The 122,833-nt window shown below is 37.9% G+C and overlaps 1 protein-coding gene across 9 annotated transcripts; it reads right to left on the bottom strand.

Moving 5' to 3' along the window:
• Positions 1-1,588: 1,588 nt before the first annotated feature.
• SPOPL (speckle type BTB/POZ protein like) lies at positions 1,589-80,663 on the bottom strand. Of its 9 annotated transcripts, XM_070581256.1 has the most exons (13): positions 74,616-74,878; positions 57,822-57,906; positions 56,023-56,054; positions 22,949-23,085; positions 22,643-22,764; positions 22,225-22,376; positions 20,194-20,321; positions 14,699-14,876; positions 14,564-14,619; positions 13,018-13,140; positions 9,741-9,883; positions 9,598-9,651; positions 1,589-5,912 (listed from the first exon to the last, which is right to left on the bottom strand). In XM_070581256.1, exons 4-13 carry the CDS (start codon positions 23,024-23,026, stop codon positions 5,768-5,770), a joined length of 1,179 nt encoding a protein of 392 aa, XP_070437357.1. In that variant the 5' UTR covers positions 23,027-23,085; positions 56,023-56,054; positions 57,822-57,906; positions 74,616-74,878; the 3' UTR covers positions 1,589-5,767. The 9 variants fall into 9 exon arrangements, with proteins under 9 accessions (XP_070437357.1, XP_070437356.1, XP_070437353.1 ...); XM_070581255.1 differs by lacking the exons at positions 56,023-56,054; positions 74,616-74,878 and adding an exon at positions 79,810-80,663; XM_070581252.1 differs by lacking the exons at positions 56,023-56,054; positions 57,822-57,906 and adding an exon at positions 43,486-43,580 and having other exon boundaries at positions 74,616-74,951.
• Between the last annotated feature and the right edge of the window lie 42,170 nt (positions 80,664-122,833).

The raw sequence follows: 122,833 nt of genomic DNA, 5'->3' as shown, positions 1-122,833 counted from the left end.
GGAAGGCTATCTGGGATCTCTACCCCCACCCCAGATTAGGTGCCCCTCTTGTACTCCTACCAGAACAATTCACACACTGTATTATAGAATTGTGATTTCTTCAAGAATATAGACTTCATGAGGATATAGACCACTTGTACCTTGTTTATCACTGTAAACACGTTCAGCACAGTGCCTAGCACTCCATTTAATTAATGGTTGATAAATTAAACTAAATCTTTATTTTCATCTATTATTGTCCTTGTGGTCTGTGAGCATTTCTGAACCTTGTCATCTACTGATTCAAATTTCTGCTTTACCATTTCTGGTATTTATCAAGGTTAATGTATCTAATTTTACTAGTCTTTTTCAACTGCATGTCGTTTTCATTTTTCTGCATTTTTGCCCAATTTCCATAATTACACATCTTTTTAGCATTCAGAATATTAAGTATACATTCTGAAAAGCTTCTGCTATGGCAATAAATCTACTTTCGAGCAAAGTGAGTATCAGAGTCACCTAGGACACTGGTTGCTTTTTTAAATTTTTTTTGGTGCTGCAATTGTTATTCCTAAATTCCACAATTTTCCTTTCTTTGCCTTTATTTATTAAGGTCTGGTTTGAATTTGGGCAAAAGAGTAAGATTAGATACTAAAGGAATTATTTGGCTGTTACATTATAGACTGGCACAGGACTACACCTGAATTCTTTACAAAGGATTGAGGGTGGAGGGCAAGAGACTGGGGTGGCGGGGAGGGGAAGGAAGCACTCAACAGGCATGATGAACCTTTTTTGCCACTATCCACTGAAGATGCATGCAAACCTCACTGGTACAAAAAGAAAAACACTTAGCAACATATTATGTTAAAGATTTCTACCAATACGTCTTCTATTTAAAAAGCAAATGCTACCCTTAGCCTTCTCTTAGAAACAAAATGATTCTGAGATGGTAGAACAGAGGAAACAACACCCCAATGTCCTAAAATAAAGTATTAAGGGCTCTGGCTGCTACAGAAAGGGTTATATATAGTTCACTTAAAAGTTTAGAATAGGACCACTTGACCTATTTTACTATAATTGCATAAACAATGCTCTGTTTTTTAACCCTTCTTTTATTCTTCTAAGGGGAAATCTGTGTGTGTACATGTGTGGGGGACAGGAAAGTTTTTCACTTTGCATTTCTACTGCTACTCTGGCCATAATTTTTAAGCACTAATTATGTTACTAAGTTGGTCCAGAAATGCACTGCCCCAAATCTGCTCTTTCTGACAGCAGCAAATGACTAAGCTGTTAGTTGAAATTAAGAAGTAGTAGGAGGACTAGCTAAAGGTAATCTCTAAGTGCTACAGCAAAGTTACATGACATTAGCATAAGTCATTCAATATTGACGGTACACATATATTAAAGTAAATATATATGTAACATCTCACAGTTAAGGAATAAGTCTTTAGTAGGCTCCAAAAAATATTAGCTTCCCTATGTAGAAAAGACAGCTACTCTGCATAATTTTAAAAGTTACCATATCAATACATGGCTCTTTGCAAAGCATCACAGTAATCTGAAAAAGAAGAGTTCATATTTTCAAATAAACACAAAATAAACCAATTAATTCTGAATAAGTAGTAACAACTTTATTTTAACTCAACGTGCTGAAATGCAAAAAATATTTTCAGCAACAAGATACAAAAAGTATGTATCTCATCATTAACATCAGCTGATTAAAAATGAGGCTGAAAAGGTCAATATATGTTTTTATACATCTGAATCTTGAAAATCAATTTCCCCCAGAACTAATTTTTAAATAATTTTAGCAGAATTTTATTTTCAAAAACGGGACTCACTTAAGTTATATCTTTATTCTAAAAAACTGAAGGCAAAATTAACTGGGTTACAGTATACAATGATAAACTCTAACAACATAAAAAGATTTAAATATAAGAATTCCTTTTCAAACATAAAATCCACATACTGCAAACAGAAGACACGGTGTGGTGATTTCATTTCTAGTGAGGAGAAAGTCTTGCATATGGTAGGCACTCAGTATTTGTTCAACTGGACCTAAAATTTACATCATTCCATGAACACTTAAATAAAGTAGAGCTCATAATCTGTATAAAAGAGGTTTGCAAAATACTCTTATGTGTGCTGAAAGTGCTGTCTTTACAATCTGAAAACACTAAAACCCACCCACCCGCCTTATTTTGCAAGAATACATTGAATATTTTTATTTTATCCATCAAAGAGCTTGAATGTCCAACTCGGAATAGGTCACCTCTTCAAGTATACTTGGCTATGAGAAAAGCTTTTTGAGTCGGATTTTAACAAAACAACTTATGAAGTCCCTAGTGTTCTATTTTACTAACACTGGGTAGTATCTATGATGCACATTTTTATAAAGAATTCTGCTTAGGTTTTAAATTTCTGCATAAAACTTAAACGGGTAAATAAAGTTAGTAATTAAACTTTTGGGAATTTAAGCTCTAAGTTAGGTCTAGTTTAAAAATAAGCCAATAATGCTCATGACAACTTTTTAAGAGATTTTTGCTAATATTTTAAAACAATTTTAAAATCGATGTCCTAAAAAGGCACTATTTTCACATTTCATCATGCAGTAAACTGGTCACATTTTTGAGAATAATAACTTCCTCTGTCAATCAATTGTCCCCCAAAATAAAGCACATTTAAATGAAATATTTCAACTAACCTGAACTTGAGTCCTATTTTCAGAAATTCACTCTTTTGAACATACCACAAAGTCCAAGCGAATATAAGTACGTGTACACACACCCGCATGCGCGCACACACACACATACACACACACGCTCAAATGACTACGTAATAATACATGCAAGGTTCTCCAATTACTATTTCAAGACAATGACACATGAGTACTCAAAGAGGTAACAATGGCAAGCCATAATATTATGGCACCTTCATATTTGTGCTCCAAATACCAATACACGTTAAAATTAAGAAACGAAAAAGGCACAAATATAGTGTTTCTGTATCTCAATCTAAAGAACAGTTCTCCAATGTTTACTTTTACAATATGTAACATTTAAAACCAGTCACTACTTTTCTAAGGAAAAGCTTTGTTTAACTGACAAAAAGGGAAACAGGAGCAGGCTGACAGTTCAAAAGGCAAGACTGCTCTGGACAGAATTGTGCCTACTGAAAACAACGTGTGTAGTTTAAAAAAGAAAAGCTATTAGAGCACTCATATCAGAATACATTAGCAGATTTTTATCATTGCCTCAAGAACCAACAATACCAAAAACACAGATAATAAATAAAAAAAAATAAAACTACCATACAATTCTGTTAGTATAATGGTAGGCATATTATCTGAAAAGCGAACATTTCTACAAATGTGGATATTCTTACAGCACAGTGTTTGACGTTTTTGGTATAAAAATGTGCTACCAAACTAAAGAAAAAATCTTTATAATAAAACCCTTAAGATTTGCAATAAACAGTGAAATTAAGTAAGTAAGGGCAAGCTGAAATGTTCATTATATGGTGTTATTTCTGAAGTCACTATGGATAGAAATGTAGGTTCAAGCAGTGAATTAATTCACAATGTGCCTGTGTGCATTTAATATAAATGGATACACCAGTATTTTTTTATTTTTGAAGTATGACAACAAAATTTTATAGCCTGAGTAAGGAATTTTTGTTTTCTTCTAAGACCCTGACAAAATCTTAAATTAAAATCTTAAAGTGTACACCTATGTGTGTATGTATTTTTTTAAATTGTACACTGTAAATTTAATAAACTCAATCTTATGGTGAAATTAAGGAAGTGAGTTTCTGATCCCTAGAGTACTTTTATATAGGACGGAGTCCACTAACATGTAAGAATCTTTCTTCTATCCCAAAAGATTCTTCCAATTTCAAATTTAAGTTAATACAACAAAGACTCAAACTACACAGAAAGAAATGAAGATACCGGAAAATAGGATCTTTTCAAACTCCACTTTGTTGCGGATAACAAAGGCTTATTTGACAGTGTTTGTTCAAAGTAAATATGAATTATGCTTGATATTAGGACTGCTTCACTGAGAACCTAACAAAGAAATAACAAAAATAAACTCTATGTTAAAATCTCAGGCTTAATTTTTTCCTTTTGTCCTAAATTCAAAAACTATATACAAATTTTAATTTGGAGATTAAAGTTATATAGGTAAATACATAGGTTTATTTATTTTTTTTTTCCAGTGACATATTTTTTTTTCTTGTGGTCAAATATAGGTCTTGCCTAAGAAGCAAGTTGTCACTGTGACAGGAAATCAGGCACAGCAACTTGCCACTGATTTCTCCTACTTCTCTGGGATAACGCACCAGAACAGACCTCCATTGTGAACAGAACTATCAAACACTGAACATGTGTATGTGTTTAAAGCAAAAATTCATTTATAATAAAGAACTGGCCCATGAAAAGCAGTTTATAAATAGTTTATCCTGTTCACATTATGCAGAATTTCAATATCATCCACAATGTTAGTACAGTAACTGAAACAGAAAGGAGAAAGCTAGGGGGAAAAAATGGCTAGAGTGTGGCCTGACATATTCTAAGGGTTCTCTCCTTTAGTCTGCAAATAATATCAGTTCATTGTTTTTAGAAGGAGAGGATGCTGTTCAAGATTTGTTTACTGTTCAGGTGACCTCTCCAAAGTGTGATAAAACAGGAGCAAATTCAGTAATGAATATCTGAAATTCAAACCAATTTAACTATAATCAAGGATATCTTTCTTATCTATTATCACAAACATCCCAGTTGCCTCCATCCATCCTTAGAAATTTTCAAAAGTTAAGACACAATTAATTATACCTTATTAATTCCCTCAAAAGCAAAAAAATATATGTACCACTGAGCATACAAAAGTTACACATTAAAAGTGCATATATATCTTAATTGGCCCACTCATTAAATTTACATTTGGTCATCCTTACTTTTAACATGTACAGAATTCTTCATATAAATGTAAGTCACTATAAATTAAAAAAAAAAAAATAATTCAGCACAAAACATGCTTTCTTCTTATTGAAACCTTAACCTCAATCAGTTCTCAATCATTGTAAACTTGGATACACCCACAAAGAAACACAAGCAAAGGTTTGTTATGCTTCTCTTAGTTTGTTGGACAGTTAACATATAGACAAACATTACAAATTTTACTAAAATTTTGGGCCAATTCATTGCATATTTGCCCCCTGAAATGAACAATAAATTAGAATTGAAGCAGTGTATTGCCATAACTTACCTTGAAGGTAAGCGGGTTCTCCTGTATTTACAGAACTTAGATTGGAGATATTACCAATAATCTCCAATACAAGTGCTTTTAAAGAGAACCTAGTTTTAAAACTTTGAGATAGCATAGGACAAACCCTATAAAATTCATTTTGCTTTTCTCAAACTAATGGAAGATCCTTTTGAAACTTAATATCTTCAGTTATCAACATTACTGCATTATGGAGCTAGTGCAATCCTGCATAGCCTTGGTCAAAATGACAAGGCACAATAAAAAAATTAAACTATCATATGAACAAGAGAAGTCATTGAAGATAATTTAAGGCCTTGAAGTGAATTAGAGTATAATCAGTCTAATTTAAAGCTGAAGAATAAACCATAAATTATCCACCTGAAATGCAAGCAATACGCTTTTTCAGCTTCTGTTCTGTGGACAAAACAACAGAAACAACTCTTGCTTATGGTTTGTGTATTAGAATCCTTCTGGCCCTGGAGGAGAAAAAGTCAATTCCACTTTTCTACAGTTCATGGAAGATTTCAGGACTGTTTTAGCCGTTTGCGTGGAAGGCCAAACTGTGGACACTGTGCAGAGGCTAGCGCTCGGAAGGCTTCTGCTACTAAATGGGGGTGAGACTGAATCATGGACTTCCAGCCCGAGGTTTCCATTATGTCCGTTGCTTGGCTGAAAAATAAAATTAAGAAATGTTTATTAAAGAGAACTTTTCAAGACGCATTGCTGCACTGTCAATTTTTTTTTAATTTACAGATTTCAAAATGTTTTGAACACTGTCTGCCTCTCTATGTATTCAAACCATTTGAATTCATTAAAATATTATCGTTAGCTTACTGGTATTTTCTGTTGCAAGTGAAACTATTATATTTTTCCGGAATTTCTACTCTCCTGAAGTATGCGGCACTTGTCTCCATAGCCCCACTCCCACTGTTACCATTTCTGTCCTGGCTCTTTCAAGAGCTCTTTTCCCCGGCTCTTAAATGTGCAGGTTTTCTCTAGAGTTGCAACTTTTGCCTTCTACTCTTCTCCCTTAACATTCATTATTTATCCTATCTCATCTACCCTTCACAATTTTAAGTATCATACTCAATGATGATAACTACTGATTTGCAAAATCCTAGGCCTCCCCACAAGATTCGTTCCCCACCACTTGTTCTCTTTACAGTCATGCATTGACTAACGATGGGGATATGTTCTGAGAAACGTGTCACTAAGTGATTTTGTTGTGCGAATATCACTGTACTTACACAAATCTAGATTGTATAGTATAGCCCTACTACACACCTAGGCTACGGTATTAATCTTATGGGACCACTGTCATATATGCAGTCTATCATTGACTGAAACGTTCTTATGCAGTGCATGACCATTTGGATGTGCCTCAAGACCCATAACTGCAGGATTGTCAGATAAGAACTCAACATGTCTCTCTCCAAGCCCCAGGTTCTTCCTCGTTCATTTCCAATGAGCTAATGCTTCCGCTATCATCCAGTGATTCAAGTCAGAAACCTGGGAGTCACCCTAGACATCCTGTCCTTTCCTTTCCAATTAATCATCAGTCCTATTTTAATTCCCAAAGACATTCTCCTAATTTGTCTTCTAGTCTCCTATCTTGCTCCTCCCAAACCAGCCTCCATGCTACCTTAGGAACATAAACATGACTACATCATGTCCTCTTCTATTGTTCCCTACTGCCAGCATCCAAGTTCTTTAGAAAGAGAAACAAGGTTTCCTACTTCCTCTCTGTAGCTTTGCACCTCCCACTTCTATGCTCTGGCATTTTGTATACTGGTACTGAACTGCTTATTGAACCCAATGGACAACACGCTCTCACTGAACAATTACAGTAAATACCTAATTGCTCAAACAACAAATCTAGTTACCCTTCCTGGACTCCTGTCTTCTTCCCCTGGTACCCAATCCACTATCCAAATAATATCCAAATATTATCATTGTCCCTTCAAAATATTATATACTTTCATTTCTCTCTACTCCCACTGTCACCAATCAAGTCTAATTTTACCCTTCATTCCTTACTTGAACTACTCTAACAACTTTCCAACTGGTCTACCTATATTTAACCTTGCTCCTCAACTACCACCACCACCTCAACCTCCCCACATCCATTCTCTACACTGCCTGCAGACTGCTAAAAACGCAAACCTGATCAGGCCCTACCCTAGGTTAAAACCTTTTACTGGATGCCCATTACTCTTCACATAATGTCTAAAAGCCCTAATGTGCTTTACATGGCCTTCCAGGATCTGATCTCTGCCTGCTTTCTCCAGCTTCTTCTCATAACCTCTCTCTCTTACTCTATATTGTTCTTTCTTATCACCAAAACTTTGCACACATGATTCCCTTTTCCTGGGACAAACTTTCTCATCTCTTCCCTCTTCTTCACCAGGGTAACTCCCACTAATACTTTGGGTCTTTATTTATACAACAATTCCTTGAAAAGGCTTCCTCTGACCCCTAGGTTAGGTTCCTTTGCTACATGCTCAGATAGATATGCTATACATTCCCTATCATCATACTTTATTTCAATTACTTGTTTAATTCCTACTTATCTCCTGCTAAACCATAAACTCCACGAAGGCACGGAAAACATCTGTCATGTTCGCCACTATATTTTTGTACTGAGCACAGTGCCTTGGGTACTTACTGAATAATAAATATAAATATCTGTCAAGTGAATGATCAACTACCGCTCCATGTTTCTATACTTTGATTCAAGCTATCCTTTCTGTCTGCAATGCCTGTTATTTCCTTCTTAGTTCTGCTAATTCTTATTCATGTTTTAAGACTCAGTTCAGTCATCTCCAGGAAGCCATTCCTGAACCTCCAGCCTTTTGTCAATTGCCCTCTTTTGTTACATTACTTACCATGTTACAATGAAATGATAAGGTCACATATTTACTTCCTTTGTTACATAAATTTCTCAAGAACAAAGATGCTTTCTCGTAATTATTTTTATATGCAGCACCCTAGTATGGTGCCTGAGATACAACAAATCCTAGATAAAAGTTTGTTGAAGTAAATAGCAGCTAATAACAAAACAGGTTTTTTTATTTGCCTGATATCAAATTACCATGTGTCATTATGTTTATAATTTCAACTAGTTGTTTAGATTCACATAGATACCTCTTAATATATCTGAATTTTCATTTATTTAAATCAACAAATACCCACTGAAGGTATGTGCATATAATAGCTTCTCCAAGGAATATAAAATAAGCTGATATTTTCTGATATTGAAAAAGTTATACAATGTAGAATATTTTAACAGAATAAAACTAGAGCTTGAGAGTGGCTAAGTATAAAGGATCACAAATTGTCATTTGCTGCTAATACCTTACATTTTAAATTCAAATTGACTTTTTCTAGGATCACATATCACAATGTATTATCACAGACTGACAAATATATAGAACCAATAATGTAAAAGTAGTCACTAAGTTTTACTTTCAGAAAACAGAATTCACAAACTGATATGAACTCGGTTAACCAACTTCATAGATATCAAAACACATCAAAGTAATTGGAAATAAGTCAATAAACATTGATTTTATTGTCTCTAACACTGTCTTTTTTCACTTTTTTGGATCAACTTTTGACAATTTGTGAAAATGGAATTTAAGGGTTTACAGGCAAAAACTAATCAAAAGCAGATGGAAATTCTTCAACCTATCGACTCTTTACCCTTTTTGATTTTGAATAATTACAAAGAGTAGAAAATCACTCTAAGAACAAAAGGGGAAAAAGGGGAATAATAAGTTTTAATAGCTCACATTCAGAAGGTCCAAGCTTAGAAAGATGTAACAACTATCCCACCGCTTATAATTATACCAGGGAAAGGAAAGATCAAATTGCTACCATTTTTGGAATATTAGCCAGCTAGCATAATACAGCATTTGACGCAAGGTACCTAGCTAACCTAAGAAGCAGTGGATTAGATTCAAATGTAAAAACTTTTAAGCAAATCTTGAGGGTACATTCCTCATAGGATAAAAGGAATATTTCCCACATTTTTAGAAATGCTTTCTGAAGGGGCAGGGAAAGGATGTCTAGTAGCCACTGAAATACCGGGACTCAGCTATATACTACGTGAGCATGTGTGCTTAAGATATTAGTGTCCATCCCAGTTCACACTAGAAGCTGATCTACAAGGGAGCATAGCCTCAAGAATCCACTAAGCAGTAGTCAAATTATTATTATTTTAATAATAACTGGCAGTTTGCTTCATATAACTAATATCTGGATTCATACTTATTATAGATGAACAAAAGGCTATGCAAATACTTAATTTCATATATGCAGATCAACTTTAAGTCAGAAACTGATGTCATCTTACTTGCTGTTCCAGTTTTTCCCATCTTTACACCCAAGCTGTCGAAGTACACTGCACCTGCATTGAAGATTTAAACACACTTAAGAAAAAGTCCAGTGAAAAAATGTTGAAGGTGTCATGCCCACTGAAATACAAGCACAGCTTACCTATTAATAAAGTCTATGGCTTGTGCTTTCAACTGTTCTGCACTGTGCAAATCTGCAAGGACAAGGGTATCAGCAACATTTTCTACTGAGAGGTTACTACACAAAGCTTCTTCACACATGACCTTCAGCCGTTCCAGTGCATACTATCCAAAAGGAAAACATAACCATTAAACATTTACCCAAAATACTAAGTTTTAAATACATGATATTTTAACTTAGAAAATAAAGCACATTTCACTTTGAACTGAGGGTACTTAAGTCTTTAAATTATTTTAACCTAATACAAGGAAATATGAATGAATGTACTCAAAAGAAAGACTGATTTTTCTTTAGGAAATTTCAATTTGTCTAAATGCAAAATACCGTGTATTTTACAAGTAGGGTTTTAGGGGCTGGCCCTGTGGCCGAGTGGTTAAGTTCACGCACTCCACTTCGGTGGCCCAGGGCTTTGCCGGTTCGGATTCTGCGTGTGGACATGGCACCGCTCATCAGGCCATGCTGAGGTGGTGTCCCACACAGCGCAACCAGAGGGACCTACAACTATGTAATGGGGAGACTTTAGGGAGGAGAAGAGAGAGAGGAAAAAAAGAGAAGATTGGCAACTGATGTTAGCTCAAGTGCCAATCTTTTAAAAAAAAAAAAAAAAAAAGGAGGGTTTTATTCTTAAAAAAAAAAACAACCCTTATTACTCAACATCCTTAATGAGTATTTCTCTTCTCTACTATTTTAAACACCAGAGTGTACCAGCCAGTACACTGCATGTAGCCACTAGTCAATCTTGAAGAGCGAATTATAAAGCAAAACAAATCACATTCATAACCACAAAAAGTTCTTACAGTTATTAGTGTATATAACACTTTTAGCAGCTTTACTGAAGTATAATTGACACACATGTCAAGCATGGTCAAGGAGGTGGAAGAATTAGGACTTTCATATACTGCTGACGGGTGCAAATGACTTTGAAAGACCATTTTGCAGTTTCTTAAAAAGTTTTACACCTGCCATATGATCCAATGAGTTCTACTTTTAGCTTTTTACCCAAGAGAAAACAAAGCATATGCCCATACAATGACTTTCATATCAATGTTAATAGAAGCTTTATTTATAACAGCTAAAAACTGGAAACACACAAATGTTCATCAACAGATGAAGGATAAACAAATTGTGGTATATCTATATACAATGGAATACTACTCAGCAATAAAAAAGCATTGAACTACTGATACACAGGCAACAACATGCATGAATCTCAAAATAAAGATACTGATGGAAGAAGCCAGACAAAAATGAGTACAAATTGTATGATTCCATTTATAGAATACTCCAGAAAATGCAAACTACAGCAGTAGAAGGCATATCAGAGGTGCTGCTTACTTAGTATCATCTTTGTAATTTCAGCTATCATAATACACGTATAGAAATAGCTGATGATAGTGTTAATTTACATTTCCCTAATGGCTAAGGATGTTGAGAATCTTTTGACATATTGACATTGTTTCAGGAAGCATCTGTTCAAATATTTTCTCTATTTTTAGAAATAACTGTTTTCTTATAATTGAATTTTGAGAGTTCTTTACATACTGTGAATACAAAAGTCCTTTACCAGATATATTCTGGATAAAAGTTGTTCATCAGATATATGCTGTGCAAGTATTTTCTCCTAGTCTGTGATTAGTCTTTTTATTCTCCTAAGTGTGTTGTGTCTTTTGAAGAAAAGTTTTAAATTTCATTGAAGTTCAATTTATCAATTTTCTTCCTCTATGTATTATGTTTTTGGTATCACAGCTAAGAAATTTTTGCCTAACACAAGATTGTGAAGACTTTCTCCTATGTTCTCTTTTAAAAGTTTTACATTTTTAAGTTTATAATCCATTTTGCATTACTTTTTGTATATGGTGTTAAGTTCATATACAAAATTCATTCTTTCAAACAAATCTAATCAAAGTTCATTTTCTTAGGCATACAGGTATCCAATTGTTCCAGCATCATTTGTTGAAAAGACTATCCTTTCTCCACTGGATCGTCTTTGAAGTTTATCAAAAGTTAGATATCCATATGTCTGACAGTCTGTTTCTGTACTCTATTCTAATGCAATGAGTTATTTGTCTATCTTGTCACCAGTATAACATTGTCTTAAATACTGAGGCTTTACAAATAAAAGTCTTGTTATCAGGAAGTCTTAGTCCTCTACTTTGATCTTCTTTTTCAAAGCTTTTTGACTATTCTAGGTTCTTGCACTTGCATATAAATTTTTAAATCAGCTTTTCAATTTTTAAAAAAACAAAACAAAACCCCTGCTAGGGACATGTTGGTTCTATTAATAAATTAAGGAGAAGTGAAATTTTAACAGTATTGAGGCTTCCAATCCATAAACAAGATTGCTCTCTCCATTTATTTAGCTCTACCTGAATTTCACTTAGCAATGTATTGTAATTTTAAGTATACAGGTATGAACATCTTTTGTCAGATTTATGCTTATACATTTAATATTTTTTATTTTAATTTAAATTTTTATCGAGATAGTTACAGATTTATGTGTAGTTGTAAGAAATAACAGATTCGATCCATATACACTTGCCCCCCAGGTATAATATCACTATATATATATATATATATATATATATATGCATATGCACACACATGCATACATATACATGGATGGAAGTGGCATGGACACCAGTACTTTTGGAGAAAGCACTCAATGTACTTTCAGGATTGAGAACTACTGGCTTTGAAATTTTCTCGTATTTTTGCACTGTTTCTCTATCTTCAAGAAATCATCATTATAAAAGTACTATAAAATCAATAGTTTTTTCTCTTCCTATGCTATATTAAAAAATAAATTCATGAAGAGAAAATTAAATTAGACAAAATACCCAATATTTTCTCCTTTTTCAAACAAAGGTTATGCACTGTATCTTAAGACTAAGAATATCTGAAAATTTCAATAAATTATATATGCTATTGTGTGTGTGTTCTTATAAAACAGAATAAAGATACCCTCAAAACTACTAGGTTTTCTTTTTACAGTTTAATCTCCCATGAAACATTCACTTTCTTCCATATATGGCTCAAGGTATTTTTGTCCTATTGATTTAAAAAAATCTCATTTCCATATTATCCCACTGTATGCTATATCATAATACTCTCAAGAGCCATCTACAAATAGTATAATTAATTCAATATTGAAGTTATTTGGGGTTTTCATTTGATGATAGCCTTCTAGACACCTCAAACTTGAGGACATTTTTCAGCTCTTTAAGACCTAATTACTTACTTTGTCTGCAGCTGCCAACAAGTTGTCAGCCATTTTGTCAAGGTTTGGTGCTTTCCCTGTGTAAATGAATCTCATCATTTCTTTAAAAACCTCAGGGTCTACATCATTTATTTCCACTCGATTCTGATATTAAAAACAACACAGAAAAGTTATACTTAAAGAATACCCACACACACGAACCAAAGCAAAACTTCGACAGTAATTTAAAAGCTCCAAATCTGCACTCAAGTACGCTTTGACTCAAATATACATTGCACTCTATTTTAAAATTGAGCTAAATAAATCTTCATTAAACTAAGCAAGCAGGTCTAAGAGGAGAAGTACACCCAGTCAAGCACTATCATGTAGAAATATAAACCCCAAATTCACAATTAAAAAACAGTAAAACAAAAACAAAAAACTGTAAGGCAAACAAAATATATCTGTGTTCAGTTTCTGACCTCGATCTTAGAGGAAGATTGCTATTCACTTTTTCTTTGCTGAATTCCTAGGTCATAGTATGCCTAAGATCCTATAACCAACGGTTCTATTCCCAGCTTTAAGCAAAAGTAGAGCCAGGTATTTGAGATAACTTCAGAGCCCACTAACTCAGAACTCTCTCTTTTGCAAAAATGGCACATAATATTATCTATTGGCACCTTGTCTCTTTGTTTGAGACATACTCAAGTCCAAAGAGGACTAGCTCCTTTTCACTCTTCTATCTTTGTATTTGATTTCTCTCCTGGGATCAATGAAGCTAAATATCTAACACTAAACAATACCAAACATTTCTGATTCTGCTGACAATAACATTTGACATCACTGATGTCTCCTTACTTGGAAGTAATCAGAAGGTTAAATATAGGACCTGTCCAGACAAACATTCAATGGAAAGAAAGCAGCTACTCTGTGGCAGCCTCTAGTTCTGCAGAAAGAATAAAGCTGAGCCACATAAATAAACTCTGGAGTTGTCCAGTTGGAGCACTAAGGCTCACATGTAATGCAACCAGCAAAGAATCAACCTCTGATCTTTAATCTGACATATCAAGATGACAGGTCAAAGAGAAACATCTGGGATAACCAAATAGGTAATGTTTTGATTACAGTTAATGTATAAGAATACCGATGTAATTTATACCGTTTTTGTTAAATCTAATAAATATCCTCTTATTTTAGTAGTAGAATGTAGGCATTATTTTTGTTCTAGAAAACAAATTCCAAAATCAACTCATAAAGTCTAGAAAGGAAGAATATACATCTTAATCAGAGAACTCTCAAATAGCTATGGACCACAACAGTCCTTTTGGAAAACCACCCTTTTGGATAACAACTACCCATTTCTTTTGCCGCCAGATGAGCATAAAAATAGCTGTTATTTGGAACATTCATCCACATTAGGCTACATCTATTGTTCTATTATAGAATACATGCCTCCCTCCCCACCGTCTTCTACTTCTTTCTGAAATCACAGTATTAACAAAGAGAACCTGCACCATTATTTTTGAAATACACATTCCAGTATTCTGTATTTGTACAAATTAAATATTAGCCTTTAAACCATGTTTACCTTTTTGCTTTCTTCCATTTCATGTTCAAACATTGCATTAAAAACTGGGGATCGAGCTGTAACAAGATTAAGCATCATTATTTAATGCACAAATATATGAAAGAAATGTACTATATTACCAAAAGTAGAAAGTACCTGCAAGTACAGATTTATGAGCTTTAAATTCTTGTCCTCTCACAAAAAAACTGCAATCTGTAAATCTTGTGTTTTCCCAGAGATTACCTAAATCTTCTGCTAGTCGACATTCAGGCACCTTCAAAGTATTTGTATTAGTATGTCCTGATATATTTACTGAATCTTGGACCACACTCACCTAATAAAAAAGGGATAGCAAAAAAGAACACTTTTACAAATTAATAACAATTACTTACTAAGTCTATACTTAAATTTCTTATCAATAAAATCTTTTGGATAATTCAATATACTCCTGATCAAAACTGCTAACACCGGGAAATTGAATTTAAGCATACAATTTAAAGGAGAGAATATAGAAAAAATTCGAAACAAAGTAGATCATTTTGAGGTGACATTTTATGTAAATAAATGGCTTATCGACTGGTTGGAATGCTTGTTTATTAAAGTAACTACAAAAACTATTTCTCAACAAGAGAAAGTCTTAATATGATGTCAAAAGCAAAAGGAGAAGACATTTTTGTGAGGTGGAGGAAGAAACTTCTTTAATTTTCATTTTCTCATACTACAGACCTATCAACATTTAAAGTTTATTATACACACAATAAACACAGCGCTACCCTCATAGTAACTTTTTACAGTATTAAAAAAGGTTATAAAACTACAGTCTATGATAGACAATTTGGGAAATATTTTAAGTGTTGTTCCTACATGTTTCAACTCTAGTAAAACTGATTTAAATATCTAGTTATATTGATTTAAATTTTAAAGTACAAGAATTCTCATAAAAGCAACTGTAGTTATTAAAGTTCATGGAAATCTTTTATAAAAAATCAACAGTAAGAATAATACAAATAGAATTTAGTTTGATTTGCAGACTTTTTATTTGCCTATGAAATAATCAATAAATAAAAGTTGGTATGATTACAAAATTGTTTTTATAGATTCCAATATAATACGAATTAAATTATCTCATTAAAGATGACTACATACTGAATAAAAAATACACTATTGACTAAAAGTCTTGCACAACACTTTTAAGGTATTCTAATATTAACATGAATTTCACATTAAATTTAATAAGTTGAAGAAAATACTACCTCAACTAGTAAAGCAAATGTTTCAGAATAAACGATCTTTTACAAAAATGCTATATTAGTTATCTACTGTTTTAAGCTGCTAAGTTTTATGGTCATTTGTTGTGCAGCAATAGATAACTACATTCAGTTAAAAACATATGTCATAAGGTTCTAATTAAATAAAAGTAGGTATAAATTAAGAACAAGTATAAATACAGTAAACTATGTAGAAAATGTAAATTAGAAATGGATAGAATTGGACTGAACTACTAACATGCTAACACAAAGTAATAATACTCCAACATAAACACTTGGAGAATATGAACTCTCTGAAGTCCTCATTCACCCAGATGTATAAACATGTAGCATGTGAATGGACATTTCTAAAGAAAAACCTTATTTTCTGAGGACATTTTTATTAATCACTTTGTTTTTCCAACTTGCATTATTAATCTTTTGGAATCGTGTGTGTCATAGAAATCACCTACTCCAATTACCTTATTTCATAAAAAGATTTCAAAATGACATCAAGACAAAGTGACCAAAGTGTCCTCAATCACACTGCTACTATCAGAAGACTAGAGCTACATGCCCAGATTCCTTTTTTTAGCATTCTTTGTACTACACAATTATTTCTTTGGATATTTTTAAAAATTAATAGTACTACTTTAATGTAACTACGGTTCAGAAATGATTTATTACAATAATCTGGTGAGATGTTTTTCTAAATATAGGAGCCAAGATATTGTGTACATAAATAAATCCACCAATAAAGGTTTTCCTCTAAGCTTTTGATTATTCAAATTGTCTCTAAAATTTTAATAACTGCAAAACAGAAAAAAAGCTTCACTAATCCTTACCTCATTGCCTTGTTACACCATTATAATTTAATGACACATAAACCAAAAATGTTGGTGTTAATATTCCAGGTTTAGGTAGGGATCAGTTTTTTATCACATGTATTTATTCTTTCCTATCAAGCATTGCTCTTGAAATTTCTAGGCAGCAGGAACAGGATCAGTTCAATTGCATAAAGTATGCAGTGAAGTTATAAAAAAAAAGTGAGGCTATTAATTTAGGAAAAGATTTCTAAATCCTAAGTATTGTCTATTACCCTAACTCAAAATAATATAATGCAAAAATCTGACAAAAATCAGGTGACAGAAGAAATAAAAAGATCAAAAAAACAAAGGCATTATCATCAGGCATATATATTGATGATGTTATATTTGTATTTCGTATATGTAATAATTCAGAAGAATTTGTATTATTGACATACAATACATAATATTATCATAGCAACCACAAATTTTAACTAAGATATAATTAACATTTCATACTCCAAAAAGTATTCAAGAGACTATTTATAGAGCAGAAATTAATGATATAACAATTGATATGCAATGAATTCTGATGACTGTTTTCTTGATATCTATAACTAAGAAATCAATAAAATTTTCGGTTTTTAGTACATATTCAAATACAGGTAATGAACATGTTTACTGAATGGAACCTAGAGTAAAAAATCCAGAAAGAAGGCTGAGTTTCTTTCCTGAGGTTAAATTGTTGTTCTTTCAAAGTAAAAGTGCAAATGCACAATACTCAAACTTCACAAATGGTGCAAAGCAAAACCTCAAACTCAGTGGACAGCTCTTTTTCAAATTTGCTTCTGGCTCAACCCTGAGAATGTAATTTAGGCTAAAGATGTACACATGCAGGCTTTAGTCAACTATGACTACCCTGGAAATCTGGGTCTCCTCTAGTGTGGAATTAGGTGACTACTGGTTTCAATTTTTAAAAATCTCAAGTTTCCATTCAATTCTGAAAACTAGGAAATTTACAAAGGTGCATAGTACTAAAAATTTTGCCACTCTAATCAACTATCTAACCATCCTTCACACTGGCTCCAAAGTGAGAAACTTTTAATAGTCCAATTTCACATCATCTTCTAGAATAGCAGGTCTTAAGACTTTCTGACTTTCATAGATAGGTATCCTTTTTAAAAATTTGGGTGCTAGAAGCAGGGTTGTTAACTTTTCATTTTGCCACGAAAGGGCTTTTTAGAGAATAAAACCCAACTTCCATCCATTATCACAAGTATTTTAAAACAGAAAAGTATCTTAGCAACAGAAAAAGAGGAAGGGGAAAAAGGTACGTCCTCCTAAATTAATTTAATTTCATGAACAACTTGCTATCTATATTCTATCTGTAGATATATATTCTTCTGTATATGATAGAATGGCATTGGTCGATAGACGGATTATTAAAATCTGTTGGATTTCAGAAGACGAATTAATCTAATCAATTTTCTGGTTTTTTTCCTACTTATTCCTCAATTCCTGTCTTCTGCATTACTTTGAGAGAAGGGGCAGAACTATTTACACTGCTAGAAATCTCTACCTCTAGCTACTTGATTCATAATATGGAACTTGCAAGATTAAGTTATGTCTTGCACAAAAAGGTAGCAGCAAACTGCCTTACCTGTCTACAGCACCACTTGCAGGGGAGGGGGAGGAGGCAGTTCTTTAGGTAGGGCAGTGCAATGCTTCCTCCTCTTCTGCAAGCAGTGCTGGAGATGCTGTAGAAGGAAGGGCATCAATGAGAGGTATGGAAGAAACGGTGGATGGTATGAGGAATGTTTGTTCAAAGCATTTTCTGCCTGCCTATGTTAAAAACAGTGCTCAGGGTATAAATGTCTACATCAGTAAAAAGGCACATGTTACAGTATCCAAAACTGAATCTGATCCATGCCAACTTAAAATGTATGTCATGGTGGGTTCTATTTTTAGGAGGTCACTAGTGTGTATAACCTAGCATGTAGACAGAAAGTATACTTCAAAAATATGTACTGAAAAAAGATCTTAATTTCAGCCTTCATTCTGAATTTCTTGGTTGTCTAGGTTCCAGCGCAATATGCTTAGGAGAATATTTGTAAACAATATTTCAATTCTAAAAGAAAAATCTTCTTAAAAAGTTTATTCACAAAAAGACTTTCAGCTGTAGGTTTGTTTTTTTTAAAACTGGATTACATAGCCTTTGAAGGTCCTTTAAATTCTAAGATGATGTGATTTAAAAAAATTAACATGCTGAAATTTAAGGTAACTGCTAAAATTCTGGAAGAGTCTACATTAAGGATGCTAAAATTTTTAAATAACATAATCTATATTTATTTAGAACACTACTTAGAAGATCTGTCTATTGGCAACAAACGCTTTAGGATTTTTTCTCCCCAAATTATTTAATGGTGAGCTCTGCTCAAGACACTTGCGTTATGTGTTTTATCAACCAAATAACTGTATTCGTAACAAATTCATCATACAGTTCATTTAACTTATCTAAGTGAAAATAAGATGCACTATATTTGCACTAGGTAGTCTCTGGGGCCATATTTCAATTATTCTTCTGACACAGCATAATGTCATCCAATTAGCTTGTAATCTCGTCAAGAAATTTTACACATTTTCTATAAAGAGATTAAAGCTAATTTAGTAGCAGTTAAGGAAGCTGTCATGCTTCTAAGATACTCATCTATCTATAATAACCCATTGAAATATATTTAATGTTGAGTTTACTTGATCATAACCTTTTCAACTGGCTTTCCTATGAAAATTATCCAACTACTTTAAACATTCTGAAAAAACTGTTGCTGATGTATATTCTCTATAAACTCTATAATCCTTGAAATCACTCCAAAGATGAATCTGAACAATTTGTATAGATAAAACTATGACATGATAACAATGATAGAAGCAAATCCAAATCTCAAATTAAGACAAATCGTAAGTGTAAATTATTGGCAGGGGCAATGCTGATAAACTTTAAAATCTGACATTTTATATATATAAATACACCTCATAAGTTTGTCAACAGACATGGGCATATCTTAAAAAACTGAGATGCTATAGTTTATAACGTTAACATCTATCTGATTAAAGGAACCCAACTGCTTTAATGAACAAAAAGCTTCCCAATCATTTTTAGGCACTTTTACTACCATTCAAGTATGGATTCAAACTGATAAACTACTAATAATGTTTAATATGTTCAATCTGAGTATGACAAAAATTACTGATCAGCTATGTCAAAATTATTCAAAGTGAAGAAGATATTTACATACTTTCATATAAAGATATACACATCCATAGTCTTCCTAAGAGGAAGAAGTACTTAGTATGTGGTAGTATAACTGCACATACAATTTAGAGGTAGAAATACGACAGAATTTTTTCAGACTGGGCCACTATACTGATTTCTAAGACAATCTCGTCAGCTTTCACTGGTAAAACATTTACAAATAAAACCTCAGCAATTATAGAAATTACTTAATTTTCAAAGTATGCTCAATATTGTTCTAGTTTATATTTTTGCTTTATCACCAAATATAACCATGCTGTTCCTTGAAATAAAGAACGTACCCACCTCACAAAATAATGTAAGCTTGTCATCTGGTAAAAGACCATTAGCTTCATCAAGCAAAAAATCCCTCCGAATGAATTTTTTAAAACCCCAGTCCTTCCCTTGCACAAATCGATATGCTCTTTGGCTTTCTAGTGAAAAACAGAACAGAAGTTTAAATAAAACAAGTATCCAAGAAACATTTTTGTTAATGATAACATAGTTAAATGAATGTGCAAAAATAGGACTTGGCTAATACATATCCACCATCAAAATTACAGATACGTGTGTTCATAAACCAGATTGTTCCACAGCGCTACTCAAATTTTGGCCATCATCAATGAGCTCACTTTCAGATTTCTGGATCTCCAAGGAAAAAGCCAGATCAAATCTCGTGAAGAAGGAAGAGATTTTAACACATCTAGGCTCTTTAATAATGACGTAGAATCAAAACACACTGGCATACATACTACATATCTAATAGCAGAACCCAGTTAGAAACATACCTCTCATTCCTGCTTCTCCCTTTAAAGATGCATACTCTAAATCCCCAGGGTATCATCCTTTAAGCTTTCCTGGCACATTCATCCCACTGATTTAAATTTTACTGAACCAGAGAAAAATCCATTAATAGGCGAAAACTAAATAAAGTCCCTTATCATTCCCAAATTTTTAGACATAATTCCTTCACCCCTAAAAACCACCTCCATAAGGTCCAAAAGACAGTTTTAGTATAATTTATAAAAGATTTAATAAATGCCTGAAGCAAGTGTTTCAAATGCCTAACATACTATATAACAACTGTATACCATGAAATAAACAAGATCCTTTATAGAAAGTATTCACTATCTGTTATATAAAGAATAATTAGAAGGAGAAAACCTATAATAAATCTAATTGAAATATTTCATGTTATGGACTGAATGTTTGTATCCCTTCAAAATTCTCATGTTGAAACCCTACCCCACAATGTGATGGTATTAAAGGTCAGTAATTGGGATTAGAAGAGGTCATGAGTTCAGGCCTCATAAACGGGATTAGTGTTCTTATAAAAGAGAACCCACAAAGCTCCTTAGCCTTTTCCACCATGTGAAGACAGTGAGAAGTCAGCAGTCTACAACCCAGAAGAGGGCCTTCAGCAGAATATGACCATGCTGCCACTCTGATCTTGGACTTCCCAGTCTCCAGATCTATGAGAAATAAATGTCTTGTTTATAAGCCACCCAGGCTGTTGTACTTTGGTACAGTAGCCTGAACTGCCTAAGACCCTGCACTATCTTAAATGTCAGACCACGTGAAAATGCATGTGAAACTATGTATTACTTCAGTAATAAAAGATATTATTTAAAAATGTGGTTTTGGAGGAGGTTTTTTTATTGTAACGACATTACTTGGTTCTGTGATTCACTTCTAGAACTCACTTAAAATTTAATGTGGCAGTTCATGACATTATTTTCCTACTATGCACATTGTGCATTTCCTACAATATTCTTCTATTATGAAACTCCAGGCTACACGGTTTTTAGCTGGCTAGACATGTGAAGCCTAAAATGAATTTAACAGGTCCTGAGACTAAGGAAAACTGATTTCCCTTCAGTCAGTGTTCAGTCCACTGCTCAAAAAAATTCTAGTGACAAAATATCAGGACATTCAGTTTGTTCTTCACATTTTACTATCTGGCAAAAATGGCGAGGAAGAAGAGAAATATTTCCTGAACACCTATTATATATGCCAGGCACTGAACCAGGCACTTTGCCCTAATAGCAACCATTTTTCCAAGTGACAAGGGAATGTCATTTTAAGACAAAGATTAGGTGAAAAACTTAAATTTTAATATTATTTGTAACTAATTTTACATGTCTTATGAAGTCTAAGACTTAGTAAAACAACCAAAACTCTACACCAGCATTTACAATTAAATAATGGCCATTTAAATATTTTAGGTTAAGCAGGTTATAGTAGAAAAAAATATCCCAAGTTTTTATGGGTCAAAGTGCAGAAGTCACAGTATGTAGTCACACAGAGACTCCTTCACTCAGTTTGCAAATCACTTACCCATTGCTTTTGTTTCTTCCCTTTTAGCGTTCAGAAGGGAAAATTTGAATTTTGCTCGAACTTCACTTTTTGGACAGCTGACTAAAAGCAAATATAAGGACAAGTAGTCTTTACTTTCATCATCTAATCCCTTTGGATTTACCCTCAGGCACCTAAAATAAAACAACAGGCTCACATGGAGGAATATAATACTTTAAACAGTGAAGAGAAAGGCAACAGTGAAATCATTTGTTAAATAATATCACGAACAGCACTCCCATCAATATCCCCACGGTTCTCTAGAATTCTATATTATTAGGAACTTAGCACAAATCTAATAGAAAATTAGACTAATATCCATTTAGAAACAACAACAAAAACCACAAAGTAACCGATGATAACATCAAAAGAAAAAATTCAAAACAAACAAAAATCTTACCATTTCATTTTGTCACTGGGGCTAGATGAGAATGTTGAACTTTTTAACACTTCACCCATTTCCTCTCGACAAAAACTGAAGTTATTAATGGTCCACATATAGGAAAATTTTACTACTTTAACCTAAGAGATTCAGAAAACCACTTTTATAATGATGACTTTTAAACTTTTAATTTATCGCATGTTAAACATCCTATGACCCACTCTTCTAACACTTCTAATAACTATGCCAAAGTGCTTCACAAAATTCTCAAAATACTATAAAATCTGTAAGTGACAAAAAGTAAGGCACTTTAACAGCATGTACCTGTGTATAACACCAGCTTTCTGCTATAGGACCAGTGGACATATCTCCAGGGAGAGGTGGGGTGGGTTCTCGAGACATTGCCACTTTATCGCAGTCTTCCAAGATTTATGCAATATCCTACACAGCTGAGTACTTTACTACAAAGAAGAGAAGTTTCATTTACTGATCAAAAAGTTTAACTGACTGAATCAAGAGGGAAGAAGTATTTAAACAGTCATAAAACAATTACTTTCCCAAATTAGATTATGAGGAAATATGAAGATTTCATTATTTAATAATTTTTAAGAAATGAAGTCATAAGTCTTTGTGACATATAACATTTGAAATCTAAACAATACTTATAGACAAGACATTATTTTATAAAAGCACACTTTGCAACATATCACAAATCAAAAAATAACATATAGCTAAATGGTAAGATCATAAACATAAAATCACAAAATAACATGGAAAGTTACTGGCAACAATTAATATCTAATTCACCTTCCTTCCTTCATCTTTTCATTGACATATTCATGGAAATCAAAAGGGCTGTAAAGATAGAATAGCCCTGGAAACTATAAATATTAGTTATTCAGCTGTCAGACTCTAAAGTTTTGACCAATTAAAACACAGAATGGGACTTAACAGGCAATACTATACAAGAACAATTATCTAGATTTCCACAGAAGTCTACCTCTACCTCAAACAGGTTCCTGATAAGACTTTGTCCCTATCAGAGACCTCCCTCCGAGATAATCTGTACCATATCATGACATTTCCTCCCAGTTAGCTGTTCTTGTACTACATCCATTTGGTCTCATAATAAATTCATCATAACCTAGGCAGAACATTAGTGACTAGATGATGATGCTTTGCAACTTGTAAAGTCTGTAAAAGAAAACAGGCAAAATCCAGAAGAGCTACATAAGTAGTGCACTTGGCAGGGAAGTTGGTGTGGATGTCTCAAGATTACATTCCAACATAGGGACTTAAGTCGAGAATCCTCTTTTCATTCAAGAATAATTAATAAGGGAAGAAAACCACACGAATCTTATAAAAAGAAACTACTAGGAGAAAAAAGGGCAGGACTTCATCTCAAATACAGAAGAAAATATTTACTTTGTGTCTATACTCAATGAAACCATAGTGTGAAATGAGAAAACAATGACTAAAGAAAGCCACCTGAAAGATACATAGAACAAAAAGATCTAAAAAAGGTATGAAAAAATTCGAAAGTACAAATGAAGGACATTAAAAACTGCACTAGAAACAACCAAAATAAGCCATCACTGAGATATACTTCTGTGGAATTCAAAATCAGAAAAAAAATGCTACAAGTATACATGTTCCTTTAAAGGAACAAAAATCAAGATGGCCCCATTCTCCTCATTGCTCTATGTCTGAGGAAAACAGGATAATTACTAGAGTTCTAAGGGGAAAAGACCTGTAGCACAAGGATTCTACAGTGCATCATGTTTTCATTCATGTTGAAACAAGCACAAATTCATTTCTAGATGTGTAAAATATGTATACCACCTCCATAGCTATTTGGTGGAGAGACGAATTCAGTCAAGTTATTTTCTAGTCAAAGACAGATGAATCAAAGACAAAAATCTCCATCATAATGAAGAAGTTCTGATTTTTATAACTCTGAACACGTATAACAAATCCATAATGTTTTAAAACTATATGGACATGTCAAAAAATAGTTCTTAAAGCACTGTGACAAAATAAGTCAAGTGAATAAAATGTTAAGTAAAATTATTCTTAAGGCACAAAATCAATGGGCACAGGACTTAGTTTTGGAACTATATAAATTCATCTGATCCTTAGAATCAAGAAATAGCTGATTCAAACCAGAAGCCATTTCATGGGGGGAAAAAACCAAACAAACTGCCAACTTAAATGATTTAAGATTTAGTTCAAATGAACAACTAAATTTGGCAGAAGAATCTGCCAAATTAATTATAATTCATTCATCCATCAATACTTATTAAGTAGCTACTATTTATAATATAATCTTCAAGATCAGGAAACACGTCAGAAAAAAAAAACACAATGACAGGTAAATAAGTAACTAAGCAAGATAAATCGTAGTAAATGAAACTAAAAAAAGAGACAGACATGGGATAGAGTAGTTGCTATGCAATAACTGAAAAATCTTCAAGTAGGTATCCAGGAGGCTACTTTAGATAGAGTGATCAGTTTAGGCTTCTCTGAAGAGCTGAGAACTAAAAGATAAGAAAAAACAGCAGAGACAAGTCAAGGGAAGGTGTCTGTAAGAGAGAAGAAAGGATAGCCAGTGCAAAGGCCCTAGGGCAGGAAAGAAATTGAGAGAATTTAAGGAAAAGAAAGTAATCCAATGTGGTTGATGTCACTGAAGAATTTTAAGCAGGGGAACAACAGTGTAATTTAGATAGTAGTAAGATCAGAATGTCAGCTTCTCAGGGAATAAAATGGTGAGAAGAATCAAAGCAGGGAAACAATTAGGAGATATTAAGAATAGTTGGCAAGAGATAGGGGTCACAGACTAATATGGCATGACAGTGGAGATGGGGAAAGTGGTCCTATCGATTGAAGACAATATTTAAAATTAACAGAATGTGTAATGGATTAAAATTAAAGGAAGGAGAAATCAAGGATAAGTCCTAGTGTGGGACCGGAGCAACTGGGGGGATAGTAATACGAGGTTCTCAGATGAGGAAGGCTGAGACAGAAGAGTAATTGTGGGGGCTGGGGAGACTCAATTTCAATAAAGTGATGTATGCAATATCAGGAAGTACTTCATATGGAACACTTTTAAATTAATCCTTTGTGATTAGATTGTTTATGTAATTTTCCTTTTCAATTATGGCATCAATACTAATACACTCACTCAAATACTTATGCAGGTTCCTTACATACAGGAGTTCCTATCATGTGATGCACCTGTGGCATTACACAATGAACTGGGGAATCAGCAAGGTAACCAGGCAGTAAAGTCAGAAGGGTAACACTGGAAATAGTCTATCAAGAGCACCTAAAAGTCACAATCAGCATTAAAGAAAGGTGAAGAATGGATGTTCCTTAATTACACAAGCAAGAATAAAGGTGATGAATGATGGAAGAAAGTAAAAGTGCCTCCAAGAAAAGTGAATACACTATTTAAGAGCACCACACACTGTCACTTTCAAAAGAATTATTCACGTCTACATAAAAATTACATACTGCTCTTAAGTACCTCCAGTTATCATCGTCAATTACTTCTACAAATCACAAATGTTATTTGCTTTTATTTGAAAACAGTACAGCAAACAGGTAGCCACCCCACAGTAAGTTGAGATCACTAATAGACTACCGTCATTTTAAACATGTTGGTGCCCCCTCCATATCTAACAACTTTATTAAGGTATAATTTACATATCACAAAACTCATAAACTCATTCATTTTAAATGTACCGATCAATGATTTTTAGTGAACTTTTATCAACACAATGTAGTTTTAGAATACTTCCATCATCCCAAAAGGTCCTTTCCACCTCCAAATTTGGGCAACTACTAATCTGCTCTCTATAGTTATACTTTGTCTAGAAATTTAATGCAAACAGAATTGTGCAATATGTAGCTTTATGTCTGGCTTCTGCTTTTTTTTTCCCCTGTTACAGTTTCCTCTTTCTTAGCATGTCTCATAATTTCTGGCTGAAAGCTGGACATTTCCAGTTAACATACTACAGCAACTCTGATTCTGACTTGTTTTCCTATGGCTTGCTGTCTTCTTCTTAATAGCTTGCCTGGACTTAACTGCAGCATCTGTCTCCACCATATTGCGTGGTTGCTGATACTTCTGTCTAGCTTTTTATTCTCAAGTTTTTTTCCCTGCTTAACAAAGCTGCATGCAGGTGGTCCCCTTTCTTTCAAACAGTTTGGTGACAAAGCCACAGGTTCCCCACTCTGAGCCCCAAATCAAATCCACTCGATCTGACAGCAAAACTGCTGGTTTTCCTGGCTAGCCCCAGGCTGGTAAAACTACCATGGTTGTCTACTGTGCTGAGGTGGAAAAAGAGAGAGAGAGAAAAGAAATTCTTTGTCAGATTTATCCTAGAAACTCATCCTGGGAAAAGTAATACAACTGTGGAAAAAGATAATTAAGTATAAACATAGTATGTTTTGTGATATACATGTAGAACTACACAACCATTGAGAGTGTATGAAAAATTTTCTTAATGACATTTAAGAAATGTAGTATATAAAAAAATCAGACAAAGAGTATGCCTAAAAAGATCTTACTTTTGTAAATATAAATAGCATATAGAGTTAATACAGGTACAAGTGCATAAAGAGAAACAGACTGGCACATAGATGCACCGAGTTGCACTTTGGCATTGCCATGATAATGCTGATAAGATATACATCTAAATATTACTAATCTCTGGGTGATGAGCTTTTTCCATTTGTTTATATTTTCTAAATATATTATTATGTTTTAATAAAGAAATACAAGTCATTATTCTTAAAAGAAGTAAAAAACATAGTTATTTGCATACTCAAATGAACCCACAGAAAATATGTTACGCGTGCGTTTGTGTGTATATGTTACTTTCCAAGTAGCAGAGATTGAGAGATGTCAGGTCAATGAAGATGGTAACTCAAAGAAAAACACTGCAGATTAAAGTTGAGTTTTTATAAGAAGACACTACTAATTTAATACTAATAAAATATATAAATAAAAAATAAATTTCATTTTCTGGAGAGTAAAGAGGAGAAAGTTCTTTAATGGCTCTACAAGAGCTATTACCCTCCTCAAGCATAACACACAATGTAATTCATAAATAAAAGCAAATTAAATAAAAGGTTACAAAGATTTTTGTTTTCTTTCCAGCTTCTTCAAATGATGTAATTATGGGATGGAGATATGGAGAATGCTGGTGAAGCAGATTGCATTGGTGAGCACTGAGAAGACGACACACCTTGTTTATTCTTCAGCAACTCTATGAGACGGGTGGTAATAATCCCATCTTAACCATGAGAAAATGATTAATGACAAGTTAAAAGGTTTCCTTTAACTGTAAGTAACCAGAAAGTGGTTGATCACAAATATACCGGCTCCAACGTCTATGCTCTTTCTTATAGTCATGCTGCGTCTCCTGATATTACAGAGCTGAAACAGCCCTCAGCTATCTGGTCTAACTCTTCTTTTACAGTGGAGAACCAAGAAGAGAGAAATGGATTAGACTAGTGACATAAACTGTCCAAGTTTACACTGTTAGATAAATATTAAAAGATGGACAAAGATCTCCCAAGGTCCATTTCAGTGCTATGTCCAGTATTCTTTTTCTTTTCCAAAGGAAAAAAATGAGAAAGAGAGTAGACAATTAACTACATTCACGACTTCCTATTGCTGTGCTTGCAGAAAAGCTTGCAGAGAGACAGCAGAACCAAAACGAGATCTAGAGAATAATACAAGACAATCAATCTATACACATTAACAAAATAAAGCTTTCTTCTATATTCTGTATTTTGCTTTGTAAACAAATTTAAAGTGTGATGTTTCCTAGTTTTACTTATTAAAGGAAAGCAAGACTCCTACTTGTTATTGGAAAAAACACGAATGTGATTTTCTAGCTTAACAAAATGTCTGAGTGCCAGAATTAATGTTCTATATGTCAAACACACACACAACTATATACATTATTAAAAATTTCAAATATTCAAAAAATATACAAAGAGTCATATGTCAAACAACCATCTTCCTGCCATCCTTGTATATATTCCCACCATCAAATCTCTCACTACCAGAAGTTATCTGTATCCTGAATTTGTTATATCAATGAATTTCTTCACATTCTTACTATCTGTGAATCCCTAAACCATATGGATAGAAGTTCACAGATATGTAATAAAGGACATAGACATCACCAAAAATGGCAAAGTGGAGAACTCCAAAACTCCATCCTTCCACAAAAGCAATGAATAAGATGGCAAAAACTTTTTCATAACCCAGAAGTGAATCAAAAACATACAACCAGGAGAATGCTAAATGAAGAATGCAGCTGCTGAATTGCAGGGAGTAAGAGTTGTGGCGTTTTAAGATACTCACTCACCATGGCCCCCTCTCCAATTCAGCAGCAGCAGAGTTGACATCAGCCCACATTGCTGACGCAGGCTGCTGGGACCAGAGGGAGCTACATGGATTTATTCTAAAATAATTGTGGTTGCATGCTCTGTCCAGTCTGGTAACTCTCTGAAGAATCAGGTCAAGGGCCTACCTTTGCTTCACCTGCTGTGGAGCATCCCTAGGGTAGAAGCAGCATTCTGGGGGGCAGCAGTTGTCAAAAGCATCTAACGGCAGCATATTAGCTGCAGCTGCCTGGAGCGAGGGATAAGAGATGGGGCGAGCAATAGCCAGAAAGGAAAGCCTGGGAAGAAACAAGCTGAGAAATATATTTGGGGGAAAAGGGCTTTGAAAAGCTCCCACATATACAGGGGAAACTAGAAGGCCATGTACATACCTGGGGCCAAACACATGCTTGGAAAATATGTGAGAAGACCCTAAGCTATCAACTCTGGTGGATCTTTGGGCGCCAAGCAAGCAGAAAGAAGCAAAAAGCAGAATCGTAAATGGCCTGGCTAAGCAGTGAAGGAGTGCCCCAACAGAGAGCCAAACTCTACAAGACTAGAAAAGCTGTGGGGCTTTTTTTGTCTCCATATATATATGGAAATCAAACATCAGTTGAAAGTGAAAAGGTGGAAAAAAGATATTCTATGCAAATAGCCAAAAGAGAGTTGGGTGGCTACTAATATAAGACAAAATAGACTTTAGTCGAAAACTGTTACAAGAAGGATCAAAACAAAAAGACAAGCCACCAATTGGGATAAAATATTTGCAAATTATATATCCGACAAGGGGTTAATCTCCATAATATATAAGAAACTCACACAACTGAACAAGAACAAAAAAACAGCCTAATCAAAAAATGAGCAGAGGATATGAAGAGATATTTTTCCAAAGAAGATATATAGATGGCCAATAAGTACAAGAAAAGATGCTCAACATCACTAAGCATCAGTGAAATGCAAATCAAATCTACAGTAAGATACCACCTTACACCTGTTAAAATGGCTATAATAACTAAGACTAAAAATAAATGTTGGTGAGGGTGTGGAGAAAAGAGAACCCTCATACACTGCTGGTGGGACTGCAAACTGGTGCAGCCACTATGGAAAACAGTATGGAGATTCCTCAAAGAACTAAAATAGAACTACCATATAACCCAGCTATCCCATTACTGGATATCTACCCAAACAACTTGAAGTCAACAATCCAAAGTAACATTTGTACCCCTATCTTCATTGCAGCACTATTCACAATAGCCAAGACATGGAAGCAACCCAAGTGCCCATTGACTGATGATTGGATAAAGAAGATGTGGTACAATGGAATAGCACTCAGCCACAGAAAAAAGACAAAATCATCCCATTTGCAACAACATGGATGGATCTGGAAGGTATTATGCTAAGTGAAATAAGTCAGATTGAGAAAGATAAACACCATATGACTTCACTCATATGTGGAATATAAACAAACACATGGACAAAGAAAACAGTTCAGTGGTTACCAGGGGAAGGGGGATGAGGGGTGGGCACAGGGGGTGAGGGGAGCACTTAGGTGGTGACAGACAAGAAATAATGTACAACTGAAATTTTACAATGATGTAAACTATTATGAACTCAATAAAAAAATGAAAGAAAAAAAGGAAGGAAGGATAAAAACAATTGTTACAGGAGACAAAGAAGGACATTACATATTGATAAAAGGAATCAAGACATAATTATAAACATACATGCACCAACCAACAGAGCTCCAAATTATATCAAGCAAAAACCAACAAAACTGGAGAAAAATAGACAGTTCTACAGTAATAGCTGGAGACAGCAATACCCAACTTTCAATAATCCATTGAACAATCAAGAAGATTAATAAAGAAATAGAGGACTTGAACAAAATAACTAAACCTAACAGAGATTCACCTGTCAACAGCAGAATATACTTTCTTTTCAAATGCACATGGAACATTCTCCATTTAGACCATACGATAGGCCACAAAACAAGTCTCTAATAAACTTTATAAGATTGAAATTATACAAAGTGTTTCTCTGGAATGGAATGAAACTAGAAATCAATAACAGAAGGGAAACTGGAAAATTCACCAGTATGTGGAAATTAAAAAACACATTTTTTTTTTTCCTGCTTTATCTCCCCAACACCACCCCCCCCCCCCCCCACACACACACCCTGTACATAGCTGTATGTCCCAGTTGCAGGTCCTTCTAGTTGTGGCATGTGGGACGCCGCCTCAACATGGCCTGATGAGCGGTGCCATGTCCACGCCCAGGATATGAACCCTGGGATGCCAAAGCGGAGCATGTGAACTTAACCACTCGGCCACAGAGCCGGCCCCAAAAAACACATTCTTAAAAAAAGAAATGACAAGAAAAATCAGAATTTCACTTTGAGACAAAAGAAAATAACAATATACCAAAATTTACAGGATGCAATGAAAGTGGCATTCAGAGGGAAATGTGTAGTAAATATAAACATCTACACTAAAAAAAGAAAGATCTCAAATCAATAAGCTAACTTTACATCTCAAGGATCTAGAAAAAGAACAGCAAACTAAACTCAAAGCTTGCAGAGAGAAAGGAAATAGAGAACAGAAAAATAGAAAAAAAATAAAACAAAGTTGGTTCTTTGAAAAGATCGACAAAACGGACACCTTTAGCTAGACTGCTCAAGAGAAAAAGAGAGAACACACAAGTGACTAAAATCAGAAATGAAAGTGGGGCTATTACTACGAATCTTACAGAAATAAAAAGGATTATAAGAGAATATTATGACATTGTACATCAACAAATTAGATAACCTGGAAGAAATGGACGAATTTCTAAAAAACACAAACTATAAAAACTGACTCAAGAAGAAACAGAAAATCTGAACAGATCTATAACCAATAAAGAGACTGAATCATTAATTAAAAAACAACTTACAGCATGACAGCCTGAGGAGCTCCATGGATTTGCTTTCCAGTGAAACTGGTGAAAATTATAAAAGAACAACCATTACCTCTGGAAATGGTCCTGGGGCTACAGAGCAAAGAAGAAAGATGTATTCAAGAAAATCTACTAGGTGCTCTAAGAAACGTGAGAATCTGTGGTGTTTGAACCAGGACCTGCCCTTCCCTCCATCCTTCCAGCTCAGGGAGTCAGAAACTCCACTCCAGACGGGTAAAGCCAAGAGCACAGGGCTCCCTCTTTGCCCAGCGGGCTCAGGGTTCTATCTTACTGGGAGGGGCAGGATGCCAACATTTCTCATCTTGCCTCCAGCCACCTATTGCTAAAGCTAATGTGGCTAAGAGGGGAGGTGAAGGATGCGTCCCTTCTTCCATGCAACCCCCAGTGGTGGGATATAGGCTATACCATGGGTATGGTGCTGGTGGGGCACAAAGTGCTATTGTTCCAGCTTGTAAGATGAAGCTTTCCACACTGGGAGAGCCAAGACAAGAAGATCTAAGGGTACCGTTCCCCTCTTCTCCCATTCCACTAAGTGCTCAGCTCCTAGAGCAGAGATATCACTAAGAGAGAAATGCATCATTGTCCCCACTCCATATTCTAGAGACCTGATTTGATGATACTGCCTATGTGGCAAAGGGGGGCATAAAACAGCTCCAAATCTCTTCCTAGAGAAATACTGGCTTCATTTGTAAGGGAATGGACAAGGGTGCTCTAAAAAAACAGTGCAGGTCCTGGTAAAAGGCAACTGAAAGGAGACTGGAGAAATTATTGGGCATAAAGCATAAACTAAAGGCTGGTTTGTTTGCCAGAGAGAACAAGAAGGCAAACAGCTGGGAGGGGCCTGCCTAGGGTCAGAAACGAATCAAGCACTAAGTTAGGAAATTATCACTCCAAAGGAACTCAAATTTTGATTAGTTCAGTCTGTGGATCAATTACTGCATCAAGGAATGCTGAAAACAACAGAGCAATTAGCACTAGATTAGTGGACCTTAACAGTTGTATGTGGTCAAGGAAGGAGGCAGTCAAAGAGAGCCCTGCCGAAACGACTGCCATCCCAGGGTAACTGGGAAAACCCAAGACTGTGTCCCTGAGGAGCAGCATCAGAGGCTTAAGAGCGAGCGAGCGAGCGAGCGAGAGAGAGAGAGAGAGAGAGAGAGAGAGAGAGAGTGTGTGTGTGTGTGTGTGTGTGTGTGTGTGTAAGGGGAGGAGGGGGTGGAAGGACAGGAAAATTGACTCCACTAAAATAACTCTGCCAGTCACTAAATAAGCAAGAAACAATAACAAACACCGGAAGGGAGAAATTAGCTCCAAGAATTTCTACAAAATATAAAATGTCCAGTTTTGAACAAAAAATTATAAGCATGCAAAGTATGACCCAAGCAACAGGCAAAAAGGAGGTATTAGAAACGTCTGATTGCAAGAAGATGCTGGGTTGAACAAACAATGCCTTCAAAGTAGCCACTGTAAATATGCCTAAAGAACTAAAGAAAAATCATGATTAAATAAGTAGAGGAAGGTATGTTGACAATGTCACAAAAAATAAAGAATATCCATAAAGAAGTAAAAATTATTTTTTTTAAAAAAGGAAATTCTGGAGTAAGAAAGTACAACTGAAATGAAAAATTCACATAAGGAACTATGTTCCTATACAGCAGATATGAACTGGTAAAAAAAAAATTATTAAACCTGCTGAGAGATCAATAGAGATTATCTAATGTAGAGATAAAAGGATGAAGAAAAACAAACAGAGCCTCAGAGAAATGTGGGACACCAGTAAGCCGACTGACACATATATAATGGGCATACTAAAAGGAGAGGAGAGACAAAACGAGCAGAAAAAAACATTTGAAGAAATAATGGCTGAAAACTTCCCCAAATTTATTGAAAATCAGTAATATATACACATTTAGGAAACTCAACTAACTCTAAATGGATAAGTGCAAAGAGATCCACAGACACATTACAGCAAAAATGATGAAAACCAAAGACGAGGAAAAAATAGTCACTAGGATGGCTATAACAAAAAATAACAGAAAAGTACTAGTGTTGGCAGGATGAAGAGAAATTGAAAACTCTGTATATTGCTGGTGGACATGTAAAATGGTTCAGCCACTGTGGAAAACAGTTTGGAAGTTCCTCAAAAAGTGAAACATAGAATTACCACATGATCCAGCTTTTCTACTAAGTATATATCCAAAATAATCAAAAAAACAAGTGTTCAAACAAAAACTTGTATAACAATATTCACAGCAGCACTACTCACAATAGCCCAAATGTTACTGGTTAATAATCAATTCACAGATGGACAATCCAAAAGACCATCAACAGATAAATGGATAAATAAAATGTGGCATCTCCACACAACGGAATATTATGTAGCCATAAAAAGTAATGAAGTACTAATATATGCTACAACATGGATGAACCTCAACATATCATGCTAAGTGATAAAAGCCAGACACAAAAGGCGACACATCATATGATTTCACTTACATAAAATATACAGAATAGGCAGATACATAAAAAGAGAAAGATTAGTGGTTGCCACGGGCTATAGGGAGAGGGAAATGGGGTGTGAGTGCTCAATGGGTATGGGGTTTCCCTCTGAATTAATAAAATGTTCTGGAACTAGATACTGGTGCTGGTTGTACAACACCGTGAATGTTCTAAATACCACTGAATTGTACACTTTAAAACTGCTAAAATGGTGAATTTTGTTAATGAATTTTACCTCATTAAAAAAAAAGTACAGGCACATACGTGTCCATATGTACTACATAAAAATCTTTCTTTTGTGATTAAAAAGTAATGGAAGTAATAGATCCACAGTATGGAGGATCCTCAAAAACTTAAAAACAGAACTACCGCATGATCCAGCAACTTCTGGGAACATATCCAAAGATAACTTAAACATTAACTCGAAAAGATATCTGCACCCCATGTTCATTGCAGCATTACTTACAACAGCCATGACACAGAAACCCCCTCAGTGGCCACAGATAGACAAACGGACAGAGAAGTTGTGGTATACATATACAACAGGATATTATTCACCATAAGAAATGAGGAAATCCTACCATTTGGACCTTGAAGGCATTATGCTAAGTGAAACAAGTCAGATAAGAGAAAAATACTGAGATATTTCACTTATACATGGAATCTAAAATGGAAAAAAAACCAAACTCATAGAAAAAGAGATCAGACTTGTGGTTACTACAGGTAGGGGCTGGAGATTTGAAAGAAGGTGGTCAAAAGGTATAAACTTCCACTTACAAGATAAAGAACTACTAGGGATGCAATGTACAACATGATGAGCATAGCTAACACTGCTGTATGATATACAGGAAAGTTATTAAAAGAGTAAATCCTACGAGTGCTCATCACAAGAAAAAGTTTTTTTTCTTCTTTTTTCTTTCTTTTCTTTTGATTGTATCTATTTGAGAAGAGGAATGTTAGTTGAACCTATTGTGGTAATCATTTCACAGTATACGTAAATCGAACCATGGTGCTGCACACCTCAAACTGAGTGATGTATGTCAATCATTTCTCAATAAAACTTGGGGGGAAAAAAAGAAAACTAAACCAAAACTCAATGTGCCAAACAAACAAACAAAAAAGTAATGGAAGTAATTATAAAGTTTCTTCTGTAACTATTGAGTCTAAATTAGCCAGATTAGAGAATTAAGTACTTAAACAGATTTTTAATGACTCTCAAAAGAAAAACTATTAAGGTTTTTTAACATTTGTCTTGAACTGCAATACTCCCAGTATGCTAACTATTGAGCTTCCAGACCAATGGAATATATAAATTATCCAGCAAAGCAGTTGTTTTAAATCACTGTCTGAAGAATATTATTAAAATTCTATCCATTCATAACCATGTACCCAGCATGTTTATGGGATACTTCTTTTCTACTGTCATCTGAACTCAGCTCAAGTCTTCTAGGAGCTAGCTTAACCTGGATGTTAATCATATAGCATTTTTGTTTATTAATTCTTCAACTAACAAAATGTAAATCACTCTAAAACTGTGAAATACTAGGATATTTTTGCTAAAAGTTATCTGAACTGCTTCATAAAGTTATAACTGAAAATACTGAGATCAAAGCAATTTTATACAAATTATGACTATGATTACATAATGAAAGGAAATGAGTTAATATGTAACACATATATAATATTCAACAGTTTTGCTAAGACTGTTATCAGGAATAATTAGACTGTAATAAATGTTTATAAAGGTGATAAAACAGTTAACAATACATGCATCATATCTTTATTAAATCTCTTTGAATTAAGCATATGACGACTTCATGGGAGTGCAATAAACATTTATTACACGCTTAGATATATTGTGCACTCTAAGGGACCTTGAAGCACAAACATGAATAATATATAGTCCTGACTCTAGAGAAGACCATAAGATAGTAGGAGAGACACCTGCTAGGATACTTTCAATACAATAATAGAGGAATGTACACAGTAAATGAAGCCTTTTCAGAACAGGAAGGCTGTCCTGAAGAAAGCCCTTGAGCTGGATTCTAAAGGAAGAAAGCAAATGATAGGAAAACCATAAACTACAGCAGAGATTTGAAAAGCAAGGGTTCTATAGTGAGACTAATGTGAATCACTCTCCTGTCATGGATTCTGTAACCTTACAGACATTGGGACTTTCCTTTTTTCCATTAAAGGATTCCAGTACCTCATTTCCCTACGGTTGGACAACACGAAATAATATACATATAAGTGGTTACACTTCGCACAAAGTAAGTACTAGAACAGACGTATAGCAAGGAAAACTTCACAGGTGACCTTGGAAGTAAATAATTTGTGCAGAAGTGATATGGGTGGGAATAACCAAGACAAATAACGTGTATAAAAAGTACTTAAAGGCTGTCATGCGGTCTTGCTTCTGAGTACGATGGAACACTGGTAGGTGAACTAACTTCTGCTGTGAAGTAGAAAAACTTGGATAAAAATAAAATAACTATTTGTTTAATGGCAACTAGAAATGCTCAAGCAATCAGGACGGGAGGTCCCAAGATTCCAGAGAAGAGGGAATCATCTAAAGGTAAGCTGATAGACTACAGCTACTTTTTTCTCTACGAGTATTTGCTGATTTTAGCCACAGTGCAGAGCGAGAATCCAGGCTTTGCCCGGGCTGAGGGCCACTGCCAAGGGGTAGAAGTATCAGCAAAGATTTTGTTGGCCTGGTGAGGTAGGAGATAAAAATAGGATACCTGAGGGGCTAAGATCCTGATGAAAAGTGCCCTTTAAGATTTCTGCCAAATGCAGACCCAGCATGGAGCAGGAAGCCAAGAAGAAAGCAAAGTGTTCAGATATCTCATATTGCTGAGGAGACAAGGATTAGAGTTCAGGATCCGCGAAAGAGAGGGGCTGAGTAAAAACACCAGGTTCTCATTTGGAAGGCCTGGAAAGCTAGGCTATACAAGAAGGACAAACCAAATATACAAATAGCCTTAATTCACTTCAGTCTCTGACTAGCTCAAAGTGATCGGTCCCTACGCCTTATATCTAAGAGAGGAAAGGATGGATCCTCTATGAAAGAAGATATCATCTAGAGCCTTTAATATTCTCATAATGGCTAGTATTCAATTAATAATTACCAGGCTGCCAAAAAGACAGATGCATATGACTGAAAAGTAGGAGAAAACAAAAACAGGTAACAGACACAGACCTACAGAACTTTCAGACAAGAACTTTAAAATAACTGTGATGAATATGTTGTAATAGAAAAAGATGGAAAAAAATAGATGAAAAATAGACTTGTATCAAGAATTCCTTAAGAAAGAAGCAAGCGGAAATTCTAGAACTGGAAAATAATTGAAATCAACAACTTAATATGTAAAGTTTTTTTGTTTGTTTGCTTTGCTGAGGAAGAGTGGCCCTGTGCTAACATCTGTGCCAATCTTCCTCTATTTTGTATGCGGAATGCTGCCACAGCATGGCTTGATGAGTGGAGTGTAGGTCTACACATGAGATCTGAACCCACAAACCCTGGGCTGCTGAAGTGGAATGCATAATCTTAACCACTATGCCACCAGGCCAGCTCCCTTAATATGTAAGTTTAACAGCAGACTAAACAACAAAAGATAGGACTAGAAAACTTTTTAAAAGGTCAATAAAAGATATTTTCACCAACGCAGAAAAAAATATTACCGAAAATGCAAAAACAACCTAGGATGAATGGGAGACAGTGAAAGCCTACCATATGTGTGGGTGGACTCGCAACGCTTGAAAAGATAAATAACTAAGAATTTTCCAAAATTGGTCAACAAAACAATAGTAACGTTTCGTGGGGCTTAAATATATGTACAATTAAAATGCGTGACAAGAATAATGTAAAAGCCATGGGGAGAAAATGGAATAAAAAGTGTTCTAAATGGGGAAGCAGCAAGCATAAGTACTGGTACTAGTTGTAATAAGTCAATGAAGCATACTCTAATCACTAGGGTAACCACTAAAATAAATGTGAGATAGCATAACTAAAAATATAATAGAGAAACAAAAAAAGGGGGAGAAAAACTATTGAAAAATAGTACAATGATAGATAATGATTATATATAATTACACTATATGTAAATAGGTTACATACTACAATTATCAGCCTGGATTAAATAAATAAATACCTGAAGACATAACAACTAAGTGCAATGTCAGATGTTGGAACAGTAAAAAGACAGCAGAGGAAAAACTGGTAAAAATCTGGTTCAATTCTTCAGTTAGTTAACAGTATTATACCAATGTTAATTTCTTGGTTTTGATAAGTTTAATATTGTTATATTAGTTAATACAATAACAAGGTGTTTAAATGTAATTGCTCCTTAACATGGGGTCTAATATTGTGTTAACATTATGGAAATCTGTGTGAGGAAAAAAAAAGTAACTATTTGCTGTTTGGAGAAGACTTAAATATAAGGGTATAACAAGGTTTAAGTTAAAATGAAGGGAAAATATATACCTTACAAATTCTATCCAAAACAAAACAGGTACAACTATACTATGATCAGACAAAACAGACCTTAAAGCAAGAAGCGTTAGGAGAGGGAAAAAAGAAAATAATAAACTGAGAAAAAAAGCCAATTGTGAAAACATAATTCTAAATGTGTCTGTATGCAATAGGATTGGTTTCAAAAATCATTGTGGGAGACTTTAACTCCAGTCACTCAATAAGTGAAAGAACAACCTTAATGAAATATACATGTATATACACATAACGTGGCACTAACAGCAAAAGAATGCAAATTCTTCTCAACTGCACAGAAAACATTTACCAAAACTAGCCATTTTGGTGCAGGATAAAGAAAGCCTTGCAAACAAATTTCAGGTCGTTGAAATCATTCGGAGGATGAACCTTAATCACAGCAGAATTAACTTAAAAATCAATAAGCAAGGGGCCGGCCTGTTGGCGTAGCAGTTAAGTTCTTGAGTTCCACTTTGGCCACCCGGGGTTCGCCGGTTTGGATCCCGGGTGCGGACACGGCACCACGTGGCAGGCCATGCTGTGGTAGGTATCCCACATATAAAGTAGAGGAAGATGGGCATGGATGTTAGCTCAGGGCCAGCCTCCCTCAGCAAAAAGAAGAGGATTGGCAGCAGTTAGCTCAGGGCTAATCTTTCTCAAAAAAGAAAAAAATATTCAGTAAGCAAAAGATAACCAGAAAATATCTAAGTCCCCAGAAATTAAACAATAGCTTTCTAAATCAGGGGTGAAAAATGAAATTACAATGGAAATTACAAAGTATTTTGAACTGAACAACATTAAAGATAAGGAATTTCCAAACTTGTGAGATATGGCTATACCAGTACTTGGTAAATTTATAGCCTTTCATGACTACACCAGAAAAGGAAGACTGAAAATCAATGACTTAAGCTTCCATCTAAAGAAGCTAGAAAAAAATAAGTCGAACCCAATGAAAGTAGAAGAAATAATAAAGGCATGAGCAGAAACCAGTAACTAGGGAAAAATGTACAAGAGAGAAAATACAAAGCCAAAAGCTAGCTCTTTGGGAAAAATAACAAAACTGATAGCTTTAGTCAGATTAATCAAGGGAAGAGAAAGAGAATACAAATTTACAACACCAAAAATGAAGCCCTAAAAGATAATGAGGCTCTCATGAAAATGTTACACGAGTCTAATTGATAATTCAGAAGAAATGAGAAAATTACTTGAAAAACATAAGACTTCCAGAACTGACACATAATATAAAGGAGAAAAATCATAAATAGTCTTATGTGATTAAAACAATTAGTTATTAAAAACCCTCCCACAAGGAAAACTTACACAGATGGCTTCACTGCAGAAGCTCTTCCACAGAAGGGAAGATAAAACCAAATTTCGCAGCTTGTTTGATGAAATGAGTGTAACTTTTATAACAAAATCTGGTAAGCACATTACAAAAAAGGAAAATCTCTCTCATAAACACAGATGTAAAAATCCTAAGCAAACTAATAGCAAGTCAAAGCTAGGACTGCATAAAAAGTATACCACTTCATGACCAATGGAGTTTTATTTGAGTAATGCAAGGGTGATTAACATCAGAATCTATCAATGTAATTTACCCTATTATAATAAGGAGGAGGAGAACAGATCACCTTGACAGATGCAGAAAAACCTTTTGATAAAATTCAAAACATCCATTCAGGAGAAAAACTCTTTACAAACTGGGAATAAGAGAGAACTTCCTTAATTTTACAAAAAGTGTCTTAAAACACACACCCACACCCACAGCCCTACAGTGAGTGAGATGAGACAAGACAGACCACTGTCAGCACTTTCATTCAACATTGCCCTGGAAGTCCTAGCCAGTACCTTAAGGCAAGAAAAATAAAAAGCATAAGAATCGGAAAGAAAAAAGAAAATGATCACGTTCACAGATAACATGATTGTGTACAAACTAACAGAATTAACAAGTAATTTTGTCCAGGTTGCTTTATACAAGGTCAACATACAAAAACGCACAGTAGAGGGAGAGGGGGACACACAACGGCAGGACAGGCAGAGATCTGAGAGTCTGCCTACCACACTTAACAGCTAGACTTGGTAAATCTGGCTGGCCTGATAGTCTCTAGGGACCCTCTCCAGGGGAGTGTTTGGTAATAGCTGAAGCACCTAAGTGAAAATGCTCTGCTATCTTGTAACTGCTGTTAAAGCAGTTTATAATTTCCTAAAATTACATAATACATAAATATGAAAGTTTTTAAATTGAGGGCTATGTTTTTACAGAGAATGCTCTCCCAAATATATGCAATCGAGTCAGTCACTCCATCTTCCTAATTTTAACAAATGATCTTTTATAACGGATAATTTTGTTTTAAAATTGTGTAACAGTATACCAGAGACTATGATAGCCCATCTCTTTAGTCAAGATATTTCTGTAATATTCTGAAAAGACTCCACATGCACTAAACTCATAGCTGGCATATAAAATATTTTAAAATTAGAGTTTAAATAGATTTATATATCCTCTACAGGTTAAACAAGTATTTTGATTGTTTACGTTCATTTCCTTGTTCTCATGCCAGCTTAGTTACGACATTTGCTGAGGTTCAAGTTTTGAATTCTAGTTTTGCTTAAATAGGACTGAAATTACTAAGAATATTTTAACTTTGGTGTGCCGTACCAGTCAAAAATTCAAATTAATGTCACAGAAAATAATAATTTTTAAAAAGGTTAATGTCAAATTTTCCAGAAAATGCTATAATCGCTCCATTTCTTACTGTTGAAGAGATTGATAAAGAAGTTAGAACAAAGGAATGATGAAGTGAGAGTAATTCTGGAAAGTGTTTACAATTGAATATAATGTAAAACTCAATAAAAGTAAAATAAATGTAAACATTAGGAAATCCATTATATTTCTGTGTTAGCAACAAACAGGAAATTTTAAAGGATACCATTAATAGTATTTAAAAACTCACTTCTCCTAGAAGTAAATCTAATTAAGGATGCTCACAATCTCTACACTGAAAGCTAGAAAGTGGTATTGAGTGACAGTAAAGATAAGCTAAACTAATGGAGGAATACACTATGTCCATGAAATGGAAAAATCAATCTTGTGAAGAATTCTCCCCAGATTAAGATATAAATTCGATGCAATCACAATCAAAATTCTAACAGTGCTTTTTTGTGGAAATCGACAGGTAAATTCTAAAATTTACATGGAAATGCAAAAGGATCAAGAACACCCAAAACAATCTTGAAGAATAACAAAGCTGAAGAACTATAAGTACACCAAGTATGTGATAATCAAGACTTAAATACAGTCACACAGCACATAACAATGATTCAGTCAATGACAGACCACATATACGATGGTGGTTCCATAAAGTTAGTACCATATAGCTTAGGTGTGTAGTGGACTATACCATCTAGGTTTGTAAGTACACTCTGTAATGTTCAAACAATGACAAAATCACCTAATAACGCATTTCTCCAAACATATTACAGTCCTTAAGTGACGCACGAATGTATACGATGTACGTATTATAAAATATCAAGACTTAAAATGTAGCCATTGAAATTAAGAAAGAGTGGTATTGGTGAAAGAATAGAAAAACTGATCAAAGGAAAAAAATAAAGAGTCCAGAAACAAATGCACATATATATAGCCAGTTCATTTATGATAAAGGTTAATGATGAAGTGCAGTACACAAAGGATGGTCTTTTAACAAATGGTGCTGGGTTGGGCTGGCCTGGCGGCTTAGTGGTTAAGTTTGTGTGCTTGCGTAGTGGTTAAGTTTGTGTGCTCTGCTTTGGCAGCCCAGGGTTTACTGGTTTGGATCCTGGGTGCAGATCTATGCACCCCTTATCAAGCCATGCTGTGGCAGGCATCCCACATATAAAGTAGAGGAAGAGGGACACAGATGTTAGCTCAGGGCCAATCTTCCTCAAAAAAAAAAAAAAAAAAGTGCTGGGTCAAATGAATAATCATAGAAAAATAAAATCTTCACTCACATCATATACAATGATCAATTCCAGATACACTGCAGAATAAATATGAAAGTAAAGCAAGAAAGCTTTTGGGGGGAAAAAATGGGAGAATATCTTTATAACTCTGAGGTAGGCAAACATTTCTTAAGCAGGACACAGGGTAGAAGATATCTGCAATACAGGTATCTGATCAGGATTTATATCCGGAATATACAGAGAATTCCTACAAATTATTATAAAAAATGCAAGCAATGCAACAGAAAAATTGGTCAAAAACTTAAATATTACATAAAAAGAAAAGAGGAGGATATCCAAAGGTCAATAAATATAAGAAAGCACGTTCAACTTCATTAGTCATCATACAAACACATTAAGACAACAATGTGATACCACTACTCAAGCAACAGAATAGCTAAAATTTAAAAAGACAATACAAGAAATGTTGGCAGATATGGAGAACTAATCTCTAAAATTACACTGAGAAGGAAAGCACAAATCAGTATAACAACTTTGGGAAACTACTGGCAATATCTATTAAAGCTAAACAAATGAATACCTTACAACTCATCATTTCACTTCTGGGTATACAGCCAATAGCAGACATTCATATGTTCATCAAAAGACGTGTACAAGCATCTTCATAGATGGACTCTAGATATAAATATGAAAATAAGCACTTGTGATAGTCCAAAACTAAAAACAATCCAAATGTCCATCAATACAATGGTTAAACTGTGGTACACTCATACACTGGAATACTATACAGCAATGAAAATGAACACTATTACAACAAGCAACATGGATCAATCTCATAGGCATAATGCTAAGCCAAAAAAGCCAGACATGCTGCATGGTTTCCATTCATACAAAGCTTTAAAACAGGTAAAACTATCTTAAGATATAAGAAGTCAGAATAGCAGAGGTATAAGTGACAAGATTTTGAGGAATTATAGATGTTATCAAAGTTTGCAGTTTAGAAAACAGACTTAACTCAGCAATAAAGGGGATTCATGTAAGCATAAGTTGGGGTTTTACACAACTTAAGATTTTGAGATACCAGTGTGGGGGCAGGATTATAAACATATTCAAAAAGACCATAAAAATATACATCACATTTATTGTAACTTTACAGAAGCGCACAGACACAGAAAAATGACACAATCAGGTAAGTGTTATTTATTGGCTTCGTATGAGTCTAATCATGCAAAGAACTCTATTATTCCAGCAGGTGCTTCCTAAGAAGGAACAAGAATCTCTAGAAACTAAAACCCTGCAAGTGTGCTTGCTACTGATTCCAGTGAGCCCTTCACCAAAAGCTTTCAACTCATATAACAGAGGGATTTTTCTCTGCAAATGCATCTTCAGTATTATAAAGAGAATCATTGTGAAAATTTATTGTAAAATAATCCACTTCATGGCCAACTTTGCAGAAACTTATCTGTTCTGTAAGGAAAAAGGGGCTGTCTAAAATGTATAACTAGCTTTTTCCTGAATAGAAACAATTTAACAATACCAAGAGCAGATATTTGTAAAGATTTTCTATAAGGCAGGCTTAAGTATGTATGCAATTTGACTCCCAAAATCACTCTATGAGGAAGGTAATAACTGCCTTTGCCAATGTTACAGATGATTAAACTAGAGCGCACAAAGGCTATGTAACCTGCCCAAGATGATAATGCTGAAATTTGGCAAAGCCTGTCTCTGAGCCTAAGCTTATACATTAAATTCTTAAATAATTTATGTTGGCAACAGAAAAAAAAAAATGCCTGGTTTAAAAAACCCAAAACAAAGGGGATTCACATCCTCTTCCAAACTCATGTGACAGATATATAGCTTTCTATCAATTTTCTAATTTCTAGATGCCTGGATCAGATATTGCACCCAAGACGGAACTCTGAAAACAGCACATGCTTCAAGGCAGTGAAGTGAGCACATTTATCTGTCTCTTTTATTTCCCAATATACCAATGAGATGACAGAAAATTTTCACAGAAGAACGAAGCCATACCATGGCTGGGAAATAAGAAAGGGTGATGTTGGTGGATCAGAAATTTTGAGAAATTCAAGGCAGATAAATGGGAACAAATTAGCAGAGAAATCAATCAGATGGGAACAGCTTTGCAGAGAAATTAAGGGAGAAAACCACAATCCAAGATACTAGAGGTATTTACAGCTCTTTGAAGGACGGTCAAAGAACCAACCTTTTATCAAACACAAAGGGTAGGAAAAGGCCAAGTGGCGATCATCTGGTTAATTATTTTAGAAACAGTATTTGGGCTGGCTGAGACAGCTGGGGCCCTCCTCGCTCCCAATGTTGGCAGTTGTGGCTTTTGCCATCATGCCAAAGCCCAAGAAGTGCCCTCTAAAGGAAGTGGGCCACCTGTCTGGGTACATTCCTTTGAGAGTGTCAGTGCCTGAGAAACAAACAGGACACAGATTGGATTGACTCTGAATAAGAGACATTAGAGCTGGGATAGAGAGAGGAGATAATTCCTAAGAGAAATTAGACATTAAAGCACTCTAACACACAAAATAAAGCCCTCTTTACTTTGGCATGAGTAGGGGTTCCCAATCCACCCACACAACCTACAGAGAGTTACCATGTTGAAACACGGCCCACTTACACTGAACACATCCATAGCCTTCCCATTCAAAAGAGGCCTGCTGAGGAACAGACGTACCTACACAATTTCTGAGAAAACCATGCCAGCCAGATACCATCACTTGGCAACTTAGTTCTTCATCCCAAAGTATTAAGGGAAAACCAAAGACCACAGACATTTGGGAGAAGATCCAAAAATGGAAAACAAAACAAAACAACCCTAGTAGAAATGGAGACGATTCAGTAGACAGAATGGTACACTTAAAAAAAATTTTTCGGGGCCGGTCCCGTGGCCAAGTGGTTAAGTTCACACGCTCTGCTTTGGCGTCCCAGGGTTCATATCCTGGGCGCAGACATGGCACTGCTCATCAGGCCATGCTGAGGTGGTGTCCCACATAGCACAACCAGAGGCACTCACAACTAGAATATGCAACTATGTACTGGGGGGTTTAGAGGAGAAGAAGAAGAAGACAAAAACCAAGACTGGCAACAGATGTTAGCTCAGGCACCAATCTTTAAAAAAAAAAAAAAAAATCATAAAGTATGCTTGAATAAAACAAAAATACCCTGCTTTGAAAAAGCAGTCAGAAAAACAAGAATTCTTGTTAATTAAAAATATAAATGATAAATTCAATTGGCAAGAATAAAAAAATGGTTATAACAGAGGCATAAGTGAAAAATAAAAGATAAAGACTACTTCTGAAGAGACAGACTAAAAACACAAAGAACGTAGGAAATAAGAGAAGTTAGGGACCGAGAGATCTAACTGAAGAGATCCAATATTCACCCTAATAAGTGCTCCTTAAGGGGATAAAAACAGGAATAATAGAGATATTTAAAGAGAAAAAACCAGAAGACTATTTCCAAGATGTGAAGGAAGCCACGAGTTCATAGACAGGCCTCACCAAGCGCTAAGAAGGCTTACTGAAAAAAGATCTATACCTACGCTACATCCTGGAAAACCAGAGTTCCACAAAAAAGAAAAAAATCCTAAAATTTCCCATGTTATCTACAAAGGAACAAATCACAGTGAAAACTGAATGCTTTTAAGGTTTATAAGAGAAAAAAATCTTGAACTTACAATTCCATACTCAAATTTATTCAGGAATGCAAGCTGAATAAAGGACATTTTCAGACAGCAAATACTTGAAAGTTTTGCCAGCCTATACTGAAAATTAATCAATGAGGTATTGTGAACTCAGTGAACTCCAACCTTTGTTGTAAGACATGTCTTTATGAGAAAAAACCATTTGAACATATGCTCTCAGTATATGTTTATTTAAACTAACATATTATTATACTAATATATTTACATATATTATAAAGCATTTCAAAATAAAAACTTAAAATAATCAGATAAAATTAACAGATAATTTAATTCCTAACATATTCTGACATTCCCCAAAATTATCTTGTGCACCCTTTTTAATGGGGATGTCTCACTTTGAACACCACAGGCCTAACCAAAGGAAAAAGAAACCCATGAACTCGAAGAAACAATAGAATTGAACGGGCCTCAGAGGAAGAGAAGGAAACTAAAAAAACTAAAAGAGAATCCACTAGAATTTGACACGTGGAAAATTTTCAATTGGTAAAGTTTTAATGTACATAGGATTACATTTCATTCTCTGTGAGGCCATTCTACTTTGTTCTAGACTAAGTGCTTATATAATGACATTATAAGTATTTCCAGGTTCAAAATTTTTAGAATTGATCTATAAATAAAGAAAAAAGAAATTACAGTCACAAAAACAAAATGCAAATACTTTGATGATATAAAATTAACAACAAATAATAATTGGGAGATTGAGAGAGGGAGAAGAGGAACAAGACTATCATTTAGAGTGGTAGACAATACTGTCTAGAGCTAATAAATAAAAACATTAATAAAAACCACTAACAGAACTAAAAGGAGGTGTAATTTACAGTGGGAGTAGGAAAGTGACTTCCTATTCTTTTCACTCTCTTATGTAATACATCTCAATACAATTATGACTTCTACTTTTTTTTTTTTTTTTTGAGGAAGATTAGCCCTGAGCTAACATCTGCCACCAATCCTCCTCTTTTCGCTGAGGAAGACTGGCCCTGAGCTAAGATCTGTGCCCATCTTCCTCTACTTTATACGTGGGACACCTGCCACAGCATGGCTTGCCAGCAGTGCATAGGTCCGCACCCAGAATCCAAACCTGTGAACCCTGGGCTGCCGAAGAGGAACGTGCGAACTTAACCGCTGCGCCACCGGGCCGGCCCAATTATGACTTCTCTTTTTAAAAAGCATTATAAGAAGGAGGAAAAAAGTAGTAGATAACATCGTATGCTCATTTAGAAAGCTGAAATTGGTTACTCATCGCCATAGTAAGCTCACATTAAACACTCCTACCACCACCTCCATCACTCCCTTTCATTTACGCCTTTCACTATTTGAGTTCTATGTGCATGGTTGTGTTTTTACCTAAACTATGATCTCTATGAAAGTCTTGTGTGTTTTATTCATTTCTGTAATGCAAAGCCTAGTACAATGCTTGGTGTATGTTTAAAAAAAGAGGAAGGGGGAGAATTCCAAGATGGCGCCGTGAGTAGTCCTCTTTGTCTCTCGCCCTTCGAGTCTACAATTATTTGGACACTTATCGCTTGACAAAGGATATCCAGACAGCATCTCAGGACGTCTGAGACACCCACGCGACTATACATCGGAAGGCGGACGGACTTTCCTCCAGGAGGATGTGGAAATAGGTGAAAACTCTCCGACCCCGACGGGCAGCCTAGTACCCGCAAGCCGCTTTCTTCCAACGGACGCCCCCAGAGGATCCACACACATCTAGGGCAGGAGCGAGAACACAACAGAGGAGCGACGGTGGAAACAGGTGACCAGAACCCTACTTAAAGCCCCCGCAATTACTCCTAAACGCAGAGGGAAACTTTGGAGTTGCACACCTGAGCCCGTGGGGAGAGTCTCTCCCCGCCATTGGCGGGGAGACCCAGCCTGGTGCTCGGGGCGCCCGGAGGGTCCCAGAGAGAGACACGTAGGGCACGGAGGTCTCCCAGCTGCCGTTGCCCGCCCCGTGGGACTAGGGATTGCCGGAGATCTCGGAGAGGACCGGGGCGGGGGAACTTTCAAAGGCCGGTCCGGCGACCCGGTGGGGAAGCGCCGGAGCTCCGCCAGGCAGCAGACAAAACTCTCTGTCTGCCGTTAGCAGAGGGGCCACGCTGAGCACTTCAGGGCTCCCGGCAGAGGCCCGGAGAGAAGCCCAGAGGGCGGGGCGCCCCCCAGCTGCCGTTGCCCTCCCCGTGGGACTAGGGATTGCCGGAGATCTCGGAGAGGACCGGGGCGGGGGAACTTTCAAAGGCCGGTTCGGCGACCCGGAGGGGAAGCGCCGGAGCTCCGCCAGGCAGCAGACAAAACTCTCTGTCTGCCATTAGCAGAGGGGCCACGCCCAGCCTTCAGGGCTCCCGGCAGAGGCCCGGACAGAAGCCCAGAGGGCGGGGCAACCCCCAGCTGCCGTTGCCCGCCCGGTGAGGCTAGGGATTGCCGGAGATCTCGGAGAGGACTGGGGCTGGAGAGAGTTCCAGAGACCCAGCTTAGTAGCCTAGGGGGAAACCCTACAGGCTCACAGAAGCCTTAGGGAAAGCCTATGCACAGCACCAGTAGAAGGCACCCAGCCGCCAGCCACAAGGCTGGAAGACCCCAGGGCAAAAGCAGCATAGCTAGGTGTACTAACCACAGACTGTAGAAGATGCCAATAGCTCTTCTGCGACCCATAGAGGACAAGTGAGATTTGGTGGGTGCCGACAGCAACGGAGCGACAAATATAAGTGATCCCACCCCTGGCCGCTGGAAAAGCCCATAACACCGTTGCAGACCCCAAGGAGAGAGCGCATCTAGGTGGGCAACAACAGCAGGCACCTGCAGCCTGAAGCCCCCCGTGACGGCCCCCACGGCAGAGGAGGGAATCCAAAGGGCCACTGTGGCTACGAAGAGGGGCCCAGGCCCAGTTAGCAACTACGGACAGGGTTCCTGGTTGGTGAAGTATAAACAGCTGCTCCCCCCACCGCAGCAGCTGAAACAAGTGAAAGGAGCAACTAAACTCTATCTCCATGCGGAGGCACAAATCAACATCATCAAGCAATATGAAAAAATACATTAAATCTCCAGAACAAAAAGAAAGTAACAAATACACAGAAAACAATCCCAAAGAAAATGAGATATATAACCTAAATGATGATGACTTCAAAACAGCCATCATTAAAATACTCACTGAGTTAAGAGAGAATTCTGACCGACAACTCAACGAGTTCAGGAGCTATGTCACAAAAGAGTTTGATACGATAAAGAAGAACCAAACAGAAATATTGGAAATGAAGAACACAATAGAGGAGATTAAGAAAAATCTAGATGCTCTGAACAGTAGGGCCGATAATATGGAGGAAAGAATTAGCAATTTGGAAGATGGCAATATAGAATTGTTGCAGGCAGAGGAGGAGAGAGAAGCAAGACTTAAAAGAAATGAAGAAACTCTCCGAGAATTATCAGACACAATTAGGAGATGCAACGTAAGGATTATAGGTATACCAGAGGGAGAAGAGAAGGAGAAAGGGGCAGAAAACCTATTCAAAGAAATAATGGCTGAGAACTTCCCAAATCTGGTGAGGGAGATGGATCTTCAGGTGACAGAAGCCAATAGATCTCCAAACTTTATCAATGCAAGAAGACCAACTCCACGGCATATAGTAGTGAAGCTAGCAAAAGTCAACGACAAGGAGAAAATATTAAGGACAGCCAGGCAAAAGAAACTAACCTACAAAGGAACCCCCATCAGGCTATCAGCAGATTTCTCAGCAGAAACTTTACAGGCTAGAAGAGAGTGGAATGATATATTCAAAAATCTGAAGGACAAAAACCTACAGCCGAGAATTCTCTACCCAGCGAAAATATCCTTCAAATACGATGGAGAAATAAAAACTTTCCCAGATAAACAAAAATTAAGGGAGTTCATTGTCACAAAACCTCCTCTTCAGGAAATCCTCAGGAAAACCCTCATTCCTGAAAAATCCAAAAAAGGAAAGGGGCTACAAAACCAAGAGCAGAGGAGATAAGTAGAAGGACAACAACAGAGAGTAGCAGCTCTACAGCAGAACAGATTAAACCATGGGACGAGAAACAAAGGAAACTGAAGAAAACCGGAAAACAAGACACAAAATGGTAGTGGTAGGCCCCCACGTCTCAATAATCACTCTAAATGTAAATGGATTGAACTCCCCAATCAAAAGACACAGAGTGGCAGGATGGATCAAAGAACAAGATCCAACAATATGCTGCCTCCAGGAAACACACCTCAGCCCCAAAGACAAACACAGACTCAGAGTGAAGGGATGGAGAACAATACTCCAAGCTAATAATGAACAAAAGAAAGCAGGTGTCGCTATACTAATATCAGACAAGGTAGATTTCAAAGCAAAACAGATAAAGAAAGACAAAGAGGGACAGTATATAATGATAAAAGGGACTCTCCACCAAGAAGACATAACTCTTATAAATATATACGCACCCAACACAGGAGCACCAAAATTTGTAAAGCAACTCTTAATAGAACTAAAAGAAGACATCAACAACAATACAATAATAGTAGGGGACCTCAACACACCATTAACACCAATGGACAGAACATCCAGACAGAAAATCAACAAGGAAATAATAGAATTAAATGAAAAATTAGACCAGATGGACTTAATAGATATATATAGAACACTTCATCCAAAAACAGCAGGTTACACATTCTTCTCAAGTGCACATGGAACATTCTCAAGGATTGACCATATTTTGGGAACCAAAGCAAACATCAATAAATACAAGAGAGTTGAAATAATATCAAGCATCTTTTCTGATCATAACGCTATTAAACTAGAAATCAACTACAAGAAAAAAGCAGAGAAAGGTGCAAAAATGTGGAGACTAAACAACACGCTTCTCAACAAACAATGGATCATTGAAGAAATTAAAGAAGAAATCAAATATTATCTGGAGACAAATGAAAATGAGAACACGACATACCAAATCATTTGGGAGGCAGCAAAAGCAGTCCTAAGAGGGAAATTCATCGCAATACAGGCTCACCTCACTAAACAAGAAAAAGCTCACGTAAGCAACCTCAAACGACACCTAACAGAACTAGAAAAAGAAGAACAAACAAGGCCCAGAGTCAGTAGAAGGAGGGAAATAATAAAAATAAGAGCAGAAATAAACGATATTGAAACAAAAAAGACAATAGAAAGGATCAATGAAACAAAGAGTTGGTTCTTCGAAAGAATTAACAAAATTGACAAACCCCTAGCCAGACTCACCAAGAAAAGAAGAGAGAAATCGCAAATTAATAAAATCAGGAATGACAGAGGAGAAATCACAACAGATACCAATGAAATACAAGAGATCATAAGAGAATACTATGAAAAACTATATGCCAACAAATTGAACAACCTGGAAGAAATGGACAAATTCCTAGACTCCTACAATCTCCCCAAACTGAATCAGGAAGAAATGGAGAATCTGAATAGACCAATCACAAGTAAGGAAATAGAAACGGTAATCAAAAACCTCCCCAAAAACAAGAGTCCAGGACCAGACGGCTTCTCTGGAGAATTCTACCAAACATTCAAAGAAGACTTAATACCTATTCTCCTCAAACTGTTCCAGAAAATTGAGAAAGATGGAGAACTCCCTAATACATTCTATGAAGCCAACATCACTCTGATCCCCAAACCTGACAAGGACAACACAAAGAAGGAGAACTACAGGCCGATATCACTGATGAACATAGATGCAAAAATCCTCAACAAAATTTTGGCAAACCCATTACAGCAATACATCAAAAAGATTATACACCATGATCAAGTGGGATTTATACCAGGGACACAGGGATGGTTCAACATCCGCAAGTCAATCAACGTGATACACTACATCAACAAAATGAAAACCAAAAACCACATGATCATCTCAATAGATGCAGAGAAAGCATTCGACAAGATCCAACACCCATTTATGATAAAAACCCTCAGTAAAATGGGTATAGAAGGAAAGTACCTCAACATAATAAAGGCCATATATGATAGACCCACAGCCAACATCATACTCAATGGACAAAAGCTGAAAGCCATCCCTCTGAGGACAGGAACAAGACAAGAGTGCCCACTTTCACCACTCCTATTCAACATAGTTCTGGAGGTGCTGGCCAGAGCAATTCGGCAGGAAAAAGAAATAAAAGGAATCCAAATAGGTAACGAAGAAGTAAAACTCTCGTTGTTTGCAGACGACATGATCTTATACATAGAAAACCCCAAAGAATCCACAGAAAAACTATTAGAAATAATCAACAACTACAGCAAAGTAGCAGGGTATAAAATTAACGTGCATAAATCAGTAGCATTTCTATACACTAACAATAAACTAACAGAAAAAGAACTCAAGAACTCTATCCCATTCACAATCGCAACGAAAAGAATAAAATACCTTGGGATAAACTTAACCAAGGAAGTGAAGGATCTATACAATGAAAACTACAAGACTTTCTTGAAAGAAATAGGCGATGACATAAAGAGATGGAAAAACATTCCTTGCACATGGATTGGAAGAATAAACATAGTTAAAATGTCCATACTACCTAAAGCAATATACAGATTCAATGCTATCCCAATCAGAATCCCAAGAACATTCTTCACAGAAATTGAACAAACAATCCTAAATTCATATGGGGCAACAAAAGACCGCGAATTGCTAAAGCAATCCTGAGCAAGAAAAACAAAGCCGGCGGAATCACAATCCCCGATTTCAAAACATACTACAAAGCTACAGTGATCAAAACAGCATGGTACTGGTACAAAAACAGGTCCACAGATCAATGGAACAGAATTGAAAGCCCAGAGATAAAACCACACATCTATGGACAGCTAATCTTCGACAAAGGAGCAGAGGGCCTACAATGGAGAAAAGAAAGTCTCTTCAACAAATGGTCCTGGGAAAACTGGACAGCCACATGCAAAAGATTGAAAATTAACCATTCTTTTTCACCACACACCAAAATAAACTCAAAATGGATCAAAGACCTAAAGATTAGGCCTGAGACAATAAGTCTTTTGGAAGAGAATATAGGCAGTACACTCTTTGACATCAGTTTCAAAAGAATCTTTTCGGACACTGTAACTCCTCAGTTGAGGGAAACAATAGAAAGAATAAACAAATGGGACTTCATCAGACTAAAGAGCTTCTTCAAGGCAAGGGAAAACCGGATTGAAACAAAAAAACAGCTCACTAATTGGGAAAAAATATGTACAAGCCACTTATCCGACAAAGGGTTAATCTCCATAATATACAAAGAACTCACACTGCTTAACAACAAAAAAACAAACAACCCGATCAAAAAATGGGCAGAGGACATGAACAGACATTTCTCAAAAGAAGATATGAATATGGCCAATAGACACATGAAAAGATGTTCATCATCGCTAATCATCAGGGAAATGCAAATCAAAACTACACTAAGATATCACCTTACCCCCGTTAGATTGGCAAAAACATCCAAAACCAAGAACGACAAATGTTGGAGAGGTTGTGGAGAAAGAGGAACCCTCATACACTGTTGGTGGGAATGCAAACTGGTACAGCCACTATGGAAAACAGTATGGAGATTTCTCAAAAAGTTAAAAATAGAAATACCCTATGACCCAGCCATCCCATTACTGGGTATCTATCCTAAGAACCTGATATCAGATATCTCAAGAGTCCGTTGCACCCCTATGTTCATCGCAGCATTATTTACAATAGCCAAGACGTGGAACCAGCCTACATGCCCAGAAACTGATGATTGGATAAAGAAGATGTGGTATATATACACAATGGAATACTACTCAGCCATAAAAAAAGACGAAATTGGCCCATTCACAACAATGTGGATGGACCTCGAGGGCATTATGTTAAGCGAAATAAGTCAGTCAGAGAAAGACGAACTCTATATGACTCCACTCATAGGTGGAAATTAGTATATTGAGAAGGAGATCTGATCGGTGGTTACCAGGGAAAAGGGGGGGTGGGGGGAGGGTACGGAGGGGGAAGTGGTGTACCCACAACATGACTAACAAAAATGTACAACTGAAATCTCACAAGGGTGTAATCTATCATAACATTAATAAAAAAATAAAAAAATAAAAAAAAAGAGGAAGGGGGACTAATTATATGGTCTGAGGGAATTAATGAAATAGCTAATTTAGACCTAGACATGAAAACAGAAAAGTCAACTTGTAGTTCCCATCACTTAAAACCAGTTTGTCTAAAGTTTACTAAAATGTGTATAACATGGAGAGAAAGTCTCCTCTTCAAAATATAAACAAACAGCTGTGACTTTCAATAGAATGACTCACCTCAGTGGCTGCAAGTCTGAGAAGAATCCTAGGGGGCAAGAACAGATGAAGAATACAGCAACAGCAGTATTCTGAACCATCAGGAAAAAAGCTGGCTATGGATGGGAAGCTCATTCCTCCTCCCTGACTACATACATTCCTATATGAAGGGAAAGCCAAAAGAGCTGAGGCAAATGGGAGGAGGAGGGGATGCCCACCCAGGAGTATGGCTGACAGTGACAAAACTACACCGGGCCTCGGCTTACAAAAAGAAAAAATGCATGGGCTGAGCAAATACCTTCCTTTACCTTATAGTCTACTTACCTGGGCCCTTAATTTTTTTTACTTTGGCTATTGAGAGGCCTAAGTGAAATAGCTGTTTTACAGTTTAAACTTTCTGCCCCAAGTAAAAGGTTACTTTCCTTCAAGATTAACAAGTTTCAACAAATCATTTTTAGAAGTCAAAAGCAGAAGAATATCAGTAATTTCATATGGTGCAAACTAATAGTCCCAGCATCTAAGTGATTATAAATGGTAGCCTTTTGGATTTATATTTCTCTAGGGCAGCAATCCTCAAATTAAGTGTGCATTAGAATCACCTAGAAGGCTTGTTAAACCAGAATGCTGGGCCTCAATCCCAGAGTTAATGACTCAGTGGGTCTAGGTCAGGCCCTGAATTCTGTATTTCTACAAAGGTCTCCGTGGTGCTGATGCTTCTGTTCTGGGGATCTCACACTGAGAACCACTGTTCTAGTCTGAGGGTCAGACCAGAAAGCTATTAATACCACTAATACAAAAATCTCATCCTCACTGCCCTAGCTATCCATCTGTCCTCTACCTCTGACTAAGTGTTCCTTTTTACCTAAGTATTATCCTGAGGGGTTGGGCTAGTTTTCAACTTCTTTGTTCCAGGGTCTTATCCAGTGTTATGGAATCTCGTTTGAAATTCACAACACCCTCTAACACTGAAAGTAAGGAGGGAGTTTTAATTGCATATAGTATGTATGGAAACTTTAGAAGGATAAGCAAAAGACTTACACACATTTTAAGACCAACTCTTTTTTATGGTGGAGGTTTCTACTCAAGCAGAGATTTAAAGAATGCTTACTGTTGCCTTGTCTTTCAAAACCAAGGCTCTCCCTTAAAAACAAAAAAAGAAAAGAAAGAAAACAAACAAAGAGTCAACTCCTGTGTACACACATTGTAACCCCACAAAAATCACTGCATTTCTGTTGCTTTAATGTACTTTCAAAGAAAGGATTAAAAGTAAGAAACCAATTAACATCATTTCTAGACATAGACATAATATGTCATTTTCCTTAACAATGAAAAAATGGAAAAAAGCCCTAGGATCCACATGTTGAGAGATGTGGACTCTTCCTAGCCATTTTAGGTTTCAGCCACACGACCTATATCACTGAGCTTTTGGCTATACAAAGAGTTGGGGTCAAGAATTACTCAGTCCCATTCAGTTCTACCTTAAGTTAATACAGTAAGACTCATACACCTTAGACTAGGACTTACTTGATATCATCACATAACTTCCTCAGACTGCAATGAACTTAAAAAAAAAGAAATCAACTGGGGCCGGCCTGGGGCACAGTGGTTAAGTTTGCATGCTCTGCTTCAGCGGCCCGGGGTTCACCAGTTCAGATCCTGGGTGCAGACCTACACACCGCTATCAAGCCATGCTGTGGCAGTCATCCCACACATAAAGTAGAGGAAGATGTTAGCTCAGGGCCAGCCTTCCTCAAAAAAAAAAAAAAAATCTACTGCACAACTATAGATCATTTCAGAACCTGATTGCTTTTCCTAAGGCATAACATATTAAGGATATTCTGGATCTTTTCAAATCACTTTTAAACATCATTTGCAAACAACTAGATTTGTATGTCATGCTAGCTGCTATAAATTCAATTGTTTTCTTATTACTTATATAATAACTTATATACAAGGCACAATAAGAAAAATATAACCCTATCTGTATTTATATTAATAGATATATCCCCTTAAAATATAGGAAGCATGTTTCACTTTTTAAAAAGAGGCTACTTCCAGAAATTTTATAAAAATATTATTGGGATTTTTAAAAATCAGCTTTATTCAGTTAGCATGACAGTTTATAACTATGGTTATTAAACTTCATGAGGTAAGATTTTTTTGTTTTGTTTTGTTTTTTGAGGAAGATTAGCCCTGAGCTAACTACTGCCAATCCTCCTCTTTTTGCTGAGGAAGACTGGCCCTGAGCTAACATTCGTACCCATCTTCCTCTACTTTATATGTGGGATGCCTACCAGAGCATGGCTTGCCAAGCAGTGCCATGTCTGCACCTGGGATCCAAACCAGCAAACCCCGGGCTGCCAAAGCAGAACATGTGAACTTAACCGCTGCACCACCAGGCTGGCCCCCATGAGGCAAGATTTTAAATTATAGTAATAAATAAACTGTGGTGAACTAAAAAGCGACAAGACTAGCAATCAGGAGACTACTCACTATGACCAAGTTGCAAGACCTCTCTGGTTCTTTTTTTTTTTTTTTAATCATACATTTGGTCCTTTACTCTCTCTCTCTTATTCACTGACCCGTTTTGAGTATTTTTGGGGAACCTACACTGAGCTAGGCCCTGTGGAAACAAGGAAGGAGAACAGAAAGACAGCCCCTAATCTCATAATCTGAGCTACATCTCAGAGGTTCTTCTGGTTAAATCTTCTATAACTTTAAATGTGCTTAAGAGAACAAACAAAACAGCAAACACCTGATCAAGTCTTTTGCGGTAAAAATTTCAAATAGCTGAAACCAAATCATGTCACCCAAATTCATATGTGTATGAACGTATTTATTTTTAAGCAGCAGGAGCATGATAAAAGGAACAGGATCATTCAGATACTCTTAACACCAAAGACTTACCTTCAAGTTCACCAGTCTCTAAAAGCAAATTTACAGGGGCATCAGCCTACAGAGTTTTGCAAATATCAGGAACGGCTTAAGGCTACTAACAAGACAGAAAGAATCAGAAATTATCTATGAGTAATTTGTCTTTTTTGTAAAACGTGTGAAACAGCATGGAAATATACACATTTCATAAACTTCTGATACAATTTTAAATTTTGAAAGTCAATTTAATTCAAGCTCTAATTTATAAATTACAGTAACACTTCTTTTATCTAACTCAGAGGAGTAAGTTACCTCAATTAACAAACGATAGATAATTTAACCTTATCTCTTCTTTAAGCACCAACACTGTGTTTTAATCTATCCATCTTAATTGCCACCTTCTTTTGTAAAACTTTTACTAACCAATCTACTTCCCTATACCATTTTCCTCAGTAAAATGAAGGAATCCCTAGCTACCCAAGTACTTTCATAACCAGTGCCTCACACATAGAATTAATCAAATTTATTGTAGTTATTAGTTCAATAATCCATAAGATTTTACTTTCCACTTCACTCTTAAACAACATTATCTCATTTGATCCTCTAAACAACCCTGTGAAGTAGTTCCTTCTATTTTACAAACAGGGAGACTGAAACACAGAAGGAATGTGATCTAAGGCCCAGAGGTTTAGGAAAAAAAGAACCACCAGCTAGTCAGAAATTGAATCCAGGGTTTTTAACTGAAAATATTATGATTTGTCCAATTCATCAAATGTGCTGACCTCCTTGAGATTACTATATTTTCACTTTTATGTAACCACTGCCTAGTACAGAAAACGGCAGAAAGTAAGCAAAGGCATATTGACTGGATTTGAAGTCAGCTACTACAAAAGTATTACATATTTACTAGACAGTACATAATTTATTGCCTCCTAAAAAACAAAGTACCAAATATAATTTAGCACTACACAATGATCCAGGGAACACCATCAGGGTTAAGAATTTGGTTTCTGATATTAGACTTAGGTTCAAATTCTGAAACCGTGTGAACTCTCTTGGTCTCAATTTTCTTGTCTGTAAAATCAGAATAATAAATGGTAATTGTCCCAAATGACTGGTGTACTGAATGGGAATGTATAGAAGACACCTACTGTAGTGTCTGGTACATAGAAACCACACAATCTCTTAGTTTACTTAGTTTAAGTATATGAGTACCAACGTGAAACTCAAAGATAGAAGTAGTTTACAAAACAGCAATAATCTCATGCTATGAAGAAGAGCAGAGTGAAATTTGCCTAAATAAGTTTTCTTCAGGTTTTCTTTTTGTTTTTTTAACCCTTTCACTTGGCTCTCCATCAGCCATTACATCAGGTATTAACTCTGTTGCTCTCACATTGCTTATCTCTAACAACTTCCATCTCCCTTTTAATGCAAGTAATGTGAGGTATAGCTGGAAAATGTTCAAAATGTCTCTTAGGAACTGTGTAACCTTAAGGGAACTTTCTGGAATAATGGAAATGATCTATATCTTGACTGGGCTGTTGTTACACAGGTGAATACATCTATCAGAACTCACTGAAATGTACCTGTAAGACATACTGGCCACTTGCCCCACTCCTGACCCCCCACAAGCCCCCTGTAGGGTCCCCAGTCCAGGCCCTGACTGCATCCTGTCCTTCCGTGTTTCAGGAATTCAAAGTAAATAGGGAGATCCAGCTCCTCCAAGTGGCTGCAAATCATTACACCCTGGAGCCTGAGAAGAATCTGAGGCCTGCTTCCAGGTCATGGAGCAGCTCAGTGAGAATGAGAGCTACAGCTTGTCCTGCCAGCTGGAGCCCCCACACCAGTGGGCCAGCAATATGCAACTGTTCTTCAAGACCAGGAAGAACTGGCCATCATCAAGCTCAGGGGCAACAACCAGGCCCCTGACAGAGAGCCCAGTTCCAGTGGCAGATCACACTCCTGAGACCAGCTGAAGTGTGGCCCCATCCTCAGCTGTGGGGACACAGCTGGGACACCCAGGGTGCGCTGGGGTAGCTCCTCCTACCCTGATGGGAAGGAGAACATTGTGAGCTTCCTGGCATCCCCTGAAGGCCAGGAAGGAGGGGACAACCCTGCCTCAACTCCCTGATCTCTCTACCCCAGCACCCAGCCTATTTACCTATTGATGGGAGGGGCAATATTTACTTGTTGTAGAGAGCAAATGTTAGAATAGAATATTAAACATAGTTATATTAAAATCCTGTTTCTATTAAAAAATACATATTAAATTTTTTTTTAGGTTTCCTAGCCCTTGAGCAAGATACCTTCCTTTTCTGGCCCTTAGCTTTGTCATCTTCAGAAAGAGAATAATTACTCAGAAAGATTACAGTGAGTGAGTGTTAAAGGAGACAATGTAAAGTACTTCCACTAGTTTCTGCACAGTTGCTAACTTTGGATACACTAATATTAACCCTAGGCATTTTTCAAATTTACCTGAGTCCTAAAACTATATTCTCTCCATCTTCATTCTCCTACTCTCCTCTCATCTCTTTAGCCCCTCCCTGTGGTTTTTTTTTTTTACAAAATTACAATGGAGTCTTTTGCCTTCCTGTTTCTCCTCCTGCTCATTTAGAGATGGTTAAAAATTTTTTACCTTAAATTACTGAAGACTTCTTTACTCATCTTGCCCAAAATTAATCTGCTATAATTCCTTCCTCAAGAGCCTAATGCTCCAATGAAAGAAAACAACAAAGTAACCCATTGCCAGAGATTAGAGTTGTAACAACTGTTGAAAAGTCTAAAGATATGCATCAATACAAACATGTCTAATTAAAATTGGGGCATTAATTCCATATTTTGAAAATATAACTGTATTAAACTAACATGTCTAAAATTTGGGTTATTAATTCCCTATTTTCAAATACAAACATATCTAATTAAAATTGGGGTTATTAATTCCATATTTTGAAAATACAAATGTGTTAAAGTAACAGTTCCTTTTACCTGTTTTTAAATCATTTTTTTAAAGTGTGCAAGCAATGCTCCTTGTTCCAGAATTCCAGGACACTGGAACAATTTCACATTCATCTACCATTTACTGACCAAACATTTATTAAGTACCTAAATAGGTCAGGCACTGGAGAAACAAAGATAAGGTCAGAGAAGCAAATACCTAACTAAAGCAGCTAAAGGAGAATTGCTAAAATAGTATCCTTTTCTTACACCTGTGAAGGATCTAGAAAAAACAGTTGAATAGTTATAGAGTTCTTTTCCCTATGGTTGCTTCCAGAACACTTTTCCAACCTCCTACCAAAACTGTAGGGAACTGCATGAGCCCACTGTTATGGTCTCTTGTCCTCTTCCCCCTTGCTCTCACCTTCTCAACTCTCTTCTAGGTGGGTTCATTTATGGAAGACTTCAACACCTGTCTCCATTGTCTTCCTCACTACTCCTGCCATCACCTTGGCTGACTGCACTTCTGTGGACTTCCAAGCTACCAACATCAAAGTTTCTTGACCTCCACAAAGATTTCACCCACTTAAAATATTAGCAATCTTTTTCAAAGATTCTGACTTGAAATTTACTACCTAGAGGGGCTGGCCCCATGGCCGAGTGGTTAAGTTCGTGCGCTCCGCTGCAGGCGGCCCAGTGTTTCGTTAGTTCGAATCCTGGGCGCGGACATGGCACTGCTCATCAGACCACGCTGAGGCAGCGTCCCACATGCCACAACTAAAAGGATCCACAACGAAGAATATACAACTATGTACTGGGGGGCTTTGGGGAGAAAAAGGAAAAAATAAAATCTTAAAAAAAAAAAGAAATTTACTACCTAGAATAGCTTGATCAACTATGAAAATAAACTTCAGTATATCATTTTCATAACAGAACTTATTCCCATTCTGTCAAGTTAATCCTCCAATATCTCTTACAACAACAATTCATTGAGCCCTTCCCATTCTTCTGAAGTCATTATCCCCATACTGGCTTCACTTCCTTCCTTATCAAACTCAAAACCCACAATGCATCACTTCAAACGCTCTCTAGCAAGCATGCTTAACATTTTACTCCATTGTTCTTTTACCACAATCATTCTGTAAACCTTCTACTCCATTATCAATCTAAACACCCACTGTCTGCTCTTTTATTTGGTTCACTGAGCAATGGTGTAGAAAATCTTAAAACAGCAGAATAGCAGACTCTTAAGTATATGCTTTCAATAAATACATACTTCTGTTTTTAACTAATTGCTGTCAAAAGGGTTTGTTGCAAAATAAAAGTCGACCAAATAATGAAATAATTAAATTAAAGTGGGAATTCAGCTCCTCAGCTGTACTAGACTCATTTTAAGTGCTCAATAGACACACGTGGCTAGTGGCTGCTAGAATGGAAAGTACAGAATTCAGAACATTTCTACCACTGCACAAAGCATTATTAAACAGTGCTGCTCTACACATTCTACAGCAGTACTGCTCAGCCACTATTTCAGCTCATATAACCTGTAATTTTCTACTGACACCACCTACTGCCATCCTTGTGACTTCAAGAACCTTGCAAGCTGCAGCACTGAACATGGAATAACAGGCTGGTGCCCAAAGTGCTCAACAAGGGCAGTGGCATCAAATCTATCTGTTACCATCACCTGATACTGAAAGGAATTAGTTGCCCTCAGTCATTTGTGTCCCAGCCCACTTCCAATCATGGAGATCCCCACCCCAATACTGTCATTAAGGGAAGGTATTGATTACATTGTATCTGAGGAGGGTTAGGGAAAGAGAGATGTACTTGGTAGATTCCTTTCAGATTTTATTACCTGTTAAAGATAGAAGCTATTATTGCATATGTATCTCACATATGGCTAGACTAGCTCATGGCAGCAGCTGAAGTAAAAAGTCTACTAAATCCACTCAGGCTTATTTTAATGCAACGAATGATACATTAAAAATTAAATATCTAGGGGCCTAGTGGTTAAGTTTGGAGCAATCCACTTCAGGAGCCAGGGTTCATGGGTTCAGATCTTCGGCGCAGACCTACATCACTTGTCAGCCATGCTGTGGTGGTAACCCACATACAAAATAGAGGAAGACTGTCACAGATGTTAGTTCAGGGCTCACCTTCCTCAAGCCAAAAAAAAAGAGGAAGACTGGCAATGGACGATAGCTCAGGGCGAATCTTCTTCAGCAAAAAAAAAAGAAAGGAAGAAAAAAATTAAATATCTGTTACAAATGCTCAATCAGATAGGATGCTGGACAAAAGACAGAAATTTAGTATTAACCTAGGCAAAAGCAGGATAAACCATCATCCTTGAAAAAGAAATGAGGGACTACTACTGTTTGGACCTCTTACTAATAAAATCTATGAAAAAAATTGGAAAAATAGCATGCCTTAAGATAAAGGATAGGGATCCACATGTCTATATCATTATATCTTGTGTGTCCATAACCAGTAAAATGGCTTAATTCTCCTTAAAGTAAAATGTTTTCTTAAAGAAAATCAATTTGCATAGCTGCTGAGTTTACAGGGGAAAAAAAATTAAAAAATGAAAGAAAGAAAAAGCCTAAAGAGAAAGAAATGAAGCAAAATGATCCACGAAAAGCAATGCTAGGATTTTAATCCAGTCTCTTCTGAAATGATGTAACACAAAGTGAAACTAGACAATAAAAGTGGGCTACTGCCATCCACCTACCAGCCCTACCTCTCTCATGAGGAAATGCTTTGCAAAATAAACTGAGTTGTTCTTGTGCCTCACAGGAATGCCTTAAGGACATGAATGCCATCTCAGCTCTTCTGATGATGAGCTAATAATTCCAAGATTCTTATAACCAGCGATAATCAGTAACTGCTTATGAATATGGAGAGCACAAGTGTTTATCAAATGGCTACTCCACCTAGGAACAGTACTTTGCAGCAGTAAGAAGTAGTCAGATATAAAAATATTAGCTATAAAAAGGGAAAACTATGGGCTTATCTGAGTCATACGTCTCTAAGTCTATATGTGTTTTTTAACAGAAAAAAATCAATACGATTCCCCAAAGGTACAGGAATGGTGCTTCTCCGACATAAGACTCTAATGCGATCTACATTCACTGAGGAATGAGAAGAGACTAACCACCATTCTAACACTGAAAAAGATACACATGCAAAAATATTTTTTGCATCCTTGGTTTTATACATATTAGGTAATACTGCCTTCTGTGACACAAGATAAACTCCATAAATAACAAGAAATTAAATATAAAACAACACAAACCATACTGTGGGCATATGGTAAAATTTTGTCTATTTTCAAGTTCTGAAAACTGAGTAAGCTCTGCTGTGTAGATAGTGTTTCCCTTACTTAAGGGTTAGCAAAACCTCACAAAATAATGAATGAACACAACCTACAATCTGGGTAGACAGTCAAGTAAGAGCAAGTGCATTCCAGCATTGTGTAATCAGAGCTTTGGGACAATGTTGCAGACTCACTCAATAAAAGAGCCTACAAAACTTTTCACTAGCTTGCAAAATCTTAAAACCTTTCTCATGTTTAGCAATAGTTAGGCAGAAATGCACGATAGAAAGCCAGAAACTATACAGTGAAGCTATAATTTTCATGACAGTCTCATTTTCCTTAAATTATACTTAAATTTGTTTTATATTCTGCATCTTATCAACTGACAAGGCAACCAGAATCATCTGATGGGTTTTGTGAAAATAAATATGTCTCTACTCCACTTTCCATTGGTGTGCACGTGGGAGAGGTATGTAGGTATGAGTGGGGAAAGGAGTCATATTCATTTTGAAAAACCAGCCTATTCACAATACAATACCACTTTACACCCACGAGAATGGCTAAATAAATGAGACAAAATCAAGCAAAAGTTGCAGAGTATGTGGAACAAATGGAATGCTCATTCACTACTGATGTGACTATAAATTGGTATTACCACTTCGGAAAACAGTAATATATACTAAAATTGAACATAAGCACACACCATAGCCCAACAATTCCATTACAAGGTACATATCCTACAGAAATGTATACATGTGTACCAAAAGATATGTACAAGAATATTCTATAAGGACACTATTCACTGTGGCTCAAAACAGAAAACCACCTAGATGTTCATCAACAGTAGAATGGGTAAATTACAGTATATATAGTCACATAACGGAATGGAATACTACAGAATGAGAATGAATAAGCTACTGCTACACACTACATGGATGGATCACATAAAAATAAATGTTTAGTGGGGCTGGCCCTGTGGCATAGTGGTTAAGTTTGGCGTGCTCCCCCTGGCAGCCTGGGTTTGCAGCTTTGGATCCCGGGCACAGGCCTACACCACTCGTCAGCCATGCTACGGCAGCAACCCACATATAAAGTGGAGGAAGACTCGCAACAAATGTTAGCTCAGGGCTATTCTTCCTCAGTAAAATAATAAACAAATAAATAGAAATAAATGTTTAGGGTAAGAAGCCAGAAACAAGGGTGTACATGCTGTATGATGCTATGTGCATGTCTTTGAACGTGTGTTTCAATAAAAATTTACCTAAAATAAAAAAGCAAATAAAAATTTAATAAATAAATAAGCAGCCTTGATGCCTACATGTTTATAATAAAGTCCTGTGCTATATTCCCTACACCCTAAAATTGGGACAGAATACTTTTTTGAACCTTCTCTTGTGCTAATTTAAAACATTTTATATTAAAATAAAGGCGGCTATATTACAGTAATAGAATGCAAGAATTGAATTCTTTGAGAAGAAAACACTAATCTGACAAGGATTTTAACACCAAAGCTCTCCCACTCCACTACTACCTTGACCACACTCAGATCTTCACCTCCCTTCCATCTGCCAAGAGCTCACTCTTCTCTGCTATTTACTTAGTAGAAACATTTGAAAAGTAATGACCTAACCTAGCAGAGTAGTTGGGAGGATTAAAACAAAAGGAGTATGTATACAAAGTTTTCAGCACTGTGCCTAAGCACTCAATGAGTGGACAGTATTAATAAATCCCAAATAGTGAGTCTTCCAGGTCAAAGGCTATTTCCAATTCATCACTGTAAACACAGAACCTGGCATTTAAATGTTGGTCAAAACTATTTGTGGAGTAAATGAATGATGTGAACTCAAAACAGAAAAAGGACAAAATAAAAACAAGGCAAAAGTGGGAATGTGGGAAAAATCAAGAAGTTCAAAGGAAAGTCTTAACCTATTTTTGTTTTCAGGGTATATGACAAGATTTTAAATCTCAAATGAACCAACAAAATCATGTACATATAAAACCACTAAAATAAACAAAAACTTCCTCAGTATTACTTTTCCTCCATATACTTCAAAATGTAGAAGTGGGATGTTTTAACTAAAATTAAATATAGTTCTTTAATACTGAAACTCTTTAAAAGTATTTCAGAATGAATTCCTTATGAGGTTGACAGGCATCATAAGTATATCACAGGTTATTTTCAAGACATCCATCATAGCCTGTCAATATTCTAACTAAATATGTCATAACAGAGATGAAAGGAAAGCAGATTTCAGCTGAACTTTTATACAGTATTATTTCTATGAAAATAAAAACGCTAATTAGATACCAAAATCATCAAGACTGGGGGTGGCCCAGTGGTGCAGTGGTTAAATTCGTGCACTCCACTTTGGCGGCCCAGGGTTCACAGGTCAGGATCCCAGGTGCAGACCGAGGACTGCTTGTCAAGCCACGCTGTGGTGGCATCCAACATAAAGTAGAGGAAGATCAGCACGGATATTAGCTCACTGACAATCTTTCTCAAGCAAAAAGAGGAAGATTGGCAACAGAACTTAGCCTAGGGCCAAATTCCTCACCAAAAAAAAAAAAAAAACCCCTCAGGACTGCAATCTTACAAATCAATAAAATATTTTAATCTTCATTTTGTGCACAAAACACCAACAAACCATTTGATAAGGCCCTCTTTCACTCCTGTGTAAGCATATCATCTATCTACATATCTTAGATCAGAAATATCATCACCGTTTGGATTAACCAACATTTATACAAAGCACTTAACTATGTGGAAAACACTATTCTAAATGTAAGCATAACTCATTTAGTTCTTACAACAACTTTTATGAGGTAGGTACCATTCTCATTTCCGTTTTATAGATGAGAACACTGAGGCAGAGAAGCTAAGTAAGTTGCCTAAAGTGACAAAGTTATTGAATAGCAGACTGGATGCACACTCAACCTGTATGCTATGCTGCCTAGAGAGTTCTGAAGAAAAGCAGACTAAATTTATCCTGACCTCATTTGATGCTGGGAGGCTGGTTATTTTGAGGACCTAGGCTGATAACCATAAAACAAGGGAGCTCTAATGTCACGTTTCATTAATTCTAAGATACTCATTTTTTTCATATTTTAATATTCTGAAATGGATGGCATATTACAGTTGTAATTGACAGTGCTCTCTCTCTTTGGGGTACATAAAATCACAGTGCACCTGGTAACTGATGGAAAGTACAACTCAAAAACTTCTGGTAGGGGCTGGCCTGGTGGCGTAGTGGTTAAGGTTCATGTGCGCTGCTTTAGTGGCTTTGGTTTCATGGGTTTGGATCCTGGGTGCAGACCTATACATTGCTCATCAAGCCATGCTGTGGTGGTGTCCCACATACAAAATACAGGAATATTGGCACAGATGTTAGCTCAGGGACAATCTTCTTCAAGCAAAAAGAGGAAGACTGGCAACAGAAGTTAGCTCAAGGCCAAATCTTCCTCATCAAAAATTAAAAAAATTAAAAAAAAACTTACAGTATTATCTATATCTCATGGGTTAGTGACAAGTAAATGAGATAAAATATCTAAAGTACTTGACAGAGTGTCTGGTACAAGAGCTTTAAAAAGGGTAGTTCTTCCCTTTAAACCAAAATGATCTATGAGGAAATTCTATGTAATGACGTCTTTCTACTGTAGTAAGTTGTCAGTTTCTCAGGCGATGTTCAAATAAACCTGGTTATACTCTGCTGGGAAAAAACACTGGTTTCATTATACAATTGGATGAAAAAATTTTTGTTGATAAAGGACTTGGGGTGGGGAGAGACAGACAGACAAAACAACAGTGAAAATAAGATACCTGAGAAAAGTAAAACTATCAACAGTAAAGTATAAATCAAGATAACTCTTGATTCAAGTCAGTTCTCAAATGTTATTGACAAAATGCTCACAAGAAAAAAAAAAAATAAATTTGCTTCAGAAAACACACCCAGAAGGGAAACAATGGTATCTTCTTTGTTAACAAATCTCAAATAATACTTAAAAAGCATCATACTACTTTTCAGGTATACCACAACCTTTGAGCTCTTACATTACCTAAAATGAGAGGGAAACCTCTCTTTCTTGTTTTTGTTCTTAATAGTTATTCCTAATTATTTTTATTCCTATATCTAATAAAGGATGAAAGCAAATACAACAACCCCAAAAGGGTTTGTGTGTGTTTGTGGGGAGGGTATTTTCTAAGTATACTCATATTGCACACACGAATTATTTCCATCATACTTGCACTTCAGGTATACAAATAACCCATCCCAATCATGGTTTGAGATAATGCAATTTTATATTAATAGACAAAAACTTTTTTAATCTGCTTTTACCTATACAAAGTTCTGTTTCACAGTTATATAACTCAATTCAGAATATAATGCTAACAATTATTCTGTCCTTCCTTAGAACATGTAAGTAAGTATGAAGAATATCAGAGCAGCTCCACTTACGTATATAAATAAAAGGCCTGGAATAGTGTACCTGTAAGAACCACAATAATATATGAAAAGCATACAGCTGTTACACAAGAATTTAGTGCGATTTAAAAACTAAAAACCAGGGAGAAGGCAAGAGCAAAAGATACTAAAGCTAGCAAGAACTAGTAAAAATAAACTTTAAAAGTTACAGATTTTCTTAATATGAAATTTAAGGAAGGTTGTCGTAGAAGGTCAGAATAACATGACAATGTTTCTACAATAACTCACGAAGGTATCTCAGAAGCAAGTTTTGATAGAGCCCACTCCCCTTTTATTTTAAAGCAGATGTCTTCTAGAATCTTAATTTACTGTGCTTTTAAAATCCATTTTAACATCATTTTCTCTTCTAACACACTATTTTCTATGAGACTTGGATCTTGCCAACTGAGGTTTTGCCACCTACAGCACTCTTCAGAAAGCAATCCCTGCAATTGAACCGTGTTCTACTAAGGTGCAAGAGATCAGTCTAAGGACACTTAGACAACTATCTCCAACAGTATTTAAGGTATCGAGGACTGTTCTTATTCTACTGAGCCCAAAAGCACCATCACTGACCAGATACCTGAGGTTTAGTAGTCAACTCTTCATAATCCTTACCTAGGCCTTCAGTTTCAACTTTTTAAATTTGAGAAAAAGTTATATGTATAAAATTTCTCCCCCAAAAAATCACTAAAGTGTAACCAAAATATCTGAGTTATGCTATCAGTTACTTAATGATTCTATAAGTATAGGTGTAATATATAAACTATAAAGCTAACTAGCAAAAATAAAACATAACCTTGGACAATAAATACTACGACAAAGATTACCTTTAATTTTTTAAGATATTCAGAATATATCTCCATGTTTGTTGGCTACTTGGGTGGTGATGATATTAATTAAAATAGCAAAAAGAAAGAAGTTCAAGAGGAAAACTTTTGAACGACATGGCCAATCTCTCTAACCTACCACCCATATGCTATAGCCACAATTCCTTGCCTTTGCATGCTTTCAAAATATCTAAAATAATCATTTCTTTAAACTCCTCTACCACAGCACAGCCCTCTCCACCTCCCCCATTTGTCTTTTGGAAACACGCTGCCCAAGTGTCATTCTCCTTAGAAAGCCTGCCCTGATGCCCCTTCTCTGTGCTTCCAAGGCAACCTGAGTAAACTGCTATGACAGCCCTAATCACATTATAATGACAAGATTTAACTGTCCATTGCCCCAGCCTCTGAGGTCTAATCGCATTCCTAAAGTCTAGTATTCAATGCCTGATAAATAGTACTTAAAAAAAAAATCCTGTTTGAATATGTTCTAAATGAATGAGTTGTAGAAAGAGAGTTTGAGATGATTATAGAATATCCAGATGGTGAAAAATAAAACCACGGGTCTGAGCTCAGAAAGGAAGATATGGCTCATGCTATAGATATGATAATTTTATCCTAAATTTAGGATTGTTGCTTTGGCAGATTAAAACAAAATTCATCATCAAATAATTTATGGACGGACTGACTACCGAGAAATATAAAATTTTCTTCATGTTGCTAAATCCAGTGTGTACTTTTTAGTTGCCAACTTAACTGATTCCTCAGCTTCATTCAACAGTTGATTAGCCACTCCCTCCTTTTTCAAACAGTCCATTGCCTTGACTTCAGTGACGCCAAGGAAAATTCCTCCAACCTGTGGCTACACCTCCTCAGTCTCCTTTGCTCCATTTCTTTCTCCCAATGTTCAAATGCTGAAGATTCATGTGTCCCTTTATCTTCTCTCTCACTATGCTCTCTCCTTAGGCAATCTCATTCCCCACCTCCCACACTAAGAAGTCAATTATAAACTATATACTGACCCTTCCCAACTGAATTATTCCCCTTCCCAGAAACTAACAAACAAAAACTCTCCTCGTGCAGTAATGCCTATGTTAGGTACAAGAACCACTAACCCTGGAAGTCAGCCTTCTCCTCCTCCTAAATCATCAAATCTAATCCATCACCAAACCTTATCAATTCTACTTCCCAAAAGTCTGTCAAATCCAGCTACTTAACCTCTATCACATTCATCCTGGACCAGGGTTCCACTACCTCTCTAAATTACTAGAATAGCTGAACTCAATTCTACTCAAAGTGTGGTCTATGGACTAACACCAACCCATGAATTATTGTTACTGGTCTGAGACAAGGTAAACACAGAAACTGAGAGGAAGCATGTAGAAATTTTTATAGCAATTTAACACTGCCACAACATCCATTTTACTCTGTTACTAAAGTACCAGTATGGATTAGAATACAAAACAGGTCCTTCACCAGCTGAGTCTGAGAAGCAGTGGCCTAACTAGTCTCCCTGCACTTACACTTGCCTCTCAATCTGTCCTCCACACAGCAGTCGAGTGATGCTTTTAAAGCAAAAATTTAAGCAACTTATTCAGCAGTTTAACATTCTCCAGTAGCTTCCCCATTGCTCTTAGGATTAAGTACAAAATGCTTAGCAATGATTGACCATTGTGATCTGCTCCAGTCTCATTTCACATCACCCAGCTTCATTTGCTAAGGCCCAGCCCCTAAAGCACTTTTCAGTTCTAGAAAGCTGAAATTGCCAACAGCACGTGGGTAACTCCAGTTCATCCTTCAGGTTTCAGCCTAAAGGTCGTTTCCTCAGAGAAGCATTCTCTGATAGACTAGTGGGCTTTTGTTTTTTATAATAATTTCCCTTTGTGGCAATTATCATAACTGTAATTATTTTTGAAATTATTTGTTTGGGTTCTTTTATTCCCCCAAAGTCTTTTACCTCCATGAATCCAGCTACACCTTTTCCATTAATGCGTGTCACCAGAGCCTAGCACAGTGCCTGGCACACATCAGTTATCAATAAACTTTTGCTAAGTAAATAAATCCAAGTTAGGAAACAAAGTGGTGAGCAGGACCACTAAATGCAAATGTCTTCAATATCTAATTATATATAAAACTTGGGAAAAGTCGGTGTACCAGACGCATTATCAAAGCTAAATCTTCTTTACTTCCCTAAACAACCTATAAGACAGGGAAACCTGTGTCGAGATTTAAAAAAATTTTTTTCCACAAAGGTGAAGAACCTTGCCTAAAGTAGCCAACAAAAAATTGGAAGGTTTGGGAGACAACCCAGGGTAATAGACTCTACAACCATACTGCCTGGCTCCATTGCTTACTTAGCTGTGTGATCTGTGCAAGAGAAGTACTGTTTCTCATGTTCCTCATTTGTGAAATGGAGATACAATAAAGGCTTCTTCAAAGGACTGTTATGAGGTTTAAACAAGTTAATATATATAAATCATATGAAACAGTGCCTGGCACAGTGTTTTCTAAGTGTCAGCAATTATCATTATCTTTGATATTACCAGTGCTCTCATAAATTTTATCCGCTTACTTGCTTACTGTCTGTCAGTGCCAAACTGAAATTTAAACTGCAAAACAAGCAGAATTTGTATTATTATTCTCTGATGGAGCTTTTGTCAAGCAAGGTTCTGTAAGAACAAAGCCATACACAAACTGAAGTAAGTGACTATTTCCTCAGTTGTCTCTCTCAAGGATGGTATGGAGCTAGCCCCCTTTTAGGTGCTCAGGAGAGGAGTTAATTCACTACATCCTTGGGATGCCTGAGAGCATTAGGGCTTGATATTCACTGGAACCCTGGTTGAGAGGGGCTGCTCTTGTGCATCCCCAATACCTAGCATGAAGTAGGGGCTCATTAAATGTTTCTGGAAAGAATGAATATTTACAAAAACCAAAGGAATAGTGCTTTGCACAGAGTAGATGTAAATGTCACTTCGATTCTACTCCTTCAAAGTTCCGATAAACTTTAAAAGTCTGATAATAGGTGAGTCATTTTTCTTGAGCCAGGGCTGCCTGTGTTAGCCAAAGCCAAAAATGCAGAATAGACAGTAGGAAAGCCAAGAAGCAAAGAAACCAATGTTGGCAAGAACTATGTAGCAATAGTAAGAAACAGAAATAGGTGGAGGATAGGTGGAATCTGGATATGCAGGGGAAAGAGCAAAGGTTATTCTAGGCCAGGGAATAGCTTAAGCAAAGGCAGTGTCTCCCAAAGTTTGGAGTACACCCCATTGGTGACACAAAAAATGATTTTAGGCTATACATGGGCAAACATTTTTATTTTGATAGTTGCATATGTACATATTTTTAAGTGTAACTAGGACAGCAAATTGTGATTTCAAATTTTTACTATTTATAACACTAAAGTAAACAGTACCTATTTGGATTTTTTTTAAGTGAGTTGTTCAAAAAAATGTATCAAGAAAATAATAATGCACAGGAGGTAAGCTAATATGACAAAAATGGTCACGATTTTAAAGAGTAAGTAAAATTTGGGAAACATCAAAGCATGGTCATGTGAGTAAACATAACACATTAAGACAGAAAAGCCACCAGTCTTCTGAATAAAGCCAAAGCTCCATCTTGAGTAGCAACCCAACATAAAGGACAGATGGGTGTGAGAACCCCATCAGTTCTGAGTATTGAATTTGCAGCACTAAAACTCTTATCTGAAAAATCCTCATTCCCCATCATAATAAATCTAGTATATATTTCAACTTCATTTATTCTCAAAACAAAGATAACATTTTTAACTTTTCAAACAGATGTCTGAAATTGGGACTGACCTGCTTCTAGCCTGGTAACTTAGCTGAAAATAGGGAGCTAAAACTCTGTACTTTCCACACCAGAAAGAATTAATTTATACAAATGAAATAAGAATACAAAATATGAATCATATCTACATCGAAAAGTGTTAAACGAAAAAGGCAGCTTTCCTGTCCCACCTTCTCCTCTCAAAATTTACCTACCAACAGCCAAACCAAGTCAAGCTAAGAGATGATAATAAAGAACATTTATCGAACGCTCACCATGTGCCAGGCACTGTTGCATTTTACCTACATTAAGTTATGCAATTATCGCCACCATCTTATGAAATATATCACTCTTCTCATTTTATAGCTGTAAGAACACTGAGACACAGAGAGATTAAATAACTTGCCTAAGGCCAGAGCTGGGAGATAGCAAGGCAAGGGTTTAGACCCTGGCAGTTCAGCTGCAGAGTCTGAGCTCTTAACCACTAGGCACCATTTCTCTCAAGAATAACAGGATGAGAATTTGAAATATTCCACCTTTCCCATTATGGCAGGAGAGATGCAATTTCCCAACGTACGAACGTTTTATGACAAGCTTCCAGTCTAAGACACAGTGGATTCAGCTGTAAGGAGGAACTGGGAAGACAAGTAATATAATGGAACAACCTAGGCCCAGGATTATGCAAATGCAGACAAAGCACCAGAAGCCTCAAAAGTATGGTTGAATGACACTATTCACAGGGAAAGAAGCCAAAAGTTGGGATAAGCAAAAGGTGAATCTTATTTCTGCTAGATCTATTACTGTTTTGAGGGAGAAAATCCTACCATCCCCTTCCCTTTATGTGATTCAGTACACAAATACACAGACTCAAGAGGAGGAATCAGGAGACAGGACAGCAGAAGGAAACAGGAAGGGGGAAACTCAAGACTCAGACCCTGAACAGCAGAGTTGACTCGAAGTACCCTGGTAAATGTGAGAGAGAAGTAATGAGAGGGAAAGGTGTACTCAGAGGGAGCGAGGCTGAGGGCATCCACGGGGGTGGAGGTACTGAGTGGTCTGGCTGGGGAACTGAGAATTCACCATAAAATGGGGTAAGAGGGATGATAACTGCGAGTGTGTCTGTCTGGGATGAGGAGTTAGGGATGTGGACGCCGTGGGGGGTGGGGGGCGTATTACTTGCTTTGGGCGGAACTCAGGGTGCGAAGGAAAAGAGACAAGGTATAAAGGGGCGGGCATGTGGAGGAAAGTCAGGGGGATCCTGGTAGGCGAAGGCTGGGAAATCAATGGGGGGGGGGCATCACAGGGGAGTAAGGGAGGGCGGGCCGGGGGGCGGAGGGTGGGGCTGCGGGGCGGGGGCGAAAGGTAGCCCCTCAGAAAAGGGAAGGAGCGCCGCAGGAGTGGGGGTCCGGGACCAAGAGGAAGGGGGCGCAGGCGAGTCCTGGGGGGAAGGGGGCAGCGGCCCGGGCTGCGGCGGGGACCCCGGAGGAGGAGGGGCACCTACCCGGACGTGCGGGGCGGCAGCGGCCAGTCCCGGCGGCGGCTTCTCTCCAGCTGAGGCGGCCCCGGGAGCCCGAAGCTGCGGCGGCCGCGGCGGCGGAGGTGATGGCGGCGAGTCCCTGTGGCGGCCGCCTCCGCCGAACCGCATCCCTCCTCCCCGGCCCGCCCTCCTTCCCTATCTCCAGCTCCTAAACTTCTTCCCCGGGATAAACAAACCCGCCGCCAGGGGCGGCCGCCTCCGCCGCTCCCGCCCCCTCGCAGCCTCCCCCCGCCCCGGGCCCGTCCGGGCTCCGGCTTCCGAGTTGCGACTCCAGCCCCGGCCCCAGCTCGCAAGAGCGCTTGCGCGCGGCGGCGGCGTCGGCTCGCGAGGCTTTACCCCCCCACCCTCGCGCGCCGCCACTTCCGGGCCGGCCCGGATCCGCCGCCGGGTTTTGCAGATAGCCGCTGTCGCCCCCGCCTGCGACGGGCGTTGGGCTCTCTCTGGCCGAGGGGTGCGTCTCGGGCCGGTCTGAAAGCACGACGAGGGCCCCAGGTTTTACGGGGACCCCCCTCTTCGGCCCAACATACAACTTTCTTTGCCCTCAAAAGCTCCACCGATAACGCCTCCTAACTGGTTTGATCCACGTAGGATGCGAAAGGCGACCACGGTTCCGAGCACGATTTCCTTGGGGCTGTAACAGGCTAGAAAGCCAAGGCACAACTTTACTGAGCCCTTGCAGAGGGCCCAGAAGTGTATGAACTGCTAAAACAAAAACAGCGGTACACAGTCCAACGAGAAATAAAAACCACAGTCTGCGTAGACAAAGTGCCCCAGTGGAACGGTGGGAGGAGATGAGCCTCTGATGGGAAGTCTCAGGAAGGGTTCCGCCTAGGGGCGGCCGAGGATGCTTGAGAAGCACGGAAGAGCAGGCGGCATCGCAAGACGGGACGCTTGTCAACAAAGGTGTATCTAAGCAAATGTTTGAAGAGGCAGACGAGGGCACGAACTCGTGGAGTTTAGAGGAAGAGGTGAAAAAACTTTATTCAGCGCACCTGGGGGAGAAAGATACTTGATCTAGAATATTCTCATTAAAGAGGTTTGAAGGACTAACAATTCAGGCTTTGCCAGAGCAGACACAAATATCGTTTAAGGACCCCAAAACCTTTCACTTGGCGCATCATTCAACTGTTTATCTGGTTTCGCAAGAAAAGGAGAGACGGGTGGAAAAAAATATTGTTTTACTATGTGTTGAGCACTGTAAGCACACGCTTGTATCTTGTTTTACTACGCTCACCTTGTTTACAATTTCACGGCAGAAATTATTCCCGTTTTACGGATAAAATAACTGAGGATCAGAAATAACTCACTCATCCAAGGGTTACTGGAGTTTGAACACTGGGAAAGCAGATCCCCTCACTTCAAATTAGCACTACCTTGGCAATCTTATTCACGTATTTAACACACAAAACCTGCGTGGGATACAACCAAGGGCAAAGAATTTCAGAAAACAGATCAGCGTAACCACAGAGTTCAAAATTGCCTTAGGCCAAGAGTTAAGAAACAGAAGTGAAAGTAAGCATTGGTGTGCTCAGGACTAGTGGGGAGAGGAAATATTAGTGCAAAATTTCACGTTCTCCAAACTTGAACAAAGAACAGTAAAACTATTTGCCGTACTCGTGGGTCTGTGTTAACTTTATGATATGTGACAGAAACAATGTTACATGTAATTTTTGCCCAGGCCTTTTAGCTGTTTCAACCCCTTAATATTGTATCACACCTTCTCTTTCACTAATCAATCATGATTAGGCACTAATAAATGGAATATGCTCAAGGAATCAAGTTATAATAAATTCTTCAAGTAGATTTCTAATTGGGAGTTAAGAAATGAGTGACACTTGGTGACCCTTGACATTTAACTGGTTTTAGTTGGGGAGTTGTTGGATAAACTTCCACCAAAAAGATGTCAAATAGCTGATCAGGGTATTCTCGTAGATTCTTTTCTCTAGGCTTGAACTCCTTTGACAAATAAAAATGGCAAGCAATAGGATATATTGGAGAATATGAGGAAGCCATTTGGTATAAACCTAATTCGGCCTGACCTTGTCTTTCCAAAAGGGCCTGACCGTGGCCGTTGAGCATGCATTGTATATCTGCTTTAGAGATTCCCTATGGCAAGAGCAAAAGGCCCTTGAGGTAAAGGTCCAACTTCCCTCCCCCTCCCAACGTTGGCGTCTCCTTAAGAATTAAGCATCTTTCCTTAGGCTAGGAACTGATTGCTGCGCTCACCTGTGACCGCCCAGCTCGAGATGATAGACTTTGCCTCCTGCTACGCCCATCAAGATAGCAGACCCACTACCTGCTGTGTCCATCGAGTGCTGTGCCGACAGGGCAATCTTGTGACTATTGTGGGAGGGACATTTCAATCATATGTGAAACGCCCTGTTTGGGGGTATATAACCACTCTGTGCACCCCATTTCTTCGGTGCCCTTTCTTCCTTTGGGGCCATGGTCCTCAGATTTCAGCTCAGAATAAACTCGCCCAAATTTTCATTTACAGATTGGTTATGGATTATTTTCGTCGACACCTTGCAGTGTTAGGATATACTATTCTTTTCCTTGCTTTATCCACTGATAAAGTAATGGTAAATAGTAAGAGTAAATATGGCTTGTAAGTAATGCTGATAAAACTGTGATGGTATGGCAAAGCGACAAATGCCCTGTGGTCAATTAGCTTAGATTAGAGCTTAGTGCTGTGTTGTCAGTCCCCTAAAGAACTACGTTTCTTGATTTGATTTCCTGCTTACTGGATACCTATTGGAAAACTAGACTATTACAGTAGGCTTGACTCTATTGCTGTCATAAGTGACTTTTAAAAATAGAGAAATCAGGAATAGCTTTATCACTGATGTGGAGCATAAAGTATTTCCACCAGTTATGTGTCAGGCTTTGCGCTGCTTTATGCATTAGTCAACTCCTTAGACACCAAGAAAGTTCATGATGCTCATTTTGCTACTCATTGTCAATTTTCTGTAGGAAACCATCCAGATTGCTCAGTGGATGTCGCTGACTTGGAAGTTCTACTTATTGTAATTAATAAGTTGGCAATTAGTAAAGATCAGAATAGCCATTCTCTGAGCTTAATGAGCACAGGTGAAGATCAGACTTTGGATCTTCTTGACCCAACCCTATGAGGCTCTGTCTGAAGAGCCAACCAAGCATTCCACTTTGATCTTTTAGTGACTGCAGGATCTTCTTCCTCTTTTTTATTGTTAGTTGTTTTTTTGCTGAGGAAGATTCATCCTGAGCTAACATCTGTTGCCAATCTTCCTCTTTTTGCTTGAGGAAGAGTCATCCTGAGCTAACATCTGTTGCCAATCTTCCTCTTTTTGCTTGAGGAAGAGTCATCCTGAGCTAACATCTGTGCCAATCTTTCTCTATTTTGTATGGGTTGCTGCCTCAGCGTGGCCGCCAATGAGTGGCGTAGGTCTGTGCCTGGGACCCAAACCGGGGCGCCAAAGCAGAGAGCACTAAATTTAACCACTAGGCCATGGGGCCAGCCCCATTATTCGTCTTTTCTAAATTAAAATTACAGATGCTCCCCTTTCACAGCTGGGTATGCACAATGGACTTGCTACTATCTTCCAGACCACCACTTCTTTTGTACTATCATTTTCCGATTCTGGTTATCAAAAACTAAAGCATATAGTGACAAACAATTCACAAATCCATTATTATCTTCTGTTTAGAGGTCAAAAAAAGTGGTAATATGCTTGTTAGCAAACATGGTCTACTTGGTGAATCCTAAGTGATGTACTCTCTGAGCTTCCCTGGACATTTTGCTCATACCCTACCCTTTTTATTTTTATTTTTGAGGAAGATGAGCCCTGGGCTAACTACTGCCAGTCCTCCTCTTTTATTGCTGAGGAAGCCTGGCCCTGAGCTAACATCGTGCCCATCTTCCTCTACTTTATACGTGGGACACCTACCACAGCACGGTGTGCCAAGCAGTGGTATGTCTGCACCCGGGATCCGAACCAGCGAACCCCAGGCCGCCAAGAAGCGGAACGTGCGAACTTAACCGCTGCGCCACCGGGCCGGCCCTACCCTACCCTTTTTAAAGTGGTCCACCAAGCTCTTCTTTCCTAGTGAGCTGGCTTCCCCATATTTTTCTAACTATTATCCCCTCCTATCTTAAATTTTCTTTAAGGGAACCCAACTCAGGCCTTACATCTATAAGCTAACACTTGTGGTCAGACATTTAAAATAACATTTAGCTTTTGGAACTTATGTGGAAAGAAAAGAACAACTTGTTTGCTAATTATTTTTCACTGTTATAAATATTAGGCCTTTTACCTGTGAGAACACACTAAAACCCTTGTTTAATAACTTGTAAGTTATCTTACATGTAATTTCATTTCTTTTCCCCTGTCTCCATTTCTTTATCTCTGGCTTTTCACCTTGCTTGAGAATTCCTAGTTTTGTAGTACTTCTGCATTATATGATACTCACTTTTTAAGGATCCAAAAACTACAGAACCCTAGCATTATACCTACAACCCTTGCGTAATGATGCCAATAGCAAAAAAGTGCTGGAAAGTTTGATGTACTTATCACTCAAAAATCATTCCCAGAAAACTAAGAACAGGGCCCATCCAGAATTCTGAGACCAGGATCATTTTTATGTCCTTTGTTTAAGTCCTTCACTGACACCCTTATTTTCGTGTTGCCAGCCATGTTATGTCAAATATTTCGGATGCTCCCTTGTTTCAAATTAAATATGCATTCACATGGTTAACACTTTGGTCCTTTAGATCATCTGTTGGGTCTACTATAGGAGAACTGATCTTTCTTGTTGTCTTCTATCACTGTGTGAAGAGTAAGGCTTGGGTTGCAGTTCACTAGTTTGGTATACTATTACATTTTATAGCCATTCAATTAAGTATTAATATTAATCAGGTTTGAAACATTTTTGAGGCTCTCAAAACACTAGTAATTCCTAGATTCTGGATCAAGAAAGCCCAATGAATGAGAAATAGCAATCCTTCTACCTAGGCAATATATCATCTTGGAAAAATTTTGCCCCCCCCCCACCTGAACGTCCTCTATTCACAATGAAATAGGAAAAAAACAACAAAAATGATCTCTCTTACAAGATTATCCAAACCCCCTACAGCATCCCTCCAGGCGTGCCCTGAGAACTCTCATCCAAGGTCACTTACAGTTGCTGGAAATCTTTTTCTGTGCCAAGATGCAGGCGGTCGCTGCTGCCATGATCTAGTAGTCCCTGATGACCTCTCTCTTCTTCAGCTTGGCCAGCCAAGCTCTGTCTCCTCTGCTAGTGCCCTGGCCCTGCCCCTTTTCTGCTCTCAGGTAACCTGAGAAGTTGCGGTTGATTCTGACCCTGGAGATAGTCCCAGAGGAAGCCTAGAGCTCTCCACTCTGCTCTCCAGCCAGAGGTCACCAGCCTCTGCAGCAGCCCCAAATGCCTCTGGAGGTGCAGCTGCACTGTCTCCTCCTCTTTTATCTCTGCTCAGTCATCACAATGTCTCCGGGTCATGATCTTTGGTCCCCTCCCAGGGAGACACACCCTTCTGCCTATCAAGGCAATTTCTGGCTAGAGGAATTTATTTAAACAGCTGCCTCTGCAACACCCACGGGGTGGTTCCCTGTATCTCTAGTCTTCTTCTCCCTGAAAATTGGAGTTACTTCACTCCACTCCCCTCTGACCCTGACTCAAGAAATGGCAGCTCCACGGCCCTTTCCTCTAGCTACATCAAGGGACAGTGCCTCCAGCACACTCTCGCAGGTGACCTCCTGTTTCACTCAGATTAAGGCAGCCCTCCTCCCAAGACGGAGGCATATAGAATTGGGTCCTATTCCCAGACCAGCAATTTGGAAGTCCTAGAGGGCCCATTGGGTGAGCTCCTGCTGTGTTCCCAGGATTGCCCGGCAGCCAGTCAGACACTAGGTGAACCCCGGGGCCTAGGAAGCTCTGTGCCTCAGTCTTCCTTGGCTCTGATTTTCCACTGCTCTGCTGCCTCCGAAGGACTGAGTTCTCCCGCTCGGTCCTCCCGTCCCTTCTGCTGCCTCCCCGCTTTAGAACTAAGCCCTGCTGCCAGCTGTTGCCAATTCTGCATTCATACCCCTACACAACACGGAGTGGCCACCTGCCACCAGATGGTTCTCTCTGCTATTCCGAGCCCTTTGCTGCCAGCCTGCCTGCCAGATTGGAAACCCTGGTATGGCCATTTCCAAAATTAGAAACCAGACTGTGCTGTCTCCAGGGACACTGTGCCTGCACCTCCCAGTACCAGTCAACTGTCCCAGACACCCTTCCCCAAACCTCCCTTCCCCCTCTGCCCCTCCCCTCCCCCTACATTTCTGGCCTCTGGTGATTTGGGTTTTTGCCTTCCCCTCGTTTGCCCTGTGCATCCTTGCCAAAGTTTTAGCACACTCTTGACCTTCTCTGCTTGAACTATGCCAGGCTGAAGAAAGGCCAACTCAAGGGCTACATAAATCCTGCATATTCTTTTAGAGGCCTCATCCCACATCCTATCAAACACTGGAAAATGTAGCCATGTCCCACATGAAAAATACAATGTTTTGTTATGCAAAATGAAAGATTCATATCATTTTCCTCTTGAAATATTTATTAATTTCACTTTGCAGTTTTCTTTGTATTTTAGAGCCAACACATTTTCTTTTCCAGCTCTCAAACAAATTGATAAAACCTGGAAAAGCTTACGGGCCCTGGGCGCTGTGCCTATAGTGAGAACCTGAGTCTTAAAAAGATTAAAAAAATGGCTCGAGGAGGGAGGGAGGTCAGCACTTTCACACTTGACTCAGTTTCAAGCTCCCCAATCCCCATCATCACTTAAATTTTTCTTCTTCCCAGTTTTTAATAACTGGTTTCTCTGTTTGGTTCCCTGCCTGGGTCACTCATCTTGTACCTGTGCTCCTCACACAGACACTCCCCTTATTTCAAATGCCAGTTGGCTTGCCTGGATTTCACAGCATCACCAGCCCCTGGGTGCCCTTTCACAGCATTCCTTCCACCAGTGAGGAACCAGTAACTTTGGACTATGGCATTTGTTTGCTTGACCCTGTAGACATGATGATGTTCTTTGCAGACTGAACTCTCCTAAGTTTGCAGCTGCATCCAGCTCTCCGGCGGCACCCCCAACTCCAGGAGACAAGGCCAGGACCGCATTTTGGTTGCTTCAGTCTTACCCTCTGCTAGGACCAACCAGCGAAGCCCACTTATGTCTGAGGCACAACAGCTCCCAGAAATCAGACTTTCCGTTTTCCTACTTAAGTGTCTGCTCACATTTCTCTGGGCTTTGGATGGCTCCTTCCCTGAAGGAGGCCTTGTATACCTCAGTCACGTGCAGCATCACTGCCACACTTCTCTGGAGGGTGTCCTGACCACTCATTATCACAGACTGAGAATACATACAAGAAACCAAAATGTCCCAGCAATGACCCCAGATCACATCTAATTATTAACCATTACTTAGCTGAAATAGCCATTAGAAGTTTGGCTTTTACTTTCCAGGATTTCCAGTGTTTATACTAGTGATTCTAGAATTTCAGTATACTTCTTCAAATTGAATGATGTATATTCAGTGCACACAATGAACCAGTGAGGAGGGAGACCTTGCAGCAATACGGTATTGCCTCTTCAGTCTCCTTTCTCAATTTTTTCCCTCCAGAAAAAAGATTAGGCTAGCCTAGGGGCCAGCCCAGTGGTCTAGTGGTTAAGTTTGTGGACTTTGCTTTGGCAGCCTGGGGTTCGTGGATTCGGATCCTGGGCAAGGACTTACACACTGCTCATCACGTCATGCTGTGGTGGCATCCCACATACAAAACAGAGGAAGAGGGGCTGGCCCGGTGGTGCAGCGGTTAAGTTCGCACATTCCGCTTCTTGGCGGCCTGGGGTTTGCTGGTTCGGATCCTGGGTGCGGACATGGCACCACTTGGCATGCCATGCTGTGGTAGACATCCCACGAATAAAGTAGAGGGAGATGGGCATGGGTGTTAGCTCAGGGCCAGTCTTCCTCAGCAAAAAGAGGAGGATTGACAGCAGATGTTAGCTCAGGGCTAATCTTCCTCACCAAAAAAAAAAAAAGAAAAGAAAATTAGACTAGCCTTTTAAAAATCGTGGTCTGTTACAGTCTGCAATCTCGAGAGGAAAGGTGATGAATTTTTTTATTTTCATGTTGTCAAGAGCTCAGAATTTGCTTCTATTTTGAATGTGGAGCCTACTGTGTGCAAAACAGGTGTGACAAAATCCCAGCTTCCTTTCTGAACACCTATTGGAGCTGTGTTCTTTCTTTCTTTCTAGTTTTTATTTCTCTCCGTTTTCATCATTTAAGCATAAAAGGTTTGGACATTTATAAAAAATGTTATTGTGCTTTATTTGTCAAATTCTTTTCCTCTTCTATGTTTTATTTTTATTTTACTTATTTATTTGTTTGGTCCAGGATGGACTTTAGATATGTTTTCCTTGACTTGAAGGAAAACATGATTTACATCCTGGAATAGTCACTTGATGGCTTGAACTAATTTGTGGTGTCCTCCCTGTTTGCCTTCAGATCCCCCCCTTGCCCTTCCCCTACTCTGCTCCACATCTCGGCCAGCTGCTGCAGGCTCTTTGCCAGGCTCCTGTCTCAGCTGGCTTTGTGCTGGGTTAGGTCGATAGAAAGCACTGTCAGGAGCATGGAGGGTGGAAGGAAGAAGGGAGAAGCTAGTGTATTTCTCCCGCTGTCTTTCTGCCTTAGGCACCCTCCCCTGCAGCAACTATGTTTCCTCCAGTTCCTCCATCTCCTGCTGGACAATCCTACCATGGAATCATCCCTGGCAATACCACCTCCTCCCTCTCTCTGGTTTAAAAGGGGAATGGCTTCCTGCGGTGGCTAATCCCTGTATTCTTCTCAGTTTTTCCATCACCTGTGCAGTGGATTCCTTGTATCAAGTTCTCTGTTTGAAGTAATGAGTGTGGTTTCTGTTTTTCTGGTTGGACTCCACACATTTATCCATTTTATGTTTTCATAAGGGTCTTATCCTATTTATAGGAGAAGGAATGATTTTCACAGAGAAACAGTCACTTTAAACTTAGGGATCTATCTGTTCTCCTCCACATGGCTTGTCTGTCATTATTCTTTCTACTCCTTACCTCCCATACTTGCTTTCCCCCTCCCGTAATACCCAGTCCTTGCCTTGTCGCCTCCCACTCTCCATCCTTAGAGCATTATGACATCTGTGTTCTGGAGTCACAACCCCATAGATACCTAACGATTTCCTTTTTTAATTTTTAAATCCCTTTTATATAGTGTTCTTAACAAGAGTGTCACAGCGGTAGGATAGCAAAAAGGGCACTGGATTTTCCGTTTAGAATTTGACTCTGTGTGGACTTACTTGAATCCCTTAGCCTCCTCCTGCACAACAGTGCCCTTGGTAGTAAAACAGGAAAAGATGACTTCTTCATCAGAGCTATGAAGAACAAATGAGACTAAAACATCTGAAAGGATGTTGTAAATGATAAAATGCAAAGCAAGTGTAAGACATTATTTAAAAATAGTAAATGAGTTATTTTTTCCTGAAACGAATATAATTTTAAAAGTTAACAGTGAAGATACTCCTCAACTGGCATTTATCCTGAAGCTTAGTAGCATCCCCCTGCCTTCGTCTAGCACAAGATTTCTCAGTCTCAGTTCTATTGACGTTTGGCACTGGGTGAGTTTGTTGTAGGGGGCTGTCCCGTACATTGTAAAGTGTTCAGTGGAATCCCTGCATCTGTCTGCTAAATGATGATAGCACCTCCTCCTCCGTTTTGACAACCAAAACATCTCTAAGCATTGCCAAATGTCCCCTGGGAAGAAGGAAGGAGCAAAAGCAGCCCAGGTTGAGAACCACTGATCTAATCAAATCTACTTTGAAAAATGTCACCTCTTTTCAATTTAAGTTGTTAAAAAAATAAATAAAGGAGTTTGGCTTTCCAAAGAAGATTTTGCAAAAGGGCTTTTGAAAATGCAGTTCAGGGACTGGCCCCATGGCTGAGTGGTTAAGTTCGCGCACTCTGCTTTGGCGGCCCAGGGTTTCGCCGGTTCACATCCTGGATGTGGACATGGCACCACTCATCAAGCCATGCTGAGGCGGCATCCCACATGCCACAACTAGAAGGACGCACAACTAAAAATACACAACTGTGTACTGGGGGGCTTTGGGAGAAAAATAAAATCTTAAAAAAAAAAGAATACTAGAATACTATTAAAAAAATGTAATTCAGTCATGAAACAACCTATCTTAGAGATCCATATACTCCACAGTGAAAGTCAGTGGTATTGTCATAGCAGTGATTTGTCTTACTAAATATTTCTGTTGGAGAGACTAATCTTCCCGTTGAGTATTATGGTTGGACTACCTAACCAAGATGGGCTTTCTTCATACAATTAATACCTTTTGTAATTTTTACTAGGTATTAAAAAACCACACTAATACTTTATAGCTGACTATCCTATGCTGATATCTTTTGATGACTTTTAAGCCAAGGAAATTCAAATTGAATATTAGTAGGAACACATATGTCAGTCACAATATGACTCATATTCTGGGTCTGCACATGTTTAGACAACCTTGGGTAGCAGCAAGAGTTAGAATTTTATGAGCATCACAGCCAGGACATAATCAGCAGAATCCTTCATATTATTACAATTCCTAATATGATACTCATAACTACCATTGAATTTCTAGGACACTGGAACGAATCATAGATATTTAAAATCTAGGGGCCTGCCTGGTGGCGCAGCAGTTAAGTTTGCTCGTTCTGCTTCGGCGGCCCGTGGTTCGCTGGCTAGGATCCCAGGTACGGACATGGCACCGCTTGGCACGCCATGTTGTGGTAGGTGTCCCACATAGAAAGTGGAGGAAGATGGGCACAAATGTTAGCTCAGGGCCAGTCTTCCTCAGCAAAAAGAGGATTGGCAGCAGATGTTAGCTCAGGGCTAATCTTCCTCAAAGAAATAAAATAAAATAAAATCTAGAAATTATTATTTGAAAAATATTGATCCCAGCCCTCCAAACATGTCTCTTCTAGCTTATATTGTCAATAGGTTTCTAAGACCAGTTTCCTATCTTCAACTACGTCAATTAGCTTTCTTACTAGCTTAAGAAAATATTGACCAAAGCGGATTGTAAAACAGGAGAATCAGGGTATAGTAACAGCACTACTTTTACTGGGAAGACCGAATAGATGTACCATCCGTAACATGAGTATATTGCTAAGCTTTGTGGACATGAGGTCTCCAAGGTTGGTAAAAAGGATACTTACTGCTTCAAGAAAATTAGATTCATTCTCTGATTTTGCATTCCTCTGGTTAATCTTCCCTTGGGGGACTATGGGCCCTCTTTGAAGGATTTATGGGCATTAATATTAATTCCACTATAATTATTAATATTATATATTACTCTTCTCTTAAACATTTTTTTCATAGAGTATTTCAATAAAAATAATCTTATGACTGATGTAAGTGGTGGGAGTTTAAGATGCTCACAGTGCCATTAAGTTGGGCCAGAGAGTTAGGACCCTCTTATTTGTTGTCAGACTATTGAATTTGAATGACTTTGAACCTGGCCAACCTCTACATTCCTTACCATTTCCCCAGTTTATTACTTATTACATCTGGCCTGCAATTTGCCATCTATCAGACCCTTGTGTAGACATTTGGATCTATAAACTCTGCCAGGGCGAAGCTTGGGCTAGCATCTCACACTATAAATGAGTGTTCCCCAGTGAAATTATCTTGTTTCTGGAGAAGGAATCCATTTGAGGTATCAGTGTTTGCCTTGTCTGTTTTTTAAGATCTGGGCGAAAAAAATCTGTGTCAATATATATAGAAATGATCTGAGCCAAATTTCCCATTCTCATTATAATTAAGGAAGGGAAGACATTGATGATGGGCCATTTCAGAGTCCTTCCTGCTACCTCTGATTAACCAAAACTGTATGGCAAAGACAGAATTACAGGGACTTGATTTACCCTCCCACATGTAACAACCAAAACAAAACGAAATGAAAACATTATAAAACATATGAAACAATGCTTTTCAAGACACTGGATATCAGGCAATGAAAGACAGTGATTCTTGAAAGAAAAAAAAAAAAAGCGATGAGACCTACCATTGTCCCAGTGTACTAACTTGAGAGAGTTTTCAGGCCATGACATATGGAAGGGGAACCGATACAAAGCCCAGTTAGGACCATGAATAGAAGAGATACTGGTGAGAGTCCAGGGAGATCAAGGCAGTGAGAATTATTAGAACGAGTGACAATGTGGAGAGAGCTGTAGAGGAAGAACACTGGCAGTCTGCAGAAGGATCCCTGTCAAATTTTCAGCAGAGTCCTGCTCAGCACATGCCTGTGAGGAAACTACATGAGACCCAGGAGAAAAATCATCTGGAAGGAATAGAAAGAACCTGTGCCTGAAGCTCATGCAGAGCCAGGAATAGTGCCTATTCCAACCAGCCAGACCAGAAAAACTCATAAGTCATAAGGCATTGGGTAGATTACTCAAGAAGGTCTTGCCTCTATAGTGGGTAATAATTAGTCCTAGACTGAGGACTGCTCCCAACCTGCCAAATAAACCATGAAAGTAAAACTTAAAAGGATCAAACTTAACATCTAGGGAACTTAACATTGTTCCTGAACAAAGCTCAAGAAGATTTATGAGAATTCAAAAGTATCTATCACCCAAGAAAATAAAATCCACAAAGTACTCATGCAATTAAAGATTACTAGGCATGAAAAGAGATTGGAAAATACAACCCATAATGAGGAGAATAACCAGTCAAAACTGACCCAAAATTGACATAGATGATATAATTAGCTGTGAAGGACCTTAAAACAATTACTGTGACTATAGTCTATATATTCAAAAAGTTGAGTAGAGATTTAAAAAAATCCTAATCAAATTTCTAGAGATGAAAACCATAATGTCTGAGATGAAAAATACACTAGATGGGATTAATAACTAATTAGACAGGGCAGAAGATAAGATTAGTGAATTTGAGGGCTTAGTAATGGAAAGTATCTAAAATGAAGCTCATCTGAGGAAAAAGAATCCAAAAAAATTAAAGAGCTTCGGTGAACTACAGGACAACTTCAAGTGGCCTAATGTATGGGTAATTAGAGTCCTCACAAGAGAAAAGGAGGTAGAGGCAGAAATTTATTTGAGAAAATATGTCCAAAAACTTTCCAAACGTAATGAAAACTATAAATCCATAAATCCCAAAAGCTCAATGAAACTCAATCACAAGAAACAGGAAGAAAATTACACCAAGGTCTATCATCCCCAATATGTTCAAAAATGGTGGATAAAGAAGAAAAACCTAAAAGTATCCAGAGATAAAAGACATGTTATATACAGAGCAACAAAGATAAGAGTGACTTGAGTTTTTTTATTGGAAAAAATCCAAGTGAGACTATAGTGGAACAATGTCTTTTTTTTTTTTTTTTTTTTTTTTTTGCTGAGGAAGACTGGCCCTGAGCTAACATCCATGCTCATCCTCCTCTACTTTTTATGTGGAACACCTACCGCAGCATGGGTTGCCAAGCTGTGCCATGTCCACACCTGGGGTTTGAACCAGTGAACCCTGGGCTGCCGAAGCAGAACATGCAAACTTAACCGCTGTGCCACTGGCCAGCCCCGGAAAAATGTCTTTAAAGTAAGGAAAGGAACAAACTGGTCAGCCTAGAATTGTATGTCCTGCTGAAATATCTTTCAAAAACAATGGTGAAGTAAAGATATTTTCAGACATACAAAAGCTGAAAGAATTTGTTACCAGCAGATGCATACCATAAGAAATGTTATAAGACGTTCCTCAGGCAGAAGGAAAATGATATTAGATGGAAATATGAATATACACAAAAGAATAAAGAGCTCTGGAATTGGTAACTACATGGGTTATATATATAAAACTGTTTTTCATATTCTTTAAATCCTTTAAAAGATAATGTACTATTTAAGCAAAAATAATAACAATGTACTGTGATGTTTATAACATATGTATAAGTAAAATACATGACAACATAGTATAAAGGCCAGGAGGGGAGAAATGGAAATATGCAATTGTAAAATTATTATACTAGAGCTTAAGTGGTATAATATCACTTAAGCATGGACTGTGTAAGACAAAGCAATCATTAAAATAACAAAAAAGCTATTGTGAATCACCTAAGAAAGCAGTAAAATTGGATTCATAAAATAATCCAAAACAAGGTTGATAAAGAGGAAAGGGGGTAACAAAGAATAGCTTTATCAAGGATAAATAGAAAATAAATAGCAAAATGATAGACTCAAACTTAACCATATCAATGATCACATTGAATGTAAATGGTCTAAACCAGTAAAATTGTCAGACTGGATTTAAAAGCAAGATCTACCTATATGCTGCCAACAAGAAATGTGCTTCATATATGACGATGAAAATATGTTAGAGGGATGAAAAAGATATACCATGCTAATACTAGTCGAAAGAAAGCTGTGTGGCCATATTAATATTAGAAAACAAAATTTTCAGAGCAAATAATATTACCAGGCATAATTCCTCAGAATTCTTATGAAATCAAGTTCATTACATAAGGATTATGATGGTCATTTCATAAAGATTAAGTGATCAACTCATCAAGAGGACATAATAATCCTAAAAATTTATGCACCTACTAATGGTGCTTCAAAATACACAAGATAAAAACTGATAGAACTGCAAAGATAAATAGAGAAATTCACAATTAAACTCAGAGATTTCAGTACTCCTCTTAATAATAGAACAAGCAGGCAGAAAATCAACAATGAATAAGGAGACTTGAACAACCCTCATGACCAACTTGAGCTGTTTGACCTTTATACAACACTGCACACAGCAAGAGTGGAATACACATTCTTCTCAAGTGCCAGGAACCATTCACCAAGATAGGTCATATTCTGTGCCATAAAACAAATCTTAAAATTCCAAAAGATCCCAATCATACAGAGTATGTTCTCTGACCACAATAGAATTAAATTAGAAATCAATAACCTAAAGATCCCAAATATTTCAAAATTAAATAATGCACTTCATATCACTCATTAATCAAAGAAGTCAAAAGGGAAATTAGAAACGATTTTGAACTGAATGAAAATGGAAACAACTTATAAGAATCTGTGGGATATTTCCTCTAGAGGGAAATTTATACCATCAAACACTTATATTAGAAAAGACAAAGGTCTAAAATCAATGACCTCACTTCCACCGTAAGAAACTAACAAAGTAAAGGAAATTAAACCAAAAGTAAATAGGTGTGAATAATACAGATCAAAGCAGAAATAAAAACCAGAAAACAAACAATAGGGAAAAATCAGTGAAACCAAAACATGATTCTTTGAGAAGATTAATAAGACTGATAAACCTATAGTCAGACTGATCAGGAAAAAAAGAGAAAAGACATGAAATAATATCAAGAATGAGAGAGGGATATCACTACAGATTCTACAGACAGTGAATGGACAGTAAGGGAAATTTATGAACAAATATATGCCAATACACTTGACAGCTTAGATGAAATGGATATATTCCTTGAAAAACACACTCAAGAAGAAAGAGATAACCTGAAAAGACTGCTATCTATTAAAGAAATTTGAAAGCTTTTTTTTTCCAAATAAACTTCTCATAAAGAAAATTACAGGCCCACACAGCTTCACTGGTGAATTCTACCAAATCTTAAAGGAAAAATAATATCAAGTCTACTCAAACCTTTTCAAAACATTTGAAAAGGAGGGAATACATGACAACTCATTCTTTGAAGTCAGCATTATCTTCATATCAAAACCAGGCAAAGACATTATACAAATAGCTCTGAAAAAGAAAAGTGCAGACAGAGGGCTAATAGTCCCTGATTTCAAGAATTATTACAATGCTATAGCAGTCCAAATATCAGGGTAAAGGAGTTCAACAAAGTTTCAGGATACGAGATCAATACAGAAAAGTCAGTGTATTTCTAGACGGTAGCAAAGAATAATCTGAAAATGAAATTAAGAAAATAATTCTGTGTACACTACTATCAAAATAATAGTCACATAAGAAACAAAAATGAACTCAAAATAAATTGAAGGCAAAATGTAAGAGCTACAACTATAAAACAGTTAAAAGAAAACTTAGGTGTAAATCTTCATGATCTTGGATTAGGCAACAGCTTCTCAGATATGACACCAAAAGCACAAGCAACCAAAGAAAATCTAGATATATTTGACTTCATCAAAATTAAAAACTGTTGTGCATTAAAGGATACTATCAAGAAAGTTTAAAGACAACCAAAAGAATGGGAAAAATATTTGCAAATCATATATCTGGCAAGGAACTTGTATAAAGAATATATAGGGGCTGGCTCCGTGGCCAAGTGGTTAAGTTCGTGTGCTCTGCTGCGGTGGCCCAGGGTTCGGATCCTGGGTGCAGACATGGTACCGCTCGTCAGGCCACGTTGAGGTGGCGTCCCACATCCCACAACTAGAAGGACGTGCAACTAAAATATACAGCTGTGTACACGGGGATTTGGGGAGATAAAAAAGCAGGAAAAAAAAATATTGGCAACAGTTGTTAGCCCAGGTGCCAATCTTTAAAAAAAAAAAAAAAAAAGAATATATAAAGAACTTTTACAACTCAAAAACAAAAATATAAATAATTTAAAAACGCACAAAGGATTTGAATAAGCATTTCTCCAAAGATATACAAATAGTCAATCAGCACATGAAAAGATGCTCAACATTATTAGTCATCTCAGAAATATAAATCAAAATGACAGTGAGATATCACTTCATACCCATTAGCATGGCTGTAATCAAAAAGTCAGATAATAACAAGTGTTGGTGAGGATGTGGAGAAACACACATTGCTTGTACATTGCTGATGGGAATTTAAAATTGTGCGGCCTCTTTGGGAAACAGTCTGGTAGTTCCTCAAATTACAAAATATATAGTTACTATATGACTCAGCAATTCCACTCCTAAGTATACACAAGAGAAATGAAAACTTATGTCCACACAAAAACTCACACATGAATGTTCATAACAGCGTTATTCATAGTAGCCAAAAGGTGGAAACGATCTAGATGTCCATTTACTCATGAATGGATAAACACAATGTGCTATATCCATTCAATGGAATATTTTCAGCCATAAAAAGAATGAAGTACTGACACCTACTACAACATGGAAAAACCTTGGAAGACTACAACATGGAAAAACCTAAGTAGGGGAAGCCAGACACAAAAGACCACGTGTTATGATTCCATTTGCATGAAATGTCCAGAATGGGCATATCCATAGAGACAGAAAGATTCGTAGTTGCCAGGGATTGGAGGCTGGGGTGGAGAAGACGGAAAGAAACTGTTAAAGAGTTTGGGGTGAATTAGATAGTGGTGGTGGTTGCAAAACCTTGTGAATATGTTAAATATCACTAAATTGTACCCTTTAAATGGTAAATTTACAGATTGTTAATTATATCACAATAAAGATGTTTCAAAGATGTACATAATCGGGGGCTGGACCCATGGCACAGTGCTTAAGTTTGCACATTCTGCTTCAGCGGCCCAGGGTTTGCTGGTTTGGATCCAGGGTGTGGACCTATGCACTGTTTGTCAAGCCATGCTGTGGCAGGCATCCCATGTATAAAGTAGAGGAAGATGGGCACGGATGTTAGCTAAAGGCCAGTCTTCCTCAGTAAAAAGAGGAGGATTGGTGGTAGATGTTAGCTCAGGACTAATCTTCCTCAAAAAAAAAAAAAGAAATGGATGTAATCAGAAGGGAACTAATTTATCTTCCCACTGTTGAATCAGTTGTATAAAGTTTCCTTCATTTAACTCCTCCCACTTCCTCTTTAATCCATTCTGCCACTCAACTGACACAATCTTCCTGAGGTCACCAATGACCTTCGTTTGTCTAGTTCATTGTCCTAATTTTACTCAGTCTTAGCAACATCAAAAATATTTTATCACTGCATCTTTCTTGAAACAGCATTTTATTTTCTATTTTTCCTTGAAATCGTGCTCACCTAGTTTCCTCTTACGAGATTTGTATAACCAACTGCATATGCATAATATTCACTTAGACGTCTAACAGGTGCTTAAAACCTAAAATGTACATAACAGAATTCTTATCTACTCACTATAACCCCATTCCACATATATACATCAGGGCCGTACCTCCTCTTCTGCTGTGTTTCTCATGAAAGTTAACACACAATTATTTACCCAGTTGCTTAGGCCAAAAACGAAGAAGTTGTTTACCATGTTTGATTGCTCTCTTTCCCTAATCTTACCACATCCAATCCATTGGCAGGTCTTAATAGTTCTAATTCCAAAATATACGCTGAATCTGTCTCACTTTCCAGTTATTTATTCGAAGACATCAAAGAGGGGATATGTGGAGAGGTGCCTGGGGGATTAGATTCTGTGTGGTCTTGTGGGCCATTGTAAGAACTTTTGCCTTTACTCCAAATGAAATGCAAGGTTTTGATCAAAGGACTAACATAATCTGACTTAAGTCTTTAAAAATCACTCTGATTTCTGTGTTGAAATTAGACTGTAGGGGGCAAAAATGAAAATAGAGAACCCAGGAGGCTATTACAATGAAGAAAAGAGTGATGGTTTGGACTAGGATGTTGGCAATGGAGGTGTAAGTGGCTTTTTTTGTTTTTTTGAGGAAGATTAGCCCTGAGCTAACATCTGCTACCAATCCTCCTGCTTTTGCTGAGGAAGACTGGCCCTGAGCCAATATCCGTGCCCATCTTCCTCTGCTTTGTATGTGGGACGCCTACCACAGCATGGCTTGTCAAGCAGTGCCGTGTCCACACCTGGGATCCCAACCGGGGAACCCTGGGCCACCGAAGTGGAACGTGCGAACTTAACTGCTGCACCACCACGCCGGCCCCTGTATATACTTTTACTGTAGAGCCAAAAGTAATTTGCTAATAAAGTAGATATGGAGCATGAGAGAAAGAGAAAAATCAAATAATGATACCAGGAGTATGGTCTGAGCAACTGGAAGGATGGGTATTCCATTTCCTGAGTAGAGGAGGACCATTGAAGGAGCACGTTTGGGTAGGAGGAGATAAGAAGTTTGACTCTGAAGATTTTTGGTTAAAACCATTTATCAAGCATCGAGATAGAGATACCAAGTAGGATTTTGGATATATGAGTCTGAAATTCAGAGGAGAGGACCCAGCTGGAGAAATAAATTCTGGAGTTTGTCAGTGTATGTACATTTAAAGCTATGAACCCGGATGAAATCACCAATTTAGGCAGCATGGACTGAGCCCTGGGGTCCTTCAATAGTTGGAATTTAGGGGAATAAGGCAGAACCAGCAAGGAAGACTGTGACAAAATGTCCTGTGAAGTAGGAGAAAAACTAGGTGAGTATATTATTACTTTAAGATGGGTGAAATTGCTTCTTTGAATGTACTTGAATGCTGAAAGTAAGGACCCAGTGGAAAGGGAAAAATTGATGATGCAGGTAGAGAGATGCAAACTGCTGGAGTGATGTCCTTGAATAAGCAAGAAAGTATGGGATTAGAATACTAGAAAACACGTTGGCCTAGATAGGGAGAGAGACAGCTCATTCATAATAACAGAAAGGAAGGCCATACATGGCACAGATGCAGAGAGATAGGTAGATATTGTGGTGGAAAGTTCCGGAGGTTCTCTTTAGAAAGACAGATAAGGTCACAGGAAAAGAGAAGAGAAGAGAGAGGCTATGGTAAATATTACAATCACCAAGAATTATGAAAGGAGTAGTGTTGGATAGAATGACAATGAGGTAGGGGCTAAAATCATCAAGGAATAAGGAAGAACTTTCAAGGAATTGTCACCCCTAAGATGAGGGATAGTGGTATTGTGGTGGAGAGATGGGAAATTCAAAGCTGGAGTTTTGGCGGAAGAGCAAGATAAAATGATCTAGAAGCAATAAAGAGGAGTAAAGGAGAACACTTGGCCCACCACCAGATGCAGTGGTGTGAGGCACCTGAGAGAAGAAATTGACACCACTTGTGAGGGCCATAGGGGAGGCTGTGTTCCCAGGGAAGAGACAGAGACATGTGGAAATGTGGAAATGCATGGATTAAGTTTGTGGTTGTCACAATGACTAGTGACTGGAGTGCTATAGATGTTTAGTATCCAGGGAAGAGAGATGCTAAAAGTCCTGAAAGGTAAGGGTAGGTGTACAACATAGAGTTACCCTGCCCAAATGCCAATAGCACCCCCATTAGGAATCTCAAGGTGGAAAGCACATTCAGAGAAGAGGTCAAGGATTCTCTTAATTGGGTTCCTCCAGAAAGCAACATAGATTGTAAGTAGTTTATTTGGAGGCACTGGGCAAACGAGCAAAGGAAGGGGAAAGTGATCCAGGAAAAAGAAGTCAACCAATGGCGCACTATTAAGCCAGGTACCTCAGTGGGTAACTGGAGCTTAATCTTATGGGAAGTTAACACCGAGAAATCTGAGAAAGGAGCAAAACACCCTCCTCACAATTATTCAGTCTCAAGGGTGAGAGAGCTGAGGTAAATACATACCGGCTTCTAAGAGTCATTGATGGAGGGCTGCAGATCTGAGAGAGATGGACAGAGCATTAACTGTATCTGTTACAATGATGTAGAATAAAAGTTAATCCGTGGGTTAAATTACCATAAGCAGGATTGCAGGGTCTAAGGACAAGTGCATTTGTAATTTTGGTAGATATCTCCAAATTGTCCATCACACAGAGTATACTAATTTACATTCATACCAGAAATGTATGAGAGCATCTATTTCTTCATGCTCTCCCCAAGTCTACATTCAATTAAACTTTTTGCTTTTTGCCAATCTTCTAGTTAAACAAGTATTTCAGTGTAATTTTAATTTCCGTTTATCTTATTAGGAGTGAGGTTGAGCAGCTTAACATATATTTCGAAGTCTTTTTTATTTCCTTTCTTGCAAACTGCATGTTAATATTCTTTGTCCATTTTCCTTTTAGGTTGTCAGTCTTTTTCTTATTGATCTGTAGAAAATCAGCCCTCTGTGATATGAGGTACAAATATTTTCCCCGTTCATTGTGTGTCTTTGGAATTTTCTTACGGAGTTCCGTCCATTTCTCTCCATCTCCAGCGCTCATCTAAGCTTCCATCAGCTCCCACCTGCACTAGAGCCACAGCCTACTCCTAAACCTCTGCTTCCCTTCCTGCCTCCTAGATACTATTCTGTATGTATAAGGCAGAGTGGCCTTTGTAAAATATGAATCAGAACATCCCTACTAAAAATATCCAAGGCCTACTTCTTGGCACACTTCAATCTTAACCCCAAGTCATAGCCATCATGATGCTGCACGATTCACACATTGCCTCCTCCTCTGAGTTAATCTTCTACAACTCTCTGTCCAGAAAATGACTTTCTTCCAAACCCTTGAACAAGCTGAACTTGTTCATGCATTATGGCTTTTGTGCTTGTGCTTAACATTGTTTCTGGCTGGAATGCCCTTCCCCTAAATTTCATGTGGTTCACTGTCTCCCTCATTTGACCATCAGCATGCATATCACCCCCCAAGAGAGGCCTACTCTCCCCTCCAGTCAAATGGCATACACACCCATTCCCGCATACCCAGTTTTCAGGTCTCTCTCTGCCTCTTTGTATTATCTTTCTCTTAGTACTTGATATAATGCCTAGCATATAATAGACTCTTAATATTTTATCCATAAGTATGCCTCAGGATGAAAGGATATTGTCTTACATTCCAGTGCCTGCAACCTTTCATATTTTAAGGCATTTTCTAAATTATTTTATTTTAAACAAATATTGTCTGGGGAACACAATTAAACTAAAATGACCAAAATCAGTGCTAGTTTTAAATGCTCATATGGGTCACCTGAATGAACTGTTTTAAAGGAAAAAAAAGGAGGCACAATAATGTAAAAAGATTTAGTTATTCGAGAGGGAGGGATGTGACCTTACAATTGCAAAGATAATCATGTAAATAGCCTTTCAAATATCACTTAACAAGCAAAGTTGCAAGTGTAAATATTGTGGAGATAGATGGAAAAAAACCCTATCCTAGCATTATATGGATGGGTGGACTTAGAGTAAAAATTACAGTTGATACTGTCACATACACATTTAAAGAATGTGCTCCCTCACATAATTTTTATAAAAGTAAAAATGACATGCTCTGAAAACTGTTAGGAGGTGGTGGAAGCAACCTCCATTTTTTGAGTCTCCATATGAAGGACGTTACCTGAAGAGCCACCTTGACCAACAACAGACTCATAGTAAAGAAGAAACACATTTTTGTTTTATTAAGCTACTAAGATTTGCATTTGTATTTTTTTTTAACCAAAGCATAATCTGGCCTATCCTGACGAATACAACTGTCTACAATATAATCTTGAATTAACCTAACTATCTAAAGCTAGATTCATATGATATATATCTTTTTAATCTCCCCTACATTCTTTTAGGGACAAGGCAATGAATACAATAATACTTAAATAAGTAAATCTGGACATGCTGTCCAGAAATAGTCTCACCTAAAAGTATGAAATTTAAACAGTTGTTTTTAAAAAGTAAACACAGTTCCTTAATTTCATCAATCACATAGAGTCTGTACTAATTTGTTTTAAAATATCATAACCATAGTGTTTGAAAAATCAGTTTGTGGATCTTATTTTTTAAATGTTTGCATTTTTACATGAAATATAAAACCAAAAGATTTTATTCTAGAGCAAGAAAGAACACACATGGTCACATACACTTGGAGTTAGGAGTGTTAATTTACCAGATAGAGGTCTTTGTCCACACTGTTAATGTAAAGAATCAAATCTCTAGTTTCATAAAATATGTTAAAACCATGTCATAGAAATATTTGCTTTAATTACTTGAATAACATTTCAGAACAAGACGTATTTTTAATAGTAAACTGTATTTTCCATATCCCCATTTTCCATTAGATATGAGGCTTTCTCAAAGGCTGGCTTGAAATACCACCCAAGCTTCTTGAGACTATCTGTGGAAACACCACTTCTGTTTTCTTGGTGCGCATTGTATGGCAATCTGCTCCCTTGGAAAACCAGGGTTTTGACTGAATTATGCTTGGTAGAGTGATGGCATTCTCTGGAGCAAGGGTAGCATAGTGCAAAAAACACCGTTCCCATTTGGAAATATCCAATCCTAGGTTTCCCATATCCTGTTTTATTCACCCGTCTACCAAGAGGCACAGAGACCACAAGCAAATGTCCTACCATATTGCACCAGCACGTGCTACCACATCTTTCTATGTAGCAATTTCATTGTTTTCATTCCTCTGATTATAATTCTTGACTCTAGAATTTTATCTCAGACCAGAATGATACATTCACTATGACATGTAGGAATTCTATAATTATATGCATTGGTAGGAGAATCTAAATAATTAGCAATAATGCTTCCTCTTGTTTACTGCTTTATTAAAAAGAAAAAATGTGTTTTATTGCCCACAACATTCTACAAAACCTTTCTTTGTTTTAATTATGAAGTTGTTATTGTGAAGACACTCTTTAATCATCATCATTTAGCTTGGAAATTGCACAGAACTCAATTATTAAGTTAATGTCTATGGCCTGGTTTATAATAATATGGCTTAAATCAGCCACTGTTCCAGAAAAAGAAGCAGTAGAGTGTGGTGGCAGATCAAGGCACTCCACGAGAGGCGGTTGTCCCGGATCCTCCTGGCCTTGTGTTTCAGTGAGTCCTCAGGATGACAGTTGAACTTCACTCCATAAAATGAAGACATGAGCATAATTGCATCTTATTGGTTCGAACACAGGGGATAGGGCAGGAGAAACTCTTCAGGCCTTTTATAACACTAATACCACTGGCTGACTTAGAATTAGGGTCATATTAAGAATTGGAAGTTGTAGAAATCACTTGACTCTCTTGGGTGGAGATCTATTTATCCAGAAATACTATGTCTATCTATCCAAAACTCCTAGCTAGACAGAAAAAATTACCTATACTTCTAAAAAGAGAAAGTACCCAAACTACCAAAAGATCTTTTTAATTTTGTTGTTAAATACTATGACTCTGGGAAAGAAAAGAAAAAAACACTGAATGAATGCTCTGTGGATCTAGACAGCCCTTATAAGGAGTGCCTTCACATTTTTCACTTGCAAGTGTAACAGAGGGATGGACGAGGCTATATTCCAAGTTTTCCAGGTCCAGGTTACTACATCTGTGGACTAAAATGAAAGTAGTAGGGCTGGATTGCAGAAGAAAGCTCTTTGGTACTCTCAGGCCTGCTTCCATCCACTTTCTTAAGTCTTCTCTTACCAAAGAAAGTAGAATGGCAACATATTTCGATTTGAAAAAGCACTGATTGATAGAACACCCTGTCACCAACACTCTGGGATCAGTTGAGATAGAACGGGGGAAAAAAGCCCCACAAAACTTTCAACCAGTTCATTAAAAGTGTATCTGTTTGAAATCTCTTTTTGATTTGCGGCTTTTCTTGATGACTTCTCCAGACATCTGCTTTTATTTCCCTACAAATGATTTCACGGGATAATGAAAAGTGGGTAAGAAAGATTTTTCAGGCTCTACAGGAAAAAGAAAGTGTAGATTACTTTTGTCCTTGCCTTCATCATTCTTTCCATGTCTCTCCAGTCGGTTTTATAAACTATTACTAAGATCAAAACATAACAATTCTGTTATCACTGTGAATGAGTATCCGAGTAAATGTGCAGAAGTTTCTTTTCATTGGCCTGCTCAGGAGTTCTTAGCGATATATAGCACAGAACTCCCATAACCCTATTCATTAAAAACTCTAATTCGTCACTGACAAAGGTTCCTTGGCCTCTCAGCATATAGAATAGCTTTGAAATAAGACTCAAGTGTCATTTCTTTTTATGTAGCTACAGACAAGGAGCTGTTGTCCTTAATTTTTTTTTTTTTTTTTAGGAAGATTAGCCCTGAGCTAACATCCGTGCCCATCTTCCTCTGCTTTATATGTGGGATGCCTACCACAGCATGGCTTGCCAAACAGTGCCATGTCTGCACCCGGGATTCAAACCGGCGAACCCCAGGCCACCGAAGCGGAACGTGCATACTTAACCGTTGAGCCACCGGGCCGGCCCAATCCTTAACAATCTTATTTTCCCTACTTGTTGTCCCCAGTTCCTCTCAGATGGAGACAATAATATCCTTCTCATGAGGGCCCAGGCTGACCCCAGGTGCCTAACAGAGCCTGACCAGGTCAGGCTAGACAGTTTTGCTAGCACCACCTATATAGATAGAGCCTAGAACTATTCTTCCTGGTTTGTGATTGGCACGGGCATAGGAAACTCTTGGATTGGAGTGTATGAACATTTTGTTGCAGGGTTTCCCCCCTCTACTGTTAGCAACCGTATTAATCCAAATCATAAATCTGCTCTGCTTTCCTTGCTGGACTTGAGATACTTCCTGAGCTAGAGCCCAGTTGGCTGTAACACCAACCCCCTATTTGGCTTGTACCAACCCTCTTCCCTGTGGACCTTGGCTCCTGGCAAAGACTTGCTGTGAGGAGAGTTATAATCAGTATCAGATGGATTCCTGATGTTCTCCGCCTGACTGATGGGAACCCTTGGTTACCCAACCTTGAGGGTGCCATGTCCTTTGGCTTTTGGACATTTGATTTCCTTCCTGGCTACTCCTCCAGAAGTTAGCTATTCAACACTGGTTGGTATTCTCATGCTCTGTTCTTCACAGTCTAGCTTCTCCTCTTCTCTTGGTTATACATGTTGCTAAGGCACCAGCATGCCTCGTGTCTCATTCTGCCAAATTAATGATACTGTAGCGCTTATCTCTATATGCACATATAAATGCATTTGTTTCCGTTACTTTAAGACAAATTCACTGAAGATTAAGGCATTGCATCTCCAACTTTCCCTAGAATCCTCAGATGCTGATGTGGAAGAAGGTAGTCTTGGCGGCTCTTGAACCCTAGAGAACTGTACTTACTGTTTATAACCTGTCCATCCACTTCTGGAAATATGACATGCCTGAATGACACATCATATATTTACCTGAGGTTAATAGACAACACTGCTCATAATTCCATTACTTGATGGTTTCTGGACTCTCCAGGACTTGAGAAGACATTTATTCTCCTAACAATCCAATTCATATCTAAAATTGCTTTAAATTTAACCTTTGAACCAGTTGAGCAAAGAACACGGTGCTGATATCTAAATAATGTGATTTTATTTTATAAACTCTGGCAGGTGAGAGATAGCATGGTTGTTAATCTGGCATTGGAGTTTTATTCCCCACAGCACAGCTTTTGTGATACTGAGTTTCGTCCCATATACTAAAAGTATTTTTCTATCAACACAGGTTTTAATTCTCCTTTGCCTCCTAGAGATCCTTCCTTCCTGGCATCTTTCCCAGATCATTTCTTCAACCCTATTCAGACACCTTCATTTTCTCTAGTACACCAAATCAGAGAGAAGCATTCATGGCTCAGACTTTTTTTTAACCTATCCTTTGTAATGGAGATTAGATTCTTCTTCGAGCATAATTGTGGCACATCTAGGGCACTGGAAGAATTTCGTTGGTGTCCCTGCTTCCTGTGCTCGCAGTGAACCACAACTTCTACAGCTCTACCACTTAACATCCAGGCAACTTGTATGTTTTTGTCTTGGTCAGTAAGAGCTCCTGTCAAGAGTGTTTTAAAAATCTATCTGGCTTTTGTCTTCCTCTCAAGCTACCAATCTCTGCTAATTTGATACATGCTAGTAATTTTCACCTTAAGGGTATCCGTTCCTGTTTCCCTTAAGGATGTTACACATCCTATCCAACGTGGTCCACGTATGTTACCCTGGGAATTTTTGTTCACCATCATCCTGGGATTTCCTTATCTCTCTTTTGAGTTCCTGTTTGCTTGATCCTCGTCTTCCTCCTTCTTTATTGAATCTTTCTTTTTGATGAAAAGCATATTCTCTGTTAATTGCCTGAGGAGGGTTGTGTGGAAATATATCAGTCAGGGTTCAACTAGAAAAAACGGAACCAATAGGAAACATACACTTTAGGATTTGAATTCAAGGAACTGGTTTATGTGACTGTGGGAGCTCGTTAGGCAAGTCTGAAATCTGTAGGGCAGGCTCTCAGGAAAGGCAGGCTGGAAGTCTCAGACACAGGCTAAAGCTATAGTCCACAGGTGGAATTCTTTTCTTCTTCCGAGAGACCTCCATTCTGCTCTTAAAGCCTTTCAACTGATTGAATCAGGCCCACTCAGTGTATCGAGAACAATCTCTTTCACTTAAAGTCAACTGATTATAGATGTCTATTTTCTTTGTTCTTTCTTGAGATCCTAAAAGTTGTCTAAAGGCTATAAGAAAACCTTACTGGGCCAGCCTTATTCAGTGAGAGTTTACCTTAGGTCATTTAGATATAGTGTCTCTTCTTATTAGTGTTGAATACATTTTTACAAATCTTTTTTTGTTGTTTTCTAGCCTCAGTTTGAATACCGTGCTTCCATAAACACATTGCATCTTTTCTACAGATAATAAATGGATATAACTGATTAAGTTACTGCTTTTCTTATTTACATTTGATTCCTTGCCTGGATTTGGATCTCCTCAAGAAAAAGAAGAGATCTCTTGGATATGGAACTTCTGCAGCCGACTACTTTCATCTACTGTGTTTTAATTCTCATTACCTTCAGGCTCTTACTTTGGCCTTTTTCTGATCTTGTCTAAGCTTCTGAGGATTGCTCATTGTAGCCATCCCGATACTATGAGTCATATATAAACCTGAACTTCTAGTATGAAAATTCTAAGAATCTGGACATTTTGTTCTTTAATCATTAGAAAACAAATTATAAACTTTAGGATCCAATTTCCTACTACTATGACAAATTCCACCCTAAATGGCATGGGAAAAGTGCATTCCAGCTTTATCCACATTAACACTGAATTTCAATTCATAACCTTACACAGTTAGCGTTAGAAGTACTAGCATTCCCTTCCCACATTCTTATCTATAGCTTCAGCCTCCAACCAAGTCTCTGAGACATATGGTTCTGTATTTCTTGGAAGGTTTGCAGCAATTCATTACTACATTCAAAATCCCTTGAGTCCAGCTACAATGCTGGATAATTACTCCAACGTGGAGATGAATCAAACTGCCTGTGAACATCCTTCTCCAATAATTTATAATCCAAATCTTCAAAGCAACAGCACACCTTCTTGCCTAGGTTTTAGAACCGTAGGGTGGAAGCTCAGTTAAGTATTGTGCACAATGCTACTTCTGGAGAACATGGTAAATTTTTAAAAATATTTCTACACCAAAGACAGGACTTGTGGGCATCACTGCTACGGTTCAGTACTTTGTCAACGGGCAACTACTTTGTTGCTGCTTTGTCAACAGGCAACTAGATCAACTGAAGTCCAATATTCACAATCAGTCATTGGGCAGCATTACTTATTTTCAAACTATTTTTATGCTATGCAATCCATTTTACAAACAACCTTATGCGGAATCTCAGTATATAAAACAGATAAGGAAAGAATTGCTTAGGTTGAGGAGTATGGGATGCACAGAGAGAAGTGAGTTTAGCTTTCTCTTCATATCGTGATGGCCAGTAAAGCACTTCTGCAGAATCCCAGAGCTTTGCAGAACATGCTAGGAAAACCATAAATCTATATTATTTCCAAGAACGTTTTGGTTATTTGCTTAATAATATGTTGGCTATTTTGCTATGTAAGATGTAGCCGGTAAGCACCAGTCAGTGAGCCAACTTTTTGGAAGACTCATTGTACACAGCCCAAAATAAATATCCAGGGGAAGAAATTGCCATGGAAAATAAAATCTTTAAGCCTGGAGAGAATCTGAAATAAAAACATAAGAAAGACTATTATAGAAAAAAACTTGGAGCACCAATGAATATAATCACAAGCAAATATTTTAAAACATACTGGGGGGCCAGCCTGGTGGCTCAGTGGTTAAGTGCACATGTTCTGGCCCAGGGTTCGCCGGTTTGGATCCCGGGTGCAGACATGGCACTGCTTGACATGCCATGCTGTGGTAGGCGTCCCACATATAAACTGGAGGAAGATGGGCACGGATGTTAGCTCAGAGCCAGTCTTCTTCCACAAAAAATGTGGCAGATTGGCAGCAAATGTTAGCTCAGGACTAATCTTCCTCAAAATAAATAAATTAATTAAATAAAACTTACTAAATAGAGCACATCTGATCTTATTTGGTCTGGGAAACTAAGAAGAACTAATCTTGGTAAGTATGTAGATGGAAAATGCCTAGTTTTATCCAAAACCATCCACCTTCCAAATAGTCTTGAAGCAAAGACATAGTTGTGCTTACTAAGAATCTATTAAACATAAGGCTCTACTCACCTGTACCTTGACATAGTTGTTTTGATTGCCGTGACCACAATATAACTGAGACACACCAGAATCCTAAAGTGCTTTATGAGTCACCAAGAGAAGATTATACTATAGTTACATGATTACAATGTAATGTGACCTAATATATAATATAACTATGTATTATTATTGTTGGAAATCTGTTGGCAACCTGATAGGGTATGTCAGAAGCATAACTTTCCAGTAGCCAGAATATTTGTAGGGCCTGGATAAGATGAAGAAATCCTGGAGATCTAATGTACAGCAAGTTAACGATAGTTAAAAATTCTGTATTGTATACTTGAAATTTGCTAAGAGAATAGATCTTAAATGTGCTCACCACATACACACACACACACACACACGCAGTGGTAACTGTGTGATATGAAGGTTGTGTTTAACCTTATTGTAATCATTTCACAATATAAACATATATCAAATCATCATGTTGTACACCTTAAATTTACACAATGTTATTTGACAACTTTATCATATCTCGATAAAATTGGCAAAAAGCAAACAGTAAATTAATTTTAAAAAAAAAAGAATCTCCTCTTGCTTACATAGCCTTAAATTCACTCTTTTTCAATTGGGGTATTTATAGGGCATTTGTCTTCCGAAAGTAGGCTTGTGTTTCCATGACAATGGCAACAATGCTTCCTTTGTAGAACCTATCTGGATGACCTTGCCCAAATCAGACTGCGAACAGCATAGAGCACATATTTGCTTCTTCTTCTGATGGTTGCTTCATCTTGGTGGCTGTGCCACATAGATGGCCTTCAGAAATAACGATTGTATCTCTATACAGTGGTGAGCCAGTCTCCAGCGATTCTAAAGGCTGAATGTTTTGATTCTGCAACCAAATGAATATAATCATAGAGACATAGTCTCTCCTGACTAAGCTTTCATCCTTTCATTAATCAACGTACGCAGTTAGTTTTTTATAGGCACTTACTTAGGCACTGTATAGCTGCTGAAGGTCATATAAAGTTTACTCCAATACCCCTAAGGATCCTATTATGGTTATTCTTATATCTCCCCTTCTGCCCATCTCTGAAAACGTCTCGCTTTTTCTCTTGGAACACTGTGCTAGGACTACATGTGCATCTAGGTCCTGGCCATGGCTGAGAAAAATGATTCTCTTGCTTGCCAGGATCCCCATGCAGGCTCTGCCCAGTCAAATTTAGTGCCAAAGGGAATGTGTGCTTTGTTCGATCAGTACTGATTTCTGAGCTGGGTCCCGGAAAAAGAAAACATGGATTTTGTTGGTATCTATGGAGCCAGAGAAAAGTATCCTGATTGCAATCTGTCCTGATTATAGCTGTGCTGGTACCAAGTATGGCACTCAGTACATCTAGCGTGGTCTCATGGCAACCAAACTCAGTTGCTGCATGCAATACATGCTAGGGCCTGTTAAATAGATCAGCTGTACAATTTGTAAAGTATCCAATTCTAGAATTGGAAGTGACTTTGTCTTTGATACCTTTGCCTTCCTCAAGAAAATCCTCTCCTGCTACCCGGCTAGAATGTCAGGTTCCTCCCAATCCCCATGATGATCCATAAATACCTACCCTGAGCTCATGATGATGATTGGATTTAACATTGTAATTGCATATGCCTGACTTTTCCTCTCTGTCAACAGCCTCTTCCCCGGAGATCTCCCAGTGTGCATGTCATGTCCTGTTAGGTAGATTTTGAGCCTATAGGACTGCATCTCACGGTTTTATGAGCAATGATCACATTTAATTCTCTGTCATTTTCAGCACTTAACACATTGTTACTGCTTTAAAAGGGCGAGATGATTCTTTAACATATGTAGGTGTAGGGCATTTGTAAACTTTATAAGTACTTCTATGTCTGTTATCTTCTGTAATTCCCACAATTACGCTGTGAGGGATGGCAAATCCCCTTTGACAAATGAGGAAACTGAGTCATAAAGGTTAAGTGGCTTCACTGAAGTCACATAGATACTGACAGAACTAGATTTAGGATTGAGTTCCCCTGACTCCTAGTTTCAGACTTTTTTTGGTTAAATATCGTCTAGTCACATCATTATTCTCTGAAAGCTATTCCCACCAGAAATCTCATTTTAATTAGACGTTTCATCCCTTTAAACTCTGTAGTGTGGCTAGCATTTACAAAATCACTGCCTGGGTTACCCATAGTAGCAAGAAGATATAAGGACAAAACAATCAGACAGATTTTCTTTATGACTCTATGAGACAGGATGGTGCAGCCTCAGATCCACCTTGATGCCAAGTTATGTTGAAACTCAGTCTTTGTCACGGGGACCACTGAGTGCATTTCTCACTGCCACTCCAGCTTGGTTTTACAATAGTGTTCAATTAGTGAAACTCTGTCCAGAGCTTTACTGGGCTTCTTGCCATGTCTATGGATCTATGATCATGACTTTAATTTTAGAACATGGAAGGGATCTTAATAAGGATCATGAATCACATTTTACAAATGAGGATAGAGGATGTGAACTTAAGTGACCTGTTCTATCAGGGCCACGGAGCTAGTTAGGGTTCTTTATTCATTAACTGATTCACTCAAAAAACATTTATTTGAAAACCTATTTTGTTCCAGGAACTATTCTGGGTACTGGAATTACAGCAGTGGAAAAAAAAAGAGACAAAAATCATTTCTTCAATGGAGTTTGTATTCTAGTAGAGGAAGGCAAATAATAAATAAAAATGAAAAAGTAAATTATGGAATATATTAAAGGGTGACAATACTTGAGGGAAAAATAAAGCAGGTGTCTTAGTCTGTTTGGGCAGCTATAACAAAATACCACAGACTGGGTAGCTTACAAATAACAGAAATTTATTTCTCACAGTTCTGGAGGCTGGAAGTCCAAGATCAAAGCACCGGCCTGGTCACGTTCTGGTGAAGACCCTCTTCGAAGTTCATGGTTGATGCCTTCTCACTGTATCCTCACATTCTAGAGGGGCAGGGAGCTCTGTGGGGTCTTTTTAAATAAAAGTACTAATCCCACTCATGAGGGCTCCATCCTCATGACCTAAGAATGTTCCAAAGGCTTCATATCCAACAGCATCCTATTGGGCGTTCAGATTTCCACATATGAATTTGGCATGGAGACACAAGCATTCAAACCATAGCAGCAGGAAAGGAGGATAAGGAGTTCTGGGGGCACTGGGTAAATGACCACTAGGGTGGTCATTCACTGACAAGGTGACATTTTTGAGCAACATAAAGGAGATGAGGGAGTAAATAATGAAAGTATCTGGGGGAAAGTGTGTGCAAAGCCCTAAGGCAGGAGGATAATGACACCTTTGGGAGGTCAGGGCCAGGTGGCTGGGGCAGAATGAGCAAGGTGCAGGGTAGCGGGATACAGAGGCATAGAGGTGATGGGGAAGCAGATCTATGTAGGGCCTCGTCGGCCATGGCAAAGACTTTGGTTTTAAATCTGAGTAAGTGAGATGAGGAAATATTGGAGAATTTTGAACAGTGGAGTGATATCTTTGGGCTTAGTTTTAAGTGGATTACTCTGGGTTTTTGTGTTGAGAATGGATTAGAGGGAGGCCAGGGTAGAACCAGGGAAACTAATTGTTAGCAGGCTGTTGCGATAATCCAGTCAATAGGAGTCGGTGTCTCAGACCAAGTGGGAGGGGTAGAAATGGTCAAAAGAGATGGGATTCTGAATACATTTTGAAGGTGGATTTTCAAGAGGATTCACCGAAGGATTGAATTTGGGGTGAAAAAGAGAAAAATTAAAGATGGCTGTCTAATAAGCAAAATTTTGTATGTTTTCAAGTATTTGAGGAAGCCGTTCTGGTTTGAACCTGATTTGGCCTGAACTTTATATGAACCAAAGAAGGCTGACTTATGACGTGTCAAACATACATTGCACATCTGCTTTAATCTAAGATGAAGAATGTACTCTTTTGAAGATAGGGATCAATTCCTCCCTTCCTGTGGTGCGAGAACCCTTCAAGGAATGTAGCTAATCTGTAATGAACATCTTCTTAAACCCTTGAAGGAATGTACCCCTGTCATGCTTGACACATGTATCTTTGTTGTTGTGTTTTTTTAAATTTTTTAAAAATATTATTATTAATTTTGAGGAAGATTAGCCCTGAGTTAACATCTGCTGCCAATTCCTCCTCTTTTTGCTGAGGAAGACTGGCCTGAGCTAACATCTGTGCCCATCTCCCTCTACTTTATATGTGGGACACCTGCCACAGCATGGCTTGACAAGCAGTGCATAGGTCTGCACCCGGGATCTGAACCAGCGAACCCCGGGCCGCTGAAACAGAACATGCAAATTCAACTGCTGTGCCAACGGGCCAGCCCCACATGTATGGTTGTTTTAAAATGGTATATAACTGTGCCAGAGATCACTTTTCTCTGGAGCACTTTCTTCCCTTGTGAAGGCTCTGAGTCCCGGGCTATAGTCCTCAGTAAGGCTTGAATAAAACTCTCCTCTTTTCTTTTGTAATAGAACGACTATTGATTATTTGTGTGGACAGCTGCAAAGTTTTTAGCCTGAGAAACTGGAAAGATAGAGTTGCACTTAACTAAGATGGCAAAGGCTACATGAGGAGCAGGGTTGGAGGGAGATGAACAGTTCAGTTTTAGAAACATTTTGTTTGAGATGTCTGACAGATATCCAAGCACTGATGTCAAATACGCAGTTGAATATGAATCTAGAATTTAGATAAGAGAATTGAACTAGATAACTTAGTGGTCATCAGAGTATTGATGATATTTAAAGTCATGAGACTACCAAGAGAATGAATATTGTTAAAGAAGAGAGGTCCAAGGATTAAGTCCTTGGGTACATTCACTATTTTAGTCTAGAACTCAGTCTTCTGATGTCCTTACCAAAATGTGTATTAGAATATGAATTTAAGGCTCTTATAATTGATTTAACTCTGATGTGGGCTACCAAAGCAAAAATTTTATAAAAGCGCCTCAGGAATCCAAAGTTTATTATGAAGAAGCTTGCCTTAATGCCAGGTATAGGGGCCAGCCTGATGGCATAGTGGTTAAGTTCATGCACTCCACTTAGGTGGCCCAGAGTTTGTGGATTCAGATCCTGAGTTCGGACTAACACACCGCTCATCAAGCCATGCTTAGCGGTGTCCCATATACAAAATAGAGGAAGGCTGGCACAGATGTTAGTCAGGGACCATCTTCCTCAAGCAAAAAGGGGAAGATTGGCAACAGATGTTAGCTCCAGGCCAAACTTCCTCACCAAAAAAAAAAAAAAAGGTCAGATATATTGGGGTGTTGTTCATATTCATGGGAGAGATGAGGAAAACATTTCACAGGGCTGCCCTCACCCCCAACTTCCCAGATCTGATGCTGGCTTGCCTCTCATTGTTTTTGTGTACTACTCCATGCAGACTACAACCCTTTGAACAATTAGCCCCCAACAGACTGAGTAAGTACTAACCATGTACTAGATTCCTTCCCCTGTGTAAATGTTTCAGATAAATTTGCTTTTTTTTCCTTGTAGAATGAGATGATTTTCTGAGAATAAAGTTTAAAGATGGTTGAAATCACATCAGCCTTTTTCCCTTATCCCTTGGCCCCTGGTTCTCAGATTTAAGTGTATGTAAGCATCAGAAGGTACTTATTTAAAACGTTAATTCTCTGGTCTTATCTCCAGAGAATCAGATGCATTAGGTTTGGGGTGGAGCCTCTGAGTTTGCACAGCAGGTGATTTCGATGCTGATTCAGAATCAGAAGAGACACATTTGAGAATGGATGAAGGATTCTGTTAGACAATGTGATACAGGAGGAAAAATTTGTAGTGTTTTGTGAGAAGTTTATGGATGGATTATGATCTGGAAAGAAGTCCCAGAAGTGGATTGTATTAAGTCAAACACAGTGTACTTTACAGAAAAGAGGATGTGAGTCCATATAAGGGAGGTTTGCAAATAACTAGATTTACCAAATCATAGGAAAACTACTTATGAATAAATGTGTATTTTGTCATTGCAATAAAAAAGAAAAGATCTGTTTGAGATGGCATGGATTCCATCTCTGGGAAATCAGGTTTTGCTAGTTGACGTCTAAAGCCACCATAAATTATTTTTGAGAACAAAGCCGGGAATGTATAAAGAAGTAAGCTCTTAGTTCTCTACCAAGTCGCAGCTCTACCAAGTCGCAGATTTTTTTAGTGTTTTTAACGTGCTGAAAAGACAGGAGACTGGCTCCTATCTTCATCATGATTTTTCCTTACTTTCTTCAACCCAGGGACTTCTGGGTAGAGTAGAGCAATTTGAAACCCTTTCCGGATGTTCTGGTAAAAGTTTCCTTCCTACTGTGGGTAATACAAGAGGGAATCAGAGCTGATATGACTAGGATTGCTACTAACTTTGAACAAGACCCGTAAACCACATGAATGACAGTAAGAGAAACTGTTATGTGAAGGGTCTGTAGTGGATGATTTCTAAGTTCTCTCTCTAATTCTAAATTCTGTAAGTTGTAAAACTCTGATTTCACACACAGTTCTTATCTACCCTTATGAAAAACTGTGTCCTGTTTGCTGGAGAGCTCACAGAGTCACATCTCTAGATCTCATTCCCTGAGTAAATTCAGGGGCGACACGTCACACACCAATAAGCCCAGCTCTTTATTCCATCTTTGAAATGATTTATAAGTATCAAATACTTAATTCTACCAAATGCCTCATTACAATCAAGGAAAACAGTTTTGGCAGTTTGCAAAAAAGAAGGTTTTAATTTGCATGTAATATGCCTTTCAAAATTCATTTCGAAATGCACTCTCTGTCTTGTTTTGAATTCTTACTGTCGTTTTTTTTTCTCTGGGTGTTCTATGTGTAACGATTTGTCACTCAATGGCATTCCTATAGGCACATCTCTGTCAGAATTCCAAAAGCACATTAGCAGTGGTAAAACGCAGCCCTCAGAGGTAGGCGGGTTTTACTGTAAGATAACTTTCCCCTTTTAGGCATTGTTTGCCATGTGTCTTTGCCCACCTAGGAATTGTGTTATCTCATTGTAGCAGAAGGCTTAGTGTTTCCTAATGTAATTGTGTGATGAACAAAAGTGTAGTTTAGAATGAACCTATATTGTGCCACTTGTGTTTTTAAATGACAGGTTTAATAACAATAAAACAGGTAACTGTAAGTAACACACTGGGAGAATAATATAAAACTACATCTAACTTGAGTGCTAAGGACTTTCTAGAATAAGTCTCTGTAATTATTAAATGGAATCATCTTAAATCAGCTTAGGTTATTGGGTTTACCAGAGGCAAATCTTTCCCCTATAAAATGCAGTAAATCTTACTGAGACATTTAGCATTTTATTTCATGTCATGTGCTTTTTAGCTTTCCAGCATCCTTTTCTTCCTTCTGATTATAGCACCATGGTGTTTCCTTTTGGGTATTACTTCTCGCCCACTGTTTGCAGTCTTGTTTACTGTCAACTACAGTGGCCTAACCCCACCTGCTCAAGGGTGAGTCCATGAGCCTATCAGATGTTCTTTCCCAAGATTTGACTCTTGAGAGGAGTGATGGAACGACAGAAGAAAATAGAGCCTATTGATGCCCACAGAGGGGACCTGGTAAAACCCCTGACTACTTCCTGGTACCTGGTTCTTGTTACCTGCATCCCACAAGCTCTTTGCTGAGCGCATTTCTGTAGTTGCTCTTTTGGTTCTGTGGGTCACTCCATATCCTTTTAATATGTCCTTGTTTAATTTTCAAGTTTTCCAGAGCTGGACTTTGTTCTTGCAACTAAAGATCCCTGATTAATACACAAGAAATTGTACTCCACCCAATCTGTGTAGTCTTTCTAAAGGATTATGCAGGATTCAACACTTTCTATCAGTATATAGATATGAAGTTTTTACTCCTTTCCATGGATGTGTGTGTGCTGGTGTGCATTTGTGTTGGTATGTGAGACGCATATGCAAATACCAAGCTTCCATCAGCATCTTTATGAGACCTTGCTCTTCTCTAATTAAGGGAAATTACCAGTCTCAAAGCAGAAAGCAGGTGTATTCTAAAGAGTCCCCCTCAAGCATTCTCTCCAGTTCACTGGGAGTTTGTAAGCCCTATTTTAGTTGAACAAAAAGAGAAAAGCTCTTTTAAAGACAGTACACAATACTAAACACATACTAATCTCATGACAGGTTTGTGCTTGATATCTGGAGAAAGAACTTAACTAGTCAAGTTCTATTAACTACCATGAATTCCCTTCAAGGGAATATTCAAAAGATTTTTGAAGCATAGTGATAACAAGATTTCTGGAGCGTCAACACAGATTTTTTTTCCTCCCCAAAGCTCCAGTACATAGTTGTATTTTCTAGTTGTAATTCCATCTAGTTCTTGCATGTGAGCTGCCACCACAGCATGGCAGCTGACAGACCAGTGGTGTGGTTCTGCGCCCAGGAGCCAAGCCCAGGCCACTGAAGTGGAACACGCTGAAATTTAACCACTAGGCCATCAGGCCTGGCTCTCAACATAGATTCTTTAAGAGGCTCAAGAGAATCTAGAAAAAGATATTATGGTCTAGAGATCTGAGGCCTGCGAGGACTGAGATTTTGGACTTAGTCTTGCCTCTGTCATTGGATGACCTTCGAAATTCATTTCACCTTTCATGGCTGTAATTTTCCAACAGTGAAGTGAAGATGATAATTTCTTTATCTGCCTGGCAAGGTTGTGTGAAGATTAAATGAAATGCCCTCCCATTATGCTAAGTGAAGGAAGTCAGACAGAGAAAGACAAATACTGTATGCTCTCACTTACATGCGGACTCTCAAAACACTGCACTCATAAAAACAGAGAGTAGAATGGTGGTTGCCAGGCGCTGAGGGGTAGGGGAAATTGGGAGGTGTTGATCAAAGGGTACAAACTTTCAGTTATAAGATGAGTTAAATCCTGGGGATGTAACGTACAGCATGGTGACTATAGTTGACAATACTGGATTGTACACTTGGAATTTGCTGGGAGAGTAGAGCTTTAAAGTTCTCACTATAACAACAACAAAATAGTTATGATGTGAGGTGAAGGATGTGTTAACTAACCTTGTTGTGGTAAACATTTTGCAATATATACACGTATCACATTATACATGTTCAACTTACACAAAGTTATATGTCAATTATATCTCAATAAAGCTAGAGGAAAAAATGAGATGCCCTCCAAGTAGTTGAATGGGAAATGTACTTTCAAGCTAGAAGCCCATAAAAATAAAAATGAGATAAGATGACAAACAAAAGAAATAGAAAAATGTAATCATCCCATGGAAGGAATTGCATAATTTGCATGGGGCACCAAAAATAAATAAAAACGTTGAAAAGAAGATCTAAAACAATGCTAATCACAACTGTACAAATATGTGAGGCTTATTCAAACGGTGAGTTTAGGGGCCAACCTGGTGGCGCAGTGGTTAAGCACGCACGTTTCGCTTCAGCAGCCCAGGGTTTGCCGGTTCAGATCCCGGGTGTGGACATGGCACCACTTGGCAAGCCATGCTGTGGTAGGCGTCCCACATATAAACTGGAGGAAGATGGGCACAGATGTTAGCTCAGGGCCAGTCTTCCTCAGCAAAAAAGAGGAGGATTGGCAGATGTTAGCTCAAGGCTAATCTTCCTCAAAAAGAAAAAGAAAGAAAGACCTTTTACAAGTGTGTAATAAATGGGAATTAATATCTATCAGCCGCCAACTATTTTGTGGTCCTACGTTAGTTGTATTTTTATTGTCTCATTTGATCCCCCAAATAATATGAACTGGGTATTATCTTCATATTACAGAGGAGGAGATTGAAACCCAGAGAAATTGAATTACTTATCGAAGTAAAAAATTATAGAGCCAAGATTCAAATTCCTGTGCATACTCCACGTTGAGTCTGAGCTTGACCATGTGACTTGCTTTGGCCAATGGGATATTAGCAAGCATGACATAAGCAGAGGCTTAATAAGCACTTGCTCTTTGGGAACTTGTCTTCTTTGCGGTGCTTCCTCTTGGAACCCTGAGACTACCCAAGCCAGCCATGTGGAGAGGCCATGTGGAGAATTGAGGTGCCCAGTGCAGAGTCTGAACCAAGACTCCAGACATGTGACCTCACTTGAGTCATTCCAGCCATCCCCCAGATATTTAAGCTACCTTAGCTGAGGCCCCAGACATCATGTATCAGAGACACGTCATTCTCACTGTGCATTGCCTAGATGCCTGGCCTACAGTCATAAGAATAGAAAACAGTTGTCATTTCATACCACCTAACTCTGTAATGATTTGTTATGCAACAACAGATAATTGATATTTAAATTAGGCTCAGACTAAAACTTCAGTGCTCTTTATCCTACAATATGCTGTCTCAAATTATTGAACTTTTCTGTATCTCCTCAGATGAAGTTTAGTATTTTGTTTTGCAAAGACATGAAACAAACTTTTATTAAAAACCAGAAGAATGCCTAAATGATTCATCTCCCTCCACGCAAGATTAATAGTTGTTAACATTTTGGCTTGTTTCCAGTTTTATTTTTAATAAAATAAATTATTCTATCTTTAAAAAAAATTAAGTACATTTATTATAAATAACTTGAATACTGCAGAAAAGCACAAAGATTTACAAATTAGTTAACTATCATTACATAGAAAGAATTTTTGTTAATATTAGATGAATTTTATCCAGTTATATTACTTTAAAAAATAGAGAGATAAACAGGAAGAAAAAGTATTTTTAAATATGATTATATTATAGGTATTTTTCTAAAATAAAAAAACACAAGCTAACTTCTATTTAACCAAAAAAGAAAAAAAACAAAAAAAGCTCGTCAAAATCCTGATGGAAGTGTGAACTTCAAATAAATATTTCCTCCTTCTGCAGAAAAGATATTCCTAAAAGGCTCTTCTAAGATTTTGGAAAAAATTTTGGAAAAAAATAAACTTTAGGAAACTAGAGCCCATTTTGTTTATTTTTTTAAGGTCTCAATTTTAATAGAATAGTGATTACCTGCTATATATGATGAGGACATTAGTGGTCACATAGTTTCTCTCATCTCTATTCATCTTCCAGGCTTTCTTAAAAATTATTTTTTAACATATAGAAATTATAATGTACTATAATGACGATTCTCTTTCCCTCAGAACTTTGTAGAACTAAGCTCCTTTGTAAAGGAGTCTGAGGCCCGTGTGATTTCTTCCTCCATGGTAGTGATTGGCTTTTTCTGTCTTATGCTTGAATATTTTCTCTTTATTCTTTTTTTTTCCTTTTTTTTGAGGAAGATTAGTCCTGAGCTAACATCTGCTGGCGAGCTGCCTCTTTCTGCTGAGGAAGACTGGCCTGAGCTAACATCTGTGCCCATCTTCCTTTACTTTATATGTGGGACCCCTGCCACAGCATGGTTCGACAAGCAGTGCATAGGTCCACACCCAGGATCTGAACCAGTGAACCCTGGCCTGCCAATGTGGAACGTGCGAACTTAACTGCTGTGCCACTGGGGTGGCCCCTGTAGCATTTCTTTCTTCATTTCAGGGAAATTTTTCTTGTTTTGCATTTTCAAATATGTTTTTTCTGCTTTATTTGTTTAGTTATTTAAGATCCAATATGTTTATGTTAGAGTCTTTTTATCTATCTTTCTTGTCTATTATTTTCTCCCTAATCTCAGATCTTTCTTTCCCTTTTTCTTTCTTCTTCTTTTTTTAAAGATTGGCACCTGAGCTAACAACTGTTGCCAATCTTTTTTTTTTCCTGCTTTTTTCTCCTCAAATCCCCCCAGTACATAGTTGTATATTTTAGTTGTGGATCCCTCCTGTTGTGGCATGCGGGATGCTGCCCCAGCGTGGCCTCATGAGTGGTGCCATGTCCATGCCCAGGATCCGAACTGGCGAAACCCTGGGCCGCCGAAGCAGAGTGTCTGAACTCGGCCACGGGGCCGGCCTCCCTTTCTTCTTTTTTCTTTTTTGCATTCATTATTTCTAGCCTTTTCTCTATGAGAGCAATTCCATATTCAGCACAGTCTTTTTAATTATCTTTGTTCTTTCAAATTTATTTTTCTCAATTTGGCCAAGATCATTTTCTGTTGTTAAAACTCAAGGTCCTGGCAGGAAACAGAATTCACTCTTAAAATTTAGAGATATTAAAGAAAGGACTGGGGCCAGCCCGGTGGCGCCGTGGTTAAGTTTGCACGTTCCGCTTCTTGGGGGCCCGGGGTTCACTGGTTCGGATCCCGGGTGCAGAGATGGCACCACTTGGCAAAAGCCATGCTGTGGTAGGCGTCCCATGTATAAAGTAGAGGAAGATGGGCATGGATGTTAGCTCAGGGCCAGTCTTCCTCAGTGAAAAGAGGAGGATTGGCAGTAGTTAGTTCAGGGCTAATCTTCCTCCAAAAAAAAAAAGAAAAAAAGAAAGGATTACTGTTAGGTTGGAGGCAAGGTTAAGAGAAAAAAAACAAAGAATGGTAAGAGCCCAAAGATTTACAACTGCTTGAAGCTGCTACCACCTGTAGGACTGCAGGAACAAGGGGAGGAAATAGTGTTCCTGGAGTCCACTGACAGTGGACACGTGGACGAGGGGTTCCTCCTGTGTAAGCTAGAGCTGGAGACAGTCATATCTACTGCTGGATATATGCATGGAAGCAGGAGGAAAGAGGGGAAGAAATACCTAGTCTTCTCCCTTCTCCCACCCTCTAATCCCTTGCCTACCTGGAAGCCTGAAGGCAGGCAGCAAGGGTGATGGATCTCAGGGGACAGCTTCCTCTGGACCAGAGCAGAGAGGGGCACAGAATGGTGGTGGCAGTGGTGAGTGATGGGTTGGCCAATGAGGATAACCAGCACACATCTGTCAATTTATGTTACTTTCTTAAAGGGTCACAACGATTGTAATTCCTCAATAAATCTCAAATATTTACTCCTTTCCACTGGTGTGTATGTGTCTGCATGCAGACACGTGTGTGCATGTACGCATTTGACACATCTTCATGAAGCCTTGATCTTTCCAAATTTGAGGAAAGGTATAATCTTCAAACAGGAAACAGGTGATATCCTAGGGAATGTCCTCAAACAATGAGTCCACCCCATTTCCTGTGTTCATCAGCTTTCTCTTATTTAAAGGAAGAGAGAAGAACCAAAGAATTTCACAGCCAGCGAACAATGCTCTCCATCCTCAATTATTTTTCTCAGATTGGCAAATTACCTTTTCATCTCATACTGTTGTTTTATCGATTCATTTTTGAGCTGTTTTAAAAAATTGAATTTATGTTCTTTTTGAATTCGTTTATAGCCGAAGCAATTGTGAGATATTTCCTTATGGTTTTCAGCTATAATTTCTTCTAAGTTGGGTTCTTTTACTTTGCGTTTAAGCATTCTTTGCTTTTGTCAGCTTTTTTCATCTTGATCATGCTCAGGGAATACTCCACTGATACAGTGTGATACAGCGTTGACGCCTTCTCCCTATTTTATGAGGAAGATTTGTTTTCCTCACACCTACAGTGGGTGGACTGAGTATTTTACATTATATCTACTTTTCTGTAGCCCGAGGGAATGGCAGGGGCAAGGGGCCAGCTAGCTGGGGGAATGTGTGCAATCTTCATCTTCATTGGAGTGCCTGGACTCTGCTCTCCATCGAGAGAGATTCTCAAAGCTTGGCACCACTTGCTGCGTTCCAGTCTCATGGAGACAACCTTCTAACTCCTTGTCTGGCAATCATTGTTAAAGAAGGTTGGAGTGAAGAACGGGTCAATTAAGGAATTAAATAACTTGACTTTCCTCTGTGAAAGTCAGAAGATGTTAAATCTAGACAGACAGCCTAGAGTTTTTTCTGAGAAGATAAATATTACTTGGCTCTCTTTAAATCTGTTATCTATAACTAGCAGCTACATAATTCCATTGTGGTATTGGTTCTATGAATTAGAAAGAAAGAATGCCAACCAAGAAGTTGGGAAAGCCCATGAGCATCATCCTAGAAACAAAAACCTAAATAAAAGAGTTGGGTGGAGATGTTTCTAAGCAGTACAATGAAAAAGGAGTCAGTGAAAAGAGCTAAGAAATAGCTGACTTAATTCCATTTACATTTCCATGAATTCCAGAAAGAAGTCCACAAAAAAGTATTAAGCTACACAGCTTCTTGTCATTATAATTTGATCATGTTTTGTTCCCCTTTAGTAAAAAGTCTTTAGGAAATATTAAAGGAGTTCTGTGAAAATGGATGTCCAGTTTTTTTTTTTTTTCTTCCTAGCCTCTCTCTGGTGAACAATCCTTGGAACTTTTGCTGTAGCTCTGATGAAAGAGACAATGGAGGTGGGTGGGTTGGGGGACGAGATAGGATTGTTAGCTGTAAGGATGACGTAATCCTAAAGCTTCTGGTGGCCATCTTTGCCACTTTGTTGGGGAGAATCTGTCCAGAGCAAAATAGAGAGATAAAATGAGAAAGTCAAATCTTTGAAGACATAATTTGAGCACCATGATCCAGCCATGCCAGAAAGTTCATTGCTTGAACTTTCCAGTTAGAAACCTAGACAAGTCTTTGTTTATTTTAACTACTTCGGGTAGGATTTCTGTTACTGAAAGAGTTCCCTTATTAAAGTATTATGTTTTCCCAGGGATTAATGGGGAGGGGAATAGGTGGACTTTGGAAATAGCTAGGCCTGCACTTCAGAAAAGAGAGCCCTGTTTGGGAGATGAGCGGAGTCAACAAAGAAAGGAGCACTTAGCAACTGTGTGGAAAAAATACAACGAACCAGATAAATAACAACAAAACAGGTGAAGAACTTAAGTCCCCAAGTGACCTCCTTGGAGGTAGGGCAATCTGATGATGTCATTTATTGTCCCATGATTTGTCTGATTTGCCTAGCTAGGTGAATATCCTTTCTCTCTGATTCTTGTGTTTTCCCAACAACGTTCCTCATCAGGTAGAGGATAATGTCAGGGGATTTTCCGGTGGAGGGGGAAACCAATGGGAGGTGAGGTTGGGGTGTTATTATCACCACTGTTTCTGTTTGCTTCTGTTTTTGATCTCCCCAGGAGACTGAAATTTCTTTGGAAACATGGATTGTATTGTGTCTTGCTTGCTCATCCCAGGACACCCAATGCTTAGTACAATGCCAGACAATCATGGAACTTAATACATATTTGTGGAAGAAACCAGTAACTTTATCTCAGGGTCAAAATCAGTTGCCTTAGGTCTGATGGCAGTATCTTGCTGACAGGAATGGCATAAAAACAGAAGACTCAGAAAGGTAAGAGACCAAGGTCAGCTTACGGCTTAGAGTTGTGATTAGACAATTGACCTACCCTGACATTGCTGAAAAATTGTCTCCTAAGGAAAAAAAACTGTAGCAATATATTTGTTTGGTATCAAAATTTATTATTGTGCTGATTTTGTGAGTGACCAAATGGTCTGTTTTATAGCCACAGATTTTAATTCTCAAGCCATCCCTTTATGACTATCAATATTTTGCCTTTTAAAATTCTAAGTAATAATGAATCATGGATATTTCATGAAAATGTAAACTTTGGAGGTCAGAAGAGAAACAACATTACTTCATTCTTTTTCTGAAATGGAAAGTTGTAAAGCATATTTTGAAACACTGCGATAAAGTTCCCAAATGCAGTTCAAAATTTGCTTATCTGATTGCTTGGCTTAATGAAATTTTACTGAGCCAGCCGACCAGCTGTTCAAAATTAGGCCATAGGTTGGAAAAACATGACATCATCACTTGAGACAGCCTTAGACAAAGTTATAAGGCAGGTGAATTTGTCCTTTAGAAAACGCCTCCTTCTCTTTCTAACCTGATCTCATTTTCATTGCTCTCTTCTTCCTTCTACACTGACCTTATCTAACAAAATAATCAAAATACTAATCTGGTCATGTCGTCTTTGATTGAAAGTGTTCTAATGGCCTTTGCCTCCTTGTAGGATAAAATCCAACTTCCTTAACCGGATAAACAAATTTTGTTTTTGTGATCTGGACCTTTCTTATCTCAGGAATTTGCCAATGTATTCGATCTGTTTCTGAGTTCACTGTTGTTTCTTTAGTCCCACACTACTGGAGGTCAAGTAGGTCTCTAAATAGCACACTTCTTCCTCATCTAAGTTCAGAACCAACTGAGAAATAAGACAAAAATTTAAGGCATTTGGGGACCAAAATATGACCTTTGTTGCCCATATAGTTGATACTGGAAAAATTTCTCATTAGTGGGCAAGTGGGCTTCCTGATACCAGTTCCCAGAAGTACCATCCTAGGAGATGGTCACACTAACCAAGTCACAGGCGGTGCGGGATGAGGACAGGCCTCCCCACGCTTGGTCCCCATGTGCCCCAGAAGGTACTTCCCTGCAGGCAGCCTAGGTCTCAAGCAGAAGGGAAGAGGAAGAGGCTGGCCTGCTGAAACTCAGTCTCTCCTTTCAAATTTTCCAGTCGTGTTAACTTGCTCTTCCTCAGATGAGGAATGAGCGAACCAGGGATGGGATGGGGCAAGGAAGGCTGGGATTGTGCTGCACATGAAGGACCTTCCACATGGTGCAAAACATAAGGAGTAGAGAAGAAGCATCATCCAGTAAGACGGAGTGACTTTCCGGCTTCACTTTTCTTATTGCCAAAGCACAGAGTTCTTTCGGTGACGATTTATGGATGGTAGAGTCTTTATTGCTTGATTGTGTGAAAACATCTTTATTTTTCTCTCACTTTTGAAAGATTACCTGGTCTGGTGGTTTGCAGAAGTTCCACAGATCTTCTTCAATGGATATGATGATGCAAAAGGGAGGGAAAAGTGCTAAGCCGTGGTGGAATTGGGATCCGGGTCTCACCTTCTGGCAACAGCCATTCTATCTTCACTTCTTTTCATATTGGGTTTCTGCATAATATTATTTTGAACACAGATCTTATCAATAGATAAAGTTTGAAAAATGTTATTGTGGAGTAATCCTTTTTATAACAATAACAATAGCAAACACTTCAGTAGCACTTATATACCAGGTACAACATTAAGTGCTATTTGTGTGTGTATACAAACATATTAATTTAACTCTCAAAACAATCTTGTGAAATAGTTATAATGATATTCCCCATTTATAGATGAGGAGATTGAGCACAGAGAACTTAAATACCCTTTTTTGTGTGTGTGAGGAAGATTGGCCCTGAGCTAACATCTGTGTCACTCTTCCTTTATTTTGTATGTGGTACACTGCCACAGTGTGGCTTGATGAGTGGCATAGGTCCGCACCTGGGACTTGAACTTGTGAACCCTGGGCTGCAGAAGCAGAGCACACTGAACTTAATCACCACGCTACCAGGCTGGCCCAAATACCTTTTCTGAAGTTATGCAGCTAGTAAGAGGTGCAGCTGGAATTTGACCCCAGTATTCTGAATTCAGAGTACATACTATAAACAATTGCACCATTGTGAGTTCTAGAGAGTTGGAATAAATCCTACATCTAAATAATGGAAGGGTAGAAAGAAGAATCGGGATTTCCTGCTAGATTTTTCCTACTACACAGTATCACTTTTCAGGGTGGCCACTTACTCCATGCACAGGTAGTGTTGACCTTGACCAACATTCTGTTCACTGCTGCTGATTTAGTGGCGATGACGCCAGACTCGGATAGTAAACATCCTACTGATTTCACCAGTTGGATGACTCACCAGCGTCTCAAACTTAGGAAGTCCCAAACAGAACTCATGATTCCACACCCCACAAACCTGTTTGCCCTACCCCCATTTGCTTTCAGTAAATAGCATCATCTTTTGTCAGTTCCTCAAGCCGGAAACTTGTTTGTCATCTGCGATTCCTCCCTTTCCTTACCTCCCACATCTAACCCACCAGCAAGTCTTTGATACCAACCCCAAAATACGGCTAGAATCTATATAACTCTCTCCAGCCTTCTGCGCCACTCTAAGAAAAACAACACAGTAGCTATTAACGCCCATATCCTTTCCTTAATCTCCACAGACTGAGCTCCCTCTATATGCCATCTATTTTTCCAAAGGTTTATACACTCAATACACTCAATAACAACACTTTATCCAATCCTTGTTCCTGTTTTGTAAACTTGTTTTGTGGCAGATAAATTAAAAGTCACAAACATCTCAAAATTTACCCTAAAAAATCACATTTCACATCCCAAATTTCTTTCAAAAACCACAAGAAATTGTAAACGTATACATACTACAACTGTCTTATCCCCAATTTATTTTATGCTTGATCTAATTCCTAATTCATATGGCTGCAAAGTTGTGATATTTGGAATAAGCTATTCAGGCATATTTTATGGAAATTTGCCACAGAAAACTTTTCCTATCTGTTTCAGTATTTAACTTTTCAAGATTTGATATCAAAATATATACTCGGGAAAGTTTAATTTCAAACAAAGTACTTAAGCTGTATTGAACTTGTTTAGTTTAGACATATTTTAATCTTCTTGTTATTATATTGGCATGTTACAATTAATGACCTATTTGAAATTCCATTAAATGTTCTATTATCAGAGGTTCATAACCGCAGCATAAAAAATTTTCTCCAGGCTGGAACTTGTTATACAAGGTCTCAGCCTAGAACCAATTAAAAAAATTAGTCATTAAATAGTTTGTCTTTGAATGCAGACTTGTCATTTTCATTAATTTTTTGACTAAGCTGTTTAGCCAGGTCTGTACTCCTCCATGCTAATACTCTAAAAATTGTTTTTGAAATGTTCATAGGAATAGTGATAGAGAAATATAAGGAAGAATACTTTCTCATTTTAGACTGGGGAATGGCATGGCTCCCCATGTCCTTTCTAATGCCCAGTATCCTCCAGTCCAGTATCCTTCTGGCTCACCATTGCCATCATGTAAACCTTCATTCCTCTTCCAAGTTTGGGAGGATCCATTGCCTGTCTGTGCAGG

The sequence above is a fragment of the Equus przewalskii genome, chromosome 17 (genome assembly GCF_037783145.1).
Source record: "Equus przewalskii isolate Varuska chromosome 17, EquPr2, whole genome shotgun sequence".
NCBI lineage: Eukaryota > Metazoa > Chordata > Mammalia > Perissodactyla > Equidae > Equus > Equus przewalskii.
This window is presented reverse-complemented; position numbering and strand designations above follow the sequence as displayed.

What these genes read in the sequence shown, in the direction of transcription:
- SPOPL (XM_070581255.1), bottom strand. Translation starts at nt 23,026, where the DNA reads ATGTCTCGAGAACCCACCCCACCTCTCCCTGGAGATATGTCCACTGGT. An exon ending in AGCTTACATTATTTTGTGAG is followed by an intron (nt 14,877 to 20,193) that starts GTGGGTACGTTC and finishes CTTTTTTATTAG; the next exon opens with GTGAGTGTGGTCCAAGATTC. An exon ending in GGGAAAAACTGGAACAGCAA is followed by an intron (nt 5,913 to 9,597) that starts GTAAGATGACAT and finishes TTTATTTTTCAG; the next exon opens with CCAAGCAACGGACATAATGG.